We start from the raw sequence: 136,631 nt of genomic DNA on the forward strand, positions 1-136,631 counted from the left end.
AAGCCAAAACCATGCCTTCAGAAAGCCACAGGAATGGAGACACAGATCACTAGGATGTGACCACCTATATACTGTCTCAGAGGTGGTCCTCAACTACTATCCAGCCCAACTGCTGCCCTCCTTCAATTTCCCAGACATCTAAATCCCCCTCGGTGCTTGTTTTGTACCAGGGATTCGAACCCAGGGGGTGCTTAACCACTGAGCCACATCCCCAGCCTTTTGTTATTGTTGTCGCTGTTTTAAATTTTATTTAGAGACAGGGTCTGATTAAGTTGCTTAGGACCTTCACTAAATTGCTGAGGCTCGCTTTGCACTCACAATCCTGTCTCAGCCTCCTGAGCTGCTGGTATTACAGCTGTGGGTCACCGCGCCTGGCTTAAATAAATAAATAAATAAATAAATCGTGCAGCCAGTGGTGTAGTTCAATGGTAGGGTAAGGCTCTTGCCTAGCATGTGTGAAGCCCTGAGTTCCATCCTCAGCACTGTCCCCCCCCCCCAAAAAAAATAAAAGTTTTTAAAGTAAACAACTAAAATAAAATGAAAATGAAGAGCAGAGGAGTGCAGCGGGTAGCAAAGGTGCTCGCCTATAATCTCAGTGACTTGGGAGGCTAGGACAGAAGGATCCCAAGTTTGAAGGTAGCCCCCACAATTTAGCAAGACCTTGCCTCAAAAAGGGGAGGAGGCTAGGGGTGTAGTGCTCCCGGATTCAGTCCCATCCTGGGTACAGGAAAGAAGAAAAGAAAGGGAGGGAGAGAGAGAGAGAGAGAGAGAGAGAGAGAGAGAGAGAGAGAGAGAGAGAGAGAGAAGGGCAAAAAGCAAAGCATGGCGGGGACCAAGACTGTGCTAGTCATCTCTCTCTTCACAATCCGGGAGTCCAAGATCTAACTCCCTGCTGCCTCAGGTCACAGGAGTCTAGGCACCACCAGTCCCTTCCTCTCCTAGACCAAAAAGCCTGAGCCTCCAGCCCCCTCCTCCCCAATCCTCGGAGTCAGAGACCACACCTCCCTTCTTTCCCGGAGGTTTTCAGCCTCCTCCCTTAGAACCAGAAATCACAGCCTTCAGATCCCTCCTCTCCTAGACCATGGGAATCCAAGTGTACTGCTCCTTCTCCAGGGTCCACCCACAGCCTAGAACTGTCCCCCAGCCGCCAGCCCGGCCCTCGTGGGGCGTTAGCCAAGGCTGCGGGAGGAGGGGTGGGCGGGGTTTCTGAGGCGGGAAGGCGGGGCTTCGGTTACTGGAGCCAGTGGAAAGGCAGAGGCTCAGTGAGGCCCCACCGAGCCAGCTCTAGCCGCTCCCTCACACGCTTCAGGTCCGACAGGTCCGGCTGGCCGAGCCGAAAGCAGGAGGGACTTTCACTGGGTTCCTTCCTTTCCTTCCCCCCTACGGGCAGCGGCATAACCGGTTCTGAGAGTGGATAATTCTCAACCCCGCCCAATATGCGGACTGTACCCAAAGTCTAGAACTGGGGCCTCCTCCCATGAGGAGAGGAGTGGGCCTAGAAGCTCTGAGACCTGGAAGAGGAGACAGCTGGGTGCCTGCACCCTTGGATTTTTGAAGTGGTGCATCCCAAAATCCAGACCCCTGAATTCCAGCACTCAGAGGCCAGATTCAGAAAAACATTCATAAGGCATCAGGCCAGCCTTAGGCCAGAAGCCAACATGATATCTTAAACCCACAACCTGCTCAGAGGATGCGACCGCCGATATTTTAGGGAGGCCACTCTAGTACCTCAGATTCACTGAGAAGACAAATCACAGCAGGGTTGGGTAGGATCTAGAAATCCAGTGGCAAGAAAACAATACAGAATGCAAAAAAGACACATGCTTCCACGCTTACCACGTTGGGGGGTTGGTTGGGATTTTAGCTCAGCAGTAGAGCATTGTGCAAGGCCATGGATTCCAACTCAGCACCAAATAAAAAATAAAAAATGCACACATTGGGCTAAGTAGAGGGTCATATTCTCGAACTGAGGCCTAGATCTTGGAATCAACCAAAAGCAGCTCAATAACTTAGAGTTTCTTGGTTATCCCAGGACCCCAAACACAGAGAGGAGCATAAGGATACCCAGGAACATATCTAATGTAATACATAATGAGTCTAGTCAGAAGGTGTGACTAGAACTCAGAACTTACTAGGGATGAAGGTATTAAAATGGAATACAGCAGCCGGTCACATTCTTGGTTTGATCATGTCTAGATAGTGCTAAAATGAGAAGCTCTAGAATGCAGAGCATGAACTGCAGATGAAGAAAAACGTGAAAAGTAGCAAGGAGTTTGCCTGAATCTTGGAAGTATCTTGGGGAAAATGCAGAAGGATGGATGCTGAGAATTAAGAATTTCCTGGGAGCTGGGCATGATAGTGTATGCATGTAATCCCAGCTACTCAGGAGGCTGAAGCAAGAGGATCACAAATTCCAGGCCAAGCTCACCAACTTAGAAATTTGGAATTTAGTAAGACCCTGTTTCAAAAATAATAATAATAAAAAGAGTTGAGGATGGGCTGGGGTTGTGGCTCAGAGGTAGAGCACTCGCCTAGCATGTGTGAGGCACTGGGTTCGATCCTCAGCACCACATAAAGTAAAATAAAGACACTGTGTCCACCTATAAGTAAAAAATAAGTATTTAAAAAAAAGAGTTGGGGGATGTAACTCCAGTGTAATGTAACCTTGATTTCACTCCCCAGTACCCAAAATAAATAAATAAATAAGCAAGCAAATAAACAAATAAATAAATAATTTAAAAATAAAGACTGAACTGGCAAAGGAGGAGGATGTTCTAGAAATGAGAACATTTCTAAGCATAAGACTCCAGAAGAAGAGAAAGCCTAGAACATGCTTGGAATGCCAACGTGGCAGATGGAGGAGAAAGCCCACAATCCACTATGGAACAAGTTCTACCCTAAGGCCACACTAGGGGAAAAGACACAGAAAGTTGAAATGAATGGGCCTAGAAACTAGAACCTGAGGAAAGAAAATGTAATATAGAACACTTCATTGGGAATATTTTTTTTGCGGGGGTGGGGGTGGGGGTGGGGCGAGGAGGTACCGGGGATTGAGCTCTGGGGCACTCAACCACTGAGCCTCATGCCCAGCCCATTTTTGTATTTTGTTTGGAGACAAGGTCTCACTGAGTTGCTTTGCACCTCTCTTTTGCTGAGTCTGGCTTTGAACTCGTGATCTTCCTGCCTCAGCCTCCTGAGTAGCTAAGATTACAGGTGTGCACCACCATGCCCAGCTCATTGGGAATCTTCTAGATTTAAGATTGTGAAATTAGATGGAACCTAAAACAGAAAAATGCATTCTAGAATTGAGAACACAAATTGGAGGAAGGCCAGAGCAGGTAATTTAATACACACGTTCTGGAACTTAGAATGTCCCTGGGAGGAGAATGGAATCTAGAACAATGCCAAGGATGTGGCTGGAACCTAGAACACACCTAAAATGAAAATTTAGCAGACACTAAGGACTGTTTGCTAGAAATGTGGAATATGTCTGAGGAGATGGTGAGATCAGAATTTAGTTTGTGGACATTATCTAGGTGTTTGAAAAGACAAATGAAAAAAACAACAACAAAAAAGGTATGCCCAGAATTTAGCATCTGGTCTAGAACTTATATCATCCCTTGGGTGAAGATAGAACAGAGATATTAACTGGAAATGTTGTAGCACATAGAAAGAATGTAGAATATGGAACAATGCAAGGGCACATGTGCAATTGGAAATATGGAAGATGGCAGGTTCTAGATTGCCTAATGAGCCTGGACCGCAGAACATGTCTGGGGGAAAGGGATGCATGTTTGGCTCATTGTCCTCTTGAGTGTGTAAAGAATGGGGCATCATGATATGGGGCTAAGGAGGCAATGTAGTACTGGCAATGTCTCAATCCAGGATTTAGGGCACAGAAGACAGAGGAGATTCCAAAAGCCTAGCTCTGAGATGATATGGGGATAAGGCAGGGGTTTGTCAAGGCCATAGGAGATGTGAAATTGAAGGGAGTCATGAAATTATGAGCACCTACCTAGACCCCTTAAAGTGAGAACTAAGAAATTAGATACCAAGGTGGAACTGAGGTGGGGACCTGGAATCCTGAATCCATGTGGATGTTAAGGACAGGGGCTTAGAAACTTGGAACCCAAGTACCTCTTGGGCTGGGGCAGACAGGCAGTACTGAGGCTGCGGTCTAAATTCCTAGATCTTAAGGGGATGCTGGACCCAGGACAAGACACCTAGGTGTCCAAGGGGACAGGTGAAAAGAAGCCAAGGAATCACATAGAGATTGCATTCCAGACCCTTGAAAGGAAGAGAGTCATGGCGCCTGAGTCCCTGAGGGTACCAGAAGTCTCAGTAATACTGTCTGAGGGGCATGTTAAACTAGGTGCTAAGGGGAGGGGGTGTTGGGCAAAAGCTGGGAAACTGGATTCCTAGGTCCTGACAGGGTGAGGGTTATCAGCCGGGTCCGGCAGAGGAATGACAGCTTCCAGAACCTGGTGGGAGCTGGATGCCCAAGTGCTAAGGTCTCTAAGGTGAACAGAGCCCTGGTTCCTTGGATAGCAGCTGGAGTCCCAGAAATCTGGGGCGCTGAGGATGGGGCCTGAATGCCTGGCCAGCGGAATCCTGCGGCCCAGGTCCGGGAGGGCCTGGGTATCCCCGGGTCAAAGGCACAGCTGGGGGTATCCCCGCTCCGCCTTGCGGCGCCCCCTCCCTGACAGCGCCGGCTTGAGGTGGGGGAAGCAAGGCTGCCAAGCGCGCTGACCATGGACAGCTCCAGAGCGGGCCTGTGTCCAGGGCGGCGGGCGAGCCGGCCTGGACGGAGAGACGCGGCCGGCTGTTCAAGCCAGAGGCTGGAGACCCGCACACCGGTGCGCGAAGGGGGACTAAGTCGATGCGACGGGGGAGCGGCCGGCCGTAACTGGGGGAGTCTGAAACAGCCGCGGCCGGTGTCTGGAGCTCCCGGGACTGGGCCAAGGAGAGCGACCCAGGTTCAGGAGGGGTACCTGGGCTGAACTGGCAAATCCAGGCTCCTGGGCCCTGGAGGAGGCTCAAGGAGGCAGCACGCCTGGGAGTCTAGGGTTCCGTTGGGGACTCTGGGAGCCAGGAAGGGGCACGCCTGAGTCTCCTGTGTTGGGTTGTAAAATCTGGGTTTGGGGTCCCCGGGGACCTGGAAGGAAATCCAGGATCTCGGGGAAGCAGAGGAGTCTCGCCGAAGGGTCCCCAGGGTGGGCGCTGCCAGGCGGGCTGGGCCGGGCTCTTACCTACCTGGTCCGCGGCGGCTGCGGGCGGAGCTGGGCTGCAGGAGGGACGTGGGGTGGGGTGGGGGGACCGGGCGGGGCCCCTGGCGGCGGCCGGGGCCCGGATCTGTAGCTCCGGAGCCCTGTCTCCGCGGCTCGCGCGGGCTCAGCGTCTCTTGCTTGGGCTTGGGCGCTGGGGACCCCCTCCCTCTCAGTCTCACAGCCCTCTACCCCTTAAAATAGCCCCCTGTCCCTGTCACCGTTCAGCCTCCCCCCGCGAGGCCGCAGCTGCCAGATCCAGGGGTGCCTACCAGCGCCCCCCAAATACCACCTTCCCCCCCAAAAAAATTTCTCCTCCCTCCCCCTCCCCCCCACAGCTCTCAGGCGGTCTTGGCCCCTTTAACAGGAGACTGACAGACGGCACTGAGTGACCAATGAGAGGCACCGTCGCCGCCGGCCGGCGTCTAGACCCCGCCTTCGTACGGGCAGGGAGGGGTCGCGCGGGCGGAGAGCAGGAGGCGGGGCTTAAGGTGACTCGGCCAATAGGCGCTCGGCGTGCGGCGGCTGGGGCGGGAGGCGGAGCCCGGCTGGGGGATGATGTCACCTGGAGCGAGTAGCGCGCGGCGTGGAACGCGAGTCGGGACCCTGGATCCTGGCGGTGGCGCGCGCCGGCCCTAGCGCCGCACGGGACACAAGGGCTGGACGGGCAGTGGGATGGGGGTAAAGGTTGTATTTTAAGGCAAGGGCGGTTTCCAGAAAGACGGGATTTGGTTGGAAGGTGGGTTGAGTGCCCGACGGATGAGTGCACCTTATTCCGCACCCCTGCGCCGGCCTTGGGAAACTACACCAGGCCCCCCCAGCTCTCACGCAGACGATAGTGCGGCCTGCGGGGCTCCCCTGGCGGACGAGGCTAATGGTTCGCCCCGCCCCGCCCACACAGAGGCCGCCCACTGGCTCCAGCTGCGTTTCTTGACTTCTTGGTCAGACCGGTTACTGAGGAAGGCGCTTGGCTCTCGCCCTCCGACCCTCCTTGGGGTAGGGCGCATTGTCTTCAGTTCGGCCCGCTCATTCAGACCCAGCCTCTGCCCTCCGATTTGACCCTCGGAAGCCGGCCTAGCTTCCGCCTTCAGACCTAGGGAGAGGTCTCTACCAGCGTCTCAGACCAGATTCTGGCTTCATCAGGGCTTAATCTCCACCTCAGCTCTTCTCTCTCCCCCACACCTCAAGACAGTCTACCCCCAGGCTGCAGGACAGAAACACGGACACTCAATGAGGGTCAAACATCTTTAAATAAGGAGCCAGTGACAATAAATACTGTACAGGGGGAGAGGGTGAGGGTGAAGATCCAGATCTCTGATTTCAGCCTCGAGATTCCAAGGACCTGTGAGGAGGGTGAAGAGAGGGGAGCCAGGCTCAGGGAAGGAACCCTGGGGGAGCATAAGAAAGCTAGGACTGGGGTTTCTGAGGGAAGGGCCCAAGTAGGGGTTGAGGAATTCCAGGAGTAGGTGGGGATGAGAGGGAGCTAGAGAGTCCCGGGAATTAATTCACAAGGGTCCCAAGTGGGAGTGAGCCAGGGGGTAAGATCAGCATGCCCAAGGAGAGGAGCCAGGGCTGGGGGAGGCCATCAAGGTCCTAGGAATCACTGGCCTGGTTTGAGAATCTGGGGTTAAGGGGAAGCAATGGAAGCCCCAGGGGCGTGGTGACCAGGGGCTCACGAGTAGCTCTGGTGCTGCTGGCGCCTGCGTGCAGAGCGCATCTTCTCAAAACGGGCCTCCATTTCTTCCAGCACTCGAGGTGTGTAACGCACCACCAGCTTCACCGAGCCCTGGGCCGCCTTCAGTAACTCCACTGCCTTCTCATGCTGCTCACCCTCAACACTCTGCAGGGCAGGACCACACAAGACAGCTGGGCCTGGGCCTGCTACCCTTGCCCAGCCCTGGCCCAGGAAACTGGATGAATGCTGGTAAAGCCGGTGCCTGGCCTAGATGCCATGAATTCCTATCCTCCTTGTAGGAGAGTCATTGACTTTTGGCTCAGCATTCTCCCTAAAACTGTCCAGATTCCCCATGCCAAGGACACTCTCATGCCCCAAGGCACTGAGCCAGGCCATCTTGTCATCTCCCTCCCAGAGGCCACTAATACCCTCCTTCTCGATACTCACAGCCTTGGTCGTAGCTCAGGTCTTGTCTTCTCCCCTCTGGACTCAACCTAGCCTCCCCTCTCCATCCATCTCCCACAGATTCCCAGAAGGTGTGTAACGCACCTTCTCCAAGCTATACCTCTCCCTCTGGTACACTCAGCCTTCCCATGGCTCCACAGCACCCCTAGGGCTAATGCCAGCTTCGCAGGCCCCAATCACCCAGTTTACTTCTACTCTAACCACAAGGTTTTAATTAACTACATGCCCCAGACCTCCATCAGACCAAGCCCTTTCTCTTCATCTCAAAGGAGTGCAAAGTCACAGTCCCTTCCTATAATACTCCTTTCACTTTGTCTGGAGAACTCCAACTCATCTTTCAACACCCAAATCAAATTTTCCTTCTTCTGCAAAAACTTTCCTCATCTACACTGGACTGGTGCCACATCTGGGCTCTCACAATGCTTTGGATTTCCTCATGATTATGTCTGTGGATCAGGACTATTTCAGTCAGGGTCTATGTCTATCACTAGAAAGGGAGTCCTTGAGTACTGGAGGTGCTTCCCACAGGGTTTGCAGCACTGCACAGCAGAGGGCTGGCCCCAGAAGCAGTGCTAAGCTAGTGCACTGAATGAACTTCAACCAGGGACTGCTACAGCTGGGTCCCAGACCTGCTTCAGCCCTCCACTCACCACACCATTCACCGACAGCAGTTGGTCCCCACGTTTCAGACCTCCATGGCGATCAGCCACTCCTCCAGGAATGACACGGGAAATGTAGATGGGCGAGTTCTGCTCTTTGCCACCCATGATGTTGAAGCCCAGGCCCTCATCTGTCTTGGGCAGCTCCACTACTCTGGGATGTGCATGGCCCTCACTGGCTGTGAAAGCAGCCACCGTGGCCTAGGAGAAAGTGTCCAGAAGTGAGTAACCCCTCCATGGTGGGCAAGTGTGCTAGGGTCAGGGATCTAGGCTGGGGACAGCAATTTAAGCCAGATTGTTTTCCCTGAGCATGAGGGAACCTGCCATCACTCTACACAAAATCACGAGGTGGCGACAGGATGTTCTTTTGAGTTCGGGCATGCTTCTGGCATGTCAGGGAAGTAAGTCTACAAAATACTCTGCACTGGACAATCTTGCTTTTTAACATATGAAAAGTAGGCCTGAAGGGAATGGAGAGCCTCCAGGAAGCAATGAGAAGCATCATCTAATTATAGTTTAATAAGATTTCTATGTTTTATTGACATTCCACTGTAGAGATGTTTAGGGTTATCTTCTAGGCAGCCATGTGATATTGTTTCTATTTTTAGTTGCTAGGACATTTAAATTTAAAAAATGTGCGGTTATTTAAAGGAAATTATAAATAAATAGCCATAAGGATGATGTATAGATTTGGCAAAAATCATGAAAGAGGAAATAGGAAGGACTAGCCTCAAGAAGGCACTAAGCTAGACGTGCGGGTCAGGGGATGCCAAGAGCAACCGGGCGGGGGCGCCTACCTTGGCTGTGGCATGAGCGCGTATCTCAGCACTGCCAGTGATGTCCAGCGTGTCATAGAGCTGCTCATACACCTGGGCGGGGACGCAGCAGCGTCAGGGAGCCACCAGCCCCCTCCTCACTTAGAGTTGTCCAGACCCCGGATCTCCCACCCAAGGATCCGCCCTGCAACCAGAGCCTGAGGAAACTACAACTCCCAAAGAACCCCGGAGCTGCAGCGCGAGCACCGCACGGCGAGTCGCCTCGGGAGCTGCCGGGAGGCGTAGTCCCTAGGCTCGCGACGGGAGGAGGATGACGGCGGCCGCAAGCTGTGTCCTACCCTGGCGGCTCACCTCACGGATGGCGGAGCAGAAGCGGCTCTGCAGGACTCGCTGGAGGGCCTGCAGCTTCTGCGGGGGCAGCTCCCCGCTGCGCTGGAGTCGCTCGAGGAGCTCCACGGCCCGGGACACGTCTGCGGGCGGGGGCGGGGGCACAGAGACACGGAGAGTCGGACACCAAGACTCGGAGCCACCGAGAGACGCAGCGAGAGGTGGAGTAAGGGCGAGCTCAGACTGCGCGGAGAAGGGCACCAGAGCCCAGTCGGACATCCCGCAGAGTCAAGGGTGGCGAGTGAGCGACTGCGTCAGCCAGGTGCCCGGCAGGTTCCAGGACCCTCCCCGCCAACACACACAGAGCTGCGGGTGTACGGGGGTCACCCCTCACCAGCCGCTCGCCCACTGACCCTCTCACGCCCACGGACTGCCCAGCTCGTAGCGCCCCGCCCCGCCCACCCCGCCGGGTCCGCCCGCCCATTGAGAGGGCCTGGCCGGGGCGGGCGGGGCCAAGATCAGGGGCGCAGACGGCGGTCGGGTGGGCAGGGCCCCCTGGCGCGCTTACCCCGCTCCAGCCCCAGCGGCTCCACCAGCGCAGCCATGTCGGCGCCACAGACGCCAGCCGCCTGCCTGCCCCGTCGCCGGCGAGGAGGCGGGGCTCCGTGGGGCCACGCCCCGGGCGACGGGCGCCCCCTGCGGAGACGCCTCCCGCGTGCGCTGGGCTCTTGGCGCTGAGACGTTGGACCGCCGCGGGGTTGGTCTGTTCTTTTTCTGATCCCTCCTATTGCAGCTTCGGTCCGCCTGCCGAATCGTCTGCATCTCCTGAGTCCTGCCCACCACACCTTTCTGTCCCCTCCTTATCCTTTCCCCATATTCTTACCCTAAACAAATGCGTGTTCAGCATCTTCTGGACCCACGGTACAGACATGATAGTGGACGGGACCGACAAGCCCATTGTTATAACTGGGTGCCCATTCTGTAGAGTGGTCGACAACTTATGTCTGTGACTGAGTTGAGAGTGGGAGTTGGTCATCTAAGAGAGAAAAGAAATCCTCAAGGATGTACCTTGACAAGGAGTCCTAGGACTTTGTGTCAACAAGCTCAACAAGAGGTGACGCTAGGGCCCACGTGGCTGCAGAACTGGTGGTGAAAGAGCTGGCAGGGTACAGTTTATGGACATTGCATATAGAGGATTTGGGACTTCATGCAAACTTCTAAGAGTAAAATGGGATACTCGATTTTGTATTTTAAGGTCCAGACCACGGAGAATGGTCTGGATGGGAGGTCAGAGGTGTCTTGGCAAGCTGCACAGTGGTTAGCACCTGATGAAAGCATGGAAGTGGAGACCTAGAAGATGTCCACACCAGCCTCGGGGCCGAATTCCATGTGGGGATCTGGAGGTGTAGGAAAAGGGAGTGTTAAGGTGCTTTGGTGCCATTTGCCTGGAGGAGGAACAGTAAATATTTTGAATTTGCAGAACTGTGGTGTCCAAGAGAATCACAGATATCCAGAACTAGAGCTCAGAAGAAGTGTCTGGCCTGCAGGTGGTTTTGGGGGTTTGGACACAGGTGGTAAATAAAACTAGAGGAATGGACAAGAATGCCAGGCGCAAGAGAATACACAATAAAAATGACCTACGATTATTCCTCCAGATTCTCAATATGTAAAGTCAGCACAGCAAAGGATGGTGGAGAAGGTAGGAGGAAACCCAGCTGAGAGGAACCATGAGAAGTGTTTTTTTTAAAAAAAGAGGAGTCGTGGGGTGTGGTGGCAAACATCTGTAATCCCAGCAGCTCAGGAGGCTGAGACAGGAGGATCAAAAGTTTGAGGTCAACCTCTGCAATTTAGTGAGTCTCTAATAAGCAATTTAACAATATCCCGTCTCAAAAAATAAAAAAGGGCTGGAGATGTGGCTCAGTGGTAAAGCACCCTGGGTTCAATCCCCAGTACTAAAAAGAAAAAAAAAAGAGGAGTGGTCAGTTGTATTACATATTGCTCCAGAGAGGATGAGGTAGGAATGAGGAGTGGTCAGTTGTATTACATATTACATGCTCTAGAAAGGATGAGATAGGAAATGTGGACAAGACTTGTGAAAAATCTGACTGTTGTACTAGTCCCTTGGTTTATTTATTTATTTTTTTTAGAGAGAGGAAGAGACAATTTTAATATTTATTTTTTAGTTTTCAGCGGACACAACATCTTTTGTTTGTATGTGGTGCTGAGGATGGAACCCGGGCCACAGGCATGCCAGGCGAGAGCGCTACCGCTTGAGACACATCCCCACCCCAGTCCCCTGGTTTAGTTGCCCTAGGATATGGGGCCCAGAAAAGGGCTTTTTCATATTGGCAGGACAAGAGCAGTCTTGGCCAGCTAGCTCTCCTTTGTAGTGCCTCATTTGTTAACAAAAAATAATGTATTTATGGGGCTAAAAACCAAGTTTAAAACAGAGAAAGGATGATAATGAAAGGCACCAGCCCCTGCACACCTCATAACTCTACCCCTTTCCAAAAGTAACAACTTACAAGTGTATCCAAATACATGATACTTCTTGATTTATAGATAGATGTTGGTAACTCATTTACCTAGTTTTTCTGTTCTCATCACCTTTCTCATCTCTTCCTATGAAATTTTTATGGTGACAGGTTTGTTTTTTTTTTAAATGCTGGGGACTGAACCTGGGGCACTGTGCATGTGAGGCAAGCACTCTACCAACTGAGCTATATCCCCAGCCCCTGGGGTTGTGGCTCAGGGGTAGGCAGTGCTTGCCTACTATGTGTGAAGTACCTTAATTGAAACCAGGGGCACTTAACCCTTTAAATTTTTCATTTTGAGATAGGGTCTTGCTAAGATGCTTAGGTGAGGTTGGTCTATCTTCCCTATGATTTCTAGTGTTTATACCAATAAGATTTCAGGTTAACTAGTCTCTAAATCAACAAAGCCCATCTATTGAATTCTGATTGTTCTATTTTAGAATTTCATCTAACTTCGAGATCCCTGATCTTTTCCTTATTTTGTGAAAATACTGTTTGTTTTGATTCAAACATTTGAATCACCCTGGGTGTTTTTTCCCCTCCTGGTTTCTTGAAACTTAAGTATGCTAGCAATTTTTGAGTGGATGCTGATCATTGTAACTACAAATAATAGTACATTAGGCGCTGTCTTCCTCCAAAGAGAAAAGCAGGTCAACTCCCTAAATCCTGTCTCATTATATGCATTCTTTCAGTTGTGGTCTTTTTAATATTGTGGCACTCTGAACATCTCAAGCAGGACCACTCTCTGGGCAGGGGTGGGATGGGACACTTATATCCCAGTCTGACTCCCCAGAACGGCATGGCTGCTGAAGTTTCTTTAGCCTTCCAGTTACACTGCACTTTGATGACATTCCAGGGTTCTTGCAATGGCTATGAGTGGCTGGAGTTGAAATGCCTAAAGGGTAAGCTGTATGAGCTCAATGCCTCCATCTGGGAATTTTGCCTTGAGCTTATGGACTACCTAGTTGAATCTTTGGAATTTAGCACCTGGAAGACTGCTGCTTTCTGATTATCTAATCCCCAATTCTAAATTGCTGAACACCCTCAAGCAAGATGCAAAGGTTAATGGGAAGCACATCACTGTGTGCTTTTTCTCCTAAGAGAGTACTCTCAAGTCTGCTCTACATGGGTTGTGTTCCAATGCCTTTCACATCTTGATTTATCCGGGCAAATCATCTGTGCAACATTAGTCCCAAACGGACTATTCTTTACTAGAAGTCTACCTGCACCATGTGGGACATCTACAAGAACACACCAATAAAAGGTTGTGTGTGCACACCCACACACTTCTGAGGTTGAACCCAGAGCCTTGCTTGCACATGATAGGCAAGTGCTCTACCACTGAGCTGCATCCCTTGCCTTTGTGTATGAGGTGGTAGTGGTGGTGCTGGGGACTGAACCCAGGGCCTTTGTGCATGCACAGCAAGCACTCTTATCAACTTAGCTATGTCCCCAGCACCCCTTGCCTTTTTGAAATAGTCTAGCTAAGTTGCCCAGGTTGGCCCCAAACTTGTGATTCTCTTGCCTCAATCTCCTGAGTAGATGGCATGACCATGATGGTATGGTCACCACACCTAGTCCAATAAGAGGTATTGAGTTCTTCTGAAATCATTTCTTCCAGTTTTTCTCTCATGTCCTTTTGATGCAATTATTTCTCAAATGCTGGGTAACTTTGTATGCTTAAAGACCAAGCACCTTAAAAAAGCAGTAGTCTTGGGCTGGGGTTGTGGCTCAGCGGTAGATCGCTCGCCTTGCAAGTTCGAGGCCCTGGGTTCAATCATCAGCACCACATAAAAATAAAGATATTGTGTCCATCTACAACTAAAAAATATTTTTAAAAAAGCAGTAGTATTATGTGTAAGAAGCTGATGTGCTATACACAGACTGTGCCTCCACTCTTACCCTTGTTCTCCCAGAATTGCAGCCTTCGACTTGTCTGGGATTCTGCAAGGAAATGAAGTCTTCTCAGCACTCTCAATTTCATCCAGAAACGTTTGCAGAAAATCTCAATTGCTGATGAAACGTCTTGTTTTTACTTGGCAATCCTCATTACTATGTAGTACAAATGCTCATCCTGAACTCTACCTTCTCCACTCTGGCTCTGGCCCAGTCTTTCTGCTCTCCCATGTCTTATCCACTTTCCTTGCAGTCATTTTCCATTTCTTTGTCCCCTTTCCTTTTCTCAGATCCAGACAACTTACCTTCCAGCTTCAGTGGGACAAGGTACACACCTATAATCCCAGCTACTTGAGAGGGTTAGGCAGGAGGATCACAAGTACAAGGCCGCCTTGACAGCTTAGTGAGACCATGTCTTAAATTTTTAAGAAGTTTAAAAGGCTGGGGATGTACCTCAGTGGTGGGGCAACTCTGGGTTTAACACCCAGGACATGGGGTGGTAGGGTGGTGGACTGCAGCTCCTTCTGAATAATCTAGTCTCCTCCTATAACTCACCCAAAACAGAGATAGAACCACTCCAGAGGAACATATGTGCTTAGAATTGGTGGAGTGGGGGAACCCTGGTGTCCTGGGGATAGTCTCAGCTTCAGGTCACAAAAGCCCTGGAAACTAGAACCAAAGTGTAGCCAGCTGACAACCTTCCAGGAAGACATTAAGGTCAGTTAGGAAGAAACCAAGGTGCCCACCATCAACAGGAAATTAACTTTATTTTTAAACCCAAGGGGCCAGAACAAATAAAGAAATTCCTACCCCTGGAGGACAAACAGGTGACCAAGATTAAGGGAGAGAATGACAGTAGGGGCCAGGTAGGAACATGTCCAAACTTCACTCAGGTGCTGCTTCCATCAAATACCCGTTCTCTGGAGCAAGGTACCCGTCCCCACCCTCAGACTCCATGTACATGTCTCGACTGTCATTGCCCAGACCCTCCAGCCCGTTGTCCTGGCCGCCACCCCCTCCTCCTCGAGCCTCATCCCTGCCCCTCTCACCACCCCGCTCCCCCCGCTTGTGATCGCGGTCCCGGTCCCGGTCCCGGTCCCTGCGCCGCTCCCGCTCACTACGGTGGCTCCGACGTCGTTCCCGGTCACGATCACGGCCTTTCTCCTCTGGGCCATCAGGGCCATCAGGGCCAAGCTCTCCAGGAGGCCCATCGTCAGGAGGTGCATCACCAGCCTCAGAAGGCTCTGCCATATCACCGCCGCCGCCTCCACCACCACCGCCACCTCCACCGCTGCCGCCACCACCGCCGCCACCGCCGCCGCCACCACCACCACCACCACCACGCAGCTCCTCCTTGCGCTCGCGCTCCCGGCGTGCCCGCTCCCGGCTCCGGCTGCTACGCCGTTTTCGATCCCGGTCCTTGTCCTTGCTCCGCTCCCTGGAGCGCCGCCGCTCATCTTTGTCTCGGCTCCGCGAACGCCTCCGCCGGTCCCGAGAGCGGGAGCGTCGCCGTTCCCGTTCCTTGTCTCGCTCCCGGCTCCGCTCTCTTCGCTCCCGCTCACGGTCCCGGTCTCGGTCCCTGTGGGGAAGCGGGGAGGGGCCGGGCCTGGATGAGGTGGGCAGCGGTGTGTGGCAGGGCTCCCCAGGTGACCGACCCCCATCCCAGGAAACCAGTCCCCCAATCTTACCTCTCATCATAGCGGGATGTGTCATCACGGCCTGAATGCCGGATATTCACGTCAGCCCCACCTCTTCGGGTGCCACCCAGGCCACCTCCTGAAGGAAGGGCAGAGAACACAGGGTCACTCCGGACAGGCAAGACAAAAAAGGAAAAGAGCCTCCAAGAGCACAGGACAGGAAACTAAGAACCTAGGTCGGTGGCCTTAGGACCAAGGCCAACACTGCTCCTCTCCATGTACTCTTGCAAAAGGACAGCCACGTTTTACTTCCACAAAGTGCTAAGTAGAACCCCCAAGGGTGTTGCTCAGTGGTACAGTACTTGCCTAGCATGTATGAGGCCCTGAATTCCAGCCCAAGAAGCCCTCCCACAAAAAAGGGGGTGGCTGTGAGAACACCCTGAACAAAAATCCGACTCCAAAGCCTCTAACCTTGCCCACTGCATACTACATGGCCTCTCAAGACCCCTCCTTTCAAGCCCCCCCCCCATAGACCTGATGTCAGTGGACTTTCTAGGTGAAAATGTGACCTGCTTAGAAGCCTGCACCAGCTTCCTCTGCTTCAAGTCCAAACTCATCAACCAGCTGGAACAGCCTGTGCGAGCTGCCCCTCCAGGTTCCACTAAGGATTGGGGCACTTCTAAGGAGTCTCCCTCCAGTCTCCTCGGCCTCCCCACCTCCTCTGGCCAATGTTCTCATGTACCTGCATCTCGTTCCCTGGAATGACATCACCCTCCTCTTCTAATTCCTACTGGCCCTTCAGGTCAGCTCAAACATCACTTCCTCACAGAACTTCCCAGTCCTATAGACTAAGATATTCTCCACTATGTTCTCCTGGGTCCAAACATGTCCTTCAACTAGAGTTTCAAAGTTGCTGTTTCGGTGAGGTAATAACTACCTGTACTCCATCTCGAGAGTAGGAATTGTGCCTGGCTGTGCTCAGGGACCAACACCTGGTCTAGAAGGGTGATTTGTATCTACTGAGTGGATAAATGAACAACCCTAAGGAGACTGACAGCCTCATATTTCAGATGGAGAAACAGTGTCAGATCAAGTCACTTGCACCCAGTGAAAAGGCAAGAAAGGGGCAGGGCTGGGATAACACTCCTGTTTTCCTGCAGAGCCTGCCTTACCAAGAACTGTTCTGTACCACCAAGCCTAGAAGATGGCTTGACAGGACTGAGTTCCAAACAGAACAACTTTTAATGAAGATACTAGAAGCTGGGCATGGTGACACATGCCTATAATCCCAGTGGCTCGGGAGGCTGAGGCAGGAGGATAGAGAGTTGAAAGCCAGCCTCAGCTACAAAATTCAGTGAGACCCTGTCCCTAAATAAAATATTTTATTTTTATTTATTTATTTTTTTAAAGAGAGAGTGAGAGAGAGAAAAATTTTTTAATATTTTTTAGTTTTTGGCGGACACAACATCTTTGTTTGTATGTGGTGCTGAGAATCGAACCCGGGCCGCACACATGCCAGGCAAGCGCACTACCGCTTGAGCCACATCCCCAGCCCCTAAATAAAATATTTTTAAAAAGGCTGCACATATGCCTCAGTGGTTGAGTGCCCCCAAGTTCAATACTTGGTACCAAAAAAAAAAAAAAAGATAATAGGAAAAGGAAGAGGAGGCTGGCTGGACACCAAGAGACAATTCAGAGAGGTATAACTAGGGAGCAAGCAGCTGACCAGGCTACTGGAGTGCCACAGAACACAGAGCAGCTGTACAAGTGCATTCAATTTTCAGGTCACAACCCTGCAATGAGTTACACCATCAATCTAAGGGGATACAAACATCTTTAAAAAAAAGCAACTTGAGAGGCTGAGACAGGAGGATCAAAGCCATCCTCAGCAACGTAGCAAGAATCTGTCTCAAAACAAAAAATAAAAAGGGCTGGGGATATCACTTAGTGGTTAAGTGCCCCTGGGTTCAATACCCGACACCAAAAAAATAAATAAACTAAAAATAAAACAGTACTGGGGATGTGGCCCCGCAAAAAAAAAAAAAAAAATAGTACTGGGGATGTGGCTCAGTAGTAGAGGGCTTGCCTAGTATGCACAAGGCCCTGGGTTCCATCCCTAGCACTGCAAAATTAATTAATTAAAAAAAAAACTGTAAACAGCAGTAACCAAACAAAAACAAGCCCCCCCCCAAACCCACCCCAAAACAAAACTCCCAGCAGAATCAAGTACTACTGTGCATTGCATGTAGAAAACATAATTAGTGGGGCTGGGGCAGTAGCCCGGTGGCAGAGTGCTTTCCTTGTGAGGCACTGGTTCAATCCTTAGCACCTCATAAAAACAAATAAATCCATGCTGTCCATCTACAACTATTAAAAAAAAAAAAAAAAAAAAAAAGTGAAAAGGGGGGTGCAAATCAAACTTCTTAAAAAAAGAAAACGTAATTACTATATAAAACTTTTCTTTGGGTTGTATTTCTACATATATTTGAACCAAGATGCATGGCTAATGCCATCAGGAAGTTTGAAAGCCAAATGAACTGGAAGATTCTGAGATTTTGGAAACATTTTCAGATTCTAAGACTCTCCCACAATAGGAAGTAGAGCCTTAAGCATCCACTCCCCTGAAAACTGAAGAGTAAGGTGAGAGGGCTGGGGCTGTAGCCAGTGGCAGAGCACCTGCTTAGCATGTGTGAGGCACTGGGTTTGATCTTGAGCGCCACATAAAAATAAACAAATAAAACAAAGGCAATCTGTCCATCTACAACTATAAAAAAATGGCTATGAAGGTCAGAGGCTCAGCTAACAAGTGTGTAGCCTACTTGGCACAGGTGCATCAAGTGACAACAGAGCTGAAGAAACGAATGGTGGCACTAACACTGCCTGGGAGAGCTGCACAAAATACCTTCTCTAACAACTGCACCAAACAGACTGTCATGACAGGATCTCCACCCCAGGCGGAGGCCCACCCCACAAAGAACAGAGAACAAAGACTGGTCCAGAACTGGTATCAAGCAGGGAACTGGAACATGTGTGCTACGCCAGGACAGGGCACAGACACACAGAGGAGATCAGTATGCACAAGTAACAAGCACACCAGAGGAAACTGTAAGGTGTCAGGGCTGCGCTACCTCAGTCCCTGATGTCTGAAGGTCTAGTTCCCAGGTCCTCTGGAGGTCCACTGGCACTACAGGACTCGGGATTCCAATAGACACCTACAATCCTGCACTAAGAGGGCCCTTTATGTATTAGGAAGCTCAACTGTACTTCTAAAGCTTACCCACCAAACTGACCTTGACTGAGATGGTGAATGACAATGGGGGAGGGACTGAGTGTATGAGGCTTGAGGGCAGAGACTAGATGTCCTGCTCTAGACTAGAAGCAGGTGATGAGCAAGAAATGGAGGGAGAAGTGGGCAGCTGAGCAGGTGAGTGAGCAGGAAACACAGGTTATCAAGGTAATGGGGGAGAGAAGAGTCAGGCCACTTAGCACAGGGCCAGAATATGCTCACCTAGCCGCCGGGGCCTCCAGCCCTTCACAGTTCGGCCCCTCTCCACATCCACAAGGACTCTCCTGCCATCAATCTTCTTGCCATCTGCGTGTTTGTAAGCGGCTGCAACAGATGTGGGAAGGGGGGAGGGGAGGAGTCCCCAGAGGGTCCTCTAGTCAGGACAGGGCCTAGCGCTGGAGCATCCCCACCCTCAGAAACCCCCATCACCTCTCTCTCTCTCACACACACACACAGACACACACACAGACACAAACACACTCTCTCACACACACACACACACACACACACACAGCAGCCAGCCAGGCAACTGACAGCCAGACCAACTCTCTCCCGACCCGGTGAGGGGCCTGCTCCATCTCAACGCCTGCTTTCTTCTTACTAGCCCCCCATTGCTACATGCAGTGCATGTCCTTCCCCAACTGCCATCTCCCTGGACTCCCAGTCCCTTCCCAATCCCACATGATGGAACAGCCCCCTCTTGCCAGGATGGCCAAAGTCGCTGCAAAGAAACTGGAGGTTAACTTAATGCTGGACTCTGCTGTGGGGGAGGGGCTCCTCCACAACCCCAGGCATGCACCCTAGAACATCATGCTGGGGCAGGAGGCCCGACTGGGCAACTCCATACCCCAGTTCACACCGTTTTTTCTGTAATGCTTTTTTTGGGGTGAGGAGGTGAGTGTGGGGAAACAGACATCAGAACAGAAAATGAACCAGAAGGGGGTGGGAGAAATCTTCAGGAAATGGCAGGGAGCAGAAAGGCGGGTTATGCACTCCCAGGGGGCCTAGAGGGGCCCCCCCAGCAAGGGGACATGGAGGGAGGCATGGGAGACGTGCGGTGCTACTGAAAATTCCTGCCTTACCTGAGATGACTGACCCTGCCACCACCCAGCCCGACCCCATCTCTCCCCTCCACACCCTTGCTCAACACGTGCTGGGAATCCAGCCCAAGTCTGAGCCTATCAGGGAAGGGTGAGGAGTAGAGGAGAGGAGACAAGGCCCATCACTGCTCTGGGCAGGGCAAGCACAGGGCAGCAGGCCCAATGCCCAGGTCTGTCATCACATGGGGCTACTGGGAAGGCCAAAAAGACCCTGTCCCCCTCCCTAGCCCTGACCTAGGGGAACTATCCTCAACCAACCACAATACCCTGCCCCGCCCCAGCCCGCTCCCCCCCAAATAACAACCAGAGGAAGAGAAAAATGTGCCATTTACCGATGCCGGCCTTGCGGGTGTCCAAACCGAGCGGGATGGGGGGGGCTCGGCAACTCCTGGGGGCCTGGCGAGGAGGCGGGCTTCCCGGGGGGGGGACACGGGACCGCTTACCTGGAGCCCCCAAGCTTACCTGAGCACGCGCACAGACCCCACACCCACCACCATGGGGTCAGCTAAAGCTACAGGGAGGAAAACTGAGGGTTCTCAGGAGCCCCCAGTGGGAGAAACCACATCTCCTGCACCACCTGGAGACAGGCCGAGGAAGAAAGTGGTGGACCCCACAGAAACCTCATGGACAGATAATTAACTTAAAATCTGGGGAATGGAAAGCCCTGGGCCTATTCTCCTTGAATTAAAAAAAAGAAGGCTGGGAGGCCTTAGAATACTTGTCACCCTCACCAATTCCCAAAACAGTCAAACTCAACTCGACACAGGCTCTCCCTTCTCAGAACAGGGAATGACTCTTCCACCTCCAACTCCACATGCCCTCCCACCAGCAGCTGCAGCTCCAAGGCTGCCTGGTGCTCAGGGGACATACTTTGGGGTCCAGGAGATGGAGTGCTACCCGTGCTCCAAGGAGGGGCCGCTTGGCCCCTGAACCCAGAGAAGGGTAGTGGGGAAGAGAACTAAAGGACCAAGTTCATAGTCAAGCAAAGGAATCCTGCTTGGGCTCAGCATCCCAAACCCCAAGAGAGGCCCAACCCAGGAGAACAGCAAAGAAAACATGTGATTGTGTCCATCTAGGCTTCTCTCTCTTTCCCTCTCTTATGTCTCCAGACAGTGGTAGGTCTTGAGTAAAATCCTACCATACCTTCAGCCTTCGCAGTCTGCTTCTTGATCCCTCCCACACCCCAAGCCCCAATTCCATGCACTTCGGGGAGTGCCTGACCATCTCTGGAGGGGAGCTGGGCACCACAGCCAGCACTCTAGGGAGGCCTCAACCACGTTAAGGAAGACAGGAAGGGGACAGAGCACCTACAACTAGCAGCCAAAAACTCTCCAGGGCCACCACAGTGAGTGCCCCACAGAAGTGATGGTGGGGGATAGAGAGAGAAGGGCTGAAGGGTTCCATGTGGAGCCCGGCCCCACCACACCCCAGCTTCAGTATATTCCCGCCACCTTTCGCTCATGTTGTGAAGCCAGGTAAGTCAGGGGGTTGGGTGGAGCCCGACTGGAAAGGCCAGTTGCTTTTCCCATCAAGATCCACCCTTCCCCTCCTGGGATCAGCAAGATAATCAGAGAGCATATGGATGGGGGCCAGGAGGGGCAAAGGGCACCCAAGTAAGGAAAGGGCTGGGTGCAGGGAGGCTGAGGGGGCGACCGGGGCGGGAAGAGGGATGCCTCGCTGCTCCTGTGCTGCCTGGCTAAGCTGGACTGGTGTGCGGTGCTGAGTGATCTTACCCATGATACAAACCCTTATACCAACCATACACTGAGGTGTTGTAAGGGGAGCGTAAGCATCAGCTGCAAGCCAGCTGCGTGGTGGCTGCAGTGACAATAAGAACAGTCAATTAATACGGCGGCCCCTGGACACGCCGCAGCCCTGCCCGCCCCCACCCACCCATCCCTGCCCATGTGGACGCCGCGCAGCCTCAAGGGGGCTTGAGCTGTGGGGGCAGACGCTGAACACGACCACCAGCCCACTGCCCACTGAGGAACAGGATTGGGGGCAGGGGTGGGGAGGTGGAGGGTCGGGTGGTCCAGCCCCAGCTCTGCTGGGGGAAGAGAGGGCAGGTTCAAAGGCCAGTCCTCACTTCAACCTGGTCATCCCCAACTCCAGTGGGGGAATAATGGGGAGATGCTCCCCGAAAATCCGACCCCTCCCCCCACCTCCAGCTGGCCCCAGCCCCCACCCAGTTCCCTCCTTGCCCCTAAGGTTCAACGTGTGACACTTACCTCCCCGAGCTCACACACACACACGTTGTGGGGGATTTGGTTTTTGTTTTTTAAAAAACACGTATATATATATATAAAAAAAAAAAAGATATATCAGAAACAGAGGGAGGAGGAGAAAAGACATTGCTAATGTCAGGTGTGGCAGGGAAAGGGGGTCAGACGACAGGGAAGGGACTGGGGCAGCAGAGAAGTGAGAGAGGGTCAGAGGGAAGGGCTGAAGTGGGAGGTACTCACAATGCATGTCTCGCTCATGCTCATACTCAATGAAGGCATAGCCTCTGGGCTTTCCTGACCGCTTACTGTAGACCATGTGTATCTGCAAGGCAGATAAGATGTAGGTTAGTCCTGCCTCACAACAGCCTGCCCATCATATAACTCTATGCCCAAGCTGAAGGATGCCAGAGACAGATCCTCAGATTTTCTGTCCTTCGGCTATTTTTTTTTTTTTGAGTGGGGGATAGTGAGTGTCCTAGGGATTGGACCCAGGGGCATTTTACCACTGAGCTATGTGCCCAGGCCTTTTTATTTTGAGACAGAGTCTTGCTAAGTAGCTAAGGCTCGCCTCAAACTTGCGATCCTCCTGCCACAGCCTCCCAAACTGCTGGGATTATAGGCTTGTGCCACTACATATGGCTCTCTGTCCTTCAAGATCCTCCAGTGACTTCAGTGACTTATGCTCTAAAGATGAAAACAAAGGTCACAACAGACACCTGAGTGACACAGATGCAGTTTCCTGGAGAAAGAACACTTAAGCCAAAACCTAGACAATGAAAAGGGATCAAGAGTGGGGAGTTGGCTTATAAAGAAGAGTAGCAGTAACTCCAAAGAGCAATAGCTTGGGAGGAGACTGGGGATGCAGTAAAATGAGGATGAATGGAACATTCTTTTTTTTTTTTTTTATTTTTATTTTTTGGTGGTGGTACTGGGCCTTAAACTCAGGGGGACTCTACCAATGAGCCACACCTCTAGTCTATTTAGTTTTTGAGGCATTCTTGCTAAGTTGCTGAAGGTGGTGTTAAACTGAAAATTCTCCTGCCTCAGCCTCTCAGCAGCTGGGATTACAGGCAAATACCACCACACCTGGCTCATTTTAACTACCCTTTCTTAAATTTTATTTTAGTTGTTGATGGTCCTTTATTTTATTTGTTTATTTATATGTGGTGCTGGGAATTGAACACAGTGCCTCACATGTACAAGGCAAGCACTCTACTGCTGAGCTACAACTCCAGCCCCTCATTTTAACTATTTTTTCAGTGGCATTCAGTATATTAACAAAGTTGTGCAAGCATCATGGCTGTTTCCAGAATTTTTTCCAATAGAAACCCTGTCCCCAGAGTAACTGGGATTACAGGTGTGCACCACCCTCCCCAAAGAGAATGGCACTTATTTTGATAATAAGGATCCTCAGGAGATTAGGCCGCAAAGGTAGAAAGGCACCAGGGCCAAGTACCCCCAATGCCAGGCTAAGAAGGAGGCTAAAGCAGAGGGCTACAAGTATGAGAAGAGCCTGAGCAACTTACCAATCCCTGTCTCAAAATAAAAAGGGTTTGGGATATAGACTGTCCATGTAGAGTTGGAAAAACAGAGGAATTCTGAATGCCAAGAGAAAAGGAGAGTTCTAGGGTTAAGAGAAGGGCATAGAGAGGGCAGGGCATCACGCTTAGTGGTAGAGTGCTTGCCTAGCATGTATGAGGCCCTGGACTCCATCCCCAGCATCTCTTAAGACATGAGGTAGGAAGAAAAGAGCAAATGCAGTCATAAAACTCAATATGTACAAAGTCAGGGAGAACTGAGAGTGTGAAGCATTCCAAGAAGAACCCTATGTCGGAGATGGAAAGAGGATAGAGATACATAAGCCATAGTGCAGGACCACAGAGTAATTGCCCTGAGAGGCCAGGCTCTAGATTCCAGATCTCTGTCCCAATATGCTAGGGAGGTATACGAGATTGTGAGCAGAGAAGATGGGGTCATCTCTGAACATCAGAAAGATCCCTTTAGGACTACATAGGGGATGAATTAAATAGAGAACAACAGCCCAACAGGAATGACTTCTAGGAAACAGCACTTGAGCTGGTCACCAAAGATGGCTAGTTCTTCACTTATATCACTACCTCTCAGTGACCTGCCCCCATTACAAATGAATACAGTTCCAGTCCTAGGATTTGAACCTTAGGACAGCAGATTCCAAAATCCAACCAAGTCAGGCACAGTGGTGCACACATATAATCCTAGCAACTTTGGAGGCGGTGGCAGGAGGAATGCAATAAATGAAGCCAGCCTCAGAAACTTAGCAAGGCCCTGTCTCAAAACAAAAGAGCTGTGGAGGTAGCTCAGTAGTAAAGAGCTCCTGGGTTCAATCCCTTGTACCAAAAAAGAAGAGATAAGATTATAAAATGACTCAGGGTTGAGTGTCTTTCTGGCTACTGCCCTCTCCTCCATGTATCCCCAATTCAAATACACCAACCCCAACCACTCACTCTTTTGATGGGTCCATACACCTCAAACTCTCTCCGAAGCTTGGATTCTGTTGTGTCATAGTTCTACAAATACAGAAAGACGAAGTTAAATGAAACAGGGACTGTCAAAAAGACCTTGAACAGTCCTAAGGACTAGTCTTCTGTCCTCTGTCCAGACCCAGGGTCTCAGCAGCTTTGGGTTCCGAGGTTTTGGAGCTGCAGACTCACCACTCTAGCCACGAAGAGAGTCTTGAAGGCATCACCCTGAGCATTGGGATCATTGTGAGGGTCCCCTGTGCAGAAAGGAGAGAAACTATAAGTAGCAGGTAGCTACAATCTCAGGTAACAAGACAAATACAGATAAACAGGCAGAGGCCAAGGAGACAAAGATAAAACTGGGGGGAAAAAAAGATGAAACTGGGGAAGCTCCCAACTAGTAGAAAACAGTTGGTGACTTGGCAACTTTGGGAACAGCCTTCTCTTGAGTGCTGGTTTTCCTGAAGCACAGTGGCCTTTACCAGAGTGACCGATAAAACGATTTAGGCTGACAGGGAATACTGACTTTAAGCAGACAAGGTGTAGCATGCTTAAGTGCCATTTCAGACCTACATACCCTAAGGACCTCATCCCTTCCAGATGCAAGGTGATCTGAGCAATTACTAAGCCCAGTAAGGCCTCTCTGGAGATGGCGCCTGATCTCAAGGGCTGAACTTGCTCCTTCCCTCCCTTATCCATGGCTGCAGTGCCATCTACTGGACAAAGACTAAAACTACAGTCCACAGGAAAATGCGAAAGCAAAGATCCCAAGGCTCAGAATAAGAGCCTATACCTGGAGCAAATGTGAAAGGTCCCTGACATCTATCAGATTCCTACTCCAGCCTTGCAAAACACGTAATTCTCATACCTAGCCACTGAGGAATAACACTCTCCAAAGAGATGAACTAGGAATCTTATTAAAAAGCTGATTCCAGGGCTGGGGTTGTGGCTCAGAGGTATAGCACTTGCCTAGCACATGTGATGCCCTGGGTTCAATCCTCAGCACCACATTAAAAAACATAAATGAATAAAATAAAGGTAAAGGGGGATATGGTTTAGCACCTCTGGGTTCGATACCCAGTACCAAAAACAATAAATAAGTAAATAATATGTGTGTGTGTGTGTATACACACACGCATACACACATATATATCCATCCATGTACGATTCTGCTAGGTTAGGCCTAGAAATAAGTCATTTTCATCAAATATGGTGGACCCATCACACACAATAGTCCCTGACCCCTGCCAAGATCCCAAAGCACTCCACTCCATCATTGCACAGTAGAGGCATTTCTTTCATGGTTTAGAATTACCCTCTGAGGGCCTGTGATGTTCTGGGATAATATTAGACAAGGAATATTAAAAATCTATTGAGCACATACTATGGCCCAGTGCTGAATTCTGAGATTTTACTGTTTTTGCCAATGGAAGCAAAATAAAACACACACATGGAAAAAGGGAAGTGTCAAAAACACAAGGGAGTGCAAAAGGTTTTATATCCCAGCCTGATTTCATAGTCCAGGCATTCTAACTACCAGACCCACAATCTGAACGCTGGGATGCTAGCTTCTTGGAAGATAATTTAGATGTTGGCAATAAGCCAGAGAAATAAAAGTCTCAGGGGGCTGGGGCTGGGCTCAGCAGTAGCATGCTTGCCTGGCATATACAAGGTGCTGGGTTCGACCCTCAGCACCACATAAAAGTAAATAAATAATGAATGATATTATGTCTAACTACTACATATATATATATAAAAGTCTCAAGTATGTTTCCCATAAGATGGTTCGACTACAAGTATAAACTAAGGAATTTCTTAAAAGCCAGCAGCGTTGGAGGCTGGGGTTGTGGCTCAGTGGTACAGCACTTGCCTGGCATGTGTGAAGCCCTGGGTTTGATCCTCAGCACCGCATATAAATAAATAAGTAAATAAATAAATAAAATAAAAAATCCATTTACAGGGCTGGGGTTATGGCTCAGTGGTAGAGTGCTTGCCTAGCATGTGTGAGGCACTGGGTTCGATTCTCAACACCACATATAAATCAACGAATAAAATAAAGGTCCATCAACATTTAAAAAAAAAAAGTATTCTTTTTTTTTTTTTAGTTAAAAAAAGTATTCTTTTTTTTTTTTAGTTAGAGGTGAATACAACATCTTTATTTTATTTTTATGTGGTGCTGAGGATCAAACCCAGGGCCTCACATATGCTAGGTAAGCACTCTACCTCTGAGCCACAACCACAGCCCCAAAGGTCCATCAACATCTAAATAAATAAATAAAAATTAAAAAGAGGGTAAGGAAGGAGTCTTCCCTTTAGAGAGAGAGAGAGAGAGAGATCCATTTACAACCAAAAAAGAAAGCCAGCAGCGTGAGCCCAAAATTACAGAAGTAACTATGTGGGGACCAACGGAAACTCACAAAGACGACTCTAACTTTGTGTGTATCCCCTGACCCTAGCAAGTTTTTTGCCATATCCAATCCCTCTGTGTTGTACTTTTCTGTGCCCAGGTCTCTTGAACTGTCCTGGCTATCTCACTCATTCAATAGGCAATTATTAAGCACCTAATATGTTTAGGGATTTAGCAGTAAATAAGACAAAAATGACCCCCAACCTCAGGGAACTTGTGTGCTAACAGAGAGTAAACAAGGTAAATGTGAGGATCACATAATCTTATTAGATAAGGACAGAGATGGGGAGAAGAATAGATTTTGAGTGCAAACTTAGGAAAGGCCTAAGGAGGAGACAGTGACATGTGACAGAAAACCTGAAGGTGTCATGGCTGCAATAGGGAATGTACCTCTAGACATTAGGCAGTCATGGTGCTAATAGATACCATTGAGTGATTGCTGGGGGTGGCAGTGGGCAGAGGAAGTCAAGGAAGAGCTGAGCATCCTGCAGGGCAGCTAGGAAGTGCCCAGCAGACTAAAGGGGAAAACAACTCAACACACTGCATGAACTGCCTACAGTTCTTGCTTATCCCAAGGGACCCAGGAGTGTAACTAAAGGTAAAAGCACATGCCACCAACTCAACTGTATCCAAGTATCTGAAGAAGGAACACATTACTTGAATAAAGGTGGCAAAGAACTATGATCAGTGATCCACCAGTCTGTGTCCATGTGTATACACACAGTTGCACCCCATCCTGACAGCTAGGCTACCCTTATGAACTTCTTGTTAAAAGGCTTATAACTCTCTTTTATAAGGCATTCTGTCTCAACAAATCTTCATTTTTCATCTTAAAAATGGAAGTGACACCCAGGCACAATGGCACACACTTGTAAGCCCAGAGGCCTGGGAAGCCGAGGCAGGAAGATCGAAAGTTTGAGGCCAGCCTTCACAATCTAGTGAGGCTCTAAGCAACTTACCAAGACCCCTGTCTCAAAGTAAAAATAAAAAAATTATAAATGAGGCCAGCCTGAACTACCCTATGAGACCTTGTCTCAAAATTTTCAAAAAGGGGGGAGGGCCCTAGAAATTATATCAGAGGCAGAAAGTTTTTGTGTTCAAAAAGAGCGGGGGTTGGGGGTGGTCGCCAAGATGACACTGAATGGAAGATGTTAATTTTGACTTTTTTCCAAGCTTTTACAGCTAGGGAAAGAATCTCTTAGGGGCAGGGAAATACTACAGTATTTGAACCATTCTCCCCCCGCCCTTATGGAGAAATTCAAACACTGGGAAGTAAAGAAATGTATAATGAACTCCTATGAACCAGTTTCAGTTATCAACATGTGCCCATACTTGATTCATCTCTTATGTTCCACATTGTGGCCTCTAATAAAGACTTCTAAAAAAACATAACCCCAGTACCATTACTACATCCTAAAAAATTAACACCACGGGGGTTCAGTGGCACACACCTATAATCCCAGTAGCTCGGAAGTCAGGGGATCACAAATTAGAGGCCAGCCTCAGCAACTTAGCAAGATCCTGTTTCTAAATAAAAAATAAAAAGGGCTGGCGATATAGTTCAGTGGTTAAGTGTTCCTGGATGCAATCCCCATTACCAAATAATTGATGATGATGATGATAATGATAATTCTTCCTTAACCTCATCTAACACCTATGGCTCAAATTTCAAAAAATTTTTAACTGGAACTATTTCAAAAATACATTTTAAGAGCAACTCCTACCAAGTCCTCTCTCACCCTCCAAGAGTTGTCTCTTTTCTTCTCACTTCAATAAATCCCACTCTTTAAAAAAAATAGTTATCTCATTTAAATTGGGATTCAAACAAGCTCCAAATATCATTTGGTTGCACAACTTCTGACTTTTTAATCCATACGGTCCCCTCCTTGACCCACCTTTTCCTTATTTACGAAACAGCCTCAACTCTGTCCTGTATGATATCCCACATTCTCAATCTGGCACAAAGCAAGTTATGGGTGGGCAGGGAAGGAACTGTCTTATGTGGAGGGCAAAAGGAAGCAGTTAGTAAAAAGAGCTACACTATACTTCAGAAAGCCCAGAAGTGGACTCAGGCGGGGGAAGAGATCAAGGCAAACCAAGTAGTCTGTGTTGTCCAAGCAGGAGAGCCCTGGGTGGTAGTGGTGTTCGTCATGGAGAAAAGGGCCAGATGTGTGACATTTAGAAAGTTAACAGGAATTGGCTTTGGTGATACGATGGGGAAGAGATTTAAAAACGTGTCCAAACCAAACCAAACCAAACTAAAAAAAAGAACAAACTGGTGGCTGCACAGAGTAGTACGTGCCTGTAATTCCAGTGACTCCAGAGGTTGAGGATGGAAGATCACAAGTTTGAGGCTGGCCTCCACAACCTGATGAGACCCTATCTCAAAATAATATTGAAAAGGGATAGGGATGTAGCTCAGTGGTAGAGTGCCCCTGGGTTCAATCCTCAATACCAGGGTGGGAGAAACAAAACCAAACTAGGGCTAGGGAAGTAGTTCAATGGTATAGCACTTGCCTAGAATATTCAAAGTCCTGGTTCCAGCCCCAGCACCACAAAAACCAAACTGGGTGGCAGCAAGAAAAGCTCATGACTTTACAAAGCTAAATAACCATGTCTCAGAAACTAGGGAAACTAGGTTGGTAGGGAGGGGAAATCCCTGTTGGTTTTGGACACTGACTCTTAACATGTCTTTGCTGGTTCTGAGAAAGGACATCCATACAGCCATAAAGTGCCTAGAGTTCCCAGCTGGATGGTCTCTGTCAGGCACTGGCATTCAGCACCTGAGGAAACTGGCCACTCCAAGGAATAAAGTCCAGAGGGAAGTGATTCACTAAAGCCTCACATGTCAAGAAAAACTAACATGGTCTGACCATGAAGACTTCACTCTTAACAATAAAGGGCCAGTGGAGGCTGATATTTGATTCTCTTGTAAGTTTGGTTAATGGCTTTAAGGTACCTCATCCCTACTCCAATTCCTCCTTACCTGGAAGTAATGGAACATACTCAGTCCAAGGGTCAGGGAGCTAGCGATGGAGCCTGAACCTACTCACCAATTTACACCTGTCTCAGCTTGTAAGACTCCGAGAGCTATATGATAGCCCTTCCAATGTACTCCCTGGCAGGAGGAGTCAAGGTAGCAGGTGTCTCCCTTCCTGCTAACCTTTGCCCTAGGTTCTCCTGCTTAAAAGCCTAAAACAAATGTAGTGCTTGGCAAATGGAGAGAAAGTGAGCAAAATAAGTAAACCAACCCCTTTCTCTAAAATAGGCCCTTGGATGTGCCCTAGGAAGAGAAGAATTAAGGGGATTTGAGGGAGAAGAAAGGAGGAAGAAGAAGAGACTTACACATTTTTAGCTCTGTCTCCACTTCCTGCTGTCGCCGCTCAATCTTTTCCCTTCTCTGTCAGGAGAAAGGGGAGGTTGAGAAGTGAGTGCAGATAGAAGTGCCTTGATTTCAAGGACCATCTGGAGAAAGTGGCTAAAAATACATTAGGAGACAAAATTCACATACCTTCCTCTCCATGCGTTCTTCCCGGGTTTCTGCACGAGTTGGAGGAGGGGCATCTCTAGGGTCCTGGGGAAAAGAAGAGAGGTGACAAGGGAAGAAGAACTGGGGGAAATGGCAAGGGGCACTCACCAAGGCAATGTGAATCTCAGTTGCCTCCCATACACACCCTACTTTTCTACAAAACACCAATAGTCCCTGAATTACAGTGGAGTCAGGGGAGTGGCATAGCCCATGAACCCTCAAGGCCCACAAACCATTGCTGGTCTGTGACAAGTACAGAAATTGGAAGTACTTAAAAAACTTCTATAGCAGCCAGTCGCGGTGTCACATGACTGTAATCTTCAGTGGCTTGGGAGGCCGAGGCAGGAGGATCACAAGTTCAATGCCATCCTTAGCAACTTAGTGAGAACCTATCTCGTAATAAGATATTTTTAAAAGGGGCTGGGGATGTGGCTCAGTGGTTAAGCACTCCTAAGCTCAATCTCTGATACAAAAAAAACAAAACAACAACAACAAAAAAAACCTTCTGTAATCTTAACTACTCAGGAAGCTGAAGCAGCAGGATCACAAGTTAAAGGCCAGCCTGGGCAACTAAGACCCTGTCTTAAAATATAAAATTAAAAAAGGCTAGGAATGTAGCTCAGTGATAGAGCAGCCCTGGGTTCAATCTCCAGTACCATCAAAAAAAAAAAAAAAAAAAGTACCAAAGGTTTTTGTACCCCATATTTAGGGAACACACTGTTTCTCACAGCTCCAAGTATGATTTACAGGAAACAAAATGCCTGAGGAAGTGATGGGAACAGGGATGAGAGGTCCTTGCTTACAAGTGCCAAAGAACAGGATGAGGCCTGAAATAACAGGAGTTGAGAGAAGGAGGCTCTGAGGCAAACAACTGGACACTCTCTGAGGGACAGGGCAGGTCTTAAAGGTCTCTCTTCAGACATTCATTAAATAGTAAATGGCACATGACCTGAATTATCAAAGGATGCCTCTGGTCTGCATGTACCCATTAAATTCATTTAATTGGCTAATAACATTTCCCAAATGTGGGTTCACCAAGGGTGGTAAATCCCACTAAAGATCCACCTTTCTGTTATCTACTAATTTTTTTTTCAACTCTCTATTCACCTCAAGCTGCCTTTCCTATCCAATGCCAGAATGTTCCTCCTATGACTTCTGGCTGTGTGCCAGCATTTCTCAGGTGTGCTAATGATACGTGTGGATATCCCAATTTTTCAAATGAAAGAACTAAGATCCAGGACTTTAAATTGTTTATTCACATTTGCCTCACCGGTACAGAGTTGAAATGCCCAAGCCCAAGCCCATGGTCTTAAGCTTCCAGTACACAGGGCTTTGTAACTCTTAAGAACATTGTCTTATTAATGATAAAAATAATGACATTTAATAACTGCTTGGTGCCAAGCCCTTTTACATGAATTTTGCCATGTAATTCTCCATGGATATTATGAATATATTACTATAACCCTCTTGCTAAAAACACACCAATTTATCAAAAGGATACTCATGCCCAAGGTCACAAGGTTGACAAATGCCATGGGCCAACCACTACCTAGTGGATTTTCACAAAACACCACAAGGGATGCATTATCAACCCCATTAACAATAGAAACTGAAGATCAGAAAAAACACCTACCTAAATTCTAAATTGTACATACAACTAGATATGGCCAGAAGCTGGACTCCCCAATCTAGTCCCCTGCCCCCCCGAACCCAAACCACTCCAGTGTGCTCAGTGAACTCACCTCAAACTCTCGGATGTATGGTGCAATGCCACAGTAAGGTTGATTGTGGTGTTTTTCATGTGGTAGCTTCTCCAGGGGTGGCAGATATGGGATAGGGTCACGGGGGGCAAAGAGGGCCAGAAGGTTGGGCGGCAGGAACTGGGTCATATTGCCAAATCTGAGAGCAGAAGCAGGACAGACTTCTGTCAAGGTAGATTGGTTAGGATGGCTCCCCTATTACCCCCTGACTCTCCAAAGGAGGAAAAAAAAAAAAGGAAAACTGCAAGGGCAGAGAGCAATCCTACTTGGGCGAAGGGAGGTAAATCTAGATGAGAAAGCAAGTCCTTGGCGGGAGCGGGAAACAAGGCTAATAAGGGAAAGAATGGAATAAGATTCTGAAGAGTTGAGTCTCCTCAGCCAAGAGCTGCAGGACTCAGAATTCCTAGAGGCTTGTGGGGATTCAAGGATCTTGAGACAGATGCTGAGCAGTGCGGCCGGTGGTCTCCTACCTTGCATAAGAGATTTAGGGACAGAGGGCTCAGAGGGCTGGGGTCGGAAGTCTCCGACCAAGGGGAGTCGTAAGGAGAAATCCCCCAAGCCGGGGGCTTGTGGGTAATAATCTGGGCTCCCAATAGCGAAAGGAATTATGGGTAAGGGTCCAGGACGCTACAGAAAGGCAAGAAAGAAAAAAGGCAACATACCGCAAGGGCCTGTGGGTAGGGGACCGCGGCGGGTGGTGGGACGGGCTTTGAGGTAAGAGGGCTCCAGTACCCAGAGAACTCTGGATAAGTGGTGCAGATAGGTGCTGAAGCGGAGACGCGGGAAAAGGGCCGGGCCGCGGGGAAGGAGACTGGGGTCCATCGCAAGGGCTTGTGGGTAGCGGCCCCGCAGTCCTAAGGCCACTCAGTCACACTCACCCGCCGCGCGGCGCCCTCCTCGACCTGGCGTTGGTCCTGGGGCTCGCGGCGGCTGCGGCAACCCCTCAGCAACAAGGACTCCTGTTCCGGCTTCGACTCCAGCGGCGTCCGCGCCAGTCTCCCTCGGTCGCCCGCCCAGCGCGCGAACCAGGCCGCTGCTTCCGAACCCGCGCGGCCTCGGCTAGCGACGGGAGCAGGGGGGTGGGTCTCGGTCTCAAATCCCTCCGCCGTCCCACTGCGCACGCGCCGTTCGAGTAGCGTGTAAACCACACACTGGGATCGGACTCTGCCGCGGACACAGCGCACGCGCAAGGTCACTACCCTGCCTTCCGGAGCATTAAAGTTACTTGCCGCGAGCTGGGCAGGGGCCGCAATGCGCACGCGCGCTCCGCACCAAGCGCTGCCGCACCTTGAGTTCTGGGCTCCAAACCGTCTGTATCCGCGAGACTCTCCCGATGCTCCGCCCCGTTCTTCTAACACTTCCCGGATCTTTTGCGCATGTGCGTTGTGTCCTGTACTGTGCTATACCCCTCCGCCGCCTGGCAAAGAGTCCCTTCATGTATATCACGATTGCTGTGACGTCTGTTTAATTGGCAGAACTGTTCGTCTACCGCCAGGTGTGTGCTAGGCTCTGTGGGCTCTGTGGACACGCCACGTCATAAAGCAAAATCTTCCTTATTGAAGCTTACATTGTACTGGGGGAAACACTAAACGCATTTAAATTAAAAAATATAATTTCAGACAGTTGCCAGCATAACGAAGAAAAATAGTTAAGAGAATGGGTAGTGGGAGCGAGGCTATTTCAGAAAAAGGGATCAAGGAAAATTCTTCTGAAGAAGTAACAATTGAAAAAAGCCTGGATACAAGGAAAATCCGGGTGGGCTTAACAGCAAAGTGCAGATGCTCTGATTTGGGATCAGAGGGCCGTGATCATGCATTGCTGGTCATAAGAGAGCTTGCAGCCATGTGGGTCTGTAAATATTTAACTATTGTAATTTAAGTTTCTTGGATTACATTATCCCTTTAACTACAGAAATTATTGCAAAATTCAAATTACTAATTTCATGCCTTCAGAAATATGAAAGAAACCATAATATGAAAACTCATATGTGGTTGCATACCCATGTTTATTGCAGCACAATTCACAATAGCTGAACTATGGAACCAGTCTAAGTGTCCATCAATGGATAAATGTATTTTTTTTTAATGTGATACACACACACACACACACACAATGGAGTTTTATTCAGCCATAAAAAAGTTATGAAATTAAGTCAATGCAAAAAAAAAAAAAATGGGTGGGAACATTGTGAAGCATAATAGGCCAAACTCAGAAGGTCAAGGTTGTGTGTTTTCTCTCATATGTGGAATTAGGAAAAGGATTTTACGAATATTGAAGGGCAATCAGTAGAGGAAAGGGACTGGGGGGAAGGAGGAGGGGTAGGAAAGGGGAAATACTGGGGAATGGTTTTGGCCAAACTGTGTTGTTATGTCTTGTGCACGTATGAATATATAATAATGAATCCCACCATTATGTAAAGTTATAATGCACTGATAATAAAATGTAGGAAGGGCTGTGGATGTGGCTCAAAGCGGTAGCGCGCTCGCCTGGCATGTGTGCGGCCCGGGTTCGATCCTCAGCACTACAAACAAAGATGTTGTGTCCGCCTAAAACTAAAAAAAAAAATAAATATTTTTAAAAAAATTCTCTCTCTCACGCTCTTTAAAAAAATAAAAATAAAAAAAATGTGGGAAAAATTAAGTATTTTGAAAAAAGCCCATAACATGCATTAAAACATATTTTGACAGATTTTGCTTGTGTGTGTATATGTGAACTCTATTATTTTTGCAGCTTTCTCAGAAGTCCAAAGTTTTTTCAACGTTTAATGAAAATAAACAAAGTAATCCTGTCTTAATATTTTTTTCCTATACCATTTGTAAGTAGATTCCAGAGGCATTTCACACACCCAAGCATTTAGCATATGTTTCCTAAAAATGAGTACTTTCTCCTACATAACCTCAAAGTTTTCTCTGCTAAGAAAATTTACCAGACCTTATTCAGATATCCCAACTGACTCCAGAATATCTTGTTTTAATCAGGATCCAGTCGGAGGCCACACAGCTGCACATAATCAAGAGTTTGAGGTAAGCCTAGGCAACAGTTAGACCCAGCCTCAAAAGGAAAAAGCAAAAAATAAAAGTTCACACATTGCATTGGTTGTCCTGTCTCTTTAATATAAAGTAGAATAGACACATACTTTTCTTTATGACTTTTTCCCCCTGAAGTCCAGACCAGTTTCCTGCTGAATGTCCCACATTCTGGATTTGTCTGATTGTTTCCTCCTGGCATTTCAGTTTGTTCCACTATTCCTGTTTTCCCTATAAAACGCAAACTGAGGCTGGAGACTTGAACAGATTGAAGTTAAGTATTTTGGGCAAGAACCTGTTGCTAATGATACTCCGGATTCAAGTTGTGTCATGTTTGGAGATGCATAATTCAAATGATTCCACTGTTACGATGCTGAGTTTGGTCACCTGGTCAAAGGGTCACCTGGTCAAGGAGCCACCTGCCTAATGTCTCCTTGTAAAAGGTACATTTTCCCCTTGGTAGTCTGAGCAGTGAGACTTTGACTTGTGAAAATATTTTGTTACCAAATTATCTCTCATCTAAGGATTGTAGCAGCCATTGCTGGTTATTGCCTGAATCATGCAGTATGTGGGGGAGGATCACATCTTATTTGCAATGAAAGAAAGGGTTTTGGCCAAAGGAAGGATATAACATAATTCCCACTTTAGAAGATCACTTTAATGATTTGACTTTTATTATTTTAGTAGTAGTAGTAGTAGTAGTACCAGGGACTGACCCCAGGAGTGTTTAACCATTGAGCCACATCCCCAGCCCTTTTTATTTTTTATTTTGAGACAGGGTCTCAGTAAATTGCTTGGGGCCTCGCTAAGTTGCTGAGGCTGACTTTAAACTTGTGATCCTCCTGCCTCAGCCTCTGGAGTCCCTGGGATTACAGGCATGCACCACCATGCCAGGCTTCAATGGATTTATTTTTTTAAAAAAATACATCCAGGCACATCAGCACATACCTGTAATCCCAACGACTAGGGAGGCCGAAACAGGGGGACTGCAAGTTCAAAGGCAGCCTTTTCTCAATTTAGGGAGGCTCTCTACGCAACTAGACCCTGTGTCAAAATAAAAACAGCTGGGGATGTGACTCAGTGATAGAGTCCCTGGGTTCAATTCCCAGTATTGATTTAAAAAAAAAAAAAAAAAAAGATATTAGCAGTGGGTGGGAAGAAGTGATCAAATTAGCTATATACTTTGAAGGTCCCAGGGGCTCCTTATTCTGTGTCTGTAGGGATGGGATTAAAGTGTATAGAAAAGACAGGGCTGTCCCATCAATATGTATAACTGTAATGCACCATTAAAAATGTGGAAAAAAATCAAAAGGATGGACCAGAAGTGTGGCACAGTGGCAGGGTGCTTGCCTGCATGTGCCCTGGGTTGGATCCCAAGTGCCTCTCCTGCCTAAGAAAGGGGAAATTAAAAATCTAGAGGAGGGCTGGGACTGTGGCTCAGCGGTAGCTCACTTGCCTGGCATGTGTGAGGCACTGGGTTTGATTCTCAGCACCACGTATAAATAAATTTTAAAAATAAATAAATATCTATCAACAACTAAGAAAAAAATTTTTTTAAATCTCCTAGAGGAGGACTGGGGTTGTGGCTCAGAAGTACAGTGCTTGTCTAACATGCATGAGGCACTGTGTTCGGTTCTCAGCACCACATAAAATAAAAAATAAAGATATTGTGTCCACCTATAACTAAAAAATAAATATCTAAAAAAAAAATCTCCTAGAGGAGATTAAGGAGGCACCGAAACACAACATAGGATTCTGGGTTGAATTCTGAATCAGAAAAACTAAAGTACATGGTTTAGTTAAAACACATTAATCTTGGCTCAAATAATTGTATGATGGTTGAAAGTAATGGAAACTGGGTGAAGGGTACTCTGCACTTTTCTTGCTGTAAGTCCACTGTAAGTCTTATAACTATTTCAAAGTAACAGATTTAAAGAAAATTTTTAAAAGAAGCTCATCTTCCCTTAATAGTAATAACCCTTACTCCTAGATTTGTCCACTGAGCAACTGGGTGATTGATGATGGAGCCATTGGTTTAGAGAGGGAAGACTTGGAGAAGAGTGGGATTAGGGATTGGAAAGGGTTCTGGGTTTAGATATGTTAAAGACAACTGTTAAATACATAAATGTGGAGTTGAAAACTGGAATATTTGAGTCTGGGGATCACAGAAGAGTATGGAGCAGGAAACCTAAATTTTGGAGTCTTTGGGATACAGATGGTATTTGAAGCCATGCGACTGAATAAAGTCACATAGGAGATGAGAGAAGATGAAGGGAAGGGTCCACAGGCTGAACCCTCCAACATTTAGGGTTTACCTACAGCGGGAAGAACCAGCAAAGGACATTGATGGTGAATTTGAAGGCGGAAAGGCAGGAGAGTAGGTCTAGAAAGGCAAGGAAGGACAGTCCCCCAGGAAGGAGGCAGCGCTCAGTGTCTATGCTGCTGAGACATGCACTAAGGACCGGGCTGGGATGTAGCTCAGTGGTAGAGCACTGGCCTAGCATGCATGAGGTCCCCGGAGTCACACACCACGCACATACTCACAATCAGACAAATACAAACTGAGGGATGGTCTACAAAATAACTGGTATTCTTTAAAAGTGTTGAGGTCATGGGCTGGGGACATAGCTCAATTGGTGGAGTGCTTACCTTGCATGCACAAGGCCCTGGGTTCAATCCCCAGCACCATACACACACACAGACACACACACACACACAAGTATTGAGGTCATGAAAGTCAATAAAAAAGTAAACTACCACAGACTGCAGAAGACGAAGGAGACATGGCAACTAAGTGCAATCTTGGATTGGACCCTGGAATGAGGAGAGGACATGAATGGAAAAGATGGAAACCTGAGTGGAAACTGCCACTTGGAATAATGTCATACTAATGTGAATGTCTTAGTTTGAACAAATATAGCCTTTCAGCATAAGATGCTGTCATTAGGGGAAGCTGGATGAAGGATGACATGCAAGAACAACTACTTCAAAGTGAAAAGAAAAAAAGATGCTATTAAAACATGAGATGATATTGAGGAATGGGAGAGTCTGACTCTAATGGCTTCCCACTAGCTGCTGTAACCAATTACTACAAACTTAGAGGCTTAAAACAAAGTTTATTAGCATTCAGTTCTGGATGTCAGAAATCTAAAATGAATGTCCCTCCCACACAGATTCCTTCTAGGGGCTCCAGAGGAGAATCCAATTCTCTGCACCTGCATTCCTTGGCTGGTGGCGCTTCCACTATCTTCCGAACCAGCAGCCTGGCACCTTCTGATCTCTGCATCCCTCCTCACATCCCCTATGAATTAGACCTCCCTGCTTTTCTCATGAAGATTCCTAGCCATTTGGATAACCTGGGATCATTTCCCCAACTCAACAGCTTTAATTTAATTACATCTGGGGGAGATCGCAGGGATTGAATCCAGGGGTGCTTAACCACCAAGCCATATCCCCAATCCTTTTTTTATTTTCTGAGACAGGGTCTCAGTAAGTTTCTTAGGGCTTTGCTAAGTTGTCAAGTTTAGTTTTGAACTTGTGATTCTCCTGCTTCAGCCTCCTGAGCTGCTGGAATTACAGGTGTGTGCCACTGCACCCAGCTAAATTTCTTTAAAAATTTGAGGCATGGTCTCACTAAATTGTTAAGGCTGGCCTCATACTGTGATCCTCCTGCCTCAGCCTCCTGAGCACTGGGATTACAGGCATGTGCCACCGCGCCCAGCTTAATCATGACTTTAAAGTCTCTTCTCATAAGAAATAACATAGTCAAAGGTTCCAGGGACTAGGAAGTGGCCATCTTTGGGGACCATTATTCCCTTCCCATGCTGTAGACCTGAAAGAATTAGAAGCAATGACTAGAGCCGAAAGTGCAGCTGGAGCAGGAAGAGAGGATCCAGTGTGTTGGCAGGACATTGGTCTTAGACTTTGGGGGGACCAGATGATCCACTCAATTAATGAAAAGCAGGGGATCTGGCAGCATAGGCTGTCGGACCATGAAGCGTTCTGGCAACTTCAATGTTTTCAAGGATGGAGATGAAGAGGTGCTGAGTGCTGCAGGAGGTTTGCAGAGAACATAGCTGAGTAATAGTTATCTTGGAGGAGTAGAGAGTGCATGGATTAGGGACATGTAACATTACCAGGCTTGGGTTTGGGATCACAAATGCAGAGGGATAGGTATGTCACTTTGGTTCAGTCTCCCCCAGTGCCCCCCCAGAATGAGAATTCTCTAGGATGGGATTTGATCCACCGTGCCCTGGTAGGGGTCACAGGTCAGAGCTAAAGACAGATGGAAAGAAGTGCCTTTTTTCTTTTTTCATGACACTAGGGATGGAACCTAGGTCCTTGCACATGATAGGCAAGTGCTCTATCACTAGGACACATCCCCACCCCACATTCTTTAGAGCTGGGGTAGAGTTCAATGCTACAGTATGTCCCTAGCATGTGCAAGGACCTGGGTTCAATTCCCAGCAGCACAAAAAAATTGTTTTGTTTTGTTTTTTCTTTCGAAATAAAGAAAGATGCTCAGACAGTGTGGAGGGGAAAATAGTTGGAATAGGAACACCCAGAGGCCACATTCTGGGTATCTATTACTGTGGTGGTTGTAGTATTTTCACCCCCAAAACTGCATGGCTGCAAACAATAAAGAACACTTATTTTACTCATAGGTCTGTTATCTGCGTAGGGCTTGATGGGGTGGGTTTATCGATAGTTCAGGAACATCAGCACCCTGGATGGGCCGAGAGACCTGCTTCCAGGTGCTGGCCGTGGGCCTTAAATTCCACCAGGGCCAAAGGCCAGTAGCCTATGTTCCTATTCATCTGGCCTGGACTACTATCCCAAGAAAGATTGAGATGGAAAGCTGTATTGCCTCTTATGGCCCAACCTCAGAAATCACCTAATGTTCCTTCTTCAGTGGTCTGACACCAAAAACGGGACATGGAATCTACGTGATGGGGTGTGGCAAAGTTTCAGACAACCAAGTGGGACAAGAAATACAGGAGAAGCCCTTTTTTAAAAAAAATTTTTGGTACTAGGGATTGAACTCAGGGGCACTCGACCACTGAGCCACATCCCCAGCACTTGTTTTTGTATTTTTTTTTTAAAGAGAAAGGAGAGAGAGAATTTTTAATATTTATTTTTTAGTTTTCGGCAGACACAACATCTTTGTTTGTATGTGGTGCTGAGGATCGAACCCGGGCCACACACATGCCAGGCGAGCGCGCTACCGCTTGAGCCACATCCCCAGCCCTTGTTTTTGTATTTTATTTAGAGACAGGGTCTCCTGAGTTGTTTAGTGCCTTGCTGTTGCTGAGGGTGGCTTTGAACTCACAATCCTCCTGAGCCACTGGGATTACAGGTATGTGCCACCGCACCTGGCTGAGAAGCCCTTTTTGGAAATTACAATATAGTCCAGGCCAGGTTATTAAAGGATCATGTATATGAGGATACTGAAATGCTTAAGACAGTAATTTTGGAGTGATGGACAGGTAGGCAGAATCTAAAATTGTCCATGAATGAGCAGGAATGGACAGAAGGTAATGAAATGACTTCATCAAAGGATGAGATGGGACTGGGGATGTAGCTCAGTAGTAAAGCACTTGTCTAGCATGAGTGAGTTTCTGGGTTCCATTCATAGCACCACACCAAAAAAAAAAAAAGAAAGAAAGAAAGAGATAGATGGGAACATGTATCCATAGACAGCATCAGCTCCAAAAAAGTTGACATTTTCAAAGTCAGGTAGAGTTGACTAAAAGCCACAAGAAGGAAGACATCTGCCTTACCTCCAGGCCCAGCAGCCAGAGGGAAGTGGGGTCTATGGGGAGGAGGGGGGTCATTTAGAGCAACAAGGTGAATGAGGTGCTGAGGGGTTACTGGAGATGCTGCTGTTGATAGTCCATGACTTTCTGTCCCTTCAAAGGTTTGGAAGTTGCAAAGGATGGGGGACTGATTAGATTAAGGGTGTACAAAGCTGGGTGAAAATGAAAGAGCCATGGGAAGAGTAGCCACTACGAATCACCAGGCCCCACCATGATGCCACCTTGACTCATGGAAGAGACCTGGGGCCACTGAAGGAGCTCTGGGTTGACTTATGAAAGGTTTCGTCCTGCAACCAACACAGAAACTCAGAGCTTAAAGACCCACAAAAGGAGGTCAGAGAATGGAAGAAAAAATAAAAACAAAGAAATAAGGGAGACAAATCAGACAGGTAGAGGCCAGCAGAGACCACAAAAGAGCCAAGCCAGCAACTGGAGAGCTACTGGAGTGGCTATGGCAGGAGGCCACTTGATCCCAGGAGTTCAAGGCCAGCCTGGCAATATAGAAAACCAAAAATAAACCATGAAAGAAATGCACACAAACACACAGAGGAGGAGGACAGACAACTAGAGAGGAGACATAGCTTTCCAGAAATAAACAAAAAGAATGCCTCAAAAATTGACAGGAGGGCTGGGTTTATGGCTCAGTGGTAGAGCACTTGCCTAGCACGTGTGAAGCACTGTGGGTTCGACATAAGAAATAAAAGTATTCTGTCCATCTACAACTTAAAAATAATTTAAAAAGCAAATTAACAGGAGCCAGGCATAGCAACGCATGCCTGTAATCCCAACAGCTCCAGAGGCTGAGGTGGAAGGATCCTAAGTTCAAGGCCAGGGTCAGCAACTCAGCGAGACCCTAAGAAACTTGGCTAGCTCTTGTCTCAAAATTTAAAAAAAAATTAAAAAAGGGCTGGGGATATGTATCAGTGGTACAACTTCCCTGGGTTCAATTTCTGGTAAGAAGAAAAAAAAAAAAATCGGCAGTTACAACTCTTAGTGCGTCTCTCCATGCCCCCAGCAGAGGGCGCCCAGAACCCCCTTCCCAGTGGAGGTGGGGAACCGATGCCCACCACCAGCAACCTCCCCAAGCCCATCTGATGGGCTATTTTTACTCGGTGTCACCGGATACCGGTGACCGGAAGGACATCTTCAGTCTGCCCTTCGGTTCCTGAGAGTGACCCTACAGCATCTCCCCGCCTCCTTTTGCACCATTCAGCACTACATATAGCTTAGGTCCCGCTGCATCTTATTAAGTCTTACAGGGAAAACAAGTGGAGACCCCTGGGCAGACTCTGGCGAGGGGATGGGGCGAACATGTTCTGTGGTTTGCAGCTGCCAAAGGGGCCCCAGGACGGGGCAACCACCAGGACAGTTGCCACCAGGGCATCACCAAGGGTAAGGGTCAGAGATTCAAGGAAATGACCCGAGTCCTCCTGAGGCACTATAACAGACACGCGCCGTTTAGGGATACAGGGAAAGGAAAAGACCTCAAAAAGAAAGGCGGAAACCCAGAGACACTCAGGGACAGAGACACGGAGGACTAAGAGAACCAGTGAGAAGAGAGCCAGAGAAAGAATAGAGACAAAGGAAGGCAAAACACAAACACGGACCTCTCGAGAAACAAGGATCAAAATAAAGTCAGAGATCCAGAAAGACAAGAGATCCCCAGACAGAGGTCCTCAGGGGGACAGGTCTCAGAGATAACTGACCCGTAAAGAAATACTCAAAGATATATCCCCAACAGAGACCCAAAGCGATTGACACAAGTAGACCCAGAGACTTAGAGAGACAGAAAGACAGGAAGAGGGAGAGAGAAATATGCGACTCCAAGAGCGAAAAAGAGAAGAGAGGACACACACAGAGACTCGAGAGACGCAGAGCACAGCTCCCCAGCGAGAGGGAGACGGGGTGAAGAGAGGCCCAGGACGCCGACAGCGGCGGAGAGAGCGGTGCAGCGGGGCTGGGGGAAGGCGGGCGCCCCGGCAGAGGGCGCCGGGCTGCCCTCCGCCCCGCAGGGGTCACGGCGACCCCTCCCCCGCGCCCTGGCGGGATGGCCGGGCTATTTTTACGCCCGGACACCGGACACCGGGCTGGGGAGGCGGCGGCGGCGGCCGAGGCGGGGCCGCGCCGGGCCGGGCATCGGGGCCACACGTCCGTCCGCGGGTCGCCGGGGCTACGCGCGCCATGGAGCCGCGGTGCCCGCCGCCGTGCGGCTGCTGCGAGCGGGTGGTGCTCAACGTGGCCGGGCTGCGCTTCGAGACGCGGGCGCGCACGCTGGGCCGCTTCCCGGACACGCTGCTGGGGGACCCGGTGCGCCGCAGCCGCTTCTACGACGGTGCGCGCCGCGAGTACTTCTTCGACCGACATCGGCCCAGCTTCGACGCCGTACTCTACTACTACCAGTCGGGTGGGCGGCTGCGGAGGCCGGCGCACGTGCCGCTCGACGTCTTCCTGGAGGAGGTGGCCTTCTACGGGCTGGGCGCGGCGGCGCTGGCGCGCTTGCGTGAGGACGAGGGCTGCCCAGTGCCGCCTGAGCGCCCTCTGCCCCGCCATGCCTTCGCGCGCCAGCTCTGGCTGCTCTTCGAGTTCCCCGAGAGCTCACAGGCCGCGCGCGTGCTGGCCGTCGTGTCTGTGCTTGTCATCCTCGTCTCTATCGTAGTCTTCTGCCTCGAGACGCTGCCCGATTTCCGCGATGACCGCTACGACCCAGGACTAGCTTCAGTGGCCGCAGCTGGCCCGGTGAGGGGCGGGGCCTGGCTGGAAGGGAGGCGGGGCTCAGAAGGACCTGACCAATCAGAAGGCGGGGCAAGGGGCTACGCGCAAGTACAGAGTCTGACCTGTACTCCCACTAAAGGCAGAGTTGGAGGACCTGCCGTGTCAGACAGAAGGCCGGTTGCTGTAGTGAGAAACAGGCCAGCAGAGCACAGGGCTCTTGGAGCAGGGGCAAGTGGACAGGAACATGAAAAATCGGAGCTGTAGGATGGAATATGAAAAGCTCGGGGTCTATGCAGAGAGCAGTGGGAATGATGGACTGGAGGGGTTCAAGCCAGGCCTGAAGAGAGAGAACGGGACTGAGGATAGAGGAGGAGGGATCAATCACAGAGAAAGTCAGGCTGAGGGTAGTGAGCAAAAGGTCGTACAGAGATCTTGAGCCCTTATTTTCTGGGCTAGGGTTGGGGAGGGCAAGGAAAGTCAGGGCACGAAGGGGCAGCGCACAGGGACCCTTCTCTGCTCTGGAAAATCAAAACTGGGAGGGAGGACTTTGGAAGGAAAGGGTTGCACCCTACTCAAGCATCGTGTCAGGAGTTGCCCTCGGTGACCCGGCAGAGACTACCTTTCCAGCCACCCATGGGTCAGGAGATCAGAAAATTAGCTCTCCATGGATGTTCCCTTGGGTCCTGGGAGGGAGTGTTGGGACAATCGGGTCACTTGGGGCCTTGGGAGAGTGACCACTGACCAATCTATAGAAAGTAATTGGATATTTATTCAATGAATAAGACCATTCCCATGTCCCAGCCCTGGCCTGTCCCTTCCTGAACCCTTTCTTTCCTGCAGTTCCCCGCTCGGCTGAATGGCTCCAGCCCCGTGCCAGGAACCACTTCCCGCTTGCCCTTCAACGACCCATTCTTTGTGGTGGAGACGCTGTGCATCTGTTGGTTCTCCTTTGAGCTGCTGGTACGCCTGGTGGCCTGCCCGAGCAAGGCAGTCTTCTTCAAGAACGTGATGAACCTCATCGATTTTGTGGCCATCCTGCCCTACTTTGTGGCACTGGGCACTGAGCTGGCCCGACAGCGGGGTGTGGGTCAACCAGCCATGTCACTGGCCATCCTGCGGGTCATCCGATTGGTGCGTGTCTTCCGCATCTTCAAGCTGTCCCGGCATTCAAAGGGCCTGCAGATCTTGGGCCAGACACTTCGGGCCTCCATGCGTGAGCTGGGCCTCCTCATCTTCTTCCTCTTCATCGGGGTGGTCCTCTTTTCCAGCGCAGTCTACTTTGCTGAAGTTGATCGAGTAGACTCCCATTTCACCAGCATCCCTGAGTCCTTCTGGTGGGCAGTGGTCACCATGACCACAGTTGGCTACGGTGACATGGCACCTGTCACTGTGGGTGGCAAGATAGTGGGTTCTCTGTGTGCCATCGCTGGTGTGCTGACCATTTCCTTGCCTGTACCAGTCATTGTCTCCAACTTCAGCTACTTTTACCACCGGGAGACAGAGGGTGAAGAGGCCGGGATGTACAGCCATGTGGACACACAGCCCTGTGGCACTCTAGAGGGCAAGGCCAATGGGGGCTTGATGGATGGAGAAGTGCCTGAGCTGCCACCTCCACTTTGGGCGCCCCCTGGGAAACACCTGGTCACTGAAGTGTGAGGGACAGTTGAGGTCTGCAGGACCTCACACCTCCTCCAAGGGAAGCAGGGAGGGTAGAGGGGGAAATAGCGGGAGGGGATTGGGTTTAGGAACATCTAGGTTAAGAGGTAACAAGTGGGGAACGCTGAGTCTTGTTGGGTCTTAAGTTGTGTGGTTTGGTAGCTCCTGTGGGTCCTCAAATAGCCAAGAATGGCAACGGCTGGTGTTGGGCTGAGTAGTACACAGCTCATGGGGCCTTTTGGGGTAGTGTTGAGATAGGTTTTGTCATATTTGTATATTTTTTATACAAATACATATCATGCTGTGTGTTTCCTAGGTCCACGTTGGGTTGGGTTGGCTGGTGAGTCTGAGTAAGTCTTGTCCAACTGCGTTACACAGGATTTGTGAGCTCCCTAGAGTTGTGCTGGATCAAGTCAGGTAGTCCCCCATGGCACTGTGGAGGTCCATTGTGTGTTCCATGCATGGTGTTGTTGAGTTGAGACATGTCGAGAATTGTGTGGCGTTGTGTTTCTTCTAGGACCATGTTTTTTTTAGGTTCTGTGAACTTGTGAGTCATGTAGAAATACACAGTCAAGTAATAGAATATGAGCTTTCTAGGTCACAGTGGGTTAAGTTGGGTTGGAACCTATGGCTGAGTTCATCTTTTAAGGGTTTTGTCAAGTTGTATCAATAAGGCTGGTTCAGTTGGGTCATAACACTGTTGGAGTCTCACAGGGCCATGCTGAGTTTGGTCATTGTGTGAATTTGGTTGGATTGAGTTGGACTATATGTATGGGATCCACAGGACAATGTTAGGTGGTTTTGCACTTAGTGGGAGCACCAGGACCTAAGGATAACAGCACTTGGCAAGAGTCATGTATCCAGGAGAAAGTGTGGTGTTGTGGATCTGGGCAATGGACTGAACCACTGGCCCAGCGTTACTCCCTGGAGGTGAGGGACTGGGTCTTGAATCCCTGGATTCAGGTGTTCATCAAAAGGGCCTCCAGGTGAACTAGGAAGATGGAGATGCTCTTTCCACTTACCCCACATAGAGTTCATCTTGCCCCAGCTCTGTCTGTCCTCCCTTGTGGTTTAGCATGGAGACATGGAAGTCAGAGCCATGAGGGAAGACAGACAGGGAGAAAGCTGTGTGTACTCTGTTCAGACATAATAAGGGAACAAAAAGGAGGGGAAGACAGACACCCAGAGAGATGGTGGGACAGAAAGAGAGAAAGAAGGAAAGAGAGACCCAGAGGAGGGAAACAGAGACCCATAGAGAGAAGACTCCTTAGGGGAATAGAGACCCAGAGGAAAGGGGACAGGGACCCAGAGAGAAGTACAGAGACCAATGATGGGGCATGGAGACCTGGAGGGGGGTGTCAGACACCCCAAGAGAGAAGGACAGACACTAGAAATGAAGACAGACCACACAGCATCTGAGAAAGAAAGCCCCTCCTTCCCCGCCCCCCCAAAAGGCAGGAAAACTGGTATTCTTGACCCTAAAGAGAGGCCCAGTCTCTGTTCTCAAAATCGTAAGAGATCATCCATCTTCCTGCAGCTCAGGAAGACTGTCTGACAGCTGGATGTCTCTGTGTTTTCCAGGAGAGGAACCCAAGGCTCAAAAGGGCAATAGCTTCCCAAGGTCACACAGCACACCAGGGTGGGGGTGCTTGTGGCTGGCTGCTGGGCTTCACATGTTCCCACAGTCCGTGGTGTTCAGGGACTTCCTGAGGCCAGTAGTCTCATGTCTTATAGATGAGGAAACTAAGGCTCAGAAGGTACGCTGTTACCCAAGGTAGCAAAGCCAAACATTTTCTAGAGTCAGAATGAAAGGGCATTTAGAGGAGGAAGAGGAGGATGGTTACAATCGCTAACACATATAGGGCTTCCTATGTGCCAGGCATTGTTCAAGGTATTGTATTAATTTATTAAAACCTATCCAGTGGTTTACAGAGTGTTGCCGTTATTATTTTTAGCTCTTCATTAGCACCCCTTTTTTGAGTCAAATAAACTCTTCCTTCGAGGCACCAGAGGGAAATTGGTTTGAGGACCCACCTCCCTGTGAGCCCATCTAAGCAACTCAGAATATAGCAAAGAAATTCAGTTTGGAAACTCCAGATTTAATTAAACTACCTTTTTTTAAAATATTTTTTTAGTTGTAGTTGGACACAATACCTTTTACTTATTTATTTATTTTTATGTGGTGCTGAGGATTGAACCCAGCTCCTTGCATATTCTAGGCAAGCACTCTAGCGCTGAGCCACAGCCCCAGGCCCTAAACTAACTTTTTTATACAACAAGTGAGAAGATACAGATGGCAGGAAGAGTTTGATAATGGTTGAAAAAAATACCTTTAGGCAGTCATTCTTTTTGAAATGGATAAAAAGTTACATTCAGAGACAGAAATGGAGGCAGACTCCCCTCTTCACAGCAAAAGACAAAGCAGAGTATTGGGGTGCAGAACCCATCACAGAGACACTCAGGAGACCTGGAGAGAGGACCAATCCCAGCAGAAGAGAGAATTCCAAGGGCAAGAAAGAGGAGGGCAGAGGGCTGGGAAGAGTAAGAGACCAAGAGAGGAGAGAGAGACCCAGAGAAGGGCGGCAGGCTGTTTCCTGGTTCCTCCTCTTTGAACACTCATCCCTGTTACCCTTCAGGGCCTGGAAATTACACAGCGTCCTCTTCTCAGGGAGTGGATTGTGCCTGGATGGGGGGAGTGTGAAGAGGTCAGAGAGGTGACGGGAATGGTGACGTCATTCAGACTGGGAAGTGGCCCTTTCCCCACCTCCAGTAAACAACTGGAGCCGCCCTCTGTGTTGCCTTGGCTGCTAAGGGACAGAGAGGGGAACACCCTAATCCGGGGACACCCTTCCTGCCACCTTGCCATGCTATATTTAGGCTGAGGGAGGGGTGCCTGATGACCCCCCCCAAGGCAGGTGTCGGCTTTCTTTCTAAAAATAGCTCAGAGGAGGGGAGCAGAGTCCCAGGATGGAGGTGTGGTAGGGTGCAGGCCCTGCCACCCATAGGGCCGTCCCAGGACTCTCTAGCTCCTACCTCATCTCTTAAGGGCTCTCTCCGAGGCCCTGTCCCTCCCCGGGTTCCCTCCCCTTCTGTTGGGATGTCTGCCCCTCTGTCTTCTCTGCCCAGGTCTTTGTTCCCCATCCCTCGCCCTAGGTCTTTGCCCGCCTCTTTCCCTTAGTTTCTGTCCTTTTCCCTCTATTTCTATGGCTTCTCCTCCCCTCTGCATCTGAATAATTTCAGTTTCTCTAGACAGGTCACCCTGTTCTTAAAACATTTTTGTCCCCGAGTCCTTTAATACCTTGAATTTTTCTTGTCTGAGCTCAGGACAAGACCCTCTCCCCAGTCCCCACCCAGGAAATTCCAGGAGACAGGACTCTGTAGGAGAGCCCCCCACATCCACTGTCTCTGAGGCGTCGGGCCTTATCGCTGCCCAAGCCCAGCTGGTTAATGTCTGGCGGGGAGCTCCTGGGAAAGTGGGGATGAGAGCAGAGGGTGGGAATCTGCCCCCAGATTGACACTGAATTGGCAAAAGACTGCATAGGATCTCAGGCCCATCTCCTGGGTGTGAGGGAGGAGGGCTGGGGCCTGGACCTCTGGATCTGAGGGGGGGGCTGAAAGAGGAGGCCTGGACCCTGGATCCGAGGGAGGAGAACTGGGTCTAGACACACGAATCGGAGGGAGGAAGGCTGGGATCCCGGACCCTTGGTCTGAGGGAGGAGGGCTGGGGTTGGTACCCCGGGGTTTGGAGCGGGGGCGGGGGCCTGGTCTCCCGGGTCTGAGGGAGGAGGGGCTGGGCCCCGACTCCTGGGACCGCGGTGCGGGGGCTGCGCGAGCCAGGCCGGGCTTCCGAGGTCCCGGCACGTGCGTGCAAGGCGGGATCCCCCGCCCCTCCTCCGCCGTCGGGCGCCGCCCCGCCCCCGACCCAGGCCCTCCCGAGCGCGAGCCGCGCGGAGCCGGCGGGCCAGCGGGCGTCCCTGCAGCCAGCGAGCCGGAGGAGGAGCCGCCGCCGCGCCAGGGGCAGCCGGGGAGCAGAGGAGGGCGCCCCAGGTAAGAGCCTCGCGCCTCCTCCTCCGGGATTCCGGCGTCCCGGTCGCCCTGCCCTCGGGTAGGGAGGGGCGGGGGCGGGGCCGGGAGGGCGGGGCTTGTCGGAGGAAACTGAGGCAGGAGGAACGTGTCCCAGACGCGGAGCTGGTTGCCCCAGTCGCGACTCGGTCCGCGTCCCCAGCCCGAATCTCCTGGGGGAAGAGACAGGGAGTTCGCACTTTTTTGTACCCGGAGGTTCTAAACTCTAGAACTCCGGGGTTGGAGGAGGTGGCAGGCTGGGGCTTAGGAGGCGCCTGGACTCCTTGGTCCGAAGGAGGCAGCTGGGGACCAGGACGCTTAGTCTGAGGGTGGAGACAGCTGGGGACACACTCCCGGTCCTGGTTGGATCAACCTGCGCTCTTTTTCACACCCCAACCTTCCCATCTCCCCGTCTCCCAGCCAGGGCAGGCAGCCACTCCAGGTATGTGCAGTAGAAGTCTTGGGCGGGCCCTGGCCTGTCCTGTGAGGAGGGAACATTCCAGGAAGCAGCCTCGGGGACCCAGGGCTTCTTGAGTGTGGGCCCTCAGGACCTGGGTGTCCAGGCCAGGCCAGCCCCGCCCCCGCCCTGTCTGGGAGATGAATGGGAGGAGGGGAGATGTAATCTTTTCCAGTCTCCTTCATCTGCAGCCTCTCCCCTCCCCTCTTCTCCCCCATCTGCTTCCCATCCTGCCAGAAGCCATCACCTGGGCAGGGAGGGGGGCTCTGGGAAGGGGCCTGGCGTTCACTGTCTGGGAAGGGGGTGCTCAGGGGCTCAAGCCCCTCCCCCACCTGCCTATATAATCTGTCTGTCCCCTTCTTCCCCCAGGTGGTTGCCCCCTCCCTCTCCTGAGATGTCAGGAAGGAGGGGGCCACCTGTGTCCTCCACAGGGTCCCCCAACCCCGGAGCTTCAAGGTGGAGGAGGTGTTGACAGGTCTGGCAAACACCTGCTGCTTCCCAGATTTCTCCAGGCTTCCAGAATGTTGTAGACAAACAGCTATAACCACACCTCACCAGCCTCTCCCAGCCCAGGGTCAGTTTCATATTCGGGAAAAATGAGGACAGACATGAGATGGGAAGTTAGTGGTAATTTGGGGCTGAAAATGGGACTCCCTAGGATTCCAAATTCCAGGTTTCAAAGCTTTGGACTGTCCTCTAAGCCATAGGACTTAAGATTCCTGGGGGTTTTAGAGGCAGGAGGGCCAAGTGGAGTTGCTCAGAGTTCAAACCCCACCTCTGCCATTGCTGGCTGTGAGACCTGGTGCAAGTCAATAACTTCTCTGAGCCTGCATTTCCCCATTTGATTGGCTATGAAGTAAAAGTAATTGAATAATTATTATTAATTTACAAGTTGGGGGTTACCCAAGTCTGAGAACATAGGGTCCCCCTAGGGCTTTCCCAGTTCTAGTATATAATCCCCCTGTGGTTCCCACCTTCCACTCCTTGGAGGTCTCTACCTCTTCTCTAACCCCAGCCTCCCTCTCTCTGTCCTCAGGTGCCCGAGAGATGCTCCCCCACCCCTCCTACTCCCTCCCCATCCTCCTGCTCTTCTTCCTCCCCAGTGTCCCAGTGGAGCTCCACCCTCCACCCTCAACACTGCCCCCATTTCTGGCCCCTGAGTGGGACCTTCTGTCCCCCCGAGTAGCCCTGTCCAGGGTTGCCCCTGCTGGACCCCCTCTGCTCTTCCTACTGGAGGCTGGGGCCTTTGGGGAGCCAGCGGGTGCCCCAGCCAACCGCAGTCGGCGTGGGGTGAGCGAGAAGGCACCAGCAAGTCGCCGGGGTGAGCTGGCTGTTTGTGACGCAGTGAGCGGCTGGGTGACAGACCGTCGGACAGCTGTGGACTTACGTGGGCGAGAGGTGGAGGTGCTAGGTGAGGTGCCTGCAGCTGGTGGCAGCCCCCTCCGGCAGTACTTCTTCGAGACACGTTGCAAGGCTGATGGTGCTGGGGAAGATGGTCCTGGTGCAGGTGGAGGAAGCTGCCGGGGCGTGGACCGGAAGCACTGGGTGTCCGAGTGCAAGGCCAAGCAGTCTTATGTGCGGGCATTGACTTCTGATGCCCAGGGACGTGTGGGCTGGCGATGGATACGAATTGACACTGCCTGCGTCTGCACACTACTCAGCCGGAATGGCCGGGCATAAGGGCCATGCCCAGGAACTGATCAGGCAAAGAAGAGATCTGGATGCTCAGGGACTTCAAGGATGGCCTGGCTGCTCTAAGGGCCTCAGTTTGGGAACTTAAGTGATCACAAAATCAAAGCTCTCTAATTTTAAGATCTCAATCCATGCAGGATGTACAACTAAAGCAAATGGGGTTTCAAAGGATGAATAGGAGTTCTTCTGAAGGAGCTTGAAGGGTAATCATGGAAATAACAATAATAGCCAATATTTACTGAGTGCTTACTGTTTAATCAGCCCCAATACATTACTGCTCAGATTGGTTCTCATGGATTTGACCATCAGAGGCCCTTGTTTTTTTTTTTTTTTAATAACTTTATTTTCATGTGGTGCTCAGGATAGAACCCAGTGGCCACATGTGCTAGGTGCTCTACCACTGATCCACAACCCCAACCAGAGGCCCTTGGTTTTAAGTTGCTGACCTCTCAAGCTCAGAGGACATTGCCTTACCCACTCTGGAGAGAGGGACAAGGAAGGAATGTGTCAAGAAGTGGGTGGTGGCTGAGTAGAAACTGGAACATGCAAGCAACTAGCCAGAGGACCTTGAGAAACATGGTCTATGGAAGGTTTTTAATTATCTGGGAGCATACTTTCAAATGAGAACTCCTTCTTGGTCAGAGGGCAAATGTTGGCTTAAAAAGGGTATTCTGTTTTGAGGTAGTAGGCCAGCTGTCCATCACAGTGAGAGCACACACAGGGTTGTATCATAAGAGGAACTATCAGGATGATGCGGGATCCTTCAACCCTGGCTGGGGAGTTGGATTCAGGTTTCTAGCTCCACTTTCCTGTACCAACCTCTACCCCACATTGGAAATGGAATATGTCTTAAAGTTGTCTAGCTTGAGTAGGCTCTGACAGTTGGCCTGCCCTCACCTGGGATAAGGGCTCAGTGGACACTGATAGGCTTTGAGTAGGACCAGGAAAATCCAACAGTGTCTTTGAGGTCTGGATGGCATGCAGGGGGGCGGTGGCAATGGACCCTGGGCCAGGCTGCAGAAGGCAGCCTCAGTTTTCCCTGTCTGAAGATAGAACTGGTGGATGAAATGATGGGGGCTGAGGAGGCAGAAGCCTTGACCAATAGCTCTTTATAGTGAGAAGGTGACAAGGGAAGTCCCCACACTCTCAAAATGTCCATGTATTACCACTGCATTGTCCCACACCTGTGTACATGTGTAGGCACTCACATGCATGAACGCGTGCGCGCACACACACACACACACACACACACACACACACAAATTAGGTCCAGCTTTGTGCTAAGGACCTAGATAGCCCTGCCCCCCTCCATGGCCTGAGACTGGCCCCTGGACAGGACAGGGTTTGCTGCCTCTGTTTCTACATCTCCTTGATTCCACTCTTTTTTTTGTCACCTCCCTCTGTCTCTCTAATTTCCTGTGTCTCTAGTCTCTTAGTAGCACATGCTTTCCCACCCCCCTTTTCCCCCTCAAGTATTTCCCTGTGGATTTCTCTTGGGGTCTCTGCTCTTCGCTCCCTCCTCCTATACCCAGGTGGAAGTTTTCAGCCAAATCAAAGGCAGGCAGGATGGCTGGCGGCGCCGCTGCTCCTTCAGCACACATGGGTGGAGGGGAGCGACCCGGCGGTCTGGAATTCGTTACTCCGAGGTGGGCAGGCCTGGCAGAGGGGGAGGCAGCTGGAGGGTTTGAACCCTATAGGAAAGGGGGTATTTCTGAAGGATTCCTTGATGTGCTAAGAGGTCTCTTTCCTCCTGCCTCTCTTGAGTCTGCTTCTGGGCGTCTGCCTCCCTTCTCCCCCTCCGAAACTCTCCGATCTCCTTCTCTCCCCCCCCCACCAGCCCCTGCCACCCTACCCTCGTTCGGCCCGCCCCTCCCCTTCCCTCTCCCCCAGTCTCCACACCCTCCCCGTGTATCTGTTTCTATGCCCCTATTTGGGGCCCTGTCCACCTTTCTCAAAGTCTCTGTCTCTATCCCGAGTGTCTCCATCGATCCAGGAGCCGGCTGGTCCTTCATTGGCTGGGTTCAGGGTGGGCGGATTCTGTCACCTGGCAACAGCAACAACAAGCCAGCTCCAGCTAGGCCGCCGGCTGGGGGGTGGGACCATGGCGGGTAGGACCCTAGCCCTGCGCTATGGCCCCCCGTGGTCTCCCATTTCTGGAACCGAGGTGCCTGGATCCTGGCCGGATTGGCATCTAACCAGCAGTGGCGTTGCCCACCACATTATCCCCTCCGCGTCCTTTCCCCCGCCCACTGTACAGGTGAGAGGACCATAGACGGGCTTAATGACACAGAAACCTGGGTGCTGAGAGAAAAGCGGATTGGGGGTTTGGACCCCTGGCTGTCGGAGGAGGGTCCTGGAGTCCTGGGCCTGAGAGAGAAGGGGTCCGGGAACCTGGAAGCTGAAGGAACCACGGGCTGAAGGAACTGGGACAGGGGGCAGGGCGGACTCCTGAGTCTTTTGGGCTCATTTGCTGCGCCTTCTCTTCAGTCCACGGTCGCTGAGCCCCTACCCCCCGCCGCAAGGCATCATTTACACATCTGGGATTTCGACGAAGTCATCAGCAGATGGGAGACGACCTACGGTTCGGCCCACGTGCCCAAAAGCCTGGGTGGGCCCTACGCTCAGCCCAAAGCCCCAGAGCCTGCGGACCCCACGCGGACAGTAGGGATTAAGACCTTAGGAGAAAAAGTAAGGTTCTGGGATTCCGGAGTCCATAGGAGGATAGGGTTGGGGACCGCAATGGAGTCCTCTGTCCTCACCTTGGTTCTCTGGGTCACCTTCGTGCAGCTCAGACACCGAGGCTGGCGCCTCCCCTTGATCACAAAACACCACAGCAGCGAGACCAAGGCACAGTACAGGGGTTGGCCCAGCCAGGACCGGCGCGTCGTCTCCTACGTCGGGCCCCAGCCCTTGGAGCTGGCAGACCACCATCGCGGGGGCCCTTCCCAGGTAGCGTAGTGGCACTGTGCTGGTGCTACCACGCAGAGTTTGGAGCCCCTGGGGCAGGGTCGGAGGGGCTCTGAGGTTAGGGAGCAGGCTAGGGAATCCTGGGGCTGAGCCAAAAGGAATTTTGCTTTTCCGGCGTGGTTAAAGGATGTAGAGCCGAAAACGGGATACAGAGGCTGGGGCGGGGCTGGGGCCTTTTGAGGCGGAGCCTAAAGGAGGTAGGGACGGCGAGGCTGGTGCAGAGCTAAATAGAAGCCTTAGGCTGGTGGGACCGGACCAGGTGGCTCTCCGTCCCTGGGGACGAGACTAGAGTATTCTGAGACCGGGTAGGGATGGGAGGTGAGATTCGGTTTAGCTGGCGAGAAAAAGGTAAAGTGGAATTGTTGCCTAAAATGCTGCCGAGTTCCAGTAACAGAACCAAAAATGTTTGGTAGTGGAACTGGGAAGGTATGTTTTACTTTTTTGTGGCTGCGGGTTTGGATTTAAATTCCTTGACTAGTAAGAAGTGTTTGGATTGGAGCAGGAGGGCTCATAAAGGTTCTGAATTAAGGAGCGAAGCTAAAGTAGTCTGGTGTGGGATTGGTCTGGAGGAATTCTGATCTAGGGCACAGTAGTAGGGCCTGGTCCAGCAGGGTTGTTGAGACCGAAGAGCCTGTACCCCGGGCTTGGAACCGGGTACTTGGCATCTTTCTTGCCCATCCCCCACCCAATCTCCCTCAGACCCTAATTCCCTGGACGAAGAGCTCTGAGCTGGCTGGCCGGCCTTTCACAATATCCGACCAGGGAGTCCTGGACCACAATCAGCTCTATCTGACCACCTCTGCCCGAGACTTCCGCTTCTACACAAAGTGAGCCCACGTCCTTGCTAGGCACCACCTTGCAGCACATCCCCGTAGATGCCTGTGGGAGCCCAGTCCTCTTTTCTAACTCAACCTTTAACTCTTGCACACGCAAGAACCGAAGTTCGGACCCTAGCCTCTACCTCCATTAGCATCTAGGTGTTCTTAACTTGGTAGGTTAGGAAGCCTGCAGAGAGCTCGAGAGAGGGCTTTGGATTTGGGGGCGGGGTCCTGATGGCTTAGGGTGGAGCTTCTTTTGGTATTTGAGCCCCCAGATATTCCTTCCCAAGGATGAGAAAACACCAATTTCCAGGCCCTTAAGTACCTCAATGACCCAGGAATCCAGATTCCATGTCTCCGGGTTCCCTTCCTAAAGCTTCTACAAACGTGTCCCTCCCTCGAAAAGCAGAAAGTTCAGGTCTGCGGTCTCCTTTGGATCAGAGGTTTGAAGCTCAGCCTGGTCCCAAGGATGAAGCCCTCCCCATGCTGCCTCCCTCCCACAGGAAGGAGCTGTCCGGATACCCCTGCAAAGACACGCTGACCTACTGGAAGTTCCAGATGCCTCAGGTCCAGGGCCACGGCTCGCAGCGGACACAGTTTTCTCGCTTCTCACTGCCGCCCGGACCACCGCGGGCCCGCTTGCCCCACGTGCGCCCGGGGACTCCAGCCGTGCCGCACCGCGGGGCCCTGACTCTGGCTCAGGAGTCCTACAGCCCCCCGGCGCACCCAATTCACCGGCTTGACCGCTTCTGCCCAGTGGAGGCGCCTTGGGGTGGCCCCCACTGGAAGCCCTTGCCGGGCATCTACAGCGTGCCTAAAGCCTACCGCACCGAGAACTCTCGCTATGGCAGTTTGAAGCCAGAGTTAGTCTGAGCTGGCCGTGCCAGTCCCGCCCCCGAACCCACCTGCTAAACTGTGAGGAGGAGCCAAGCTTAGGAGCCCCACCCATTATGTGGGGCCGAGCCAGATACGCCCACCGAATTTTTTGATGTGGGCCGGGCTAACTCTAGACACGCCCACTCCTTTTTGGACCCCAGGAAACTTGTATTGAAGCTGAGCAAAAGGGACAAGTCCTCTGCAGAAGAGGGGGCGGGTCCTAATGTAGTCGATGAGTTAAATAACCTAAATCACACTCATTTCTGGGGCCTTAACCTCTGAGAATGTGGGTGTGGGGGAGATGCTCTGGCTGAATCTCTTGTGCGGCATCGGGAGGAGAGCGAGACCCCACTCAGCACAGAAATTTAGAAGCCCTCTTTGCATAGAATCTAATACTGAAGCCCCCCAACCCACTCCTGTTGGACTCTACCAGGGGAACCCTGTCTTTCAGCCTGTCCCAGTGCAGCAGAATTGTGGCTTCAGCCAAGAACCTCTGGCTTAGAGTCTACAGCCTTCCTCCTGTGATGGGCCCAGGGATTTTTTTTTTGGGGGGGGGGGGTACGCGGAATTAAACTTAGGGGCATCCAACCACTAAGCCACATTCCCAGCCCTGTTTTGTATTTTATTTAGGTTCTTTGCGCCTCACTAAACTGGTGATTCTCCTGCCTCAGCCTAAAGAGCCCCCTGGATTAACAGGCATGCACAACCACACCCAGCTGGCCCAGGAACTCTAGTATCCCACTTCCTGTGCTTCCAACAGGGACTAGGCTCAGGTCTGAGTCTGTGCCTTCACCATCACTGTGGTGACTCACCCCTGCAACACCAAGTCACCAAGGGGAGGAGCAGAGCACTCCTGTGCTTCCCTGACCTTGTCTGTCTCTCGCCCCCAGGGGGATTAGTGTCCAGGTTACCCCAGCTTGCTGCCACTGCTTAGTGGCCTTGCCGCCCCCACAACCTACAGGTATAAAGCCAGGTAGAGGAAGTAGGGGAGGCATCAAGAATGGAGATGCTCCAGGTAAGACTGTAGGGCCCTTGGGCACCTCCCAACTCTACCCAGGCCACAGTTGGCATAGAGGGAGTCTTGTGACCTGTGAAGGAAGCCTCTTTCTAGCAGGGTGACAACCAGCAGGCTTCCTGCAGGAGGGAAGTGGGTGGAGCACACCTGAGGGTAGGTATCTTAACAACTGGGGCATCTGGGGTCCCTTGGGATGTGGGGTGGACCCTGAAGGCCTGTGTCAGGGATAGAGGATCAAAGCAGAGAATGTTCTGAATGGAGACACTGGGCAGGACCCCTGGTCCTGAATGTGTGTATTCAGGAGACTGGAGGGCAAGGGCTGAGGTCTCAGGCTGGGCCTGAGGCACTGGCCTTGTCCCAGGGGTTGCTGCTGTGGCTGCTGCTGAGCATGAGTGGGGTGTGGGCCTCTAGGGGGCCACTTCGGCCATTGTGTCGGCCTATCAACGCCACCCTGGCTGCTGAGCACGAGGCCTGCCCAGTCTGCATCACCTTCACCACCAGCATCTGTGCTGGCTACTGCCCCAGCATGGTGAGCTACCCAGCAGGCAGGACAGCACTTCTGGCCTGAGGAGGGGGCTGTCACTTCAGTTGCACACCCACACAAGATGGGAGGTGGCAGCAGGGTGGATGGATGGTCTGGCATCTGGGGCAGGGGGATGGGAGTTAGTGCTGGGTGTGTGGAAAGGTGGTGGGTGATTTCATGGTCATCTGAGACCAGGACTTGATGCCAAGCAGATGCTCATTGCCGCCCACATCCTGCCCCCAGGTTCGGGTACTGCCAGCTGCCTTGCCGCCTGTGCCCCAGCCAGTGTGCACCTACCGTGAGCTGCGCTTCTCCTCCATCCGGCTCCCCGGCTGCCCGCCTGGTGTGGACCCCATAGTTTCCTTCCCAGTGGCCCTCAGCTGCCACTGTGGGCCCTGTCGCCTCAGCAGTTCTGACTGCGGGGGTCCCAGAGCTCAACCCTTGGCCTGTGACCTCCCCCACCTTCCAGGCCTCCTCTTCCTCTAAGGGCCTCCCCTCCCAACTCACTGCCCACCCCAGCTTCTGGAGCCCACCCGTGCTCCAGTCCTCCCCTCCCAATAAAGGCTTCTCAATCTGCACTCCGTAGGTGTCCTTCTGTGGGCTCAGGGCGGCACACACACAGCACACCTTGGGTTCAGTTTCAAAACCATTTTATACAAAGTCACAGTGTCAGAACTCTGGTAGAAAACAGGGGGGTACAGAGGCGGCATCCAGCTCAGGAGGTATCCATGGTTTCACCTTCTGTGGGGAGATGGGAGGGAAGCCACCTGGTTAGTGTGGCCTGGAGACAGGGCCTGAGTTCTCCCACCAAGCTCCCCATCAAGAGCGACAGTGGGAGCACTGGGCACAGACTAGGGACACTCACTGAGCTCATTGAAGAGGAAGGCATCCTGGTACTCCTTCATGTACTGCGTGGAGCGGGACTCATCCAGGAAGAGTGAGTAGACCCGCTTAATGTCGTCTACCTGCACCTCTGTACCCTAAAAAGGGAGGGCAAGTCCTCAGTGGGCCTTCTCCAAGAGGCCCAGAACACAGACCCCAGCTCAAGCCACTGCCACATCCCAGGCAACAGAGGTTGGCAGACAAGGGAGAGGATCCTGGGCCAGATCTCCTGGGTTCAAATCCGGCCTCAGCCACCTTTTGATGAGCAGACCAGCCTCTCTGTCCTTCAGTTTCTTCCTCTGTGAGATGAACTTAGGATCTACTTATAATTAGTATTTACTGAGCACCTACTATGTGCCTGGACAAGAGATAAAGAAACAAACACTAAGTGGGGCTGGGGATATAGCTCAGTTAGTACAGTGCCTGCCTTGCATACATAAGGCCCTAGGTTCAATCCCCAGCTCTGCCAAAAAAAAAAAGAAACAAGCAAACACTAAGGCACTAAGGATAAAAATTCCCTGCCTTTGAAAACATATACTCTGGGACTTAATATAAGTCCCCACTGAAAGCCCTTGGAGGAGTGGGTCATTCATTCAATCTGGCCCCTGCTGGCTGACTCAGCTGGCTGACCTTGCGTTTCCGGCACACCAGGCTAGCAGCTGTGATGAGCTGGATAGCATAGCGCAGGGAAGTCTCCAATCCGATGCGGGTTAGCACTGTGTAGGCGTCTTCGCTCATCTCCACGTCTTCCTCCTCACACCTGCAGGCGGGTGGGCAGGGGACAGACACTCAGCCAGAGCTGGGCCTCTGACTGCAGGATCCCCCTGGCTCTTCGCCCTTGGGGTACAAGTGGAGCATGAATCTCAGAACCACAGGTTGCTGAAGCTAGAAGAGCCACTGAGGCAGGGTGGGCCTGGACCTCCTGACCCCCTGACCCTCAATCTAAGGCTTTCTTCCCCATATCAGTCACCAGTACCTCCTCTGGGTCAGATGTCACTGCCAGGATGCCCCACTTAGACTTCTCTCCACAGGCCCAGGCAGGCCCCGCCCAACCTTACTAAAACAGGGAGGGCACGGGCCACCCAACTTACCGAATGCGGAGGATCTGCTTTGTGTCCTTCTCACTGTAGGGAGAGGTGGAGACAATAAGCAGCCGGTCCAGTAGGTCAATGGGGATGCCATGGGGGCTCTGGTAGCTGGTACCCCGGATCCTGGGGAAGACGGCAGGAAGGGCTGTCAGGTGATGTTCCCAGAACCCAGCTCTCTGTTCCCATTTCTCAAAATATTCCTACCTACCTATCCATCACAGCCCACGTAACCTTCAGCTCCTCGATTACATCACCTCCTGACTGCACAGCCTTCCCCAGCTGCGTCAATCCCCCGAGCACCCTCCTCAGCTGATCCTAGGTATCTACACCAGGGATTACTGGATCAAGGTCCCACTCCCTGCTCCACACAAAGCTCCAGAAAGAAAGGGACCATGCTGTCTTGTTCCCTGCTACACCTGGGCAGGTACAGGCCTGGCTCATGGTAAGTGACAGGAAATAAGGCAATTCTCAATACTCATGGCAGCTGCATTGTAAAGTCACTGGTAACATACAGAGCCACTGCTCCTGAGGAAAAAGGCAGGGTTAGGTCCCTGTGAACCCTGGTCACCACACTATCACCAACCAATCATCACCAAGTCTCCATGAGAACATGCTGTGGACCTCTCATACTGAGCTCCCAGCCAGCAGCACTGCTGCTCATGTCTGCTTGAGGCCCGGTGCATACCTGCAAGGCTCATCCCAGCCTTCCGGTACTTACGAACACTAAGCGCTCCTCAGCACTAAGCTCGAGGGACTTTTTAACTGAAATCACCAAACAAGCACAAAGTGACAAACACGGCACTAAACTGTTCAGGAAAACATGGCACTAAATTGTTCAGGAAAATGGCACTGGTTTACAACATGGGAGCTGAAACAAGCAGGCAGAGTGACGCCCAGCAGCTTTGACTGAGATTGTGGCATCAGGAGGTTTCAATTTGCCTCTCTGTGCACACCTGTGACAGCAAGAGGACCCTGAAAAATTGATTTGGGGATTATAGATAAGTGTTAGCAAGCAAACAGATGCATGCGTTGGGGCTGTAGCTCAGTGGTAGAGCGCTTGCCTTGCACATGTGAAGTACTGGGTTTGATCCTCAGCACCACATAAAAATAAATAAAGATATTGTGTCCATCTACCACTTAAAAAAAATTAAAAGAAACAAAAAAATAGATTCATAAACACGGAAATCTCCAAACTGGTCAGCATCCTCCCAATGCCCCGGAGGGTTCCAAACTCTGATCTGCAGCTACTGCAAACACAGGGCTCAGAGTACCTCTTCAGGCTCTGATACAATTAGATGCACCGCCATAACAAGTCACTGCTGGTCTGGTCTGCAAATTGAGGCTGAGCTGATATCTACCTTCTGATTTTCTTTTGGAGTTAGAAATGGAATCTGGGGCCTTGCACACACTTAGCATATGTACAGCACTGAGCTAATTCCCAGCTTCCTCCTGAACTTCTCTGAAGGTTCAAGAAGTCCATCCAGAAATAGAGCCAGATAAAGCTGCCACTGCCTTGTGCAGCCGTGTCTCCCACTTCCCTTAGTGATACCACGCCCATATCCAGCTTCAGCTGGGCATGTGGCACTGGAGACAACACTCCCTGGGCTCCCTTGCAGCCAGGCACAGCCAGGCACCCAAGCATGGAAGTGCTGGGTACAGCCCCCAGACCAAATCCTCTTTCTTGCAGGCTGCCTGATCGCCTCCTCCATTCCTATTCCTGTGATTCCAAAGGTGGATGAGGTGGAGAGCAGAGCCAGCTGGGACCACAGTAGAATGCCAGTAACACCCTAGGGTAGAGGGTTTTACCTGAACATTGTACCCTGTGTGTCTCAGGAATATTCCACAACTTCTTTAGGTAAAAAAACAATACTAAGAATTTTGATGACTAAGTATTTAACTCTAAGTCACTTAATTGATTATAGAGGTTTATGCAGCATCTAAGATATCACTGTTCTCCCCAAATTTAAAAAGCCCTTGGAGTACCCCAGTGAGTGACCTGCAGTGCTGGGCTATCTCTGCATGTAGTCTGGGAACTAAAGCCTAAGGGCTACAGGAGCAGCAAGGCCTCCTTGTGGGGCAGAGCTGCCTGTGGCCCTGAACCATGGCCTAACTAGAAGAAAAAGTTCACCTTTCATGTGTGACCACTGTGGTACTGAGGGCCACTGTGCTGTCTCCCTGAGACTACTCCCGCCTAGAGCACCCTGTCACCAACATAAGCATCTGCAAGCACTCACCTTGTGATGCCACGGTTGGTGGCCATGATAAGGACAGGCGCCATGTCACTCTCCAGGGCCCGATTGAGGAAGGAGAAGCTCTCAATGTCCAGCATGTGTACCTCATCGATGAATAGCACCTGGAAGACATTGGGCACATGTCACACTCACCATCTGTTCACCACACCTGCCCGGGACCCTGGCCACTGCTCTGGCCACTCACCCCAGGGATGATCTCTGCCTTGCCTTCCTCACGCCACTCAGCCACCTTGGCATTGATCTGCTCACGGACTTCTGACTTGATCTCCCCTGTGTCACCTGCAGGAGACAGGTGGCATCATGGAAATCAGAGAGGAGACAGGTCCAAGGCTGGAGGGTGGGCAAATAGAAAAAGATGGATGCCAGGGATGGACGAAGGCGAGAAAGACCAAGGTGGTAAAACAACCAAAGAACCAGAGAGTCTGAAATAGCACCAGAGAGGAAGGAAAGAGGACAGGGTCTGCCCATTTCATACCCCCTGAGAGAAGGACTTGGATGGCAATAACGGAGACGAACGAACCAAACTCATTGAGAAAGAAGAACAGCAGACAGCTAGTAGGGGCCGAAGGAGAGAAAGTCAAGGAGCAGAGGTGTCTGAGGAAAGATGCCATGTCTAGGGTAGGGCTGACCTGAGAAGAGAGCCAGGAAGCCCTGGGTGCGGGAGTTGATGACATCGATCTCATGCAGGGACACAGTGTGCACCACCTCCTTGCGTTTCTGGAGCTCTCCATCTGGGCACTGCACAAACTTGGTCTACAGGGCAAGGGTGGGGTGTGAGGGCAGAGAAGGGCATGGTGGGGGTCGGTCTAAGGGAGACTAGGTCCTTGAAGAGTACTGATGGTTATGGGGTTCCCAAAGCTTTGGACACCATGGGCAGCCTGGGGCAATGCAGAGCTGCAGTGCTAGGCTGAGAGGTCCCAGCTACCCTAGGGTTAAGGGAACACCCAGGAGTACCAAAGGGATACAGGGTCAGGATGACAGCAGGGCTCCATGGGCTAAGGAGTGGGAGAGGAGATGGAAACATCCGAGGGCCCCATTTGCACCTGGGAGCCCATGGCGTCATAGTCACGGGCACGTGTGAAGGAGCGACCCAGCTTGGAGATCTTGCCTGTGGCCTTGTCGATAGTGATCACATCCCTGCAGGAGGAAGAACAGGAGTGAGGAAAGGAAAGGACCTAAACTTCCCCCAAAACTCCAGCTACTCAGTGCAGTCTCCAGCTGCTCACCCGGCCTGGACTTTGTCCTTGGTCAGTGACTCAATCATCTTGGTGCCCAGGTCGTAGATGGTTTCCATCTCTGTGGTCTTGAGGGTCAGCTTGCCCACCTTGGAACCCTGAGAAAGTGACAAGCCAGGGAAAGGGCTCAGAGAACTCTGATGTCACCATGAAGCTCCCTGCTCCTACTCTATTCACTATTTACCCAGCTCCAAACTGGGCAGGCAGCTTTTGGGGAGAGGGATGTACCCACTGCCTTGACACGGGGACACACAGGTTGGAGCTCGCCATGCAGAACCCTTTTGATATGTACAGCTCACTGTATGTTAATTACAACTCAACGAAGCTGTTCATACATACAATAAACATAAGTTACTGAAACCAGTACCACAGGCCTAAAGTGGATCACAAGCTAACGTTCACTTCTCAACTCAAAAAAAAGGGTGTCTTGATTTTGGTTCTTTTCAGATGCTGTCTCATTATGTTGCCCAAGCTAGTAGCAAACTTGTGAGCTCAAGTGATCCTCCAGCGGCAGCCTCCTGAGCAACTGGGACTATAGGTGTGCCCAAGCCAGCTTGGAAAAAAACCGGCTAAACAAAAAGGAGAAAAGAGAAATTTCACACCTCTTCCCCACAAGATAAGCTCAGTTAACACTGTCCCAGCTTTCCCCAGGGATCTGGACTATCTCTGCAGTCTGGAATTAAGCTGCAAGTGTTTTATAGGGACATGAGGCAGGATTAAAGGCCAGGATTAAAGGAGGGAATAAAAAGGAGTTCTGGGCTTACTTGTTTTTTTTTCCCCCCCTGGCAGTGCTGGGGGTGGAAGCCAGGGCCTCAAGCCAGGGCCGGCATTCTACCACCCACCGCACTCGACCACTGGGTTGACATTTTTCATGGGGAGGATACATCTGTGGACTTCTTTTATGACAAAAATCCGGTTTAAAGATTTACCTTGGAAATAGCTTTCCCCATATTTAAATATTTTGCCATATTTTTACCATTCAAAATTTAATTGGTAATACATGGAACTAATTTTAAAGGACTGTTTGTAGTTATTAAAACTGCAAGTTAATGTAGTGATGCGTTTTAAGTCTCCATTAAAAATGAGGAGCATATGAAAAAAGAAGAGGATGTATATACAAAACCAAAGACAAAGGTGACCAAGGATTAGGTCAATGGCTTGAAGTACATTTGAAGTTTTCTTTTCCTAAGCATTTTATTAGCAGTGGAGACTTAATATAAAAGATAACCACAAAAAACAGATGAACATCAAAAACATCACATAGAGTGGAAGCAACCAGACACAAAGGGCCCAAACTGAACATGTCCATTTCCACGAAATGCCCAGAACAGGCAGTCCAGAGACAGGAGGCAGACCAATGGCTGCCAGGGCTGGGGGACAGGGAGAATGAGGACCCAATGCTTAGGGGACAGGTTCCTTTTAGGACTGTGGAAAAGCTCTAGAACTAGATGGAGGTGATGGTTGCACAACAGTGTGAATGTACCAAGTGTCTCTGAATTTCCACTCTAAAATGGCTAATTTGGCATTATGTGATTTTATCTCAAAAAAAAAAAGGAGCGAGAGAAAACCACAGGCAGGACAAACCATAGCATCTAAGAACTCCCAGCTGGGTGCTGAAGACTCTTTTAAAAATGCTGCAAGAAGCAAATACAGAGAAGGATGGCCACCTCTGTGGCAGCCTCGGTGACGGAAGGGTTCTGATGGGCTAGCAAATTTAAGCTTTTTCTTAGGAGTGGTTATAGGGTATTTGTTTCATAATGATTTACTAGAATTCACACTTTTTAAAACATGTTTCTTTATACATGTCTTATTTATAACAGAAAATTTTTAGCTTAAAGAAAAGGGAGTGAACCACCTCTGTCTCAGAGGCTGGATGGGCACACCCTTGGGCACTAAGCTGTTTAAATCCCACAGAGCAGGTTTTAAAGCCTAACTGGTAGAAGAGAACCGTGAGAAAATTCCAGAACTCCTCTCTCATCGTTCCACTAGCCCAGTCTTAACAGCTCACCAGGTCCCTGGACAAGGGATAAACCATGGCCAATTCAACTAACCCCTGCAGCCAGTACTTGAATAGCTTTGACCTGTAGCTAGAATTTTCTATGGAATTCTGATCTCAGTACGGACATGACAACCCTGCCCTCCAACCCCGGGGTGGAGGCGACCTCAGCCAGGAAAACACTCGCAGACTCACCGTCCCTGTGGCTGGCCGATCAATCTGGATCTCCACCACCTCCCCTTCGATGATCTCAGTCTCCTCCCTGGCCAGAGAGCAGACCTGAGGGCTCAGTCCAACACCCGGGCCCTCAGGAATCACCAGCTCCCACAGGTACTTGGGCAAAGGACAGCACCATAAATGGGTTGTCCCTTGGCCACTGGGAGCTGGGACAACCCTTCCACCCTGACAACGGGCCCAGCGCTCACTTGATGCGAACACCAATAGACCGGCGGAAGGCCTGTGTCAGCGCCTCGGTCTTGCTCATTTCCAGGGAGAAGATCTCACTGCCGGCGATAGCTGTGAACGGGGTGTCGGGGCCCAGTGCCTGGGCCATGCCTGGGGAGAAGCAGGCGGGTAGGCAGGTGGCTTCTGGCACCAGGTCCCCCACATCTCCTCCGTGGCAAGTCGCTCCAGGGTCCACTTATTTGGGAAGCCACCCCTCCCACCTGCACATTTCCCTTCCCCTTCTAATAGGGTCAAGAGCTTCTTCCATCTTATGCTACTTCTACCATAGCACACATCACCTAGAATGGGACCATGTCAAAGCGACCTCTTTAGATTGGAAGCTCCCTTAAATCCAAGCCTTGGAGCTATGGGTCCTCAAGGTCTAGTCAAGGCCAGGCACACCAGGGCAGCTGAGTGACTCCTGCCTTTTCCTAACTGAAATCCTGGTTATCTGGATTCTCACTGCCTAGCTCCACAGTCTGAGCGCAGGTGGAACTGAATGTAAAGAAAAGCGGGTCAAAGCAAGCCTCATAGAGCAGGTGGAGGCGCACAACAGTAATCCTGGCTGCTTGAGAGACCAAGACAGGAGGATCACAAGTTCAAGTCTGGCCTGAACAACTTAAGTAAGACTCTGCCTCAAAATAAGAAACAAAAAGGACTGGAGGCTGAGATAACTGAGTGGGTTTTTTATTTGTTTGTTTTGGTACTAAGAATTGATCCCGGGGGTGCTTTACTACTGAGCTGCATCCCCAGTTCTTCTTTTACTTTTTGAGACAGGGTCTTGCTAAATTGCTGAGTCTCAATAAGATGCCCAGGCTGGCTTTAAATTCGCAGTCCTCCTTTCTCAGCCTCCCAAGTCCCTGGGATGACACGCATGCACCCTATGCCTGGCTGAATAGGTTCTGAAGGATGAGGTTCAACAAGATGAGATGCCTACTGAGTAAAGAGATCATGAATCATTAGTGGGCTGCTATAGGGACTGCTAACTGTCTATTCAACGACCATCTTCCTTTTCTTCCTCAGTTCTAGAAGCCTCATTAAGGCAACAATAATCCAAATTCAAAAATCTAAAAATTAAACTTCCTTAATGGCTCAGTCTCCTTTGTAGCAGAGTGTGACCATAGGACCAATTTCTAGTCAAAAGTACATGGGATTTCTAAGAAAGCTGCCTCAAGGGAGTTAACTATAGGAAGGTACACCTTCATACAATTCTTTTTCTTCCTCTGCTTGGGGAATAGCTGGGAAGGCTGGAGCATAGGTAGCCTTCTTAGAACATGAGGTGACTTTAACACACAAGCAAGTACAGAGAATGTTGAGGTAGGAAGATAGAAGACCTCATGGAACTGCTCAATAAGTCCTAAATGGCTACTTCAGGGCCTTCTATGTGAAAGAATGAACCCTGGATGTTTAAGCCACTGTGATTTTGGGTTGTCCATCAAATGCAGCTGAACCTGACCCTGATTTATATAGGAGGAATTATTTCACAGAGATCAGGAAAACTGCCCCATGAGGCCTTTTTTTTTTTTTTTTAATTTTTTTCCTTTTTAAAAATTTTTTTCTTAGTTGTTGATAGATTTTATTTATTTATACGTGGTGCTGAGAATCGAACCCAGTGCCTCACACATGCCAGGCAAGTGCGCTACCGCTGAGCCATAGTCCCAGCCCCCCATGAAGCCTCTTACCCATGGCAATGGCTGTCTTCCCAGTTCCCGGCTGGCCTGCAATGAGGACCGCCCGCCCAGCAATCTTCCCTTCTCGGATCATCTCCAGCACCACTCCGGCTGCCCGCCTGGCTGCCAGTTGACCCACCATGCCCTGGGAAGCCTGTAGGTGGGAGGTGAGAGCGTGTGAGGTGACTTCCTACTGGGCCGCCACTGCATTTCTACTACATCCTGGTTAGTGAAATGAAAGCAGATGTTGGTGCCTGGGACTTCTGAAAAAAGAAAAATGGGAGCTGGGGTTGTGGCTCACTGGTAGAGCACTTGCCTTGAAAGTGTGAGGAACTGGGTTCGATTCTCAGCACCATATATAAATAAAAAATAAAGGTTCATCAACAATTAAAAAAAAAAAAAAGAAAAGAAAAGAAAGACATTTTCTCTACTCTAACTTAATAAAACTCCATGCGTGGCCGGGCACAGTGGCGCACACTTGTAATCCCAGAGGCTTGGGAGGCTAAGACAGGAGAATTGCAAGTTCAAAGGCAGCCTCAGCAACTGCGAGGCACTAAGCAACTCAGTGAGACCCTGTCTCTAAATAAATAAAATACAAAATAGGGCTGGGAATGTGGCTCAGTGGTTGAGTACCCCTGAGTTCAATCCCCAGTACCCCCCAAAAAAACCCCCCATGTGTGACTGAATTTTATAAATATGTATTTAAAGTCTTGAAAGACCAGAACACAGTACCTAACATCCCCAGAGCCCTGTTGCCCACTGCCCAAGGCAGTGATGAAGCAGCCCTCACACCCCAGGCCCCTTTGCTCTACCTGCCGTGGCTCCAAGGCATCATCCAGCCCCAGTCCCCGGATGTGGGAGTGAGCACCTGTATGTAGAGGCATAATCAGGAGACATGGTTACTGGCCAGCTTATGAGAACGCTTGGTGTGAGGTGAGGGGCTTCCCTCCAACCTCTGATATTCTTTTTGATCAAACAGGGGACCCAAATCTCCACCCCACTAAGAGGATGGATGTACATAAATGCTCAATTAACTGGAGCTGCTTCTAGGATACACTGTAGTTGGACTAAAATCACTGAGACCTGGTATACCACATAATCAGCTCAAGAACCCAACCATGAGGGTGAACAATGTCACCTCACATGGCTGACTATAGCACTCGCAATAGTTTCATTCCACATAACCCTGAGAAACAAGAGCTCCGGCTACTATCACCCAGGGAGCACTTCTGGAGATCAATGACAATAGCCCCAGGCCCTCCCACATAGGGGTGGATGGAGTGAACCCAGAGGTGTCAAGTTCTATGCCCCAGACCACACAGCCAGTGAGAGTGAAGACAGAACTCCAGTGCTTCACACCAGAATAGGGCCCAGCAAACTACAGCCTATGGGCTTTGCAAATAAAGTTTTATTGGAACATAGTTACACTGACTCGTTCACCAACTATGCTGCTTTTGCACTGTGGAAGTGTTGAGTAAGTTTCTTCAAAGATTTTTCATTTAGCCCTTTAAGAAAAGATTTGCCAACCACTGTGGTAGACTATAAGCATTAAACGGAAACTACAAGGTGGTGCTAGTCTTCACCAGGTCCTCAGCTCCCAGCAAGACCTGGCCCTTTGATGGGTAAAGTACTCTTGATACCTACACAAGTGCTTCATACAGATTATCTTATTGAATTTTATGTTTACCAAGGTGAACTATCTTAGCTCCATTTGGCAGACAAGGAAACTGAGGCCCGGAGAGATGAAGTCCCTAGCCACAAGCTCAGAAGTGGCAGAAGTTGAGCTCAGACTCTAGCAATAAGCTTCCAGAAGCCAAGCTCAGATAATCCCTTCCTGCCTTTCTCAGAGGCTCTGAATGAATGAGTTCAGTTTCTTTCCTCCAAAAGAAGTCCATCTAGGGGCTGTACCTTGCTAGCCACTGTGCCTCAACTTTCTGCTCCTGGACCTGGCTGTTTGCTGTGTGAGGTGGGCCAGTTACGTGGACACTCTGAGATTCAGTGACCTTAGCTAAAAACAGGACAACAGATCATTATGCACCTCCTAGGTTATTGAGAAGATTCCAAAGCACAGAGGCTCATGCAATTGAGGTTGTCTGCTGAGCCTCTGCTCTGGAAACCCCATGCTCGTACACAGGGAGGAATGAGATAGACCTGGGCCCAACCCTCAGGGAGCACAGGCCCTGGTGTGTTCTTGGTGTGTGAGGCACATGGCTCAGGATCAACCCCAGAAAGCTCCCAGTGGAGGGCCTCTTTTATGACTTCCAGGCAGGTACACCCAGGAGCCTACTGAGTAGCCAAGCATTAGCAACATAACCTGGGTTGGGGCCCCGTGTGGCCACCTATCTGACCCCACTCTGGAACTCAGGATCCTCCCTTAATGGACAGGAGCAGGACATGTGGCAGGCAGGGTCTAGGTCCTGTTCCTGAGCTCAATCACTCACCAATGCGCTCGATCCTCGTCACATCACGGATCTCTGGGACTTTGGTTGTGGCCGCCTGGGGGTGTAGAAAGTTGTTAGGAAGGAAACTTGTAGTCCCAGCTTTCTTCAGCTCCTCCTCTGTCCCTCCCTCCTGCCTCCCAGCAGAAACACCCCTTTGTTCCTTTACCTCATAGATAGGCATCAGACCAAACACCAGTCATTCTCACCCTTGAGCTGTCACCAACGACTAGGTGATTGACCCCACTACACTGTTGAGTCCAAGAAGACAAGGACTGTCCATCTCATTCACAGCTCTGTTCTCAGGGCCTATTACACATTCGGACCCCAGGAATTATCTGATGAATAAATGAAGTCGTCTCCATCCCCACTAATCATGCAGACGCCAGTGCAGAGCAGGCACAGAGCTGGAGGTGATCTGGCCCCAGCTGACTGACCACACCCCTGTCCCATGATGTCCCAGCTCTCTGCCATCAGACCTTGCACATGCTGGTTCTCAGTCCAGCCGCCTATTCTCTCCCCCTACCTCCCACTGAATAAGATCAAGTGTTACCCTCTAAGGGATGCCCTTCCTGATGACTGCCATTGCTGGACTAGTTTAAGGGCCTCTGGGTGCTCAGAAAGATGAAAGGACCTTGCTTGGGAATCCAATCATCCACTCACCCTATGTAAGCTCTCACTCATGAGGAAGACTCTTGGATCAATGTTTTAGACTCCATTGGATGTGAGTCCATGAAGGGCAGCACAGCCCACACCTCTCCTGTTCACCTCAGGCCTCAATGTTTGTGGCCTGAAATGTACATCATTGAGCTCATGTAAAACTATGTATGTTGGGCTGGGGAAATAGCTCAGTGGCAAGAACACTTGCCCAGCACACGTGAGGCCCCTGAGTTTAATCCCCAGCACTGCAAACAAAAACCAAAACAAACAAAAAAGAAAAACATGAGGCCTCCTGTGTCTCCAGTTTGAGAAACCAGCACCATCCTTTCTCATTCGGGGTGGGACTCGGCTCACCTGGGACAATTCAAGACTCCCTGGAGAGCCACACAAAAAAACCTACATGAATGCTCATGGTAGCATTATTCACAACAGCCAAAAGGCAGACAGAACCCAAATGTCCATCAACTAATGAATGAAAAAAATATGGTCTACCCACAACAGAATACTATTCATTTATAAACAGGAACGATGTTTCAATACCTGCTATGATATTGATGAATTCTGAAAATATGTTAAGTGAATGAAGTTCCCACAGAAAAGACCACATGTCGTATTCAGAATAGGCAAATCCATAGAGTAGATCAGTGGTTTCCTAGGGCCAACGTGGGAGGTACAAGAAGATCAGAGGGTGCTCAGAAAGAGGTAAGGGGTTCTTATTTAGAATGATGAAAATGTTCTAAAATTGATTGTGGAGATGGTTGCGCAATTCTATCAATACACTAAAAGCCACAGCATAGTACACTCCAAATGTGTGAATTGTATGCTATATGAACTATATCTCAATAAAGATATTTTAAAAAAAGAAACTCAGGTGGTAGACCCATGATTGTCTGTTATATTATTTTCTGACACTTCAGGCTATTTCATAATTTCCAATAAGGAAAAGGAAGACTAAGTAGCCAGCATCCAACCCAGCCTGTCAGCACCTGCCCCAACTCCTTCCTTTCCACAGCTCTTTCTTCTCTTTTCCCACCAGAGAAGGCAGACAGACATTATCTAGAGGAAGCTTCCTCTCTCAGGAGCCCTGGGTTGAGGCTTCCTGACCACATGGTCATAAGCCTTCTTCCTTGCTATGTGATCTTTCCTACCTACTTTCTCCTTTAGCAGGTTGCAACCCAGGAGCATGAGACACACTCCCTATCCCCTCCCCAAGCTCCTACCAGAAGGCTGGGAACACCCCTCACCCAAACACACAGATCCTTTATGGGGGTTGTGAGGGGAAGACATGGATCTAGGAATCCTAAACTTTGCTGTCCTGATATAAACAGACCTCTTGAGAGAAACTGCTCCCTACAAGGTCTTTTCCTTTCACTATAAGCTTCTATACCCTGCTGCCTGCTGGCCCCAGTAGGATCCAAGATCATTTAAAAACTCAGGACTAGAATTGGGTGTGTTGGTGCATGCTTGTAATCCCAGTGACTTGGGAGGCTGAAGTTGTAGGTCTAAAAGTTTGAGACCAGCCTGGGCAACTTACTTCTCAAAATAAATAAAAAGGGCTGGGGATGTTGCTTTAGAGGTAGAAAACCTCTGGGTTCAATCCCTGATACCAAAAAAAGGACAAAATTCCCAGCACTACACACACACACACACACACACAAAAAAAAAAAAAAAAAAAAAAGCCTAGTAACAAAACAAAAACAATCACCAGTACTGGGCTAGGGTATAGTTCAGAGGTAGAATACTTACCCAACACGTGTGAGGCCCTGGCTTTGATCCCAAGAATGCCCTCCAACAGATACACACATGAAACTAACTCAGTAATCACCATCCAGTATTTCGTCCGCAGGATTTCACTGTCCTTTCCTTCTTCCCTATGGACCTTCTCCTCCTTGCCATAGTAACAGCAACACACTTAACACACTCCCCTGCCCTTCCTTAATCTTGATTGGGGGTCACCACAGGAACTGAGGCATTTGGAAGTCAAGCCTAACCCCCAAGTTCAAGCCGTATTATTTCATCACTCAGTTGTTTCTGGAGCACATGCCAGGTCTCAGCTCCTTGGGGTTCACATGTTCACCAAAACATTCCAGTAACAGTTTATTGAGCATTCACACAGAAACAAGTCCTGTATGACTTGCTGGAAAACAGCCAAAACGGTTCCATGGAAAGATCTCAACCTCTGGGATCTTCCCCACGGACACACTTTTGGATCTCAACACTCGTCCTGCCAATGACCCGCTGAATGAGTTCATGCTCACAAGGACATAGGACAGGTCCTCTTCTGCTCGTCCCCCTCGGAACACAGGGGCCACTCGCACCACAAATGGATTGGAACCCAAGATAACACAACCCTCAACAGACACCGGGGCAAAAGACTGAGAACCGGCCCTGATTGTGCCCAGAGGATCCTGGGAATTGGAGTTCCCACCACGATGGGGGTCGGATCTGAGATTAAGGTATCCCAACCTATTCTTTTCTCACTCCTTCAGACCCAGGAGCTTGAGAACTCGGCTGCTTCCTCCCTCGGACCCAGGGGTCCAGGCCCAGTCCTCCTCCCTCAAACGGAGTCCCAGAATCCAGACTCCAGCCCACCTCCCTCAGACCCGGGGGTCCAGGCCCAGCCCTCCTCCCTCAGACCAGGGTTCCGGGCCTCCCTGAGACTCGAGAGTGTGGGTTCGTGTCTCCCCTCTTCCACGCGCCAACACTTACCACGGTTGCCATGATGCTCACCAACCGCTACTGCCTTAGCGGAAACGGAAACGTGATCGGAGCGAGGGGTTTGGGCGCTCTAGGCTAGCAAGTCCTCCAAAGGTCTCGATGGTTCCTCTTAAGTGAGTAAACTCCGCTCGGAGGGCGGGACGGCACTGTCAGGGCCCGCCCATCAAGCGAGGCTGAACCATAAGCCGGGTGTCCGGAACTCCGGGGTCCCTCCCAACATCTCCTTGCTCCGCCTCCTCTACCCGCCCACTTCTTGCTGAGGCCGATTGCAAAATTCTTCACACCGCTTTTAGCAACCACACGTCCTCCACGCTCCGGTTCCTCTTTATCCCACCCTTTTCCTCCCCACTTTAGGGCCTCCAGCTTCAGATTGACAGATCTAAAAGCCAATCGTTTCCGTTCAGCGCAGCGACAAGCCCCTCCCCATGGAGCTCGCATCCACAATTACAGCGGTGGAGGCGCTGAACGAACCTGATCCGCTCCACCAATCAGGAGACGCGGAAGCCCCCGCCCCCCGGGCACGGGCCAATGGCGCTGACTGGGGGCGGGCACCGCCTCCTGGTGGCCGCAAGGTTTCACTGCAGGGCCACCACCAAGCTCAGTGACGCCGCGACCGCCTCCTGCCCAGGTCAGAACGCCGCCGGGCGGGGGTGCGGTCGTGCAATAGGAAGCTGGGCGCGTTGCAAGCTTCCCGTCCGACACCCGCTACCCGGCCCCTCACTCTACCTAGTGCATTCCCTGGACACCTCCGGGGTCCCACCTGTGGTCCTCTGAGACCCCTTCCGGGCCAGCCATGCCTCTAAGTCGCACTTTGTCCATGTCCTCACTGCCAGGACTGGAGGATTGGGAGGATGAGTTCGACCTGGAGAACACGGTGCTCTTCGAGGTGGCCTGGGAGGTGGCCAACAAGGGTGAGCACATCAGGCGTCCGGGCCCTTGACTAGAAGGGCGGTTGGGGATGGGGGCCCGAAACTCTGACTCGGGGGGCAGAACTACATGGGGGACTCTTGGGTTCTGGGCAAGGCGCCTATGACTCCTGTGTCCTTGGGGAGGGGCTGGAGTATGTCTCCTAGGCCCAGCGAGTGAAAGTGAAGAGAGACTTAAGATGGAAGGAGGCTTCCAGGTCCTAACTGTGTCTCAGAGGAGAGGGCACTAAAATGAAAGCTTCCTGTATCTGGAGGAAGGCTCCCCAAAGACCAGAGATCTGGGTCCTGAACAGGGAAGGAGTGGCTGGGGGGATGGGACTTCTGCATGCAAACCTGGGGAGCAGCTAGATTTCAGACCCCATGGTCTTGGAGAAAGTGTTCTCTGGGTATAATTCTGGATTGGAGAGAGAGCCACTAGGAGATAGGATGCATGGTTTGTTGTGGGAGCATCTGGGAACCTGGCCACTTGAGAATAAAGATGGGCAGGGGTTGGAGACCCTAATTCTTAGGTGCTAAGGTGGGAGGGAGTTAGGGGCCTGAATGCCTGGGTTTTGAAAGAATCTGGGGCCTGAGACATGGGTTCCTAGGAGTAGTGGAACCCATGGCCTTGGACACATGCGTACTGGGATGGGGAAGGCTGGAAGTCCTAAGTTGGTCAGGGGCTGGGCTCTAGGATGGGAGTGGCTGGGAGCCTGCTTTTCTCTGTCCTTGGCTTCCAAGAGCCTGGGCTTCTAGCTTGGGAGAAAGCTGAGGCTGGAATCTCCAGAAGCTAGGCAGTCTCAGTTTCACCCCTCAGAAGAGTGGGGTCTGAGGTTTGCTTTGCTGGGGCTTGGAGAAAAAGGGACAGGGCCTCCCAGCATGAGAGGGGGCTTGTGGACACAGATCCATGTATTGGTAGGGCCTGGGCTCCAGGAGGTGAGGATGCCCTTAGGGGGCCCAGACTCCTGGGTTTGAGATGGGATCATGAGGACCAGCTGCATGCCTATGTCCCCAGTCAGGGAGGAGGGACTGGGAGACAGAGCTGCAGGGCTCTTGGGGGATAGGGAATGAAAATTCAGGCTTCTCTTAGGTAACTGGAAAGGTGAATAGGGCAATGAAAAAGGGTTCTTCCCACTGTGTCTTGAAGCTGACCGAGAATCTAAACCCAGCTCCTGAAAGCCAGGAGCCCACAAACTTGGGTCCCAATGATTCTCAGCCTCTGCCATCCTCAAGCTCCTAGACCCTAATTCCCTCAGACCCAGGAGTCTAGCTCAAGCCCCCTCCTCCTCAGTGTCCTGATCCCAGCCCCCCTTCTCCTTAGACCCAGGAGGACTACCCTCTCGCCCCCTTTCCTCTTGACCCAAGCCTCCAACCCTTATTCCCTCTCCTCTGACTCCAAAGTATGGGCTCCCAGACCCCTCTTGCCCTGAGCTGGAGATCTGGGGTCCCACCCCCACCCCAGGTCCCAGACCTATAGACCACAGCTGGGGCCTGCCCTCATGCACTTGGGCCCACAGTGGGGGGCATCTACACGGTGCTCCAGACGAAGGCGAAGGTGACAGGGGATGAGTGGGGCGACAACTACTACCTGGTGGGACCGTACACGGAGCAGGGTGTGAGGACCCAGGTGGAGCTGCTGGAGCCCCCAACCGCGGCCCTGAAGAGGACGCTGGACTCCATGAACAGCAAGGGCTGCAAGGTGGGACATGGCATGGCTGAGGGCAGGAGCCCAGGGCCCTCCCCCAGGGTATAAGCAGAGGATGGAGAAGGAAGGGGCAGGGAGTGGAGAGCGGGAGGCATGGAGAGCCAGGCTGATAGGCAGATCAGGATCCCGTGAAGTCCAAGCTGGTGGATCGAGTGTGTTGGTGAGTGGATAGACAGATCAATTCAATAAGCCAAGATCCAACAGACCCAGGTAGAGAAAGAAAGCTAGACAGAAATACAGCCAGCCAGAGGGAGCCCAGGGGAGGTCAGTTTGGGCTAAGGCAAGTGTGCTGGAGCAAGAATCTGGAAGTTGAAGAGTTCAAAGTCAGCCTCTGCTTGCTGCCTTGTGTGACCTTTGCTAATGAATGTGCTAATAGCATCTACCTTGTAGGGGTGCTGGGAGGGTGAAAAGTTAATAACCATAATGTCTTTGGCATGGTTCCTGCATGAAGGTGGCCGTCTGGTATGAGCTATTATCATCATTGTAACCACCACTGCCATCATCATGACTTATAAATAGCCAACCTGGACAGCGAGGTAGACAGGCTGACAAGGGAGAGAGATGTACACCTTCTAGGTATAGGAGAGAGGCTGCTGGATGCTTCAGAGAGAAAGATAGAATATTGATTAAGAAAGGAGAGGCAGGCAGACAGACCCAGGGGGCAGAGTCTGAGATGCGCAAATCCAGAGACTAAAGAGAGGACGGAAAAGTTCCAGGGCCCTAAGATGAAGACCAAAAGTGAGGCAGCTTCCATTCAGAAGCCCATGAGGCAGCTGTCAGAAGGGACAGACAGGCGGGAGGCTGGGAGGCAGAGGTACAGTGGTTCCTCCACTCTTTAGTCTCTCTTTGGGGTGGGGTCTGGAGTCCAGTCAGGCCAGATTGTGTCCCTAAAGGACCCCAGCACAGCCCAGTCCCTCCCCCAGGGTAGTTGCTCCTAAGAATAGCCCCCCCAGCAAAAGGGCAGACAACAGCTGAGAGGAGGAGGGGCGTCCCAGTGAGGCTCCTGGCAGGGAAAAGCCAGGTTGGCTGGTTGGGGGAGGATGATTCCTCATCCACTGGCTGGAGGTGTGGCAGCAGGCCCAGAACCAAGGCCACGGTCTCCAGAAAAATGTGGAAGGGCTGAAATGAGACAGCAAGACTCAGAAACATGGAGTGGGTAGAAAAATTCAGGCTTGGGGCAGAGAAAGAGGACAGGCAGGGCTAGAAATGTGGCTGCAGACTACCAAGTGGGCCTATGGACAGAGAGAAGAAGTAACAGGTGACAAATATATGGTGAAAGGGACAGAAACAAGGCAGGGAGGTGGGGTAGAGGTGGCGACAAGAACAGTAAGCAAAGTTTCCAGTGGAAGGAAGTAGTCACAGACAGAAGACAATGGGAGAAAGCACCAGGTGATTGCTAAGAGAAATGTGGCAGCAGACCCCGAAACAAGGTGGCAGGTAGAGGAAACAAGGCAGCGGGGGCAGAGTCCTGAAGTGAAAGGAGGGAGTGGGGTGGAAGAATGGTAGCAGTTACAGAATCTAACCAAGGGTCCAGGAAATTTTGGAACAGAGGTAGCAAAAGAGTATGGTGGAAATAAATCACAGCAAACAGAAATAAGGCAACGGGTGAGAAGTCAGCAGCAAATACAAAGGATGAGAGAACTGGGCTTGTGCCAGCAGATAGAAGAACTGCAAAAGCCCTGAGCTTTCCTGTACCCCATCCCAGGTGTATTTTGGACGTTGGCTGATCGAGGGGGGGCCCTTGGTGGTGCTCCTGGACGTGGGGGCCTCAGCTTGGGCCCTGGAACGCTGGAAGGGAGAGCTCTGGGACACCTGCAACATCGGGGTGCCCTGGTATGACCGCGAGGCCAATGATGCCGTCCTCTTTGGCTTCCTCACTACCTGGTTCCTGGGTGAGGTAGGCCCCACTACTGACCCCGTCTCATGCAGTTCCACCCATGCCCAAAACTACAATGACCATCAGCCCCTGGGCAGAGAATTGGCTTCTCCAGAGGCATTCTGGGAATTGTAGGGTTTGGGGGGTTTTTGGGGTTTTTTGTTTGTTTGTTTGTTTGTTTTGCAGTGCTGGGGATTGAACCCAGGACCTTGTGCATACAAGGCAAGCACTCTACCAACTGAACTGTATCACCAACCCCTGTAGGTTCTTGATTCCAAGAATTAACTTTGACCTGTGAGGACATAGACATCCAGGGGCTCAGCCTCTTTCCTCAGAGACCCAAATTGCCAATTCTAGCTGCGTTTACTCCAGTTTTCTCAGTAAGGGCTGGCCCTTAGGAATTCTGGGAGTTGTAGTTCTCTAATCCAATATTGTTAAAACTGAAGTACTCAGATGAGGACCTGGATGCTTATGGCTCCCCAGCCCACCTAAGAACCAGTAATCCTGGTTCTGTCTCCTGTCTAGTATTAAAAGCCTTAAGAAACTCAATTTTCCATGCCCAGGGACAAATGATTTAGGATCTGCCTACCTAAGGCATTCTGAGAGTTATAATCCTTTTGTTACTGTTGAGTGCTCATCCTTGATTGAGATAAGGGGTCTCCAGGAGTTGTGCCTAGAACTTGGAACACTAGAACTTTAGTCTTCCTAGTTCAGCCTTGCCAACCTTATAAAACTGGCAAAAAAAGGAAAAAGAAAAAAGAAAAAAAAAACCCAGCCCCCATCAGTCTCTGGGGGATGAGGCCAGCTGGTCTGACTGCCTTGAAGCTTATAATTCCTTGTCCTGTAGGGACTGCAACCCACTCTGTGCAGTAGTGGTACTGGAGTTACCTTTCCCTTGCTTTTTTGTCCACGTTGGGAACTGCCAACTCCTTTCATGATATACACAGAGACACAGTGACCCTATCCCTCTTGCCCCACAGTTCCTGGCCCAGAATGAGGAGAAGCCACATGTGGTTGCTCACTTCCATGAGTGGTTGGCAGGCATTGGGCTCTGCCTGTGTCGTGCCCGGAGGCTGCCTGTGGCCACCATCTTCACCACCCATGCCACTCTGCTGGGGCGCTACCTGTGTGCTGGTGCTGTGGACTTCTACAACAACCTGGAGAATGTGAGCTGGGGGTGTGGCAGCAGGTGGGGACTGCAGGTATCTCAGGATGGCCCAAAGCTCTAAGAAGCCCAAGGGGATCGCTTCTTCCTTTCCCAGAACCTGAGTCCAAGTCCCCAGATCCCTCCTCCCTTAGACCCAGGAGTTCAGGTGCCAGCCCCACCCCCAAACTCCAGGACCCTGGAGTCCTAGACCTCCAATCCTGTGCCCAACTTTCCTAGCCCATCTTCCTTCTTTTCCTGCCCAGTTCAACGTGGACAAGGAAGCAGGTGAGAGGCAAATCTATCACCGCTACTGCATGGAACGGGCAGCAGCCCATTGTGCTCATGTCTTCACTACTGTGTCTCAGATCACCGCCATCGAGGCTCAGCACCTACTCAAGAGGAAACCAGGTAGGGCCTGGGCTGGGGTCCCTAGCCATGAATGAGGTAGGCGACTGTCAATGCCAAGGCCAGTACCACTTTTTAACAAAGAACTGAGAACTACAACTCCCAGAAGGCCTTGGGATTGGGATGATGATCTGTAAATGAAGCTGTCTGGCTCTGTATACCCCAGAAGCTAGTGGGAGTTGTAGTGTCTCTGATAGTAACTTCTGAAATGATAAAATTCACCAATTGGCTTCTGAAAGGAAATCCAGGGTTAGTAGACTTCGTTTTGGGAAAAAATTAAGTTGGAACTGGGCTTTCTTCCCAGATCTTAGTATCCATTCTCAATGTGTATGGAGTGAGAACTTCCATTCTCAGAAGGCCTTTGTCTGCCTAGCTCCAAATATTCCTGAAATTTTGTCCCAGGAGCTGATGGGGGTTGTAATTTTTCATTGACATGCTTTAATTTCTAAGGAGAGGAGATGGCTGGGTCCCTGAAAGATTTTTGAAGGTTGAGAGCATATCCTGGAAGAAGCAAGCCATTGGGATACTTAATTATTCCCATTTCAGGGTGGGATAAGGGAAAAACAAAAAAAAAAACTACAACTCCTAAGTATTAAAAAAAAAAAGAAAGAAAGAAAGAAAAAGAAAAGGAGGCTTTCATTTATTCATCCAAAGATCCAAAGACATTAATCTGAATGAAAACAAATGAAGAAATGAAACATGGGACCTTCTCCCCCAATCCCAGATATTGTGACCCCCAACGGACTGAATGTGAAGAAATTCTCTGCCATGCATGAGTTCCAGAACCTCCATGCTCAGAGCAAAGCTCGGATCCAGGAGTTTGTACGAGGCCATTTTTATGGGTATGTGGGCCAGGTACCTAGGTCTTAAGAGAACAGGAGCTAGGGTCAGGACTCCTGGATCTGAGGAATCCGGGGACAGCTAGTTCCTGAGTTCTAGAACAATGCGCTGAGTCCTGTAGGGATTGCAACCCACTCTGTGCGGTAGTGGTAATGGAGTTACCTTTCCCCTGCTTTTTTCCCATGTTGGGGACTTAAAGGAGCTCCCTATCTAAGGGAAAAAACAGCCACAACTCCCAGGAGGCCTCATGGTGCTTCTGCATTGGCTAAAAAATTCTTTTCAGCCAGGTGCCTTAGCACATGCCTGTAATCCCATTGGCTCAGGAGGCTAACACAGGAAGATCACAAGTGGAGGACAGCCTCAGCAGCTTAGTGAGACCCTGTCTTAAAATAAAAATAAAAGAGCCAGGTGCAGTAACATACATCTGTAATCCCAGTGACTCAGGAGGCTGAGGCAGGAGGATCATGAGTTCAAAACCAGCCTCAACAACAGCGAGGCACTAAGCAACTCAGTGAGACCTTGTCTCTAAATGAAATGTAAAAAAGGGCTGAGGAGGTGGCTCAGTGGCTGAGTGGCCCTGAGTTCAATCCCTGGTACCCCGCCAAAAATTAATTAAAGTAAAAGAGGGCTGGAATACAGGCACTGTGGTGCGTGCTTGTAATCCCAGTGGTTTGGGAGGCCAGTGCAGGAGGATTACAAGTTCAAAGCCAGCCTCAGCTACTTAGTGAGGCCCTAAGTAACTCAGCCAGACCTTGTCTCAAAATAAAAAATTAAAATGGCTGGGATGTGGCTCAGTGGTAGAGTACCCCTGGGTTCAGTCCTAGTACTAGGAAAAAAAAATTGTCTTTGCCCCTGTAGCTTCTGGGATTTGCATTTTCAAGAACAGGACTGGAGGGTGAGAGTCCTGGGCTTTATCCTGCTATATTACTTCTCTAGGCACCTGGACTTCAACTTGGACAAGACCTTGTATTTCTTTATTGCTGGCCGCTACGAATTCTCTAACAAGGGGGCTGACGTCTTCCTGGAGGCATTGGCCCGGCTCAACTATCTGCTCAGAGTAAGGCCTCAGTTATGAGGGTGCAAAGGGAGGATGAGAAAATGATTGGAGAACAGAGACCAGGCAGATGGGCTTAGGGAAACCCATGCTGGGGGAAGCAGGGTGTAGAGACCCAGAAAGATCAAAGGCTCAGTGGGGACAATAACCCTGTCCTGTAATTCTTAGCAGGAAGAGGCACGGAGGGTTGTAGAGGTGCTAGGGAGTGGCAGAGGGGGGCTGGCCCCAGCTCTCCCCATGTGATCCCAGCCTTCCTCCTTTTCCTCATCTCAGGTGAATGGCAGTGAGCAGACAGTGGTCGCCTTCTTCATCATGCCAGCTCGGACCAACAACTTCAACGTGGAAACCCTCAAGGGCCAAGCCGTGCGCAAACAGCTTTGGTCAGCAGCCCTCTGCTGGGGCGCCCTGTCAGCTTCACTCCAAGCCCTGAACTTTAGGCCCAGTGTTTCTCCGGGAGTCTTAGTCTTGCTCTCTGTAACATGATCAACTTGCCCCACCAGTTACTAGTGAAATCACTGCTTAAGACACCTCCAGGGAGCAGTGGCTCACACCTGTAATCCCAGCAGCTCAGGAGGCTGAGGCAGGAGGATGATCATAAGTTCAAAGCCAGCCTCAGCAACTTAGGGAGGCCCTAAGCAACTCAAGTGAGACCCTGTCTCTAGATAAAATATTAAAAAGGGCTGGGGAGGTGGTTCAGTGGTTAAGCTCACTGGATTCAATCTCTAGTATAAGGAAAAAAATCCTCCAACTCAGAAACAATAAGAAGTCATGGGATGGAAGAGTGTAACAACATGAGCAGGGCACTGATATCAACCCGGCAAGGTTCCACTCATACCACTGACCCTCACTGGCTTTGTGAATCGAGGCAAACCACTGTCCCTCCCTGAGCCTGTTTCCTCCTCTGTAAAACCCATTCATTGGCCATCAGATATTCACTAAGCATCTACAAGGTGCCAGGCCCTGTTCCTGCCAGTGTCTGGGAACACAGCTGTGAGCAACAGAGATGAAATCTCTGCCCTTATGAGGATCATGTTCTAGAAAATCTTATGGAAAGTGTGCTATCAAAACAGTAAAGCAGGGGCTGGGGATACAGCTCAGTTGGTAGAGTACTTGCTTCGCATGCACAAGGCCCTGGGTTCGATCCCTGGCACCACAAAAACAAAACAAAAAAACAGTAAAACAGGACTGGAATATGAAACAGGGTTGTCAGGGTTGTGAGGACAGATGACACAGACTTTGCCACTGGGCAGAGATGATAAGCCTGTGTGTGTCTGGGGAACTGCATTTCAGCCATGGGAACAGCAAGTGCAAAGGCTCTGGGGATGTTTGAGAAATGGCAAGGAGGCCAGGGAGGCTGGAGCAGCATATCCTAGGGAGGCAGGAAGAAAATGTGACTACAACTATGGGAAGGATTGCAAGCAGAGCTATCCAGTGGGGCTCTGTGCTGGCTTTGTTTGTGTGCCTGAATATACCTTTCTTAGAATCTTCCTTTTTTTTTTTTTTTTTATAAAATGGGGCTTAGCATTGCCTCCTCCAGGCAAGCACAAGTCCTAATAATAGCTGACATTTCTGGAAGGCTCAGAGTGTGCTGGGCACTGTGCACTTTTTGTCTTGACCTCCTCAAGTCTTCATTGCTAACCTCTGAGGTTGGTTCTATATTTATCCTCATCTGATAGATGAGTCACTGAAGTCAGAGAGGAAAGGCCACCTGTCCCTGGCCACACAGCTGATACAGGGCATAAGGAACCCGAGCCTTCCAGGGCCTGTTCCTTGGTCCCCATCCTCCATCCTGGAGCCCCAGGGCATGGTTTTTCTGCCCAGACTTCAGTTTCCCCAATGCCCCTAAAGCCTGACAATAAATGGTCTCTGGTGCTATCTGATGTTGTTACTCTGCTCCTTCCAGGGACACTGCCAACACAGTGAAGGAGAAATTCGGGAGGAAGCTTTATGAATCCTTATTGGTGTGAGTACCAGGTCCTTGCTTTGTATCCTTCAGGGCCCTGACCCCTCTTGTCACCTCATTCCCATGTGCATGTCCCCACTCACCTTTCAGGGGGAGCCTCCCAGACATGAACAAGATGCTTGACAAGGAAGACTTCACCATGATGAAGAGGGCCATCTTTGCCACACAGGTATGGTTTGGACCCCTGAGCAGAGAGAGCCATTTTCCAGCAGCCCTGAAGGCCTCTTGCCATGTTATTTCTGACCGCAGAGATTGCTGGGAGTTCTTCTTTCTTCAGTGATTCTTTATTGAGGATCAATTTTGAGGTCCACAGAAAGGTGTGAAGTGACAGGTAGAACTTCAATTCCCAGAGGCACTTTGGGAAGGCTATTTTCTGTGACTTATTCTGCAGGGCGGGGAGCAGTTGGGAGTTGTGGGGTTTGTTTTAGTTTTGACTTCTGGGAATTGTGGTTCCTTTGGGCTCCTGTTAGGGATGAGGAGGGGATTCTCATAAGAAAACTACAACTCCTGTGGTTAGTGGATGAAGGGTAAAAGGGACATTCAGAGAGTCAAGATGGCTGCAGAAGAGAAATTACAACTGCCAGCTGTCTGTGGGCCTTACTGCATATGGTCTCCCCCTCTGTCCCTAGACATTTCTGGGAATGGTGGTTTTGTTGGGCCTCTTTGGGATGGATCCCAGAGGTCAGCTAAAACCCCTAGCATTCCCTGAAGAACATTGAAAGCTCAGGAACCACTGTTTCTTATCCCATTGTCTATGGCTTAGTCCCCACACACCCCCGAGAGTTGTATTTTCTTTCATACACGAATTTGATGGAATTAGGTGGATGGAAAACCTTGGAGAGAGTTATGGGTTACAAAATGAGAACTACAACTCCCAGCAGCCCCTGGGACTTTTCTGCAACATGGATTTCCCTCACCACAGAGGATTCTGGGAGTTAGAGTTCTTTAATTCCTTGAGTCAAGGGATTTTGATACCTGTGGTTAGGGTTAGTGAGTCTGGGGACTGGAACCTAGACAGTTACATTACACAAACAGATATGAACTGCTTTTGGCCAAATTATAATTTCCAATGTCCTTAAGGTAGCACACCTTACTCAGACATTGTTGCTAACAGAGGGATGCTGGGAGTTGTAGTTTTGGGGGGCCTCTGGAGTCAGTAAGCTGAAAGTGAGTAGAAACTTTAAATGAGACATGATTCAACAGTTGCAAAGAATTATCCATCCCAGCAACCTCTGGGGCTTCCTAGTCATTCTAACTTCTTTTTGATGCTGTGACTTCTGGGAATTGTGGTTCCTTTGGGCTCCTGTTAGGGATGAGGAGGGGATTCTCATAAGAAAACTACAACTCCCAGCTGTCCCAGAAGTTTGCTACATTATTGACATAGTCTCTGTCCCCATTGACTGGGAAAGTTATATTTCTTTTAACGTCAGAGCCAAGAGCACAGAACCAGATAGTGATAACTCTCCATAGTCCCTGGGCATGTTGAGACTAACTCTGCCTCAAAATGAGCTGGGAATCAGTTTTTTGACTCATGGTAGTTAAGGAAAGACCCTTTACAGATAGAACCAAGAAGGAACCTACAAGTCTCTTGGGTTTGTTACCCCATGGCCTGCTGGGCATTGTGGTTTCCTTGGATCCCTGGGTCAACATGGCCCATAGATAAATAGGAAGCCCTCTGTTCCTTCCCTAATCCTCGCCCCCCTTGTGGCCCCTACAGCGGCAGTCTTTTCCCCCTGTGTGCACCCACAATATGCTGGACGACTCTTCGGACCCCATCCTGACCACCATCCGCCGAATTGGCCTCTTCAACAGTAGTGCTGACAGGGTGAAGGTGAAGGCACTGTCTAGGGGTGGGTTTGCAGGGGGAGGGGGTCGCACCCCAGTTGTCAAATTCCCAATTCGTCTAGTTTATCAAAGGCATCACTGTGTTTAGAAAAAAACCCTGGCTTCTGAGGCAAACAGACTTAGGTTTAAATCTTTGTCTTGTCAGCCACTTGCTGTGTGGCTTTGGACAAGTGTTTTACCCACTCTGGGTTTCCAGGAAGTATCTACATAAGATGCTTGGGCTAAGCCCTTCTTTTTCACTGCCAGGTGATTTTTCACCCAGAATTCCTCTCCTCCACAAGCCCCCTGCTCCCTGTGGACTATGAGGAGTTTGTCCGAGGCTGCCACCTTGGGGTCTTCCCTTCCTACTATGAGCCTTGGGGCTACACACCCGGTGAGTGCAGCAGGTTGGGGGCTGCATAGTTCTGGGGTCTTGTTCAGATCTGGCATGATCTTGGGGCAAGGCACCAGCCCTCTCTGAACTCATTTCCCTCCTTTGCAAAACAGGAACAATGGTAACAGTCTGTTCTGCTACAGCATGACTTTTCGTAATGCAGTAGTTCATGTGACTCAAAACTAGATGACAATGTCAGTTTCAAGTGGATGTCACTGCTCTGATTTCCCCCAATATGCCAAATATCAGCACCGATTCACAACTGACTAACAACTAAGTGCAGTACAGTTTTCTCCTGAGTTGCCTGTTTTTCCAGCTTATAGAGGTTTTTAGGAACACTTCTACGTAAGAATTATAATACTCCTCAAATATATATATATATATATATATATATATATATATATATTCTTTTTTTTTTCCGAGAGAATTTTTTTTTTATTTTTTAGTTATTGGCAGACACAACATCTTTGTTGGTATGTGGTGCTGAGGATCCAACCCGGGCCTCACGCATGCCAGGCGAGCGCGCTACTGCTTGAGCCACATCCCCAGCCCCTCCTCAAATATATTAAGGTTGAGTTGTCAAACAAGGCATAGTAAGTGCTCTGCACAAGAGGTATTAACAGTGAGAAACCTTTTACTGCCTGTCAAAACAGACTATAAAGCTGCTGCCTATAATCCCAAGTGGCTCAGGGGGCTGAGGCAGGAGGATGGCAAGTTCAAAGGCAGCCTCAGCAACTTCGGCTCTAAGCAACTTAGTGAGACCCTGTCTCTAAATAAAATATATGTGGCTCAATGGTAGAGAAAATGACGGACTTTTGTCCAGAGTAAGTGTTCAATAAATCTTCATCTCTCAACTTAAGACTTTTCTGCATTCTGAGTCCTTGAGGCAAAAAAAAATTCCTTTTTCTGCGTTTCAGCTTCTGCACTGAGAAGCGGGGAGAAGTATAGCCTACTCCCCAGCGCCGTTGTGCGGGCTCTGTGACTAGGCACTTGGTTTGGGCGCCGGTAGAGGGCGCCATTGAGGCTTTTATTGCAATTGAGAGGGTAGGCGTGAGAGGGAAGCTAAGTGGACCTTTCTCACACCTTCTTGCAGCTGAGTGCACAGTTATGGGCATCCCCAGTATCTCTACCAACCTCTCCGGCTTCGGCTGCTTCATGGAAGAGCACATTGCAGATCCCTCAGCTTACGGTCAGCACCCAGGTCCCTGAGGATTAGAGAAGAGTGATAGAGAATTAGGATTCCTGGATCCTGGGCAGGAGGGAATGTGAACTCTTGGGTCCCCGGGGGAGGAGGGGTCCTAGTGCCACAGAATCCTGGGGAGGATGAAGGTCTTCCCAAACCATTTTTAAAACCTGCCTCTGTGGCACATACCTGTAATCCCAGCAGCTAGGGAGGCTGAGGCAGCAGGACTGTGAGTTCAAAGCCAGCCCCAGCAACTTGGTGAGACCCTTTCTGTTAAGGGGGGCGGGAATACACATACTCACACTGGAGAAGATATGGCTCAGTGGTTAAGAGCCTCTGAGTGCAATCCTCAGTACAAGAAACGAAACAAAACAACAACAAAAACCTTGCCCTGGCCTCTGCAGGCATCTACATCCTGGACCGTAGGTTCCGAAGTCTGGACGATTCCTGTTCGCAGCTCACCTCCTTCCTCTACAGCTTCTGCCAGCAGAGCCGGCGACAGCGCATCATCCAACGGAATCGCACGGAACGTCTCTCTGACCTTCTGGATTGGAAATACCTAGGCCGGGTATGACCCCCGCCCCCCCCACACACACCCACTTTCCCTAAACACAGCTTTCCTCCTTTTCTAGGTGAATCAACCTCTCCTGACTTGATTCTTGGGTACTGCAGCCTCAAAAAGTTGGTGCAGGTGGTAGGATCTCCTACTCCTCCTGCTTCTGACAATTGATGCCCCTTTAAGAAATTCGGGGGCTGGGTTGTGGCTCAGTGGTAGAGCACTCGCCTAGCATGTGGGTTCGATTCTCAGCCCCGCATGTAAATAAATGAATAAAATAAAGGTCCATCAACAACTAAAAATATATAAAAGAAAAAAAGACATTTAGGCTGGGGATGTAGCTCAGTGGTAGTGGAGTGTGTGCCTAGCTTGAGGAAGGCTCTGGGTTCAATCCCCGCACCTCAAAGAGAGACATAGGGGTGGGGAGGGAAAGAAGGGGGGAAAAAAGAAAAAAATAAAGTCAGCCTAAGTAATTTAGCGAGACTCTGTCTCAAAATAAAAAATGAAGAGGGCCGGGGATGTAGCATAGTGGCAGAGCGCCCCTGCGTTCAAGCCCCGGTACCAGAATTTAAAATAATAATGATAATAATGAGCTTCAGGAGGAAGAACCTAGGTTCGGAGTTCCATTTGCATAGGGGTGTGGCCAAGCCAGAAAGATGGATATTTGCATAGAAGCATACTGGAAGGTGCAGGTGTGGGCGAGTGTTCATCTACATTAAAAGGTGTCAGGATCCGCCAGGGGCGGGGTCTGGCTCCTGCGTCTCTTGACACCTCCTCCCCTTCTTTACCCCAAGTACTATATGTCTGCACGCCACATGGCGCTGGCCAAGGCCTTCCCAGATCACTTCACCTACGAGCCCCACGAGGCGGATGCGGTGAGTGGATCCGTGCTTTCTGCGGAGCCAGGAGCTGGAGAGCTGGGTCGGGCGGGGCTGGGGGTGGGGTGTCTTTCTGGGGCCTCTGCTCACTCTGGTCTGTTGTGCCCACACTCATGGGTATGCAGACCCAGGGGTACCGCTACCCACGGCCAGCCTCGGTGCCGCCATCGCCGTCACTATCACGACACTCAAGCCCACACCAGAGTGAGGATGAAGAAGAACCTCGAGACGGGCCACTTGAGGAAGAGCGTTACGATGAGGATGAGGAGGCTGCTAAAGACCGGCGCAACATCCGTGCACCCGAGTGGCCTCGCCGGGCCTCCTGCACCTCCTCTACGGGCGGGAGCAAGCGCAGCAACTCAGTGGACACTGCGCCCTCCAGCTCAATCAGCACGCCCAGTGAGCCCCTCAGCCCCGCCAGCTCACTGGGTGAGGAGCGCAACTAAGCCTCCACTCCACGCTCCCTGCCTGTGTCCCTCCTCCAAGGAGTGGATGCAGGGGGCGTTGTTTCTGAACCCCACTCCAGATCCTGAGTGGTGTCCACCCTATGTGTGGACCCCAGCCCAGTCCCTTCTGCCGTACACTCCAGCCCCTCCAGCTCCACCCTCGGAGTCCCCACACTCCAAAATCCACAATGCTGTGCCTTTCTTGGGTTTCAGGATGCATTATCTGTACCCTGGAGTCCCTCAGGCTTGAGCTGGGTCCCAGAGGCCTGGAATCTGCCATTATTCTGCCATGGTGCCAGAGGTTTTTGGAAAACTGGCCTGTTGCTTTCCAGGCCAAGTCTCCTAGTGCCCTTTGTGGCTTGCAAATTTTACAGCATACAGAGCATGCCATGCTCAGGCCTGGCCTGAGGACCACCAAGTGCTGTAAACCATATGGTATCCCTGCTAATGGGACCCTTTCAGGGACTTAAGGTAACTGAAAGCCAACTGTCCTCCATTTCAACTCAGAACTTGGGCTTCAGGGTGGACTCATGCTCTAGCCCTCTCTGGTGTCCAGTTCTGCCTCCACCCCTGCTCCTGTCAACCCCCACACTTTGGCCAAGCCAGGGGTGGCAGAACCGCTTGGTTCCTTGTTCTTTCTAGAGCACATGCTGATGTGGTCTAGATACCTTTCTGCCTTTCTGGTCTTTTCTGGACCAGATCCCACTCTTTCCCTGAGTCTGAGCTCTCCTCCATGTCTAGAGATTCTCTCTCTCCCCTCCAGAGAATCCCTCTGCTGAGCATAACCCTTACCCCCAGCTGCCCCAACTGCTCAGCCCACCATGAAACCACTGGGTTCTAGGTCCCAACTGCTGAATCTGGAGCCTTACCACTGTGCTGCATCCTGGTCCCTTTCCCCTGATCTATAACTGAGCCCACTGGGTTCTAGAAGCCCCACATTTACCTCAAGGCACTTCCATCCCCAAGCTGTGCCCTGCCCCCAGCTTTGGTGAAAGGGAGGGGCCCCTCACGTGTGCTGTGCTGTGTCTGAGCACTACTTGGTTTGCAGTTGGGAGGGGGAAGCCAGAAGGGTGTGATTAGTGTGTCCAGAGATGAAAAAAATACATCTGTATTTAAGAATTCCAAGTATGGTCAGTCATCAGCACTTGGTAGACCTCACTCCTGACTCCCCCAGACCTCATGATCTTAGTCCCTGCTCTGCCCTCCTCCATGGTCGCTTATCTCATGCTGTTGTAGCAATTTGGATTGCTGTTCTAAGATTCCAGTGTTGTTCAAGGAAGGCACATCTGACTGCTTAGCTGGGACTTAATTTGCAAGTGGCACAAATGGCAAGTGATCTTTGGCATGAAGGGGCTCTGTGACAGAAGATCCACAGGGCAGCCATGAGAACCATTCAGTTAATTAAATTGAATGTGGTTTATCAGTAATACTGATCAGAGGCAAGTGTTCAGTGGCCAAGTGTGTGGTCCATGGCTGTTCTAGTGGTCATCATAGATGGATGGATTGGCTTCGCATGTTTCCAGGACTCTGTGGTTTCTGTACTTTGGCCTCATTGTCCTCTGGATGGCTCTATTTAAAAACAAACTTCTTTTTTGTTCTAATCTTCACTAGGCCATATATGCATCTCTGAGCCAATCACTACTCGGGAAACTAGAAAACTCCAATTGCTTTGGATTTGGATATGTCGGCATCTTTCCCGATAGCCTCTTTTACAGTCATGCAATTCCCTTCTCCCTCACGAGTGGCCATGAAAGCGTGATGACAGCAGAAAAAACACCACCCACTTAAGATGCCTCTTCTACCATGAAGGGTGGCAGGGGTCAGAACTGACACAGCAGTTTTGTGGCTTGGCCCCAGCAAATGCCAATTCCTCTTTTAAGCTTCTTCAGTTCCCACTTGGATAAGTGGACCCAAGTCTCACATTCTATTTCAGTGCTGAGCCCGAAACCCCTAGCTCAACCTCTTAAGCATCATGTGTACCCAGCTGTTCAGATTCATCTGATAATTCTTATGTGTGCAATTCTTATGTGTGCGTCTTGTGGTTTTATTTCAGCATGGGCCAATATTATCTCCAAGGTGTAGAAAATAGCCTTTGGAGATCACACCCAGGTAATGGCCTTAATTTGCCCATATAAAGGGGTCAATAGTTATACATACTTGTCTCCTATTTTTTTTTTAATCAGGGATTAAACCCAGGGGCCTTAACCACTTAGCCACATTCCCAGCCCTTTTTATTTTTTGATACAGGGTCTCAAAAAGTTGCTTGTAGCCTTGCTAAATTGCTAAGACTGACCTCAAACTTGTGATCCTCCTGCTTCAGCCTCTGGGATTTGTCTTCAATTTTTAAGATCTTGGTCTGATACCTAACTTCTATTACTCGTTGAACAGAGCCATTCCAGGAACTGGGGGTATAGCTCAGAGGTAGAATTCATATCTAGGAGTGCCAGACACTAGAAAAAAAGCTGACTGAAGCAGTGCAGGCCAGTAATCCCAGCAACTCCTAGTTTGATGCAAGCCTGGAGGACTCAGCAAAACCCTATGTCCAATTCCTACTAAGACACATGGTCAGGTGGCGGAGTTCTAGCAGTGTCTGCTTCCAGCTACCAACCTCAGGTCTGTATGTTAAGACTCCTTGGAGGCTGGCTTCACCGTCTGGCAGGAGCAGTTAACATTGAGCCAGACAAACTGAGAAGCCTTGACTGCAACATACCCAACAAATGGAATCCTGCCACAGAATAGATAAGAACAAACAAACAAGTTGCAGTCAAGGCCCTTGTTTGTTCTTATCTATTGTGTTGAGAACAGACACACACAAAACCATCAGGTGCTGGAAAAAGCTTTAATTTTTATTTGGTCCAAGGCTTGGGAGGGGCTCCATGGTGGTTAAAAAGCTGCCTAGGGGTTAGAGGGAGAAGCTCAGGCCAAAGCCCTGATGCCAGGAGATGCAAAGGAGCCCCATCAAAGGCCACTGTACTCCAGGGCCTCTAGTCATGCTTGAGGGTGAGTCTTTCGAAGAGATACTCGCCCAGGCCAGCCTGGGGGCCTGCCAGACGGTGGAGGTTAGTCAGGTGGTCCCCCATCTTCTTGATGAGCTTCACCTCCTCATCAAGGAAGTGGTTCTCCAGAAAGTCACAGAGCTAAGAGAGAGGACAGGAGAAATTAGAAGTCCGATTTCTGGAGAAGAGGGAGAGCTGCCTCTGCTAACAAAGGCAGATGTGGGAAGGACGCTTGGGGGTTATTTGCCCAGGCAAAAGACAGGGGAGTACTTACATGTGGGTCTGTGCGGGTAGAACCCAAGGCATGAAGATCCAAAATGGCTTGGTTCAGGTTCTTCTCCAGAGCCAAGGCAGCTTCCATGGCGTCCAGGGTGTTGCCCCACTCATCTTGAGAAGGTTTCTGAAGAGAAGACAAACATTTCAGATTGGCCACCCATCCCTCACCCCCACTACAACTCCCAGCAGTTGTCGAGGATCAGGGATCTGGCCCACAGAGCTTTGCATTCATCACCCCCCGTTTCTAACAGCTACAGGTCCCCAAAACCTGGACCTAGACCCCAAGCGGCCGGTACCCTGGCGTCTGGGGGAGTTCTCCGCGCCTCCCGGTCCTCGACAATAAACCCGCACAAGACCCAACTCGACGTCCCATAAGCCCCCACAACCCCTCAAAGGGCGCGCACGGCCTCCAGGGAGTTGTAGTCCGCTCTCCACACGCGGTATTTACCTGCACGTCCTGGAAGAGGGCGCGGCCGCCGCGCTGGTTTTGCATCTTGAGGAGACGCTCGGAGGCCTCGCGCTTTTCCTCAGCCAACTCGCGGAAGAAGTGGCCCACGCCCTCCAGAGCCACATCGTCACGGTCGAAATAGTAGCCCTGCGGGAAGACATGGAGAAAGCTAGGGTTGCCACGAGGCGACACCAGCCGTGCGGACTCCGCCCTCCGAGTTCCAGCGGAACAAAGAAGGCTGGCGCATGCGCAGAGGCCAGAGGTGCGCAGTTAGGGGAAACTTGGGCCCACGGCGCCCCGGGTCCCCTCACCAGAGACCCTTACCAGAGAGAGGTAGGTGTAGGAGGCGCGCAAATGCAAATTAACCAGGCGGTTGACGGCAGCCTCCACCTCGGTGGAATAATTCTGACGAATCTGGGAGGTCATGGTTGGTCGTCAAGAAGGAGCTAACCCCAAAAAACAGAGTTGGCTGGTCCTGGAAGCAGGTCCTGGGCGAACAGATGGTCCCGGAGATTGCAAATGGAGATCAGATTGGAAGGCGGTTGGAAGCTGGAAGAAAAGGGAGTCCCCGGCTCTGTTCCGTCCAAACACTGTTGAAGCAAGAAGCAGATCCGTGGGACCTCCAGGCTCGTTGGTTGAGGTTGTGGGCAGGGCGGCTTGCTTTATAGTGCGCTGGCGCCGGGAGGTGGGGCGTTTAGGGCGGGAGGTCAGCCAATCTGCGCGGGCGGGAGGCGGGGCCTGAAGGCCGGGCCTGACCAATGACAAGCAGATAGGAGTTTAAGCCCCCGCCCGGGGGGTGGGGAAGTCACGCGCCTGGAGCGCCTGGCTGTTGTGAAATCGGGGGTTGGGGGGGGAGGGATTGGTGGAAGGGATCCTGGGAAATAAAGGGCTTCAGAGGGTCTTTCAGGAAAGAGGGAGATTAATGAAGTGATGACTGAAGTCTTGGGGTGTCTGAAGAAACAAGTCGGCTTCTAAGGTTGTTTCTAAGAAAGTGGTTCTTTCTGGTGTCCTGAAGAGGGGGTACCTCAGAGGTACCAGGGTACCTCCAGTTGTCTGGGGTTTGCTCTGCACAACAAAGGGTCTCCAAGTTTGGAAGGCAGTGAGGTGGTATTTTGGGAACCCTGGGGATCTTTGAGAAATGGGGTGGGAAGTACCTGGAACCCTTGGATTTTCACTGGGAGGGTCGCATTCATGATAGAAGTCGGTGTTGCTACCAAGCCCTCCAGGGGACTTTAAGCCCTTTAAGTGATCTGCAAGATGGGAAGGGCAGGTTTTTTTGTTTTTGTTTTGTGGGGGTCGTGTGCGTGTGTGTGTGTGTGTGTGTGTGTTTCTGGAATCCTAACGGGCGTTTTGAAAAGGTGGAGCAACACGTGGAAGGCTGGCCAGCCCTTTGGAGTCCTGAGTAGACTGGGCCTCTTGGAGCTGTTTCCCGGGCGCAGTATCTTATTGGGATTAGAGATATGGAGAGGAAGGAAATGACTTGCTCTTTGGGGGCGACTCTCTCTGAGACTGGCTTTCCTTGGGGACTCTTCTATAGGGAACTCCAGAGGCTCTGAGCATTCGTTGCCCTGGAGCAGTGTCTCTGAAGTTGTCCAAGAGTCTTCCCTGACACCTGCTCCTTCAGTCACAAAGCACAGCCCTGGGTCCTGCAGGAACAAGGTCTGAGGACCTACAGACAGGGTGTCTATCTTTGGTCAAACATACTTTTTGAAGTGTGCCCGGTCCATGTTGATAGGACTGGTTCATACCAGGACCCTGATCTTGGAGTAGAGAACTTGACCATAATGCAGGAGCCCTGGGAGCTGAAGCCACTTGGCGCGTGGGTGAGCGCTCAGGGCCTGCTTTGCAGTCCTGAGGTAGTAGAAGCAGCCCAAGCAGGGGAGCTGACATTGGGATCCCCAGATATGGGGGCCAGGCAGGTATCGGTCCTCAAGGGGCGTCTGGGCGGGCGGCCAGGCGAGAGCAGTGCTGAGTCACGCTGAGCTCAGCGCGGGAAGGGGCTCCGCGGCGCACCGGGCGGGGCAGCTCGCTGACCTCATCCCCTCCGCGGGTTCAGGCCTTGTGCTTGCGACCCTCACGGAAAGGCCTGGCAGAACCAGGTCCGGCCTCCTACCCCACACTGATGGAAACCTGTGCACTGTCTCCAGGTCTTATTTTCTGTTTTCTTGATGCTCTTTCCTGGGGATCCTGCTTGTGGTTACCTTGTCCTGTCTCTCTGGTTGGTGGCTGTCTTCCCTCATATCTTTCCCCTGACTTGGTGTCTATGGGGAGAGTCAGGGGAGGGGCAGTGCCCAGGGCGCCAGCTTGATTGCTGGTTACTCATTGACCGCATTCAGACCTCAGCCTGATGACCTTTAGCCTCAGGCAGGCCCAGGCGTGACACCTGCAAGGGGCCTCCAGGCGGAAGAGGGACTGAAACAAAGGTGCTGGGAGGAAGACAGAAAACTTGGGGTTCAGGAGATCTTGGGGTGGGGAGACAAAGACCCAGAGAGGCAGAATACTGACTCCCTAGGGTGGGTCCCACTCTCTCCTTACTCCCCAGTGCCTCTGCTGTTATTATTTGATGGCCATACTGGGGATTGAACCCAGGGGCACTCTACCACTGAGCTACATTCCCAGTTCTTGAGATAGTGGCTCTCGCAAGTTACTGAGGCTGGCCTCAAACTTACAATCCTCCTACCACAGCCTCCTGAGTTGCTGGGATCATAGGTGTGCACCACCAAACCCCAAGGGTCCAACTTGTGTGCTACCTGGAAGTTGAGGACCAGGAGGGCCCAGGGAGTCACTGGGCCAGCCCCAGGCTCTGCTGCCTCAGCCTCAGTCTGTGTCAGCCACGTCCCAGTCCCGTGCACCTCCACAGCCATGCTTTAGAGGTCTGGGTTTCTCCCTTAAACCCCCATCTGTCTCCCAACTTCCCACAATGCCCCAGAGTCCTCCGGTCCTTTGTCCCTTCCACCCTATTCTCCACTTCAGTAAACTGGCAACTTCCTGGGCTCCCAGTTGTGAAACCTCAGGCCAGGAGGAAGGCCCCCTTGTGCTCAGACCTTGACCAGCACTGGTCTGTCAGCACATATTTCACCCTGGGTCGCCACAGGCAGAATCATGGGGCAGCTTTGGTTCCTCTTAGGACTTCAGGCTCCTAGACAACAGGAACTGGGGGACTGACTCATCCCTAATCCAGATAGCACTGGGCACCCCCAGAGAAAGAGGAGAGTGGAGAACACGCAAATCCCGGCACAGACACCTCCAGGACAGTGGCTAGAGGGCTAAGGAGGCCAGACTGTTAGGCAGCCTGCACCCTGATGCCAGCCAGGAAGGCTGCTGGGCCAGTGATGTAGACACCAAAGTGTGGCCTGAAGGAAGTTTATTGTCCCCCACCTCCACCAGGCCACTTTCCCCACCCCTCCCAATAATTACAAAAGTAAGAAAAATGCCTACATCCCCCAATCCCCATTCCTCCCCCCAAAATGCTATAATTTATGCAGAAAAGACAGTCCAAGGCAGCTGGTGGCCTCAACCCATCTTCTTCCAGATGGTGAGTGAGGCGGTGAGCACTCCGGCCACAAAGATGGTCACTGTCTGCCACGTGGGGGTCCCAAAGTAGGAGAGGAGGCCATCCTGGAGACAGAGACATCGCTTCAGGAACTCAGCAAGGTCAACCTCTGGACCAGCATGTGGGCCATCAGGGAGACTGAGAACAGAGGGTATGAGTGGGGACAAGAGCCTAAAATGGGGGCTGGGGCTAGGGCTCAGCGGTAGAGCCCTTGACTGGCACGTGTGAGGCACTGGGTTCAATCCTCAGCACCACATAAAAATAAATAAATAAAAGTCATTGTGTCCATATACAACTAAAGAAAAAAAGATGGACGGTGGGTATTAAAGACCTTGGTCAAAGGATCATCAGTGAACTTGAGGGACTCCAGAGCAATGGGAAGGCACGAAAGCAAGAATCCAGTTACGGGCCACAGAGTGGTCAGCGGGTTCCAGAAGAACTGGACTGATCTACACGTAAAATGTTCTTGACCAGACCTGATGTGAAAAGGGGAAGGGAAGGAGTACCCTGGGGCAGGCCCTCAGGAGGGCCTAAAGGTCCCAGAGGAGGGAGGTGTTGATAGGTGTCTCACCCAACCACCCTGATCTTGAATCCAGCCCAGTAGCCGCTCTCGGAGGAAGTCCAGCGTCCAGCCCATGATGGTTCTGATCAACTCTGGCACCTTGGTACACAGGGCCTGCAGAGAGTAGGGTGGGTGTTAGGAACTAGCCCTGTCCCCAAGCCTTCTTTCTTTTTTTTTTTTTAAAGAGAGAAAATTTTAATATTTTTTAGTTTTTCGGCAGACACAACATCTTTGTTTGTTTGTGGTGCTGAGAATCGAATCCGGGCCGCACACATGCCAGGCGGGCATGCTACCGCTTGAACCACATCCCCAGGCCCCCAAGCCTTCTTTCTCAATTCTCTGTCTACCCTGGCAGCCTCTTCTCCCATAAAGTCAGTTTCATCAATTGTGAACTAGATTATATCACTGTCAACTATCCTGCTCATGAACCCTCTGTGGCTCCCCAGTGCCCTCAGGATAGACTGAAAGACACAGCTAAGCCCACAAATCCCTGTGTGAAGGGTCTAACTTGATCTCATTCCACTTTTTGGCTTTTCTGTGCCTCACTGACCATTAGCTTCCTTCCATTTTATTTACTTATATTTTTTGGTACTGGGGATTGAACCCAGGATCTTGTACATCTCAGGCACGCGGGCAGCACTCTACCGCATAGCTGCATCGGCAGCAATTTTTTTTTTTGGGTACTGAGCACTCTACCGCATAGCTGCATCGGCAGCAATTTTTTTTTTTGGGTACTGGGGATTGAACTCAGGAACACTTGACCACTAAGCTTCATCCCTAGCCCTATTTTGTATTTTATTTAGAGACAGGGTCTCATTCAGTTGCTTAGATCCTCGATTTTGCTGAAGATGGCTTTGAACTCGCAATCTTCCTGCCTCAGCCTCCCAGGCTTCTGGGTTACAGGCGTGCACCACTGCGCTGGCCAGGTGGTCCATTTTCACTTGCATCAAACTCTTCCATTTCAGGACCCTTGCACATGCTGATCTTTCTGACTAAACCAGGCTCAACCAGTGAATTCTCACCCCTCAAAACTCAGCAGGCAGGGAGGAGGGAGGAAAAAGGGAGGCAGCTGGGAATGAAATGGACTAAATTATGTTATATGCATATGACTATATAACAAATCCCATTGATATGTATAATTATAATGCATCAATATACATTTTTTAAAATTAATATTACAGTATTAAAAAAGAAAAACTTAGGCCAAATGTCACTTCCTGAGAGCTTTTTCAGACCAGGTCAGAACCCCCTCCCACCCACCACCCACCTGGCTCCATCCAGACCCTTCCCAGCCTTTATCTGGCTGCTTCTCTCCTGTTGTCCCCAGCTCCCAATGCAGCCCAGTATGATACTAACTGCTGTCCCCTTCATTTCCAGTATTCGGTCCCCATCAGCTGGATCTTGAAAACACATCAAGGGACTGGGGATGTAGCTGAGTGATACTGTGTGATTCTCCATGTGTGAAAACACATCAAGGCCTGGGTTCCGTCCCCAGTACTAATACTTTTTGGCTTTTCTGTGCCTCACTGACCACTAGCTTTAGAACGAACGCATGAGCCATATCATAAACAGCCAAGGTATATATTATATCTAATCTACAAATGGAAAAATCTGAGACCTGCACTATACATAGATCCTAAGTTGAGAATAGAGAAATTCTTTTGAAATAGACAAACTATTTGGTTCAAGGACGCAAAATCTGTAATCTCAGCAGCTTGGGAGGCTGAGGCAGGAGGACCACAAGTTCAAAGCCAGTCTCAGCAATTCAGCAAGGCCCTGAGCAACTTAGCAAGAACCTGTCTCTAAACAAATAAATAAACAAACATAAGTAAATGGGGCTGGAGATGTGGCTCAGTGGTAGAGCACGCCTGGGTTCAGTCCCCAGTACCAAAAAAAAAAAAGCATCATGAAATACACTTTCCCAGCTCCACAGCAAACACACACCTAGGGCCAGGGCAGTCATCTTCAGGGTACCATCACAGGTACCACCTACCAGTGCCCCTGCCTTGGCCTTTATACCTTATAAGTCTTTTTTTTTTTCATTTTTTGAGGTGCAGGGAATTGAACCTCATACATGCTAAGCAACCTCTCTACCACTGGGCTATACTCCATCCACCATAATTCCTATTCCTTCCCCCCCGCCCCCAGTACCAGGGAGAGAACCCAGGAACTCTACCACTAAGCTTCATCCCCAGCACTTTTTGTTTTTTATTTTAAGAACGGTCTTACTAAGTTGCTGAGGTTGGTCTCATACTTGTGATCCTCCTGCCTCAGCCACTGGAGTCTCTGGGATCACAGGAGTGTGCCACCATACCCGGCCTTAATTCCTTTTTTGACCCACAATGGCCAGGATAATTCACTGGGCTCCTCCTGCCAATATTTTATTATGAGGGGCTGGGGATGTGGCTCAAGCGGTAGCGCGCTCGCCTGGCATGTGTGCGGCCCGGGTTCGATCCTCAGCACCACATACAAACAAAGATGTTGTCTCTGCCGAAAACTGAAAAATAAAAATTCTCTCTCTCTCTCTCTCTTAAAAAAAAAAAAAAAAAAAAAAAAAAAATATATATATATATATATATATATATATATATATATATATATATTGTATTATGAGACTCTTCATAGAAAAATTTAAAAGAATTTCAGAGTGAGCAGCCAGATGGCAGCAACCTAGATTTTACAATTAACCTTTTTGCTATACTTGCTTAGGATAACCTCTTAAATTTATGAATCAGGTTTTCTCACTGCCTTATTTAAAACCGATCACTCCTTTGTCATTCAGAGTAAAGTTGTTTACAGTAGCCCACAAGACTGCACACAATCTGCCCCTGCCCAAATCCACCCTCGCTCCCACCTCACTATTCTAATAGCAGTGGCTTCCTTGCTACATTCAACATACCAGGCTTGGTCCTACCTCAGGGCCTTTGCTTATTGTTTCTTCTATCAGATGCGTCTTCTCCCTGATCTTTATATATCAAAGCATCCTTTTTGTCATTCCCACATTGGCTTCAATGACACCTGCTCTTGAAGGTCTTTCCTGGCTACTTTCCTCAATCACATCAGCCCACATTACTCTGCCTCATCATGTGTCATACAACCTGAGCTCCATGAAAGCAGGGACCCAGCTTACTTTGTTCAGGGCTGTGGCTGGGGGCTGAGTACAGGCCCAGCATACAGTAGGCATAATGCATTTTTCTTGAATGACTAAAAGGTACTCTCAAGTCACATTCATCTCTCTCCTTTCCCTCTATGGTCACTGGGCCATGGCAGGGGTTGACCCCATGGTTCCCAGGTCCTCAAATCTGAGGCGAGCATTCCTGGACTCACTGCCGTGCAGCTGCCCACCTTGAGCACCAGTTTGCTGGCAAAGTAGAAAAGGGCGACAACCCGGCCCCAGTTGAAGTTGCCGTCAGCAAACATATCAGCTGCCACTCGGAAAAAGACCTCTCGGGGGGAGTCTGTGTCCACAGCTGCAATCATCCTGCAGGAAAGAGGAGTACGGATGCTGGGGAGGCAGGATCTGGCAGAGGGTAGAAGTTACAGCATCCACCACATACTGAAGGCAAGTAAACTGAGACTCCAGCCAGTCTGAAATGGAAAGCACAGGCACATGGGGGCTAGGGACGGAACAAGATGGAACATATAGGAAGGAAGGAAAAATGACTCCCTGAAGGAAGCTTTCAAGATGGAGTGAATGGCAGGGAATGTCTGAGTTAAGTGGTGCAGCGGGGACTCTTAGTTCCTATGGGGGAAACAAGGGTATGGGGCTGCGATTCCTAGGTTACGCAACAGGGGGAGACCCTTAGCTCAACTCTGGGTCCCCAGGAGTCACACCTCTGAAGCTCCATGTTACTGTCTAGTTCATCACCGATGCGCTTCAGACATTCGCTCAGCTTCTTGGTGGAAGCATCCTGGGGCACCTGCTCCAAGGCTAGCTCTGATGTGTCCCCCCCCATCCGTCCTGCTCGATCCTGGATGAAACTATATGAAAATGGAGGGAGTGCAGAATCAGAATGGGGTGTCACTCTTCAAATCTGCTCCACAATAATCAGACCTCAAACTCACCCCTGAAGCAAAAGGGCCCCTGTCTTCATGATCTGCTCAGAGCTGGTGGGCCCTAGAGGAAAAAGGAGGGAAGAGGTGCCTGGACTCTTGGGTCCTAGGGGATCAGGACACTGGGATGGCTCACGGTCCCTGAGGGAGGGCAGAGCTGAGGGCCCTGGACTCCTGGGTTCCTGGCAGATAAAGTGACTGGGAGACCAGCAAGTGAGTCTCTCAAAGAGAAATAAGTAGGGAGCCTGGGCCTGTGTCCTACATTCTTCCGGGAGAGGAGGCTGGGGGAACACTCAGGGCATCCAGACCCCTAGCCTGAGGGGGCAGAAGTGAGACCCGTCCCTCCCGGCGGGCCAGAGGCAGGAAGTGGTGCCCGCGACAAGCCCGGGCCTGCCCGGGGGGCTTGGGTTCTAGGATCCGCAGGGTTTGGGGGATCCGAGAGCTCCAGGAAGGAAGAGATCGGGGCGCGGAGGCCAGCTAGCCGGGAAGCTCCGAGGAGGGAGGGGGCTGGAGGCTGGCAGCGCCCGATCCGGGAGTTTGTGTCCCCGAGTGCTAGGAGATCGCCTGGCCCCAGGCCGGCGGCAGGATCCCTGGCCAGCCGGCAATGGGACTCGCCCTCCTCCCCAGCCTGCATGCCGCCTCACCGCCTCCTCTGGGCTGCTCCCCGGACCCGTCCATCACCGCCACCGCCGCCGCCGCCTCTCGCCGGGTCCGCCCGGGCGGCTGCAGCGCGCTGTAGTCACGTGAGCTGCCCGATGAACGTGCGTCCTTCACGTGGCCGCCCCGCAAAATGGCCGCTGCCCCGCAGGGTGCTGGTCACGTGACGATATGTGTGGGGCGTGGCCTGTGTCACGTGGCTCGTCGGCACCGCCCATTAAGAGCTGGCCGTGGTACCACTCCACTCGCCACCGCTGCCTGCATTGGTTCATTCAGGCACGGTTTTCAGAAGTTGCGGGGAGAGTTTGCGCCCCCCGCACCACAGAACAGCAAGTGCCAAGGTTCAGAGGCCGGAGTAGCGTGCATCCTGGCAGAAGTTGAAATGACTGAAGTCCTGCGAGTCCTTACGTCTTCTGTGAAAATTAAAGGAATATGAAGTTCAAAAAGTGGCAAAAACTGAACGATGATAACAGATCTCGGGGTATGGGAAGATCCGACCTGCCCTCAGTCCATGCCCCTGGGTCTCTGCATAGGTAGCTCACAACCTGGCAGCTGGCTTCTTCATCAAAGTGAACAAGTGAGTAAGAGAGAGGAAAAAGTCCAGGGAGGACCAAAGTCATTGTCTGTTATAACTGAACCGTGAAAGGAACACCCCCTCACTCATGCCTTCAAAGAACTATCAGTAGGCCTGGTGCACTCACACAGAAAGGGGGTTACACAAGGGACTGTACTCACTGCTACTAAGAAGTTAGACATTGCCTAGAGCACAGACTTAACCCTCAGAACCAAAAAACTTAAAAAAAGAAGAGAGGAAACAACATACAGTGTGCTATGTGGCTAGGATGTGATATTTAATAAATTAGGTATATTGTATGTGTGTGCTTGTAACACTGTGGATTGAACCCAGGGACATTCTGCCACTGAGCTACATCCCCAGTGTGTGTGTGTGTGTATATATATATATATATATATATATATATATTTTTTTTTTTTTTTTTTTTTTTTTTGAGATAGGGTCTGACTAACTTATCCAAGCTGCCCTCGAACTCGTGGTCCTCCTTACTCAGCCTTTAGAGTAGTTGGGATTAAAGGCATCTTTGATGTGACTGTGTGTGTGTACACCAAACAAACAAGTTTAAATATGAAACGCTTCATGAATTTACGTGTCATCCTTGCGCAGGGGCCATGTTAATCTTCTCCATATTGTTCCAATTTTAGTATATGTGCTGCCAGAGCAAGTACCTGTCTTTTTTTTTTTTTAATATTTTTTGAGTTGTAGATGGATACGATACCTCCATTTTATTTATTTATTTTTATGTGATGAAGATTGAACCCATGCCTCACATGTGCTAGGCAAGCGCTTTACCACTGAGCTACAAACCCAGCCCCAACCCTTCTTTTTTTTTTTTTTTTAAGTATTTTTTAGTTGTAGATGGACACAATACCTTTATTTATCTTTATGTGGTGCTGAGGCTTGAACCCAGGGCCTCACACATGCTAGGTGAGCGCTCTACCACTGGGCCACAACCCCAGCCCCTCTTTTTTTTTTTTAACAGTCCTGAAGATCATGTCAAGTTCAGTGTGTTTGACTTACAATATTTTCAATTTATGAGGATTTTATCAAATTGGAAACCCATTGTAAGCCGAGTAGCATCTGTATCTTAACCAGGGTAATTTATACAGCATAAATTTATTGCTCATAATTCTGGAGGCTGGGAAGTCCAAGGTCAAAGTGCAAGTAGATTTATTGTCTGATGAGGGCTCCCTCTCTGCTTCAAAGATGGCACCTTGCCAGACATGGTGGCACATTCCTATAATCCCAGCAGGAGGATCAAAGTTTGAGGCCAATGGCTGGGGATGTGGCTCAGTGGTGAAGCACCCCTAGGTCCAATCCCCAGTACCAAAAAAGAAAAGAAAGGCACCTAGTTGCTGTGTCCTCAAAGCAAAGGTCTTCCTCAAGCCTTTTTTTTTTGGGGGGGGGGTACTGGATATTGAAGGGCACTTTAACCATTTAACACCCCTGCCCTTTTTATTCTTTTTACTTAAATACTTTTTTCAGTTATAGATGGACACAATATCTTTATTTTTATTTATTTATTTATTTAGGTGCTGAGGATCGAACCCAGGACCTCATGCATGCGAGGCAAGCGCTCTACCACAGAACTACGACCCTAGCCCCCTCTCCCTGTCCCCTTTTCCTTTTTGTATTTTGAGACAGGGTCTCACCAAGCTGCCAAGGCTGGCCTCAAACTTGTGATCCTCCTGCCTCAGCTTCCTGAGTCACTGGGGTTACAGTGTGTGCCACAACCCCTCACTCTTTTTTCTTCTCTTTTCCTCAGGATTGACTGGCAGTGTAGCTTATTGTCACTGCCTCATCCCTTTGAGAGGATTGGACCACCTATCACCCATTCAGGAAAAATTCCAATTGTAAAATTAAAAAAACATTCAGTATCTATGAATGTATATCACTTTTGCACCATCATAAATTTGAAAGATCATAAGTTGAATCATTGTAAGTTGGAAATTTTCTGTATTTTGTTTTAGAGCAGCCCAGATGAAATAAGATGCCAATCAACAGACTCCCCACCAGAATTTAGTTAGTACTAGTATCTCTCTTTTACTGATGGGCAAAGAAAGAAAGAAGCTGGAGGACAGTGTAGTTATGGACCTTGCTATTCACACCCTGTCCCCTTCTAGAGGTCACTGGCTCCTACCCTCATACCTACACTTACCCAGCATCTCAGACAGTAAACCAACACTCAGGAAGGTGAGGAGATGAAGAAAGACAAGTCCGGCCTAATGCCAGACTGTCCTGAAGGTTTAGTTACCAAGCATCCCATCTTCCCTCCTGACCACCCTGAGTTGTTTTTCTGATACTTTAAAAATGAACAGCCTGGCTGGGCATGGTGGTGCAAGCCTGTAATCCCAGTGGCTTGGGAGGTTGAGGCAGGAGGATCAAAGCCAACCTCAGCAAAATCGAGGCACTAAGCAACTCATTGAAGACTCTGTCTCTAAATAAAATATAAAATGGGGCTGGGGATATATATAGCTCAGTACCCCTGAGTTCAATCCCTGGTACCAAAAAAAGAACAGCCTAGGCTGGGGTTGTAGCTCAGTGGTGGAGCTCTTGCCTAGCACTTGTGAGGCACTGGGTTGGATCCTCAGCATCACATATAAATAAGTGAATAAAATAAGGGTATTGTGTCCACCTACAACCAAAAATATTTTTTAAAAAATGAACAGCCTGATTCATACAAATGAATTTGAGGACATGCAATTACAGGCAGGAAGAGCAGGAAGAACAAAAGCTTTTAGGGGCCCAGAAAGAGAATTATTTCTGGTGTGAAAAATCAAGTTGTTTTGTAAAAAAAAAAAAAAAAAAAAAAAAAAAAAATCCCTCCAAAGGAGTGAAGGCCAAACTCCAGAGAGGCCATGAGAGTATCTGCCCCAGAAGCTTGTGAGAAACGTGGCCTTGACCTCGCCTTCCTCCCCCAGCTCACATCATTCCACGAAATTGCACTCTAGTGACCTTTGCTGGTGAGCTCTCCAGTTCCTGCCAAAACACTGCCAAGATCCAAGATTTCCACGGAAACCATTTATTTACTCAGGCCAGGAATCAGCGTTCGTCTTGGGAGAAGGTGACTCCAATGATCTTCCTCACCTCCTGGAGGATCTCAGCCAGCAGCTCACTTTCTGCCAGAGGAATGATAGGACTTTCCTTGAGGCCTGAGGAGAGAAGGCAGTTAGGGACCCTCCAAGTCAAACACCACAACCAAAAAGAAAACAAAAACAAAAAACGATCATTCCCAGAATCCCCAAGGCACAGGCATGGTTTAGAGAGGTGGGTGCCCCGGGGCATCCTGGGAAATGTAGTTCCAAACCGGCCACTAGAGCATCAGAAGGTGGGTGGAGAGGGCCCAACCCCTTCCAGGCCTGACCCCTGCGGTGGCCTCCGCATTCTTACCTTTGCGCAGGCACTCGCGGACGTGAATGGCCTCGTACCTCATGCCTGACCCATTTTTAAAATTATACTTCTTTGGGACTTGGGGCAGCGGGAACTCCTTATGCTCATCATTCACCACCAACTTTGTTGGGCACCAGGATGGGAAAACCTGGGGGAAGATAGAAAATGGCTTGCCATCCTCTCCAACTGGGCTTCTAGGGACTTTCACCCTAGAGCATGCCAGGTGAGGCTCGGGGGCCTCCCTAAGGGCCCTGGTGACTGAGGGCATGCCCCCCCTTCCTGGTTGCCAGAGGTTTGTTCCTTAGGGGTGCCACTGTCACACTAGAATTTTGTTGTCTCCCCAACAACAAACTTCTGTGCTTGCGGACAGGTGCTCCTTATGAAGCCAGATTTAAAGATAGATAGTATAGTTAGGTAAATGGGGTCTAACATCGAGTAGGATAAACAAAATGGAGGCCATTATAGAGAATGGAGCCCAGGAAAACAGAGCAGCACTTGGGGAAATCGAAATGTTAATGTTCCCAAGGCCAAGAGCCCATCCTAAGGAAATGTTAATGAAGCAGCTCCCAGCAAACAAGGAGGTGCTAATCAAAAGCCGCCCCAGGCCCTTCCTGCCCAGATTACTCCTCCAGCCCTTTTGTCCCACACCTTTTGGGCCTTCCCACCTACATTTCAACACTGCATGATAACAGAACAAAGGACAGATATGCATGCCACAGGGGAGAAGTCTTTTTTGCTGTCCTTAATAAAGCTTCTACTTTCCACTTGCCTTGCTGTGCTTCTCTGGTGTTATGCTTCAGCATTGGGGAAGCAAGGACTCGCCACTGGTAAACAGCGGGTAACACTTAGGCCCAGTGAAGATGGCTTATCTTCATATCTTTGTGAATCCCCTTAGCAGAAAGGGTGGTCAGACCATCCAGCACCTTCTCATTGACCAAGAGATCTCCTTTTTTTTTTTTTTTTTTTTACTTCAGAGCCCTGGGAAGTTAAATGGTTTCCAACCCGTTTCTAGCCCAAAATGAAAATACAGAGGCGTGGTTGAGGCCCCTCAGAAACACAGGACAAGGGTCAAGTTCTGGTCTGGCTTCTACAAATGGGATTTCTTTTCCTTTTTCTTCCTCCCCTTTCCTTTCCCTTCCTCCCTTTCCCACCTTATCTTCCTTCCTCCCTCCTCCCCTCTCTCCCTTCCTCTCTTCCCAGTGCTAGGGCTTCAACACAGGGCCTCCAGCAAGCTGGGTAAGCACTCTACCACACACACACATCCCCAGCCCAAGAACAGGAGATTTTTCTGCAAGGAAACCCAGTGAAGTTGACCTTTGAAAACACCCAGATCCTGCCCTGGAAGCAATTCCAATCAACTATCCTCTAAATATGGTTGATAAGAACTGGTTTCTTGCTGGGTGTGGTGGCACAACACTGTAATACCAGCAACTAGGGAGGCTGAAGCAGGAGGACTGCCAAGTTCAAGACTGATCTCTGCAGGGTCTCTCTCTCTCTCTCTTTTAATATTTATTTTTTAGTTTTAGGTGGACATAATATCTTTATTTTGTTTTTATGTGGTGCTGAGAATCGAACCCAGTGCCTCATGCATGCTAGGCAAGCACGCTACCACTTGAGCCACATCCCCAGCCCCTCTCTCTCTTTTTTTAAAAAATATTCTTTTAATTGTAGATGGACACGATACCTTTATTTTAATTACTTATTTTTATGTGGTGCTGAGGATTGAACCCAGTGCCTCACTTGTTCAAGGCAAACACTCTGCCACTAAGCCACAACCCAGCCCAGCAGGGTCTCTCTTTAGTGAGAGAAACAAAAAGGGCTGGGGTTGAGACCCTGTCTCAAAAACAAACCAAACTGGGGATATAGCTCCGTGAAAAAGTGCCCTGGGTTCAACCCCCAGTACCTAAAACAAAGTGATTTTTGGAGCTGGGTGTGGCTCAGTGGTAGAGCTCTTGCTTAGCATGTGTCAGGCCCTGGGTTCTTAGGACTAAGAACACTTGACCCTCCAATAGGTTCACCTTCTGGAAAGACCTGATTGGCTCAAACCCCATCCTTTGGCTTGGTTGTCAAGGAGGATGGGTTCCTTAGAAACGCGGTGAAAAATGGCTGGTTCAACTCCAGTTCCCCAGTTGCCCTTCCCGTCCTGAGGGCCCAATTGCCAGTGCTCAGGCCTGTTGGACCTCACCTGGGCCATGCCCTTGGTACCGTTCACGGAGGCCACGTTGGAGAGATCTGTGCTGATGCTACAGGTGAAGCTGCCATGGACCCCTCCTGGGTACTGAAGTAGCACTGAGACAGTGTCGTCCACACCTGGAAAGAAGTCACAGGGCTGAGTCTGGGGGGGGGGGGGTAAGACTGCATGGGCCTCCGATTCTGCTCGTGGAAACTTGGCCCAGAGACCTTGCTTCTTATTCAGCAGTGAACAAGAATGAAGTATGAAAATATAGATGACCTTCAAAAATACTATGCTGAAAGAACCAGACACAAAATTCACATGTCGTGTGATTCCATTCACAAGATATGTCCCCAGTTGGCAAATCTGAAGATCTAGAAAGTAGAGTAGTGATCATTTATGGCTGGGGGAGGGAGGGAAGAACTGAGGAGGTACATTCAAGGGCTTGGGAAGGGTTGTGGGTTTCTTTGTTTTGTTTTTGGTACCAGGGATTGAATTCAGAAGTGCTTAACTACATCTCCAGCCCTTTTTATTTTTTTATTTTGAGAACGGATCTCACTATGTTGTGTAGGGCCTCACTAAGTTGCTAAGGCTGGTTTCAAACTTTCGATCTTCCTGCCTCTGCCTCCTGAGCCACTGGGATTACAGGCATGCACCACCACAAAGAGCTTTAATTCTATTTTTTTTTTTTACAGTACCTTTATTTTATTTATTTAGTTTTATGTGAGGATGGAACCCAGTGCCTCACATGTGGTGGTCAAGCTCTTTACCACTGAGTCACAACCCCAGTTCTAATTCTATCTTGAGACAGCATTCACTAAGATTCCAGGCTGGCTTCCAACTGGCAATCCTCCTGCCTTGGCCTCATGAGTAGCTTGGATTAGAAGTGTGGACCACCACCACCTAGCTAATTTTTTTTTTTTTTCTGTATTGGGGATTGAACTCAGGGCCCAATGCATGCCAACAAGCACTTTGCCACTGAGCTACATCTCTGGCCCTGAAATTATTTTTATTCTGTTTGTGTGTTTTCCCTATTTCTTGTTTGTTCTTTCATTCAGTGATTGCTATTGGAAGTCACTGTTTTGGAGCAGTTCTTTTTGCAGCAAGGACTTGCTGAGACAACTTCAAAAAATAATCACCATTTATATTTCTTCTTTCCTTCTTTTTAGTACTGGGGATTGAACCCAGGGGCACTTTACCACTGAGATATATTCCAGTACTTTTTATTTTTTTTATTATTTAAAAAATTTTTTTTAATTATTGAGACACATACCTTTATTTCATTTTTTAATTTTTATGTGGTGCTCAGGATTGAACCCAGTGCCTCACATGTGCTAGGCAAGTGCTCTACCACTTAGCTACAATTCCAGCCCTTTATTTTTTATTTCGAAACAGAATCTCACTAAGTTGCTGAGGCTGGTCTTGAACTTGGGATCCTCCCGCCTCACCCTCCTGAGCTGTTGTCTTTACAGGTGGGTGCTACCACATCTGGCCCGTGGTTTATATTTCTTAACTGCTGACCATTTGCTGCAACAGTTACTTCATCAATTTCCACAATAACCCTATGATTGACACTTTACCAGTCAAATAATTAAGACTCAGAGACATTGAGGCACTTGTCCAAAATCACACAGTAAAGTCCCCAGTACAGAGCTCACCTGCTTCTCAACACTGATTTTCCCTGACTACACATGGGAAGGTCATCCAGATGATTCTCATGGCCTGGGAGACTTGTTCCCCGCTGGGGACTGCAGGGAGAAAGGTTCACTCCCACCGCCCATCATCAAGGAGTCTAGCGTGGACAATACCTGTTTCATGGAGCTTTCCGACTGCTGAAATCTTCTCTGGCTTCTGCCCCCCGAAGACCATGGAAATGAACTGGCAGCAGTAGATTCCGAGGTCCAGCAACCCGCCACCTGCCTGGGCCCAGTCTGTGGACCTGGGTATTTGGATGAGGTTTTTCCCGAATTCTATCCGAACCACTCGAAGGTCCCCTACAGTTCCCTGAGCCAAAACAGACCTCAGAGCTTCTGTGGCAGGAAAAAAACGGGTCCAGATGGCCTGCAGATGACAGAAGGGAAATGGCAGGGCACAGGAAAGGAAGGAGTGGGGTCAACGCCCAGGAGTCGACTACCCAGTTCTTTTCCCTCCTGGGCTCCAGTCTGGAGGAGGAACCCACTGCTCCCAGACTCCAAAATAGGGATCCCTTCCCTCCAAACCTGCCTCTGTCTGTCCTTGTTCTTCCTCTCAGGGACCATCATCCCTGTGGAATTGTGTCCCCTGCCCTGTTCATGTATTGAATTCTCAACTCCCCAGAACCTCTGAGATGGATTGTATATTGGGGATAGAGTTTGTTTGTTTTTGTGGTGCTGGGGATCGAACTCAGGGCCTTGTGCATGCAAGGCAAACACTCTACCAACTGAGGTATATCTCAACCCCTTGTTTGTTGTTTTTGAGATGGGGCCTCCCTGTATTGCTCAGACTGGTCTCAGACTCCTGGCCTCAAGCCATCCTCCCACCTCAGCCTCCTGTGTAGCTGGGACTGTGGAAGCACAAACCTCTGGGTTTTTAGAGTGATATCTACATTAACATGAAGTCATTAGGGTGGATCATAATCAATATGATGGGTGTCCTTACGAGAAGAGGAAATGAAGACAGATATACACAGAAGGAAGACCATGTGAAGACAGGAGAAGCTGCCATCTGTAGGCCAAGGACAGAGACCTGGGAAGAAACTGATCCCGCCTAAACTTTGATCTCAGACTTTCGGCCTCTGGAATTGTGAGAAATACATTTCTGTTGTTTAAACAACCTCGTTCATGGTAGTTGGGTATGACAGCCCCAGCAAACTAATAAATATACTCAGTCTGTCCCTGATGCTGGTTCACCCTCCATATGGCCCCGAGGCAGCCAGGGCCCCACCCCCTTAAAAAACAGGACCCCTTAAACTTAAGGAAGGAAATTCTCTCAGGAGAGATGGAGACAGCCAGATTAGATCCAGCTTAAGGGGTTAACAGACACCAGAAAATTAGGAGTTAAGAAGTGCACCAGTCTTCAAGCCTGTGGATAACAGCATCAGGAAATAGAGAATGGGAAGTCAGTTCCGCCTTCTGAGACCACGCAGTCATCAGTGACACCAAGAGGCCTAGCCAAGAAAGACAGATCACTAAAATCAAACCCACTGAGACAGGACAACAGTCTGCCCTGTTCTGAACATAATGTCAGGGACTCTTCCAGATGACAAGGGGCAAATTCCAGGTGGTAAGGGGCAAACACATGCATAGAACAGTCACTAACGTCACCTACAGTCACTTTTACTTCAGCAGCATAATGAAAATCACACCCCAAGATGGCGATTGAAGGTGGTAATGAGACATGGGCAGCGTGAAGAAGCTTGGCAAAGAAGAGCGTGCTGCCATAAAAACCCTGCCTCCACCTGCCGTGACGTCAAGAGACCAGGGCCCATGCCACGCATGGTGGTGCACGCCTTCAATACTAGTGACTCGGGAGGCTGAGGCAGGAGGATTGCAAATTTGAGGCAGCCTCAGCAACTTAGCAAGACCCTGTCTCAAAATATAAAATAAGGGCTGTGGCTGTGGCTCAGTGGCAGAGCACTTGCCTCGCACATGTGAGGCACTGGGTTCCATCCTCAGCACCACATAAAAATAAAAAGATATTGTGTTCATTTACAACTAAAAAAATATTTTAAAAATATATATAAAATAAAAGGGGCTGGGTATGTGGCTCAGTGGTAGAGCACCCCTGGGATCAATCCCTAGTCCGACGAAAATTTTAAATAAATATTATTTATTATTATAATATTTTTTTTAAAGAATAAAGAGCGGGCTGGGGATGTGGCTCAAGCGGTAGCGCGCTCGCCTGGCATGCGTGCTGCTTGGGTTCTATCCTCTCAGCACCACATACAAACAAAGATGTTGTGTCTGCCGAAAACTAAAAAATAAATATTAAAATTCTCTCTCTCTCTCTCTCTCTTTAAAAAAAAAAAAAAGAATAAAGAGCTTTGTTCCTATCCTAGTTGTGCCCTCCTCTGATTCTTCTTACGGAAAGCACAAGAATCCACTAACTTGGTGACAGACCCAGAGGGATCTTTTCTTCTCTAAGAGCTGACTCTGTCTTAACCCTCCCTGCTCAGTACCCTTCTATGGTTGTCCACTGCCCAATGGCGGTTCCCATTAATTTAGAGCATTTTATAGGAAAGATATTCTATACATGCTTTGCATTATAAACCCTCCCAGCATTCCTGCTAGGTGGTTAACATTGTGTCCATTGCATTGACAAGAGAAAATTGAGGCTCTCAGGTCATCCTTTGCTTTAGATCACACAGTAACTACAGATTTGGTGTTGTTAGGAACCATAATACTCCCCAGCACTGAAACAACTTCTAGGTGCTATATGGCACTGCTGGTACTGCCCACTGCCACTTAGCAACCATCTTAATTCCTGGCACTCTCTTGGACCCTTTGGATAGATAAATCTAATAAGAGCAAAGCAATGACAGAATGACAGAAGGGAAATGGCAGGGCACAGGAAAGGAAGGAGTGGGGTCAAGGCCCAGGAGTCAACTACCCAGTTCTTTTCCCTCCTGGGCTCCAGTCTGGAGGAGGAACCCACTGCTCCAGACTGGAGCCCATCTCACCTTGATCCCTGGAAATCCACCAAAACTAAACCCTTTTTGAAAGACTGAAAAATGATTCACACAATCTAAGCAAGTCCTGCCATATCTGCTAAGGGCCGGAAGCTGTGGCTCTCCCAGGGATAGATGTTGCCAGTAGATTAAACTACAACCTGGTAAACGCACTGACCTGGCTCCATTTTTGTGACCGTCTTGACTGTTGGCAAACTCTTTCCTGTGTTCTTCCAAAAATGCCTACTTTCAACCACAGACATGTCTAGCGTCAGCAAGCAGCCCCTATCATGCTGCAGTCTGGCTGCAGCAAAATAACTGGGGGGTGACGAATAACTTGTGTACGTTGATACAGTAGGAGTGGGAACCGTTTATTGCAGGACAGGAGCAGTATTTATACATTCCACACAGCTTATCTAATTAGCATAAACTAGATACATCAGTCAACCAATAAGGAATCTCCACACTTAATGGCTTTTGTTACTTCTCAAATCACTCCCTCTGGCATTTTGCTAGGCACCATCCAGACTTGTTTATGAACTTTAATATTCCCCTGGCAAAATGCCAGGTGTTATTTTGACTTGTTTGCAGACTCTAACATTATCAGATGTTGACAGGGCCCCTCCACCCTCACCTCCATCAGGAACAGGCCCCGTGAGCGGGCCTCCGCCACCATCTCCCGAACTTCCGCGGGGTTCACACCCATGGGCTTCTCGCACAGGACCGCTTTGCCGGCTCTCAGGCACAGCAACACCGCGGCCTTGTGCTGGGGATGCTGGGTGCCAATATAGGCCACTTCTAGGGTGAAAGGAAGGATATCGTTTAAGAGGTCAGCAGCGCAGCCCACTCCATCCCTGAGGGGCCCTCCCACAATTTAGAGGTCCCACCGGAGGTCCCAGGAACAAAGTGGACTCTCATCGTTGTCTCCCATTAGGAAGCAACTAAACAAATGCTGTCGCCTCTAACCATTCTCTACCAGCAATCTATTTTCAGCCTTCTGAAATGATGGTAAGAAATCGCGAGTTCAAAGCCAGCCTCAATAACTTAGCGAGGCGCTAGGCAACTCAGTGAGACCCTGTCTCTAAATAAAATACAAAAATGGGCTGGGAATGTGGCTCAGTGGTAAGTGCCCTAGTTCAATCCCCAGTATCAAAAAAGAAAGAAAGAAGGTGGAAAAAAAAGAAACAAAGAAAAAAAAAAAAAAAAAAGAAATTGCTGCGTCCTCAGCACGCCAGCAGGAGGTAGATATTATTAATTTTGCTCGATTTGTAACTGCGTAAACTGAGAAAGGTAAGCATAACCGGAAAAACGAGAATTCTGGCAACCTGACTCCAGAGCCAGGCTGCATCCACTATGAGATCTCGCCTTTTGATCCAGAACATTGGACACCCTGATCACAGGGTCCTGCTCCTCTGCCCCCCCGCTCCCGCCACCTTTTTATTTTGAAGAGATGGGGGTCCGGCCCAGGCTGATCTCAAACTCCTGGGATCAAGCAATTCTTCTGCCTCAGCCTTCTGAGGAGCTGGGACTGCAGGTGCGTGACTCGTAGGGTCTATTTAAGCTTTCGCCACTCACCCACATTCGGGTCCTTCGCCAATTCTTCATAGGAGCCATAGGCCTTGGGGATGTCGTGTTTCAGTGCAAACTCTTTCGCCCGGCTCAGGTCGCGGGCAGCCACCGCCACCACCTGGAAGGGTGCCAGGGTCAGACTGCAGGGGTGGAAGAGGCGAGGAAGACGGGTGACAGAGGAAACGCCGGGTTGGGAGAGATGACTTCCTCCAAGAGATGCAGTCGTGGGGAAGGATGTGACGGGGGCTGGACCCTTGGGTCCTGGGAAAGAGAGCTCTTGGGAAAACAGTAGCTTCTCTTAGCGGTATTTCAGATCAAGACCCTCCCAAACCTCAAGCACCTGGGGGGGGGGGTGGGTCACAAGACAGAGGTGGAGAAGGAGCCAGCAGATGAGCAGCGGTAGTTGACGCCTCGGGAACTCAGAAACCTGGGATCCTTCCTCCCCTCTCAGCCCCTGGAGTCCGCCCTTCCTCGTCGCCTCTTTCCCAGGACTCCGCGGGGAGGCAGACCTGGTGCTCGGAGCGAGGCAGTGCGCACAGCGTGGTCGTGAAGTCGTTGGAAATAAGGCCGGCGGACACAATGCCCCAACGCAGCGCCATCCTTCACGTCTCCGGGTCGCGCAATCCTGGGGGCTGCGGGCGGCTCCCGCGGGTGTTGAAGGACGGAGGCTCCGCCCACCAGGGGGCGAGTCTCTGCCGACCTCCCCCTTAGCTCCAACGCGGCTTCTCATTGGCCTCAAGTCCCAAAGCGAAAGGGCCGGGCATTTGGATCTAGCGTCCCATTGGAAGAGCGCTTTATGTTCTGTGTCCAAATTGCCGCTTCAAAGTCTTGCGCTTTGGATTTTAATGCCTCTGGACTTTATTGCGCTCTGGACTTTGTCGCGACCTTGCCTCCTTTACTGCTTTTGTGTGTTTGTGCGCGCGGAGCTGGGGATGCGACCCAAGGGAGAGGGAGAGGGAGAGGGAGAGGGAGAGGGAGAGGGAGAGGGAGAGGGAGAGGGAGAGGGAGAGGGAGAGGGAGAGGGAGAGGGAGAGGGAGAGGGAGAGGGAGAGGGAGAGGGAGAGGGAGAGGGAGAGGGAGAGGGAGAGGGAGAGGGAGAGGGAGAGGGAGAGGGAGAGGGAGAGGGAGAGGGAGAGGGAGAGGGAGAGGGAGAGGGAGAGGGAGAGGGAGAGGGAGAGGGAGAGGGAGAGGGAGAGGGAGAGGGAGAGGGAGAGGGAGAGGGAGAGGGAGAGGGAGAGGGAGAGGGAGAGGGAGAGGGAGAGGGAGAGGGAGAGGGAGAGGGAGAGGGAGAGGGAGAGGGAGAGGGAGAGGGAGAGGGAGAGGGAGAGGGAGAGGGAGAGGGAGAGGGAGAGGGAGAGGGAGAGGGAGAGGGAGAGGGAGAGGGAGAGGGAGAGGGAGAGGGAGAGGGAGAGGGAGAGGGAGAGGGAGAGGGAGAGGGAGAGGGAGAGGGAGAGGGAGAGAGAGAGAAAGAGGAATAGTGATTTCTAGATCTGGAGAGCCCTCCGTAGGCAGGCCGCCGGCATTGCTTTCCTTCCTCATCCTAATTTCTCACCACAGACCTGGGAACTGTTGCCTCCGGTTCACAGTCTCCGGGGCAAACAGACCCAGAGAGCCCAGAAAGCCCTGGTAAGTTTTTTGCGGGTTTCACAGCAGGAGGGGGAGACCTGCTAACTGGCTGCCTCCAGAGGGCCGCATAGGGTCTATTTAAGCTCTCGCCACTCACCCACATTCGGGTCCTTCGACAACCTGGTTTAGAAACCAGGCTGTTCTCCTCCTCGTCCTCCTGGGCCGAGGTTTGAAGTCCGGGCCTTGTGTATGCTAGGCAAGCGTTCTACCCTTGGGCCACCCCATCCCCACCCCAGCCCAGTGGTGCCAGGGCAGTGGAGTAGGTTTTGGAGAAATCAAAGAAAGTAACTGCAGACAGCTCGGGAGAAGAGTCCTGGAGTACTGGGGCAAGTCTGGAAGAGATGAGCGGCTGCTCCGAGAAGAGTCCAGTGGGGACAGGCCGACAGTGGTGTTTTGTCCAGTGGCGGCAGGATGGAGGAGGTGACATGTGCTTTCCACAACTACCCTCAATAACGTGTCTATCCTCAGAGAGGGAAAGTGTGTGTGTTTGTGTGTGTGTGTGTGTGTATTAGAATATATTTATTAGAATATATATATTCTATTAGTTATACATGACAGCAGAATGCATTTTGACACATCATACATAAATGGAATATAACTTCTCTTTCCTCTGGTTGTACATGATGTAGAATTACACAGGTCATGTAATCATATATGCACATAGGATAATGATGTCTGATTCATTCTACTATCATTCCTACCTCCATGCCCCCTCCTCTCCCCTCACTCCCCTCTGTTCAATCCAAAGTACCTCCATTCCCACGTTCCCTATTGTGAATTAGCAACGAATATGAGAGAAAACATTTGACCTTTGGTTCTTTGGGATTAGCTTGTTTGGCTCAGCATGATATTCTCCAGTTCCTGCCATTTACCTGCAAATGCCACAATTTCATTCTTCTTTTAAGGCTGAGTAATATTCCATTGTGTATATACACCTTATCCATTCATTTGTTGAAGGGCATCTAGGTTGGTTTCATAGTTTAACTATTGTGAATTGAGCTGCTATAAATATTGATGTGCCTGTGTCACTATAGTATACTGATTTTAAGTCCTTTGGTATAAACCTAGGAGTGGGGTGACTGGGTCAAATGGCAGTTCCATTTCAAGTTTTCCTAGGAATCTCAGAGAGGGGTTTTACACCTGAGGCTGCAGAAGCAGTGACATATCAGCATTAGCTTATTTAGTTTGTTTGTGTGACCAGCATCCCAAGGAGCAACGGTCCCAGTGTACAGGCAAGAAAGTAACTTTCTTCAGATAACACTGACTTGCCCTAGTTTCCAGGGTGCACAAGAGAAAGTCATGGTCTCCCTTCTAGATAGCATGTATCTGGACTTTCCCACCCAGGCTTGCTCTCATTGTTTCCTTAACTTGGCTGTTTTGGGAACAGAAAGGGGGTGTTCAGGACATGGTGTTTTACTGTCTCCCTTTTCTTTAGGAATGATACATTTTCAATGCTTTTTTTTTCCACAAATGATATTTTAAACTTATGATGGGCTCCTATGGATGTAACCTCATTGTAAGTCAAAGAGCATTTATACTTAGATAAATAATGACTTAATTAGAACTTGAATTGACTGTGTTGGGCTGGGTTATTTTACAGTAGCAAACAGTTCCTCAATCTCATGGATTATTTTTTACCCAAGGCTGCATGCCCAGGTAAGGCAGCCGGGCTCTGTCAGCAAAGGGACTCAGGTATGCAGGCTGCCACGTGCTCTGCTAATCTGTCACAAGGAAAAATTGTGGCCAACATATGCTGGATCTAAAAACTTTGGGCCCCAAGAAAACTTTAGGCTCATTATTTTTTTTTCCCAGTATGAGGATTGAACCCAGGAAAGTTCTACCACTGAGTTATGTCCCCAGCCCTTTTTATTTTATTTAGAGATTGGCTCTTCCAAGTTGCCCAGGCTGACCTCAAACTTGTGATCCTCCTGCCTCAGCCTCCCAAATATTTAGGATTAAAGGCATATACCTGCACCTGGCGAGAATGGGACTATTACCAGACACATTATGGTAATGGATGTGGGTGGGCACTAGAAAATTATGATTTTAAAATAATTTTTTAAAAAGGTGGTGGGTGGGGGCTAGGGCGGTGGTTCAGCGGCAGCGCACTTGCCTGGCATGTGTGAGGCAGTGGGTTTGATTCTCGGCACCGCCTATGAACAAATACATAAAATAAAGATGTATCAACAATTTAAAAAAAAAAAAGGTGGTGGGTGAGCGTGATGGAAGATGGGGCCAAAAAGTAGAGGGGAGACATCATGCAGTGGTGGGAGGATGCTCAGTGGGGGGCAGTGGGGACAAGCAGCTCCATTAACATCACTCATATTCATTTTGTAAACATTTGATGCTGGACTTGGCCCCAAACCGGGGGACACTGGGGATCCAGGGTGAGAGGATGCAGAGGCAGCCACGCACAGAGCCAGCCCAGGATGGTGGCTGTCACTGAAGAGAACCCAGGCATGGTGGAAGCCCCAGAGGTGAGGAGGGAGCTACACCAGCCTGAAGTGTGGGCAGGGGCTCCATTTGTGTCACAGAGTGACACATTTAGATATGGACCTGTCTTGTTTTGTCCCTCCTCCAGCAGGATTCAGGCCCGGTGAGGGCAGAATCTGGTTTGTTCAGTGCTGTGTCCCAGACAGTGCCTGGTTCATCCTGAGGGTTCCATGAATGGATGGATGGATGGAGGGAGGGAGGGAGGGAGGGATGGATGGAGGGATGGGGTCCTTCCCAGAGTTTCCTGTAGAGAGTGCAGATGATTCTCCTTCACAATGCAGGGGCAAGCATGACCCTCACATCCTTCCCTCCCCTTTTCTTCCTCTCTGTTTTATTTTTTCTTATTATTTATTTACTTATTTTTGGTACCAGGGATTGAATTCAGAGGTGCTTAACCACTGAGCCACATCACCAGCCCTTTATTGCTTTTTTATTTTTTGAAACAGCATCTGGCTAAGTTATGAAGGGCCTCATTAAGTTGTTGAGGCTGGGTTTGAAGTTACAGTCCTCCTGCCTCAGCCTCCACAGTTGCTGGGATTACACGACATGCACCACCATGCCCATCTCTTTTTCTAAAACCCTTTTCCAATTATCCTGGATTACCTGCCAGGCTCAGTGTAGTTACAGGAGTTCTTGTGGGTAGTCAAGAGGGTCAGAGAAGAAGGGGGGGGTAGTCCCAGTGCACACTGGGCGTGGTGGTGCATGCCTGATCTGTAATCACAGATACTGGACTTGAGAGGCTGAGGCAGGAGGATCACAAGTTCTAGGCCAGCCTCAGCAATTTAGGAAAACACGGACCTTGGCTGTAACCCAGCGGCAGAGTGCTTGCCTTGATTGAGTGAGGCAACTCAGTCCCCACTGCCGAAAAAAAAAAGAATGTCCACACAGAAACTGCCAACCATGTAGAGGGCAGGCAGCAGGGCCTGGCATAGATCATAGATCATCACCTTTACTCATTAACTCATTTGTTTGCCAGAATTCTTGGAATGCAAATTCAGTGCCAAAAAAGAACACTGCGTAATGCTTGAGGGCTTTGGGTCCAGCCTGCCTGGGTTCTAATGGGCTCTGTCTCTTACTAGCTGTGGGGCCTTGAGGGCAAGAGCCTCAGCTTCCCTTATTTACTTTATCTGCAAAATGGGGTCAGCGATGCGTTGTTGTGGGTCTGGGGTTGTGGCTTAGTGGCAGAGAGCTTGCCTAGCACATGGGGGGCACTGGGTTCAAACCTCAACACCACACACACACACACACAAAATGCACAAATCAAATAAAAATTTAAGATCATGGGTTGTTGTGAACATGAAATAATGTGCAATGTGCTGGGGACAGCACCTGCCACCTCCCAAGTGCTGTGGAAGTGTGAGCTGCTGCTAGATGTCAGTGTGTATTCATCTACTGCTGCTATGACGAATGATGACCCTCCTGGTAGGAGTAGTAGTCACATTAAGAGAATTCTGAAGCTGGGCACAGTGGCGCATGCATCTAATCCCAGCTTGGGAGGCTGAGACAGAGGGATTGAAAGTTTAAAGCCAGGACCTAAGCAACTCAGCAAGACCCTGTCTCTAAATAAAATATTAGGTAAAGAGTCCCTGGGTTCAATTCCTAGTGAGAGAGAGAGAGAGAGAAAGGAGGATGTCACGAGCCGTCCATGGGCTGTGTGTGTGAACTGTTGTGCACAGTAGCCAAGTGAGGGGAAAGGCCAGGCTCTGCAGACTCCCTGTCAGGGAGAGATGGCCTGATGCAGGTACACCTGCCTCCCCCAGCTCTGCCTGAGATCCCACACAGCACTTGAGATGGGTGTGACTTGCCAAGATGTCAGTCAATCTGCTGACTCCACCCTTATCCTTCTCTGATGTCCCCGCTATTAAATAAAGGACACTTGGGCTCAGGCTCTCTTTTTTCCAGCGCCCTCTTCCCAGCATGGAAGCTGATCTTTAAGGTCAAAGAGCCATCCTGCCCCCCATTAGAAAATTATGTGTGTGTCGTGTGATTTTTCGCCGCCTTCTTAGCTTACTGTTGCCGCCTGTTTAAACCCAGCCTGTCTCGGCTGTGCTGGTGGCTGCCCTCCAGTACCTCCAGGGTGCCGGAGGGGAGAGCTTAAGAAGATCTTGGTCTTGAAGTGGTGATACTTATCATGGGAAATGCACAGCGTCAGGTTATAACTGGAAGAGGCTGGAAGTTGGGAAGAGGCGGGGGCAAAGGTGAGGCAGGAGAGGATGAAGGTGAGCTGAAACCGGGACTGGGATCTTAGGGTACAGAGGAGTTGACCAGGCAGAAAAAGGAGGAGGGACAAGAGGCTGTGGGGTATGGTGGGGCCAAGATGAGCCCTAAGGTCAGGTCTGGTGAGGGGGTGGCTGACCCGAGTGCTCTGAGATGGGAGACTGGGAGGAGCAATGGAGAGGAAGACAGTGGCTAATTCCATTTTCTGTTGCTATAACTGAATACCTAAGACTGGGTAACTTGTAAAGAATAGAGTTTCCTTGCTAGATGTGGTGGCGGCACATGCCTATAATCCCGGAGACTCAGGAGGCTGAGGCAGGAGGATTTCAAGTTCAAGGTCAGCCTCAGCAACTTAGTAAGGCCCTAAGCAACTCAGTGAGACCCTGTCCCTAAATAAAAAATAAAAACAGGCTGGGGATGTAGCTTATGGTAGAGTGCCCTGGATTCAACCCCAGTACCCATAGATAGATGGAGGTTTACTTAGCTCATGGTTCTGGAGGCTGGCAAAGTGACCAGTATGGAGCCCACCTCTGTTCTATTCTGGTCAGGGCTTTCTTCCTGTATCATAACATGGCAGAGGCCATCTCATGGCAAAAAATATAGCAAGAGAGGCTGACAGAGCTCACCTTTATTTATTTTTATTTTTTTGTGGTCCCGGGGAGCCAACCTAGGGCCTCACACATGATAGGCAAGCCTCTACCTCTGAGCTACACCTCAGCCCAGAGCCAGCTTTTATAACAGACACACTGTAGCCCATTACTCCAGGAATCCTTCAATCAATGCCCTCGTTCATTAATCAAATTAACACATTAACCCCTGACTTAGCCTCATGGCTCAATGACCTCTCAAATGTCCCAGGTCTCAAATACCATTAATGTTCGACTTTGGGGATTGTTTCCAACACTTGAAATGTTGGGGACAGGCCAAGGCAAGGTGGCTCACTCTCAGAGCCACCCACCCTCCCTCTTTCCTGAGTTGAACCCAGGGGAACTCAACTACTGAGCCACATGCCCAGTCCTTACATTATATTTAGAGACAGAGTCTCACTGAGGCTGGCTTTGAACTTGGGATCCTCCTGCCTTGGCCTCATGTTTAGATTCTTTTCTTTGATGGAGTCAAGGACCTGGAAGGTTTGAGTAGGGGTCTCCTCTGTCTCCTCGGACCCCTTATAGTGACAAAAGTAAACAGTGATAATCTGGTTTGGAACCTCACAGAAGCTGGAGTGTTTGGGGTTGGGACTGAATATCAACAGAGCAAAGGGTGGGAGGAGTGCAGAGGAAAGACAAGTTCAAGGGGCAAGAGAGGCCTCCAATGCCTACAGCTGCCAGCAGGGAGGTGCCACCAAGGACTGAACACAAGGCCTTGGGCTTAACAGGTGAGCAGGGACTCAACAGGTTGGAGAGGCTCAGCCCAGGACTCAGAACACGAGGTAGGTGAGGAGACAGGTGGGCAAGAACATGGTGTGTTTTAAAGGTTGAAGACTCAGAAAGGAGGCAGGAAATCAGAGGCCCAGAGAGGGAAATATTTGTTTTTTCCATCTGCTGTGACTACATACTTAGTGGCTTAAAATGACACAAACTTATTCTCCCACAGTTCTGGAGGTCGGAAGCCCAAAATGGGCCTCAGTGGGCTAAAATAAAAATGTCTGCAGGGCCAGACACAGTAGCACACTTCGGTGATCCCAGCGACTCTGGAGGATGAGGCAGGAGGATTGCAAGGATTGCCAGCCTCAGCAATTTAGCAAGACTCCCAGCAACTTAGCAAGACCCTGTCTCAAACAAACAAAAATTTTAAAAAGGACTGGGGATGTAGCTCAGTGGTGAAGCATCCTGCGTTCAAGCTTCAGTATCTGCTATCCCCCAAAATGAGGGCGGGGCTGGTTCCTTCTGGAGGCTCTGCGGGGAGTGTTAGTCTTCTGTCACTGTGACAACACCCAAGATCATCAGTTCTTAAGGAGGGAAGGTTTATTTTGGCTCATGGTTTCAGTCTATGGTCACTTGACCTTGTTGCTTTGGGCCTGTGGTGACACAGTACATCATGGGTGGGAGCATAGGGCAGAAGCGACTCACCTCATGGAAGTCAGGAAGCAAAAAGAGAGGGGAGAGGCAGGGTCCTGATGCCTCCTTCAAGGGCACACCCCAATGGCCTATCTTTCTCCCATTAGGCCCCACCCCTTAAAGGGCCCACCACTCTGGATAGCACCACAGACTGACAACTAAATCATGGAAGACAGGATTTGTTTCCTTGCCTTCTCCAGCCTCTAGAAGCTGCCTATATTCTTGGCTCATGGTCCTCCTCACTCTGAGGAGTTCTGTGGTCACATCTCCTCCCACTGTTTATCCTCACCTCCCTCCAATAGAGACCCTTCAGATTCTATGGGGCTCACCAGGAGAATCCAGAATCATCTCCTCAAGACCTTTATGTCATCTGCAGAGTCCATTTTACCCCTAAGGTCACAAAGTCACAGGTTCTGCAGATTAGGACATGAAGACCATTGGGGAGCTATTATTCTGATACTCCAGAGGGAGTTTTAAATGTCTGCTGTATTGTAATTGACCTGTGGTGAAGCCAACACAGTCGTGGACCACTGCCACTGTAGAGAGTGGGCTAGATTCCCAAGGGGGATGCACCACACCAAGGGCCACAGAGGGAGCCCCGGGTAGGGCCAGAACTCAGGAAAACCTGAGCAAGAGCTTCCACTGCAGTTTCTGCAGGATGCACTGGTGGGCCCGGGCGAGCAGGTGTAGGCTGGGCGAGTTTGGATAACTGCAGCAAGCTCTGGGGGAAGGCGGCGTCTTGATTTCTTCGGCACTTGGCCTTGGGATGACCAGGGCAGGGGAACATGGGCCTGGAATGTAAGAGCCCCTGATAAAGGCGAGTGGGTGTGGGCTCTGAAATATGAAACAGGAACACAGATGTTCCTGGACATACTTACGGGACAGGACAGTCCAAGAAGAGAGTCATCATTTAAAAACCTGTGTTCAGGGGCCACGGTGGGGTAGGCAGTTCAGTTGTAGAGCACTTGCCTGGCCTGTGCCAGACCTTGGGTTTCATCCCCAGCACCCCAACAAAACAAAACACCAAACAGGTGAACTTCACTGTAAACAACAACAAAAACAACGGATCCGGACACGGTGGCGCACACTGACAATCCCAGCTAGTCAGGAGGTTAAGGCAGGAGGATGGCAAGTTGGAGGGCATCCTGGGCAACTGAGAGACCCTGTCTCTAAATAAAATGAAAAGGGCTGGGGATGTAGCTCAGTGGTAGAGTGCTTGCTTTTGATTTTTTTGGGTGCTGGAGTCTCACACGTGCTGACCAAGCGCTCTACCGTAAGGTTACACATTTAGCCCATCAAAAATGGTGGAGACACATCAATAATGTCTATTTTAAGCCAAAAGACGCTGGTGGTTAGCCAGGCGCAGCAGCACAGGCCCGTAATCCCAGCAGCTCAGGAGGCTGGGGCAGGAGGATTGAGTTCAAAGCCAGCCTCAGCAACTTAGTGAGACCCTGTCTCTAAAAAAATATTAAAAAGGAAAAAAAAAAGGACTGGGGATGTGGCTCAAAGGGTTAAGGCCCCCGAGTTCAATCCCCACTATCAAAAAAAAAAAAAAAAAAAAAAAAAAAAAGAAAGAAAGAAACTGGCTTTTGCCTGTTTTAAACTAAAATAAAATGCATGGAACTACAATAAAATCAGGTGCTCCTACCAGACTTTTATTTAAATAGAATTTTAGGGCTGCAGATGTAGCTGGGTGGTATAGCCTTTGCCTAGCATGTTTGAGACTATTGAGTTCCATCTCCAACACCCAAACAAAACAAAAAACAGAATTTAATCTAAACAAATATTCTCTTTCTTTTTAATAGATCCCAATTTGGTTCCAGGATACTGTCCTCATTCCAGGTGAGGAGAATCACCACTTGTAGATGCCATCTTGGTGGACCCGTGGCCGTTACTTGTGCCTCAGGGCCAATGGGACATAAGGAGAGAGGTGCCCGGAGCAGGAGCTTTAGGGACAGATTTCTCTCCCACTTACAATGCTCAGGACAGGAAGGGTGTGGCCCCTTCATCTGCCAGATGTTGGTACAGATATATGTGACATCAGAGCAGCTGCAGCTACTTTGGGGCCATGGGGGAGTTCCCCAATGGGGGATGGGAGAACCTGGTTCCCTGACAACCCTGAGGCCTTCCTACCCTGGGACTTCTTTCGTGGGGTAATAGTGTGTATGTGTGTGTGTTTGTGTGTGTCTCTGTATTTTAATTTTTAAGCTCAGGTTTGTGTTTTCTCTCCTCGTGACTGAAGGGGTCCCTTGGGAAGCCGGTAAACTTGATGCCAGGACTATGTCTCTCAGGAATGATACCTGACTATGAAAGGAGGAAGAGGACTGTGGCAGGTGACATGCAGGGGCAATTTCAGAGGGAAGGGTACATACACATGGACAAAGAAGCATGTTTGTTCCACAGGGTGCATTGAGAGGGGACTGGAACACAACGCAGGCTGAGAAGCCCTATGACACGAGGACTGAAGGGTGGGCACGGGCCAACCTTCAGGGCCCACAGGTGAGGGTCCCAGCTAAGGGCTGGGACCTGGTCCTGGGGTGGGGGTGGGGCCAGCTCCAAATACCTCCCAGGGCAGCGTGGAGTGGGGCTGGGGGCCAAGAGGTCAGGGAGGAGGCTGGGGATGAGGTGGCTGGAAGCCAGGGTCCCAGGGAGAGTCCAGACTCTCAGTCCAGAGCTGACCAGCTATGCTGAGAGCCCTCCTGTCCCTCGGCATCCAGCTACGCAGAGGACACCGAAGCATTGCTGGTTCCACCCAAAGTAGGACAAGGTCTTGAGGGACCACCCAAGCTCCCAGAAACCAGAAGCAGCTGGGCCCAGAGTAGCAGGCAGGATTTCAGGCAGCTGTGGGGACACAGGAAGCCTGAGCAGCCTCAACCACCAGCTGGGAAGGCAGGCACAGAGCCAGTGCTCCTGGGAGCAAGCAGGGGCTTCCGTAAATTAAGCTGACCCAGTGGGTACCTGATTGGACATGTGAAGTGGTCTTGGGAAGAGACCCAAGGAAGCCCCAGGGAAGGGACAGGAAGAAAGAACCACAGACTCGGAAGCTAGGAAGCTGAGACCTGCAATATGGTCAGATGTAGGGCCTGAGAAGCAATGCGTAAAATGCCACCCTGCCCCCCTCCTCCTGGAGGCCGTGTGTGCTGCTGACCCCGGAGAAGGCTGACTGAAACACTTCATCCAGCTGCTGTCAGCTGTCACGGTAGGAACTAGGAGGGCTGGAGCCCCTGAGGGATCATAGGTGCTGGGAATCCAGCTGGGGCACCTCGGGGGGCTGTTCAGGAATCTTCTTTTCAGAAGTATCAACATCCTTCTGGTCACCAGCTGGAGCTGGGACAGGGACATCACCTAGAAATGGAGGAGGAACCCAGTCTTAACCCAGGAGTCCCAGCTCTCCTCCCTCAGGAGTCCAGGCCCAGTCCCTCCTCCCTGGGCCCAGGACTGTACCTGTGTCGGGGTGGAACTTGAGCTCTCCTTCGGGGTTGGCAGGGGGTGTGTTACGGGCCTCTTGCTCCTGCTTCCTTTGCTCCATGTGCAGAACGGCCTGCAGGAGGGGGACACACAAGGAGGTCATGACACTGGCATTCCAAGTTGCACAGGCCTCAGTCCCCAAACTGGGACTCCACTACAACCTGTTAAGTGGTCTTGGGCTAGTCCCCTTTCCATGGGCCTCAGTTTTTCTCAATCACTGAGAGGTAGGCTTAATCCTCATTAAGAATCCAGTTCTCTTCTGTCATGGCTTGAGTCCTGCCTTGGGACAGCAAAGCCCTCGCTGAATCCTTCGCTTCCCTCCCTGGCCTTTCCCCCGCTCACATTCCCACTGCCCTCATCTAACATGGCAGGCACAGTACAGCCAGGAAACAACTGCCCTTACTTAAGATGGCAGCTGAGGACTACCAGTGATTAACATGGTGAACACAGGCCTTCCCAGCCTCTGGGCACCCATGCGGACAAGGACAGGAGCCACCAAAGACCCAGAGGATGGGCCCAGCTTCCCCAGCCAGTCACCTGCTGCAGCTCTCTCTTCTGGGCTTCCAGGCGGCCCTGAGACCGCCCTAGGGCCTCTGTCTCCTGGCTGAGGCGCTGGGCCTTGGCATTCAGCTCTGCCTCCCGGGCGGCCAGCTCCTCCTCGAAACGCCTCAGCTCTTCCTCTGTGTAGGCTGGGTGCATCTCCACTGTCTACAGGGCCCAAGACAAGGGCCATGAATGGGGGCAAGCCCAGCCGTGGCCCACCCATGTTGGAGAGGGCTCTGCCAAAGGAGGTTTAGAGAAGGCTGGGAGGCGGTGGCCTGGCACGTGGGCAAAAGAGACCTAGGCGGGGGTAGAGGATGAGATAAAGGGCTAGGGAGAAGGGAGAACAGAGACCGAGAAATATGGGACCCAGACCCAGAGAGAGGGGACAAAGACGCAGAGTACAAGAAGTAGCCAGACCTTGAAAGAAAAGTTAGGACTGGGAAAACAAACTATTTAGACTCCAGATTGTTCCCAATGTCCTTACCTCCCATCCCTCCCCAGTGTCCCCATACTCCTTCCTCTGTGTGGATACAAGGAACTCCTCCAAGGTCACTAGCCGGTCCTGGTTCGTGTCCACCTGGGGAACCAGAACAGGGTAAGGGCCAAGAGCTGAGGCCACTGCCCTCCCCGGCCCATGTCCCTCCTCTCACATTCTTCATCACATGCTCCCGCATGCGCAGCCTCTCCTCCTCCATCTCCCGCATGTCGTCCTCCTCATTCTTTGGGTCATACACCTTCTCCAGCTGCAGAGTTGTGTGAGAATTGGGAAGTCATGAGAGGTCCAAGGTAACCCTCCTCCAGATACACCCAAACAACTTCAACTCCCAGCAGGCCTTGGGGCTCCCTGATACTCCTGGCAGCCTCTCATTGCCTTAGAGGCTGCTGGGAGTTGTAGTCTTCCCTTAACTCCCACCCAGGAGGACTGAAGGGGACCAGAAGGAGCCCTGAGAGGACATGTGGCTGATGTGGATGTCCCCTCTGCCCACAGCTTTAGGACACTCACCTCCTTGGTGAACAGGGCCTCTAGCTCCTGCTCATCCAGGACACCATCACTGTTGATATCTGAGGGGGAGAAGACAGCGAGGTGTCTAGTGGGCGGAGGACAGGGTGGTCTGATTCCCAAGGGACAAACTGGTAAAGAAATTTGGGGCTGATGTGGGGTGTATTATCAGGGGACAGGTAATAATGGGTCTCTGGCAGTGGAATGGTGGCCTGCAGGCTTCAGCACCCCTGCTGGCCCATTGCCAGGACAGCCCTTTCCCTCACAACCAGGGTCCCAAGAATGGAGGAGAGTTGAGCTCACTGTCACACGGGACTCTCTCTATACCTAGCACCCAGTATTTCAGACATAGATCAGCTCCTTTGCCCAGGATCCGGGGGGTACAGGGACCTCTGCCTCCCAGGGAACCGGGCCAGTGCTGACTCCAGGTGCCAGGGGTCTCACCCAGCTGCAGGGCTCAGGCTGCCACACTCTCTGTCTCCGCCTCTCCCTTTTCTGCTCACTCCTGATCATCAACCTGTTCCTGCTGAGGTGACCCAGAACCCTAATCTTGCAAATCCAATGGTTTTGTATTGTCCTTGACTCTTCCCTGGGTTTCCAGAATGTCCTTGAGTCCTTTCAGGCTGACCCAAGTCTCCGGCTCTTTTTTTTTTTTGGTGGTGCTGGGGATTGAAGCCAGGGCCTTGAGCATGTGAGGCAAGCTCTCTACCAACTGAGGAATGTCCCCAGCGCATCCAGGTTAATTCTTTTGCTGACCTCTACATATCTGTGCACCCCAGGGCTCTGGCTTGGGGGGCCACTTCTTTACCTACACTGGATCTGTGCTATCTAATGTGGGAGTCGCCAGCCACATGGGCTATTTAAATTTAAAATATTAAGATTTAATAAGGGCTGGGGATGTGGCTCAAGTGGTAAGGTGCTCGCCTGGCATGCGCGGGGCGCTGGGTTCGATCCTCAGCACCACATAAAATAAAAATAAAGATGTTATGTCCACCAAAAACTGAAAAATAAATATTAAAAAATTCTCTCTCTCTCTCTCTTTTCTTACAAAAAAAAATAAAGATTTAATAAGAGGGTTGTAGCTGTGGCTCAGTGGCAGAGCACTTGCCTAGCATGTGTGAGGCACTGGGTTTGATCCTCAGCACCACATAAAAATTTAAAAAATAAAATAAAGGTGCTGTGTCCATCTACAACTAAAAATATCTTTAAAAAAATTTAATAAGATTTAGGGCTGGGGATACAGCTCAGTGGTAGAGCACCTTTGTGTTAAAGCCCCAGTACTTAAAAATAAAAGATTAAATAAGATTTAAACTTCAGTTTATCAGTTCCACTTGGTACATGGCAAGACTCAATAGCCGTAGGCGGCTGGTGGCTGTCATACTGGACAGGCAAACACAGGACATTTTCCATCACAGAGTTCTACTGGCCAGGACCTTCCCTAGATGGGCTCTTCTGGTTACTCAGATTTCAGAGTCATCCAATAATGGCCTCCACTCTTGAATACACAACTGTCTACAATCCCTCTCCACCTGGATGTGTAACAGACATTCTAATTTAACCCGAGCAGACCCACCTTCCCTAGCAATCACATCGTTCAGTCCCGTGTCTGGAAGGGAACTGGGAGGTTCCTCAAAGTTGCTTGGGACAAACACCTTGGAGCTACCCTTGACCCTCTAACAGCTAATCCAATCCTATCAGCTGACTTTCAAGGTGATTCCAGACTCCAAGCACTTCTCCCTATTTCCCATGATCCAGCTGCCAGTATTTCACCCTCCTCACTAGACTCTTGACTTTGGCCCTTGTCCCTATAGTCTGAGCTCAACACAGTACCCAGGTGGATAATAAAATCCAAGTTCCTTTCCTTGCCACAGGGTCCCTGGTGGCTGCTACTGCCCCTGCAATCACTCTTCTTCATACATTCTGCTCCCACAGCCTGGAAACCCACCAAGTTCATTCTTCCTTATGTGCGCTTGCTTTTCCCCATCTAAAATGTTCTTCCCTCATACTAGTAGGAAATAGACCAGAGACCCTGTGCTTAACAGAATAAAAAAGTAGGCCCAACTCTTCATCATGTCAGCTCAGGGCCTGATTTCCTTAACAAGACTCCTACTAAAGTGCAAGAAATAAATTCAAGAATCAATAAATGTGATGGATTCAAGCTGAAAAGTTTCCTAGCAAAATAATAATAATAATAATAACAACAACATGAAGACAGAGCCTATAGAATAGGAGAAAATCTTTACTACATGCACATCAGATAGAGCAAAAATCTCCAGGATATATGAAGAACTTAAAAAAACTTTAACACCAAAAAACAAAAAAAACAATCAATAAATGGGCTAAGGATCTGAGCAGACACTTCACAGAAAATACACAATCGATCAACAAATACATGAAAAAATGTTCAAATCTCTGGCCATTTAAGAAATGCAAATCAAAACTATCCCTAAATTTCATCTCACTCTAGTCACAATGGCAATTATCAACAATACAAGCATCAATAAGTGTTGGCGAGGATGTGGGGGAAAAAGTACACTCATTCATTGCTGGTGGGACTGCAAATTGGTGCAACTACTCTGGAAAGCAGTATGGAGATTCCATAGAAAACCTGGAATGGAACCACCATTTGACCTAGCTATCCCACTCCGCAGTCTATACGGAAAGGACTTAAAATCAGCATACTATTGGTGAAGGCGATCCCCCACTCATTGTCTTGACAGGGTCACAGTGAGAAAAAGTACTGGCAAAGCCGCTCTCCCACTGTCTTGACAGGGTCACAATGAGGATGAATGCTGGCAAAGCCGCGCTGGTTGGTGGGAAACCGAAACCATGAGACCCTTTTTTATGTAATTGGGACTTTTCATTTTCATGCTTATGTTTCTGACAGGAGGCATGAGTATGCTAAATGCCAAACAAATTAAATTTCAGATGGCTAGAACATAACAGGTAGTTCATGCCTTGAAGGCTGTTCTACTACCCCTCAGCATATCAAGGACAAAGTAGAAGGCTGTTCTTCTATCTCAGTACACTGAGGACAAATCTGATAATGGACAACAATCATCCTCTGAAAGGTCATGAGAATTTTAGGCACCACATTGATTATGTCAACTAGAACCCAAGCCCATATTTCCGGCCTCTTAGAAAATCTAATCATTATGCTTATTTTACAAAGTTCACCACATGTAGTCTCATTTTTGATTAAGGAAAGTTATATTATACACTTAGGAAAGTTAAAACATATAAAGATATATTCTTCTCTTTTTATAAACCCTTTCTTACTTTACATAGGGATATATGATGAGCATAGTTAATATTGGTGGAAAGTGGATTGATGTTTAGAACTTACTTTCTATTGAGAAAGATTATAAAGATATGAGAACTAGTGCACCTTGACTGAGGAACAAAGAAATTCTTTGAGAAAGCAGCTCAACCAGTTTTATGAGAATAAATTTAGGAATTAATTAAAATAGCTTTATAAGACACAGTTTTAGAATAATTAAAATAATAAAATATTACTTTATTTAGATTCTTAAGTTTAGAAATTCTTAAGTTTTTAGTTGTATGGGTTTCTGATATGTTTTAAGAATGATTTATAAACTTTAGGATGTTTTAAGTATAAGATTTAAGGGGACTTTTTTAGATGGGAATTTTAGATTAGAAATAAAGTACAAGTGTACTTTAAACTTAAAGGTTAATGATTGGTTAGGAGACTTAGAGTCTGGTTATGTAGCTTGGCATTAGTTAATAAGAAAATAGCATATCTTGGGGAAAATAGTAAATCTTGGGAAAATCTGAAAAATGTAAATTAGTGACGTATTTTATTAATGATGCTGTACTTTTAATAATTACATAACTGAAGGTCATATCCTGGAAAAATATAAATTAATGTTACATTTTTTGTACCCCCAATCATGGTTAAGGAAATGTCATGTCTTGGCAAAGTTTTAAATTATATAATCAATGACGTATTCTGAATCTATAATGATGAGAAAAATTGTAATAAAAGATGACCCAGAGAAAGCTGCATTAGCTCTCTCTCTGGAGATTGCTCCAACGGAACGACTCCTGTCTCATCTTTTCGCCGACGCCACTCATCCTTCAGGACTCCCTCGACTCCACTAGGGCAGGACCCCAGCATACTATGGTGACACGGCCACATCAATGTTTATAGCAGCTCAATTCACAACAGCTAAACTGTGGAACCAATCTAGATGTCCTTCAATAGATGAATGGATAAAGAAACTGTGGGGCTGGGGTTAAGGCTCAGCAGTAGAGCGCTCGCTCGCCTGGCATGTGTGAGGCCCTGGGTTCGATCCTCAGCACCACATATAAATAAATAAAATAAAGGTATTGTGTCCAACTACAACTACAACTAAATAAATATTTTTTAAAAAGAAACTGTGGTATACATACACAGTGAAATGTTACTCAGCCTTAAAAAAGAATAAAATTATGGCATTTGCAGGTAAATGGATGGAACTGGAGAATATCATGCTAAGCAAAGCAAGCCAATCCCAGAAAAACCAAAGACCAAATGTTTTCTCTGATAAATGGATGCCGATCCATAATGGGGTGGGAGGAAGAATGGAGGAACTCTGGATTGGACAGAGGGTAGTAAGGGGAGGGTCGGGGGTGTAGGGATGGGAAAGATGGTAGAATGAGATGGACATTATTACCCTATGTACAGGTATGATTGCATGAACGGTGTGACTGCATCGTGTACCACCAGAGAAATGAAAAGTTGGGCTCCATTTGTGTAAAAAATAAATAAAATGTTCTTCCTCCAAACAGCCACCAAGTGCAACTTCATGGAGGTCGCTGTTCAAAAGTGCTCTCTTGAGCTGGGCCACCCAATCCAGCAGCTACTAGTCACGTGGGGCAACCTCAATTGGTATCAAGTACCATGAAAAAATAAGTAAAATAAGCCAGTCACAAAAAAGGCAAATTTGGGATGATTCCAGTCAGATGAGGAACCTAGAACATCAAAGAGACTCACAGAGACAGAGAGCAGGAGCCTGGGTGCCAGGGCTGGAGTGAGGGGTAAACAGGCCGCTGTTTGATGGGTACAGAATTTCAGCTTTGCCAGATGAAAAGATTCCCGGGAACTGGTTGCACAACGATGTAAATATACTTCATGCTACTGAACTGTACGTACATTTAAAAATGATTAACATGGTAAATTAGTATGGTGAAAAAAGAATTTTTTGTCCTGGGGATTAAACCCAGGGATACTTCACCACTGAGCTACATCCCCAGCCCTTTTGATTTTATTAATTTTGAGACAGGGTCTCAGTAAGTTGCCCAGGCTGGCTTTGTGATCATCCTGCCTCAGCCTCCTAAATCACTGGGATTACCAGTATGATACCAGTATGTGCCACCACGCCTAGCCAAAAAAAATAAAAGAACAAAACAAAACCCTTTTCAAATTAAAAGATTTCATTTATCAAAACTAAAAAAACAAAAATTCAGTCCTTCCATCAGTAGTCCAACTGCTCGGTAGCCACGTGGACTGCTGGCCAACACGCTCGACAGCACAGCTGTGGGTCTCCTCAGAAAGTTCTACTGGGACACTTCTTGATTCACCTGATACAAGTTATCTACAGAGGCTACTGAGGTCCCTTAACCCAGCTGTCTTCTCTCCATCTCCTGAGACTCTTGCAGAACTCATTTCAGTGATTCTGAGACACCTTTTCCTCTTGTGTATTTTATCATCCCTAAAGTTGAAATGCATCTTATGGACATTATGTCAGTTTAATTGGTGTCTGTAAAACCCTAGTGCCTCTCACTCAACTGTCATGAGTCACTCAAATACAGTGTGATCTGTCTGCCAAGTGGCTGTGATGGGAGGAACTTGGACTCGTTCAGTGTTATCCACAGGGTCTTAACCAAGCGTGGTGCTCACCAGTGAGCCTAGTCAACATCTGCCACATGAAGAAACCAGGTCCTGCCAAGCTCTGTTGATAAGCTACAGCCTCTGGGGCCAGGACCCAGGCACACCTGAGGGAGTCTGGCAACCCAGGCCCTGTTCTCAAAGGAAGAGGAATGTGCTGCTGATTCGCCACAGAGATGTGACTCTCTAGGGTCTGGGGGCCTGGTTAGTAAGGAGCAGCCCAGCCTAGGTGACAGGGCTCCCAGAGAGGATCAGGGCTTCTGGGCTGCTGTGGGAGGGCCACCCAGGCCTGGTCTGGGATGTTCCAAAATAGAGGCAGAGGCACAGCCCTTCCAGGGAAAATCCTACCCCTAGCAAGAGGGAGGGACAGGGCCTTTGGGTCAACCAGGGGAGATGGGTTCAGGCCTCTCAGGTCAGATGAAGCCCCACTGGAATGGGAGACCCCTCTTGGCATTCAGGCTGGGTCAGAGACTCCAGGTGCAGCCCGGGTCTGGGACACCCTCCCCACCTTACCATGCAGTATGAAGAAGGTCTTGGGGTTAAACCTGTTGGGGTCCAGTCCGTCCAGCTCCTCCCATACCTCCTTCAACTGGGCTTGGCTGCCCTGCCGGGGAGGGGAGAGGAAGCAGCTCATGAGCAAGGACTCTGGGTGTCATGGGTAAGAACTAGAGAACTCTTTACCCCACCCAACAAACACTCCCCTCAGGCAAAAAGCAAATCAGGAAAACTACAATTCCCAGCAGCCCCTAGGACGGCTGGATACAGGCTCCGGGCTCCTGGAGGTTATAGTCCTTCAAGGACTCCACAGCCCTGTGGTGGTGCTCTGGGAGCAGCCTTACAGGCACGTTGACTCTGGGGTGCTCCCGGTGCCGCCGCTGCTGCTCTTCCAGCTTCCTCTCCGCCTCCTTCCGCTGTTCTTCACCCAGTGACTCCAGGTAGCGGCGCCTCTCATGTTCCTTGAGCATCTCGTAGCGTTTGAACTCCTCGTGATGGGCAGCGTCATACTGGGCAAGGTCCCGGGTGGCCTGTGCCAAGAGAAGGTGACTTACCTCTCACCAGAATGTAGCCTCGGAGAGACAGGCCCTTGCTGGGAACCTGGCCAGGAGCAGCTCCAACTTCCACCTGTGCCAAGACTCATGACCTGATCTCACTCTCTGGCTCTCTGGGGCTTGCTCCTGCCCTAGAATGCACTCTGCTCTGTTTGTTCAGAAGAGAGTACACAGTTGTGCAACAGTAACTTTGATCTGCCTCTTTCTAGTCCTCTACCATCTTGAGTTCTTGGAGAAATAAGTGAGGCACAACATGCTAGGTGGACTTGATATGGAAAGCAGCGTAGCTGGATGGTCAACAACAGGAGGTCTTTAATTATTCTGCCCAGGGTTCAAATTCAGGGTCTACTGTGTGATCAAATCTCACTAGCTATATCATTTTTTTTTTTTTAATCAGAGATTGAGCCACACAGGGGCACTCACTTAACCACTGAACCCCCTCCCCAGCCCCTTTATTATTTTATTTTGAGAAAGGGTCTTACTAAGTTACTTGGGGCCTTGCTAAGTTGCTGAGGCTGGCTTTGAAATTGCAATCTTCCTGCCTTAGCCTCCTGAGCCTCTGGGATTACAGGCATGCACCACCGTGCCTGGCAAATTTATGTTGTTTTAAGCCACCAAGTCTCATGATTTGTTGTTACAGTAGCTCCAAGAAACACCCTGTGAGACTCTGTTGATATCTAACCCACAGAACTCTAAGGGTCATGAAAAAGCCAGGTGTGGTGATGTACACCTGTGGCCCCAGATACTTGGAAGGTTGAGGTGAGGACTGCTTGAACCCAGGAGTTAAATATCAGCTTAGGCAACACACAGCCAGACTCCAGCTCTAAGGCAGGAGTGCGTATCTTGGTGAGACCCTGTCTCAAAATTTAAAAAAAAAAAGGGGGGGCTGGGGTTATGGCTCAGTGGCAGAGTGCTTGCCTAGCACGTGTGGGGCACTGGGTTTGATCCTCGCACCACATAAAAATAAACAAATAAAATAAAGACATTGTGTTCCATCTACAACTAAAAAAAAATTAAAAAAAAAAAGAAAGAAAGAAAGATGGGGACTTGGGTTGTGGCTCAATGGTAGAGTGCTTGCCTGGCATGTGTGAAGCATTGGGTTCAATTATTACCACCATAAATAAATAAATAAATAAATGAACGTTAATTGACAAATATATATACATACATACAAATGTATATAATATATATATAAAAGAAAGAAAAAAGAAGGTAATGAATCATGCTGTTTTAAGCTACTGTTTGTAACCATTTGTTATAGCAGCAAGAAGAAACTAAACATAGCTACTGTGTGTGGACAGACTGCATAGAGGGATTCTCAACCTGGATAGCTGTACCTCTAGGGGACAGTTGTTAATGTCAGGAAACATTTTAGCTTGTCACAACTAGGGGAGATCTATACGCATCTATTGAGAGGAGCCTAGGGCTGCTGCAAACAGCCTACAATGCTCAGGACAGGCCCCAACACACAGCTATAGGTGGTGGAGGGCAGAAGCAGAGATCCCCGTGAAAGAGCTTCTATGACTTGAGAAGGATGGGGGAGAGACAGTGGGACTACAGAGAAGTGGACAGTTTCTGGAATGTTTCAGAAATAAGTGGAAAGAAATTTTTCAGGCAATTTGGGGGAGTATCTCAGTGGCACAGCATTTGCCTACTGTGTAAAGTCCTGAGTCTGAACCCAGCACTGCAAAAAACACAATCCATGGATCAGTGAAATGTCTGACTATTAATTATCCTTATGACCACTAGGTGGAGCACAAGAGGAACCAGAAAAGCGGGCCTGAGCCTGGCAGGTGCAGACAGAGGAGCAGGATCTCCCCTGGGAGAAGGTCCATGAGGAGGGGAGCGGCCAGGGCGGGCCAGGCAGCCTCTTCCCCTCCCAAGGCCTCTCCTTGGCCTTCCCCATAAGATAGGGCTGTGGACCTCACTTTTTAGATGCAGACTCTTGGTTCCTATGGCCACTGTAACAAGGCACTGCTGCTCTTTTATTTGGTACTGGGCCTGGAACCCAGGGGCGCTCTACCACTGAGCTACATGCCCAGCCCTTTTGATTTCTTGCAAAGTTGCCCAGACCAGCCTCAACCTTGCAATCCGCCTGCCTATGCCACCAGAGTCGCTGGGATTACATGAGAGTGAGTGCCACCACGAATTACCACAACTTAATGACTTAAAGTGATACAAACTGATCACCTTACACGGGAGGCCAGGTGTGAAATTAGTTTCACTAGGTGGAAATGAAGGTGTTGGTGGGGACAGGTTCCCTCTACAGATCCTGAGGGAGAATCCTCTTCACCTTCTCTGGCTTCTAGAGCTTGTTCTGTGGCCTGTGGACCCTTCCCTATCGCAAAGCCAGTGGTGTGGCCTCTGGCCCAGCTGTCCCACTGCCTTCTGTTTCTATTTTCTCTTTTTGTGGCGCTAGGGATGGAACCCAGGGCCCCATGTGTGCCAGGCAAACTCTCTACCACTGAGCCACGCGGCGCCAGCCCGGCCTTCTGTTTCTGTGATCGGATCTCCCTTTGCTTCCCGAGGCCCACCTGGGTGATGCAGGATCACTGCCTCATCTCAAGGTCCTTCATTAATCACACCTTCCAAAGTCCCTTTTGCCATGTCAGGTAAAAGTCACGGGTTCTGGGATTAGGACATGGACATCTTGGGAGGGCACCGTTGGGCCCGCCATGAGGTCACAGAGAGGACATCCCCTACCCCAAACCACATAGGAAGGACAAGGCCAGGGGGCAGTAGAGCTAGGCCTGAGGGAGGCGAAGCCCACCCTGCCTCCACCTGGGGAGGGCGTCTAGAGACCAGCACCCTGCCAGCTTCACGTGTGCCCTTCAGCTCGGCCCCTCCATACCGTCTGGATTAGCAGCTCCAGGTCTCGGGCTTCGAATGTGTGCTGGTTCTGCGGGTCCAGGTGTTCAAACTGCTTCAGGAGATTCAGGTGATCCACCTGCACATCTGGATGAAGGAAGATTCAAAACAATCCATGGATTCAGGTGAGGTGGCACACACCTGTCATCCCAGCTACGAGCAGGGCTGAGGCAGGAGGATCTTGAGTTCCAATCCAGCCTCAGCAAAAGCAAGGTGCTAAGCAACTCAGTGAGACCTTGTCTCTAATAAAAAATACAAAGGGCTGGGAATGTGGCTCAGTGGTTGAGAGCCCCTGAGTTCAATCCCTGGT

The 136,631-nt window shown here is 50.0% G+C and overlaps 13 protein-coding genes and 1 non-coding gene across 16 annotated transcripts in view; 6 read left to right on the forward strand and 8 right to left on the reverse strand.

Annotated features, from left to right (window-relative positions):
- Positions 1-5,939: 5,939 nt before the first annotated feature.
- On the forward strand, positions 5,940-6,323 carry C18H19orf73 (chromosome 18 C19orf73 homolog). Its single transcript, XM_027920346.1, is given in 3 exon segments — positions 5,940-6,065; positions 6,067-6,201; positions 6,204-6,323. Coding segments are annotated over 3 exon segments (381 nt in total).
- A 172-nt stretch (positions 6,324-6,495) lies between these two features.
- On the reverse strand, positions 6,496-9,818 carry Lin7b (lin-7 homolog B, crumbs cell polarity complex component). Its single transcript, XM_027920481.2, has 6 exons — positions 9,735-9,818; positions 9,191-9,309; positions 8,861-8,932; positions 8,055-8,264; positions 6,941-7,104; positions 6,496-6,606 (listed from the first exon to the last, which is right to left on the reverse strand). The coding sequence occupies exons 1-6, from the start codon at positions 9,769-9,771 to the stop codon at positions 6,585-6,587; spliced, it is 624 nt and encodes a 207-aa protein (XP_027776282.1). The 5' UTR covers positions 9,772-9,818; the 3' UTR covers positions 6,496-6,584.
- Positions 9,819-14,344: 4,526 nt separating this feature from the next.
- On the reverse strand, positions 14,345-33,245 carry Snrnp70 (small nuclear ribonucleoprotein U1 subunit 70). 2 transcript variants are annotated; one of them, XM_071604578.1, is made up of 10 exons: positions 32,914-33,245; positions 32,018-32,174; positions 30,258-30,320; positions 30,092-30,146; positions 24,532-24,596; positions 24,325-24,387; positions 22,082-22,163; positions 18,742-18,843; positions 15,285-15,372; positions 14,345-15,175 (listed from the first exon to the last, which is right to left on the reverse strand). In XM_071604578.1, exons 2-10 carry the CDS (start codon positions 32,162-32,164, stop codon positions 14,482-14,484), a joined length of 1,359 nt encoding a protein of 452 aa, XP_071460679.1. In that variant the 5' UTR covers positions 32,165-32,174; positions 32,914-33,245; the 3' UTR covers positions 14,345-14,481. The 2 variants fall into 2 exon arrangements, with proteins under 2 accessions (XP_071460679.1, XP_071460678.1); XM_071604577.1 differs by having other exon boundaries at positions 14,345-15,202; positions 32,914-33,240.
- Positions 33,246-42,939: 9,694 nt separating this feature from the next.
- Positions 42,940-45,245, forward strand: Kcna7 (potassium voltage-gated channel subfamily A member 7). Its single transcript, XM_027920489.2, has 3 exons — positions 42,940-42,977; positions 43,010-43,613; positions 44,430-45,245. Exons 2-3 carry the CDS (start codon positions 43,059-43,061, stop codon positions 45,243-45,245), a joined length of 1,371 nt encoding a protein of 456 aa, XP_027776290.1. The 5' UTR covers positions 42,940-42,977; positions 43,010-43,058.
- A 5,566-nt stretch (positions 45,246-50,811) lies between these two features.
- Positions 50,812-51,444, forward strand: Ntf4 (neurotrophin 4). The gene has a single exon (XM_027920299.1). The coding sequence runs from the start codon at positions 50,812-50,814 to the stop codon at positions 51,442-51,444; it is 633 nt and encodes a 210-aa protein (XP_027776100.1).
- A 2,113-nt stretch (positions 51,445-53,557) lies between these two features.
- Positions 53,558-56,114, forward strand: Saxo3 (stabilizer of axonemal microtubules 3). Its single transcript, XM_071604123.1, has 5 exons — positions 53,558-53,713; positions 53,944-54,144; positions 54,244-54,405; positions 55,123-55,250; positions 55,745-56,114. The coding sequence occupies exons 1-5, from the start codon at positions 53,558-53,560 to the stop codon at positions 56,112-56,114; spliced, it is 1,017 nt and encodes a 338-aa protein (XP_071460224.1).
- Positions 56,115-57,117: 1,003 nt separating this feature from the next.
- On the forward strand, positions 57,118-58,141 carry Lhb (luteinizing hormone subunit beta). Its single transcript, XM_027920518.1, has 3 exons — positions 57,118-57,132; positions 57,494-57,661; positions 57,899-58,141. The coding sequence occupies exons 1-3, from the start codon at positions 57,118-57,120 to the stop codon at positions 58,139-58,141; spliced, it is 426 nt and encodes a 141-aa protein (XP_027776319.1).
- A 147-nt stretch (positions 58,142-58,288) lies between these two features.
- Ruvbl2 (RuvB like AAA ATPase 2) lies at positions 58,289-73,325 on the reverse strand. Its single transcript, XM_027920403.3, has 15 exons — positions 73,030-73,325; positions 69,664-69,718; positions 68,035-68,090; positions 67,235-67,376; positions 65,534-65,663; positions 65,304-65,370; positions 63,104-63,210; positions 62,921-63,014; positions 62,507-62,630; positions 62,062-62,156; positions 61,860-61,978; positions 59,629-59,748; positions 59,168-59,297; positions 58,521-58,635; positions 58,289-58,396 (listed from the first exon to the last, which is right to left on the reverse strand). Exons 1-15 carry the CDS (start codon positions 73,039-73,041, stop codon positions 58,371-58,373), a joined length of 1,392 nt encoding a protein of 463 aa, XP_027776204.1. The 5' UTR covers positions 73,042-73,325; the 3' UTR covers positions 58,289-58,370.
- A 308-nt stretch (positions 73,326-73,633) lies between these two features.
- Positions 73,634-90,240, forward strand: Gys1 (glycogen synthase 1). The gene is made up of 16 exons (XM_027920304.2): positions 73,634-73,949; positions 75,461-75,642; positions 77,354-77,545; positions 78,505-78,690; positions 78,935-79,079; positions 79,801-79,918; positions 80,853-80,973; positions 81,244-81,350; positions 82,874-82,933; positions 83,024-83,102; positions 84,651-84,764; positions 85,025-85,151; positions 86,245-86,340; positions 86,739-86,902; positions 87,685-87,765; positions 87,894-90,240. Exons 1-16 carry the CDS (start codon positions 73,832-73,834, stop codon positions 88,212-88,214), a joined length of 2,211 nt encoding a protein of 736 aa, XP_027776105.1. The 5' UTR covers positions 73,634-73,831; the 3' UTR covers positions 88,215-90,240.
- A 794-nt stretch (positions 90,241-91,034) lies between these two features.
- On the reverse strand, positions 91,035-92,581 carry Ftl (ferritin light chain). The gene is made up of 4 exons (XM_027920442.2): positions 92,259-92,581; positions 91,935-92,081; positions 91,485-91,610; positions 91,035-91,351 (listed from the first exon to the last, which is right to left on the reverse strand). Exons 1-4 carry the CDS (start codon positions 92,358-92,360, stop codon positions 91,199-91,201), a joined length of 528 nt encoding a protein of 175 aa, XP_027776243.2. The 5' UTR covers positions 92,361-92,581; the 3' UTR covers positions 91,035-91,198.
- Positions 92,582-95,281: 2,700 nt separating this feature from the next.
- On the reverse strand, positions 95,282-100,852 carry Bax (BCL2 associated X, apoptosis regulator). 2 transcript variants are annotated; one of them, XM_071604287.1, is made up of 6 exons: positions 100,747-100,852; positions 100,115-100,166; positions 99,884-100,030; positions 99,395-99,530; positions 96,059-96,163; positions 95,282-95,552 (listed from the first exon to the last, which is right to left on the reverse strand). In XM_071604287.1, exons 1-6 carry the CDS (start codon positions 100,778-100,780, stop codon positions 95,448-95,450), a joined length of 579 nt encoding a protein of 192 aa, XP_071460388.1. In that variant the 5' UTR covers positions 100,781-100,852; the 3' UTR covers positions 95,282-95,447. The 2 variants fall into 2 exon arrangements, with proteins under 2 accessions (XP_071460388.1, XP_071460390.1); XM_071604289.1 differs by lacking the exon at positions 100,115-100,166 and having other exon boundaries at positions 100,747-100,830.
- Positions 100,853-101,894: 1,042 nt separating this feature from the next.
- On the reverse strand, positions 101,895-102,001 carry LOC114079303 (U6 spliceosomal RNA). Its single transcript, XR_003580458.1, has one exon. It is a non-coding gene; the product is annotated as a U6 spliceosomal RNA (small nuclear RNA).
- Positions 102,002-104,129: 2,128 nt separating this feature from the next.
- On the reverse strand, positions 104,130-113,795 carry Dhdh (dihydrodiol dehydrogenase). The gene is made up of 7 exons (XM_027920504.2): positions 113,620-113,795; positions 113,117-113,228; positions 112,176-112,339; positions 108,705-108,957; positions 106,909-107,033; positions 104,724-104,871; positions 104,130-104,485 (listed from the first exon to the last, which is right to left on the reverse strand). Exons 1-7 carry the CDS (start codon positions 113,707-113,709, stop codon positions 104,376-104,378), a joined length of 1,002 nt encoding a protein of 333 aa, XP_027776305.2. The 5' UTR covers positions 113,710-113,795; the 3' UTR covers positions 104,130-104,375.
- A 9,342-nt stretch (positions 113,796-123,137) lies between these two features.
- Nucb1 (nucleobindin 1) overlaps positions 123,138-136,631 on the reverse strand; it is a 22,779-nt gene continuing 9,285 nt past the window's right edge. Inside the window, exons 5-13 of the mRNA XM_027920332.2 lie at positions 136,305-136,408; positions 133,244-133,429; positions 132,918-133,008; positions 126,518-126,576; positions 126,165-126,257; positions 125,999-126,091; positions 125,509-125,679; positions 124,948-125,044; positions 123,138-124,848 (exon numbers count right to left, since the gene is read on the reverse strand). Coding sequence (XP_027776133.1) covers positions 124,736-124,848; positions 124,948-125,044; positions 125,509-125,679; positions 125,999-126,091; positions 126,165-126,257; positions 126,518-126,576; positions 132,918-133,008; positions 133,244-133,429; positions 136,305-136,408 — 1,007 coding nt within the window. The 3' untranslated portion in view covers positions 123,138-124,735. The remainder of the gene's footprint in view (positions 124,849-124,947; positions 125,045-125,508; positions 125,680-125,998; positions 126,092-126,164; positions 126,258-126,517; positions 126,577-132,917; positions 133,009-133,243; positions 133,430-136,304; positions 136,409-136,631) is intronic.

Source organism: Marmota flaviventris, chromosome 18 (genome assembly GCF_047511675.1).
Source record: "Marmota flaviventris isolate mMarFla1 chromosome 18, mMarFla1.hap1, whole genome shotgun sequence".
In the NCBI taxonomy this organism is placed as follows: Eukaryota; Metazoa; Chordata; class Mammalia; order Rodentia; family Sciuridae; genus Marmota; species Marmota flaviventris.

Excerpts from the sequence above, each read along its gene's own strand:
- Ftl (XM_027920442.2), bottom strand. The coding sequence starts at position 92,360 with ATGACCTCCCAGATTCGTCAGAATTATTCCACCGAGGTGGAGGCTGCC. Across the intron at positions 92,082-92,258 it reads CCTACACCTACCTCTCTCTG|GGCTACTATTTCGACCGTGA; the intron begins GTAAGGGTCTCT and ends GTCTTCCCGCAG. Across the intron at positions 91,352-91,484 it reads CTACCCGCACAGACCCACAT|CTCTGTGACTTTCTGGAGAA; the intron begins GTAAGTACTCCC and ends CCTCTCTCTTAG.
- Kcna7 (XM_027920489.2), top strand. The coding sequence starts at position 43,059 with ATGGAGCCGCGGTGCCCGCCGCCGTGCGGCTGCTGCGAGCGGGTGGTG. Across the intron at positions 43,614-44,429 it reads CAGTGGCCGCAGCTGGCCCG|TTCCCCGCTCGGCTGAATGG; the intron begins GTGAGGGGCGGG and ends TCTTTCCTGCAG.
- Bax (XM_071604287.1), bottom strand. The coding sequence starts at position 100,780 with ATGGACGGGTCCGGGGAGCAGCCCAGAGGAGGCG. Across the intron at positions 99,531-99,883 it reads AGTAACATGGAGCTTCAGAG|GATGATTGCAGCTGTGGACA; the intron begins GTGTGACTCCTG and ends TCTTTCCTGCAG. Across the intron at positions 96,164-99,394 it reads CCAGCAAACTGGTGCTCAAG|GCCCTGTGTACCAAGGTGCC; the intron begins GTGGGCAGCTGC and ends TACTCTCTGCAG.
- Lhb (XM_027920518.1), top strand. Across the intron at positions 57,662-57,898 it reads CTGGCTACTGCCCCAGCATG|GTTCGGGTACTGCCAGCTGC; the intron begins GTGAGCTACCCA and ends TCCTGCCCCCAG.
- Ruvbl2 (XM_027920403.3), bottom strand. Across the intron at positions 59,749-61,859 it reads ACCAACCGTGGCATCACAAG|GATCCGGGGTACCAGCTACC; the intron begins GTGAGTGCTTGC and ends CGTCTTCCCCAG. Across the intron at positions 59,298-59,628 it reads AAGCAGATCCTCCGCATTCG|GTGTGAGGAGGAAGACGTGG; the intron begins GTAAGTTGGGTG and ends ACCCGCCTGCAG.
- Gys1 (XM_027920304.2), top strand. The coding sequence starts at position 73,832 with ATGCCTCTAAGTCGCACTTTGTCCATGTCCTCACTGCCAGGACTGGAG. Across the intron at positions 75,643-77,353 it reads TGAACAGCAAGGGCTGCAAG|GTGTATTTTGGACGTTGGCT; the intron begins GTGGGACATGGC and ends ACCCCATCCCAG. Across the intron at positions 86,341-86,738 it reads TGCAGATCCCTCAGCTTACG|GCATCTACATCCTGGACCGT; the intron begins GTCAGCACCCAG and ends TGGCCTCTGCAG.
- Lin7b (XM_027920481.2), bottom strand. The coding sequence starts at position 9,771 with ATGGCTGCGCTGGTGGAGCCGCTGGGGCTGGAGCGGG. Across the intron at positions 8,265-8,860 it reads GCGCTCATGCCACAGCCAAG|GCCACGGTGGCTGCTTTCAC; the intron begins GTAGGCGCCCCC and ends ACTTTCTCCTAG. Across the intron at positions 6,607-6,940 it reads CAGCAGCACCAGAGCTACTC|GTCCTTGGAATCTCGAGGCT; the intron begins GTGAGCCCCTGG and ends CCCTCCTCACAG.
- Ntf4 (XM_027920299.1), top strand. The coding sequence starts at position 50,812 with ATGCTCCCCCACCCCTCCTACTCCCTCCCCATCCTCCTGCTCTTCTTC.
- Dhdh (XM_027920504.2), bottom strand. The coding sequence starts at position 113,709 with ATGGCGCTGCGTTGGGGCATTGTGTCCGCCGGCCTTATTTCCAACGAC. Across the intron at positions 113,229-113,619 it reads TGCCTCGCTCCGAGCACCAG|GTGGTGGCGGTGGCTGCCCG; the intron begins GTCTGCCTCCCC and ends GCACCCTTCCAG. Across the intron at positions 112,340-113,116 it reads GGCGAAGGACCCGAATGTGG|AAGTGGCCTATATTGGCACC; the intron begins GTGAGTGGCGAA and ends CTTTCACCCTAG.
- Snrnp70 (XM_071604577.1), bottom strand. The coding sequence starts at position 32,164 with ATGACCCAGTTCCTGCCGCCCAACCTTCTGGCCCTCTTTGCCCCCCGT. Across the intron at positions 24,388-24,531 it reads CTCTCTTCGTGGCTAGAGTG|AACTATGACACAACAGAATC; the intron begins GTGAGTCTGCAG and ends CTGTATTTGTAG. Across the intron at positions 15,203-15,284 it reads ACATCCCGCTATGATGAGAG|GCCCGGCCCCTCCCCGCTTC; the intron begins GTAAGATTGGGG and ends CACCTCATCCAG.
- Saxo3 (XM_071604123.1), top strand. The coding sequence starts at position 53,558 with ATGGCGGGTAGGACCCTAGCCCTGCGCTATGGCCCCCCGTGGTCTCCC. Across the intron at positions 54,406-55,122 it reads ATCGCGGGGGCCCTTCCCAG|ACCCTAATTCCCTGGACGAA; the intron begins GTAGCGTAGTGG and ends AATCTCCCTCAG. Across the intron at positions 55,251-55,744 it reads GACTTCCGCTTCTACACAAA|GAAGGAGCTGTCCGGATACC; the intron begins GTGAGCCCACGT and ends TCCCTCCCACAG.